Source organism: Prionailurus viverrinus, chromosome A3 (assembly GCF_022837055.1).
Source record: "Prionailurus viverrinus isolate Anna chromosome A3, UM_Priviv_1.0, whole genome shotgun sequence".
In the NCBI taxonomy this organism is placed as follows: Eukaryota; Metazoa; Chordata; class Mammalia; order Carnivora; family Felidae; genus Prionailurus; species Prionailurus viverrinus.
The window spans coordinates 14,430,586-14,570,216 of NC_062563.1; the positions used below are offsets into that span (position 1 = coordinate 14,430,586).

At 52.3% G+C, this 139,631-nt stretch overlaps 4 protein-coding genes and 1 long non-coding RNA gene across 12 annotated transcripts; 3 read left to right on the top strand and 2 right to left on the bottom strand.

Moving 5' to 3' along the window:
• Window positions 1-7,269: 7,269 nt before the first annotated feature.
• On the bottom strand, window positions 7,270-23,466 carry SLC2A10 (solute carrier family 2 member 10). 2 transcript variants are annotated; one of them, XM_047854276.1, is made up of 5 exons: window positions 23,379-23,466; window positions 14,494-15,774; window positions 13,919-14,041; window positions 11,877-12,012; window positions 7,270-9,677 (listed from the first exon to the last, which is right to left on the bottom strand). In XM_047854276.1, the coding sequence occupies exons 1-5, from the start codon at window positions 23,380-23,382 to the stop codon at window positions 9,599-9,601; spliced, it is 1,623 nt and encodes a 540-aa protein (XP_047710232.1). In that variant the 5' UTR covers window positions 23,383-23,466; the 3' UTR covers window positions 7,270-9,598. The 2 variants fall into 2 exon arrangements, with proteins under 2 accessions (XP_047710232.1, XP_047710231.1); XM_047854275.1 differs by lacking the exon at window positions 23,379-23,466 and having other exon boundaries at window positions 14,494-15,886.
• A 5,653-nt stretch (window positions 23,467-29,119) lies between these two features.
• On the top strand, window positions 29,120-31,593 carry TP53RK (TP53 regulating kinase). The gene is made up of 2 exons (XM_047853581.1): window positions 29,120-29,472; window positions 31,008-31,593. Exons 1-2 carry the CDS (start codon window positions 29,190-29,192, stop codon window positions 31,484-31,486), a joined length of 762 nt encoding a protein of 253 aa, XP_047709537.1. The 5' UTR covers window positions 29,120-29,189; the 3' UTR covers window positions 31,487-31,593.
• A 4,305-nt stretch (window positions 31,594-35,898) lies between these two features.
• Window positions 35,899-44,168, bottom strand: LOC125162496 (uncharacterized). 6 transcript variants are annotated; one of them, XR_007151054.1, is made up of 8 exons: window positions 44,080-44,168; window positions 40,753-40,809; window positions 40,123-40,341; window positions 39,567-39,686; window positions 38,450-38,570; window positions 37,443-37,486; window positions 37,214-37,294; window positions 35,899-36,861 (listed from the first exon to the last, which is right to left on the bottom strand). It is a non-coding gene; the product is annotated as an uncharacterized LOC125162496 (long non-coding RNA). The 6 variants fall into 6 exon arrangements; XR_007151053.1 differs by having other exon boundaries at window positions 37,443-37,492; XR_007151055.1 differs by lacking the exon at window positions 37,443-37,486.
• Window positions 44,169-44,383: 215 nt separating this feature from the next.
• Window positions 44,384-119,093, top strand: SLC13A3 (solute carrier family 13 member 3). Of its 2 annotated transcripts, XM_047853579.1 has the most exons (13): window positions 44,384-44,507; window positions 72,287-72,552; window positions 75,436-75,596; window positions 85,641-85,707; window positions 88,749-88,919; window positions 91,802-91,927; window positions 94,552-94,650; window positions 95,624-95,728; window positions 100,006-100,103; window positions 105,185-105,297; window positions 111,593-111,754; window positions 114,688-114,825; window positions 117,520-119,093. In XM_047853579.1, exons 1-13 carry the CDS (start codon window positions 44,397-44,399, stop codon window positions 117,694-117,696), a joined length of 1,794 nt encoding a protein of 597 aa, XP_047709535.1. In that variant the 5' UTR covers window positions 44,384-44,396; the 3' UTR covers window positions 117,697-119,093. The 2 variants fall into 2 exon arrangements, with proteins under 2 accessions (XP_047709535.1, XP_047709536.1); XM_047853580.1 differs by lacking the exons at window positions 114,688-114,825; window positions 117,520-119,093 and adding an exon at window positions 113,139-113,973.
• Window positions 119,094-128,054: 8,961 nt separating this feature from the next.
• Window positions 128,055-132,806, top strand: OCSTAMP (osteoclast stimulatory transmembrane protein). The gene is made up of 3 exons (XM_047852720.1): window positions 128,055-128,137; window positions 128,315-129,344; window positions 132,006-132,806. Exons 1-3 carry the CDS (start codon window positions 128,055-128,057, stop codon window positions 132,366-132,368), a joined length of 1,476 nt encoding a protein of 491 aa, XP_047708676.1. The 3' UTR covers window positions 132,369-132,806.
• The last annotated feature ends 6,825 nt before the right edge of the window (window positions 132,807-139,631 follow it).

Here is a 139,631-nt window from a genome sequence, read left to right on the forward strand (position 1 = left end):
TCTCTCTCTCTCTCTCAAAATAAAATAATCTTTAAAAAAAAAAAGAGAGAGAGAGAGAAGCAGGTCTTTACTGACATAATCAAGGCAAGATGAGGTGCTGCATTTAGGTGGAGTCTCGATCCATCGAGAACGTCCTTCCTTCTGAGAAGAGGGAAATTTAAAACAGGGACATAGCGGGAGGGAGGCAGGGATGGGAAGGACGCAGCTACAAACCCAGGAACGCCAAGGTTCGGGGACAACCAGCAGAAGCTGGAAGAGGCGAGGAAGGATTGTTCCCGAGACCCTTCGGCGGGAATTCGGCCCTGCTGACACTTGATTCCAGACTTCCGGCCTCCACAAATTTCTGTCGTTTGAAGCCACCCAGTTTGTGGTGCTTTATAAGGGCAGCCCTGGGACATTAATACAGCCCTCATCGCCACCTCCTGCTGATGCAAGCTGATTTGCACCCCCCTTCTCCCCGCCCACCAGGACTGGCTCAGAAAGGGACGATTAACCCAATCGGAACCAACCAAATGCTGGAAGGTGTTTGCTAACGTTCCCAGAGCACATGAACCTGGAAGGATGCAGCCAGAGTCGCTGCTGGAAGAAGAGCCTCTGGCCGAGCCCACCTGTGACCTTCCGAGCACAGATTCCCTTGTCACTCGCGCCTGTTCAGTTTCAGCTTCTGTGTAAAAGCTTTCCAGCCGCTGCAGGGAGTTAGAAAGCGTTGAATGGGATGTGGCCCAAACAGCCCCAACGAACTGGGTTGTGATTTTTCCTTTTCTTGACCATCTCCTTTAAATTTTTTTTTTAATGTTTATTTATTTATTTATTTATTTATTTTTTAATTTTTTTTTTTTTCAACGTTTATTTATTTTTTTGGGACAGAGAGAGACAGAGCATGAACGGGGGAGGGGCAGAGAGAGAGGGAGACACAGAATCGGAAACAGGCTCCAGGCTCTGAGCCATCAGCCCAGAGCCCGATGCGGGGCTCGAACTCACGGACCGCGAGATCGTGACCTGGCTGAAGTCGGACGCTTAACCGACTGCGCCACCCAGGCGCCCCAATGTTTATTTATTTTTGACAGAGAGAGAGACAGAGCATGAGCAGGGGAGGGGCAGAGAGAGAGGGAGACACAGAATCGGAAGCAGGCTCCAGGCTCCGAGCTGTCGGCACAGACAGGGGCTCGAACTCACAGACTGCGAGATCATGACCTGAGCCACAGTCGGAAGCTCAACCGACTGAGCCACCCAGGCGCCCCCTGACCATCTCTTTTAATGAGCCTAGAAATAAATTCTGGATTCTTCTGGCCATTCCCCAACGCTACTCCTAAAGAGGGCAAATAATCGACGAGGCAATGTCACAAACATGGATTCAAGACTTACCCGCTGGTCCTAGCTCACCCTGGCCCCAGGAAAAAGGGCTGGGGGGCGGAGATGGAAGGGATTCGTTTGCTGGAGGGAACTGTAAGGGGCTCTCCTATGCAGAGACACTAAGACAGACACGTTTTGGAAGAAATCTCCCACCCGGCCTGCCAAGCCACAAAAATTTGTCACCAGAGCCTCCTGTCACTGCCACTTCTGAGCTCCAGGGTTTGGCCATTTCTGTGGGATCCTGGGGGCAGCTGGTGGAGGGAGGAGGGCCAGGGGCCCTTCTCAAGCTGTGGCTCCAGGGACCAGAGGACACTGAGCTTGCAACTCCTCTCCCGTCCCCAGTTGATCCAATTTCAGGGACTCTTACTTGAACCAACCAACCAACCACTATGTTATAGTGGTTTTATAAAATATGGTTCTGAAATGAAGTTTGGAAGGGAATCTTTCTTTCAAGCAAAGAAATCGCCATAACTCTGGCATGTCAAAAAAGCTGGCATTGACCACAAACACCCCCGACTCAGGAAAAGCAACGAGTTACCAAGTGTGTTGCTATTATCTTCCCGATCCTTCTCTGTTCTTCTTTCACTATATTGTTGAGACACACTCCTTTCTTATGACCGTAATTTCATGAGACCGTTTTCTCTAGAGACAATAAAAAGATCATGAAATCTTTTCTGTAGCACGGTGGCTTGAAACTTGTTATTATTGAGGTTATAGAAAAATTCTTTGAGATTCACAACTTCCTGAGATGCCATGCTGGTGCCTTCCTCCACTGGGCTCGAGGTGCTCCCGGTCTGGGGCGAGTGCAGGGGAACTGGGGGCCCTTGACCTCCATGGGCGATGTTGTTCCTCTCTCTTCCGGCTCCACCGGACTCCCTCCAGCTCTGGTTCCATCTCCCTTCTGGCCTGGTCTGGGGGGACAGGCCATGGGTGGAGTGGCCGTGAAGACCTTGACAAAGGGGCCCATTGGCCAGAACTTGGTCACATGACCCTTTCTCTTGTAAGGGAAGCTGGGAAATGTCATCTTAGGGGAATGGCCACGGATGCAGCTAAAACAGCGGGATTTCTGTTGCCAAAAGGAGAAAAGAGAGAGTGGATTTGGGGGGACAGTTAGTCTTGTCTGCCACAGGGCTTGCTCGGATATCGTACTCGTCACTTTGGCTCGCTCACAGTGACCTGTACTCAGTCACTTGGCCACATCTGGCTGCAAAGGAGTCTGGGGGCTGCAGTGTTGGGTCTGGGCAGCCATGTTTCTAGCTAAACATCGGGGCTCTAGTGCGAGGTGTAAAAGAGATAACAGATATTGGGGGGCAGCATCTGTCCCATTTCTGACAACTTCTGTTCATCTAGTGAGGTATACGGCCAGGTTAGCAGCTGACAGTGGGGGAGACAGAAGGGATGGGAGAGAGTTCAGTCAGGGGATCAGAAGAAGCCGCTGAAGGAGCAGAGAAGCGTGCCTGGGCGCATTTGGGGGTTTTGGGCTGTTTTTTTGCTTTTGAGGGGTCTTTTTTACTTAGTTGACAAATAATTGACTAATCGTTGTACCTATTTAAAGTGATGATTTTATATACATATGATACAGCATGATGATTTGATATACATACATGTCGTGGAATAAAAACCAGGATCGAGGTAATTGCACACCCATCACTCACAGAGTTAACACTTTTATGTATGTGTAAGGACAATGCTTAAGGTCTACTCTCGGAAACTTTATTCTTAAACACTTTTTAAAAATGTTTATTTATTTGTTTTGCGAGAAAGCAGAGAGAATGAGCAGGGGAGGGGCAGAGAGAGAGGGAGAGAGAGAGCATCCCAAGCAGGCTCCACACTGTCAGTGCAGAGCCCGACGCGGGGCTCGAACTCAAGAACCATGAGATCATGACCTGAGCTGAAACCAAGAGTGGGATGCGCCACCCAGGCGCCCCTGTGGGAACTTTCAACTACGTGATACGGCGTTATTAGCTCTAGGCGCCAGGATGTAAACAGAGCCTCAGAACTTACTCCTCTCATAACTGAAAGTTTGTGCCCTTTGACCTCCATCTCCTTATTTCCGCCCAGCTCCTGGCGATCACCATTCTCTGTTTCCGTGAAATGGGCCTTTATTTTTTTTTTAAGATTCCACATATAAGTGACCCCATACAGTATTGGTCATTCTCCGTCCGGCTTACTGCGCTTAGCGTGGCGCCCTCCAGATTTAGCTACCTTGTTGCAAATGGCAGGATTTCCTTGATTTTCATGACTGAGTAAGATTCCCTTATGTATATGCATATACTGTATTTTCTTTATCCACTCATCCACTGAAGGACATTTAGGTTGTTTCCATATCTAGGCTATTGTGAATGATGCTACATTGTCTCTTGGACACAGAGATTGCATTTGCTTTGTGTGTACATCCAAGAGTAGGATTGGAGGAACCCGTGATAGTTCTATTTTTCATACCTTGAGGAATTTCCAGAGTGTTTCCAAGGTGGCTGTACCAATTCACATTCCCGCTAACAGTGCACGAGGGCTCCCTTTTCTCCACATCCTCGCCAACGCTTGTTAGCTCTTGCCTTTCTTATCACAGCCGTCCCATTGTGGTTCTGACTAGCATTTCCCTGATGAGGTTGGGCACCTTTTCGTATACCTATTGGCGGTTCATATGTCTTTGGGAAAAGGTGTATTCAGGTCCTTTGTCTATTTTTAAATCGGATTATTTGCTCATTGGTTTCTAGGAGCTCTTTACGTATTTCGGAGGCTAGCCCTTTTTCAGATTTATGGTTTGCAAATAGTCCCTCCCATTTTGTCAACTGCCTTTTAAATGTATCGACTGCCGTGCAGAGGGAGTATTTGGAGGGGGAGTGTGAGGTTTGAGTTCAGGAATTTCAAGCGAACCCTCTTTGTCGCGTTGTAGGACTTCTACGTCATTCTCTGCCCACATACGAGCAGAGAGAGGATAGGATCCGAACGGCGGGGTCTGCAAAAGGGCGTGTGCGGGGATTGATTATAAGGTTGGGATGTGGGATCTGGGTTGGACGAGACGGACAGTGAAGGCTGTGAACTTTTCCGTGGATGCTGAAAAAGCAGTAAGGTTGGGGACTGGCATGTCGAGGTCAAAGTTCCCAGTGAGGTCAGAGAACTGTTGCCTTGGGGAGCTTAGAATATTAGCAGAAATGTTAGGATAGGGCGATCAGGAAGTGGGACATTTGAAAGAAAACATTGAAAGTATGCGTACTGTTGGGGCGCCTGGGTAGCTCAGTCGGTTAAGTGTTCGACTCCTGAAATCAGCTCAGGTCGCGATCTCGAGGTTGTGAGACTGAGCCCTGCGCCAGGCTCTGCTCTGAGCAAAGCCTGCTTTGGATTCTCTCTCTCTGCCCTTCCCCCATTCATTCTCTCTCTCTCTCTCTCTCTCTCTCTCTTTAAATAAACTAAAAAATATAATAAAGCACGTTTATTGTTGAACGTGTTTTTGATGGAAGAGGTTGACATGGGACCACAGAGACTACCAGCCAGGAGGCCAGCCTGGCGAGGGGTCATCCAAGCGGATGTGGGGTCACGGGGAGGCCGGCAGGAGCCTAGGGAGGAGAGACTCCGCCATCTGCCTCCTAAGCCTCAGCTCCCTGACCCGCAAGACAGGCATGGAAGTTCTCCACCCCTCAACCCTGGTGTGACGATCTCAGGTGCGGCAAATGTTTGGTTTCGCGTCTTGTCTCTTCTCTTCCTCCTCACCTCTCCCTCTGGATGGCCAGCCCTTCGAGAGCAGCAGGGAGATAATGGCAGCGTCTACACAGCCTTCTCCTCTAACCGGAGGAGCCCGCGGCACTCCTTCCTCGGAGGACCGCGGAGACCTCGCTCTAAACCGGGTCCACGGTGACACTGAGAACGCTGCTCTCCGGGACAGCGTGAGGTAGGAACAACAAAGGCCACCTGTCTCTGTCCTGATGTTACGGGCCCCTGACCGTCGGCACCTACCTGTGGTATCACCCGTGGCACGTGCAACGCTCCTAGGCTCACAAACGCCACGTAAATATGCAGCGTCCTCCTTGACGCCCCTCCCATATGGGAAGCTCAGACTTACCTCAGGGCCTTTGCACATGCTGGCCCATCTGCCTGGGATGATCTCCCCCCTCCAGATCTTCCCATGGCTCACTCTAGTCCTTTACGCAAGTCCCTGCTCGGATGCCACCACCGCAAAGAGGCTGTCTCTGATTCTCCCAGCTAAAGCAGCATGCGAGCACCCCCGTCTCCCCCTTATCACTTCCTGACACACACCTGTCTCTCCATCCAGCCATCCAGCCATCCATCTACTTTTCCTTCCTCCCCTTCTTTCCTTCCCTTCACTACTGTGCCCCAGGGTCTGGAACAGCACCCGGCACACGGTAGAATTCAGTAAATTTGCATTTGATTGGAGAAATAAATTAATATAGTTTCTTTTTATTTTTTTATTGTTTTTTAATGTTTTATTTATTTGGGGGGGGGGGCAGAGCATGAGCAGGGGAGGGGCAGACAGTGAGGGAGACACAGAGTCTGAAGCAGGCTCCAGGCTCTGAGCTGTCAGCACGGAGCCCGACGCAGGGCTCGAACTCACGAACTGCGAGATCGTGACCTGAGCTGAAGCCGGACGCTTAACTGGCTGAGCCACTCAGGTGCCCCAATATGGTTTCTTTTTAAAATACATTTAAGCTGAAAAGCAAATCACTTTAAAAAACCAAAAAGTATTGGGCAAGTAGTCTACGTAATGCCATCTGGCAAACAGCAGGGAGGTACTTCGTGACGGGCCCACATACGAAAAGGCTGTGCCTGAGACTGGGGTTTGGGAAATGCTTCCCTGAAGCTATTCTGAGATTATCTGGGAGAAAGAGAATTTCTCCCTCCCTGCCCTGAACATCTTTGACCAGTCCCTGCGTCTTTTCTAGTTGGTGCTAAAGACCCCTGATCACCTAGTAGGTACCGCACATTCTTCGATTTCTTTGGTGTCCTCCCCCCCACTCCAAACGGCCACCTGGTTCTCGCCCTCTCTGGCCTCCTCACCCAGGGCCAGACGCTCCTGGGGGCTGCTGGGACTCGACCATTTCTGAGCACCTACCACGGGCCCAGCTCTGAACTGACGTATATCATCTCTAAATAATAGGTAGTATCCTCTCCATTACACAGATGAACAATTACCCAAGTTACACACCTAATTGTGCCTGTACAACATGTCTGGGATACAAACGATTCTTCCCTCCATGACGCTTTCCTCCACGTTCAATAACACTCCCTCCAACTTACTCAAGTCATGCTGCTTTGGCTACTCGATTTGCTTGGCATTGACTTCCAAAAGCCGTGACCCTTTACAGAGATTAAGCTGGGAGCCCCAAGAATCCAGACGCAAGGGGGGCCTCAGAGGGAAAGGCCTCGAGAGCCAAGGCACGCACAGAAGGCCGTAAGTTAGCCACAGGCATGTTTTGTCCAGCTTAAACCCTATTTTTCACTTAAGCATCGATTGTCACTATTAACAAATCGGGAAATTGGCACCCAAGTCTGAGTTGCTGGATTTTCTTGAAAAGCCAGATGGTCGGGCCACGACAGGCCCACAGTCCTCCACGGCAGCCACCAGCTGGAACCGGATGTCAGACGTCCCCTTTGGAGACAGCCTGTGTTTGCCTGGTTCCGAGGACAACACTCCTCCCTACTAAAACTCACCACAACCGGTTCTGCTCATTTACAGTCCCTGTCCCTCCACTGAGTTTATGACCCTGACCAAAAAGCGGGGAGTCCGGTCTAGGACTGGAAAAGCATTCTCTATGCTGATAGGAAAGGGGAATTGAGAGAGGCTTGAAGAGAGATCTGGATCTGAACGGCCCTCCAGGACAACAGATGTGTGCGGGTGCACATTTTAACTGGGCTAAAGGATGTGTTCGTTGCACAGAAGTCACAAATAATCACACCCGGTTGTAAATATTCTTTATTACAAACTCCATACCCCGCCAATTAATTCCCACACAAGGGTTTTGCAGGTGGTTTGCCAAATTCTTGTCTCCAAAGCCAACGATCACTGCCCTGCAGCCACGACTTGACAAGATCACACTAGGAATAAACGCCCGGCGACAGAGGAGCCCCCCCCCCCCCCGCCTCCCCACAGCCCTGAAGAACGATCGAGTGTAGTTTCGACATGAAACGCGGGCTGAAATTTTCGTTTACAAATGCGGGTCAGATCGTGTTTGTTGTGAGGGGTAACAGCCTTCGAATACGGGAAGAATATTCCCTGAATTTGTCGTGCCACTCACGTGTCAGCCACAGACGCGACAGACGCACTCGCAACGTGCATGGCTAACATTGTATCCATCACGCCCTTAAGCCTGGGACACCAAGGAAGCGGTAAGTCAAGCCCCCACTGGCAGCACACCCCCAGCCCCCCGGTGCCAAGACACCCCCTACGTGGGCGGTTTTGCGTGACCACGTGACATCCTGCAGGCAGCATCGGGAGGGGGGTGGGATGTCCCCGTGTCTCTCGTAAGATACGCAAGGAACCTCCAGGGCAGAGCGAGAGGTAGCGAGACAAGGAAGTGATGGGTTTTTAGCATCTATTACTTTTGTTGTTCATAGAATTTATTGAAGTGTGAGCTTAAATAATTTAATTTGTCTAAATGGCTTTGTTCAACAACCAGCTGGCAAGAGTCCTGAAAACTTAATGACGGGCTCTCACGAGCTAGGCTGAGGGGCCTCCCGCACACCACTGGGTGCAAGAGAAGCATCTAGAACAAGAGGAGACAAGCCGAGAGTCCAGAGTCCAGAGGCCACGGAGCAGGCACAGATGACCAAGGTGGTCCCACGTCAGTGCCCTGGGTCTGCGTTAGCTTTTCATTTGCCTCAGCATCCGGGAACTCATCTTTTTTGTTTTTTAATTTTTTAAGTTATTATTTTTGAGAGAGAGAGCATGCGTGTGAGCAGAGAAGGGGCAGAGAGAGAGGGAGACAGAGGATCCGAAGCGGGCTCTGTGCTGACAGCAGAGAGCCCGATGCGGGGCTTGAACTCACGAACCATGAGATCATGACCTGAGCTGAAGCCGGACGCTTAACCGACTGAGTCACCCAGGCGCCCCGGAACTCACTCTTGCCAGGCCCTTCCTCTGGTGACCTCTGGCCTGAGTTCCTTGCTTAATCTCTGACTCACCCCTCAGGGGCTGACCCTTAACAGTGTCTCAAAGGTGGGGGCCTCGGTAACTGAGGGTGACCAGAACCCCCCCCCCCCCCAGGCCCTGACTAGCTGGATGGGACCAGCTGAAGACCCTCCTGCAGTCAGACAGGGGTTAAATACACCCCCGGGGGCCCAATCATCCCCATTCTGTAGATGTGGAAACTGAGGCTAGAGGGAGTCGTTACCCAAGGCGACAGAGGCAACACCAGCATCCAGGCTTGTCAGCCTCCAAACCCATCTCCTTTCCGCAGAGCTGTCCTGCACCATCCTGGAAACAGCTCCCAGGGCTTGCTTCACACACCATGTCAGCTCTTGGATTCTAGTGCATACGATTCTGGAATTCTATTTACCATTCCCCTAATTAAAACTCACATCCCCTAAAGAGATGGCCGGCAGCTTGAGAGCAGGGCTCACGCTGAACCTGTGTTGAATTAGCAGCATTTAGAATTCCAGCTCATTGGCATCGGATGTGATCTTAAAGAACTCCTTGGTCCAGGTCCCCCATGGTACATATCGGGGAAACTGAGGCCCACGGTCATGTCGCGATGACACCAGGGAAGCGGGACTAGAACTCAAGCAGCCTATCACCCAGTCTGAGCTGCTGGTGACTGTGGGGTCACACAGATCGTGACCTGAGCTGGCTCCCCTCTCACCGAAAAGTCCCAGCCGGATGGAAAAAGAGAGCTGAGAGTATAGTGTATCCTCATTTGGATTTGGGGGTGATGCCAGAAGAGACTTCCTTCCAGGACCGGTTCCTTAGAGGTTCTCTGAGAAAGCCCAAGGAGCAAAGGAGACTCCATGAGATGTTGTCAATATAGGTCCTGCAGGGACGTGCAGAGACAATGGGGAAACCGAGGCAAGAAGGCACATCGTCAGGGGCCCTCAGAGCCTGAGATTCAAAACGAAGACTTCTAGGTTCTCAAATTTTCTCCTCTTTCACCCGGGGCCAAACAGACCTCTTCTAAAGCATGGGTGACTCTTACAGGACCACCTAAAACTTGTGCCCCAGGGGCCAGGCAAGCAGGAAGCTGGAGACTGTCTGCTAAAGCCATGGTTCCAGCACCTTCCCAGGCAGACGGATTCCTCAGGAGGCGGCAGCGACCTCGATGCGGGTGTATGGGATGCCAGCAGAGCTCTGCCGGGGGCCAAAGCTCAGGGCGAACCTGTCAAGGAGAGTCGCAGGGCGGAGGTGGGGGGGGGGGGACAGCGAGTGTCTCCGTCTGTCTCTGATGTCAGGGCTTGATATCTGAACTCTAGGGACTAACTAAAGTGAGGACTGCCAGACCCTGTCAAAGCCCCTCACTTTGACCTGTCTCCTTCTGACGTCATGGCAGACCCAGCTTCCTTTCCCCCCAGGCTGGTGGCCCGGCCTCCGCCATGTGACCCCAAGTTACCAGCCTGCACGCCCCTCCCTCAGCTGCAATTACGTCCTGCTTTAGCCCGAAGCCGGCTTCCACCTGCCTTTCTGCCTCCTTAGCTCCTCATCCCAGAGGAGGCGGCTGGAATCTTCTGCTATCAGATTAAAGCCCGTTTCGTGTATGTGTGTGTGTGTGTGTGTGTGTGTGAGATCTTTTTTTTTTAATGTTTATTTATTTTTGAGAGAGAAAGAGAGCGTGAGCGGGGAGAGGCAGAGAGGGAGACAGAGGATCCGAAGTGGGCTTTGCGCTGACAGATGTGGGGCTGGAACTCACCAACCACGAGATCGTGACCTGAGCCGAAGTTGGACACTCAACCGCCTGAGCCCCCCCAGGCGCCCCTAAAGCCCCTGTTTCTCAGCCTCCCCTGCAGGTGGGTGTCGCCAGGTTCTGTACAAAGGATGTGGGTGGAAGAGACAGGTGCATCTTTCCAACTGCGTCCCCCTCTGGCCCTCCCCTCTGCCGGGACTGTGGCGGCTCACCGTCCCGGGCTGTGTGGGAAAGGTAATACGGAAGAGAAGGCAGAATGAGCAGACAGAAGGAGCCTGGGACCCCGGATGACCTCTCGGAGCACAGCTGCCTCCCCAGCCGTGTTCCGAGCAGCCAGATCCGTTTCCTAACTGACAGGGTTGGGCTGCAGAGGGGTCATCCAGAAAACAGGGGGTGTTCCCCTTGCAGAGAACAGTCCGGGGTGGGGAGGAGCAGGTTGGAGGCCGTTACACTGGACTAGCTCTGCGTCCCTTCGGGGACCAGGTTGGGTGGGACTTGGCAGGCCGGGCAGCTGCGGGAGGCGAGTTCTAACTCACTATTAGAATGACTTATTTTTAAAAAATCGTTTAGGGCCTCCCAGGAATAGAACGGGCAGTCAGGTGCTGGGGACTCCTTTTACTACAAGAGGTAACCAGGGACATTTGCCAAAGGCATGTAGGATTACAGGTCCCTTCTGATGCCCCTATTCCTCTCTTCGCTTATTTGAATGGCCCAAGGCCCCACGAGGCTGAGATTCTCCACTCCTCGCTATGATCTAAAGACCTGCCATGATCAAGCTCCACCAACTTGGATGGTCTGATCTTCTATCCCGCCTGCCACCTCCCTCCCTCTGTTCCAGCCACCCTGGTTTCCTCGTTGTTCCTTGCATATGCCAGATATGCTCCCAACCTCAGGGCCTTTGCACTTGCTGTTGTCTTTGCCTGGAATGCTCCTCCCCCTCATCTTTACATGGCTGTCTCCTTCTCCCGAACTTAAATCGCACCTCCTCAAGGAGGCCTCCCCTCTCTGACCACCTACTCTAATTTGGCCACAACGCCCTGCCCCTCTGTCCCCCTCTCTGTGAATCAGGCCTTCTCAACAGATTTCACTGTTTCCTTTTCTTCCAGCTACATATCACTCCCCAAAATGCTCTTGCTGATGCCTTGATGGGCTTATTTTCTGTCCCTACTCTCAGCCTCCTTTCTGCTTGTTTATTTAAGTCCCTACTCTCAGCGGCTCACTGTCTGTTTCCGAAGGCCCAGACACTGCCTGGCACAGAGTAGGGGCTTAATAAACACCCCCTGAACTGAGTAGATTAAGCCCACAATTCTCTGTGTGTGACTTTAAAAGGCCACCGTTATAAAATTTTCCTCTACGCTTCTCCGATTCTAAGATGCTGCGACATTAGCATTTTACTATTCTAAGCTCATGTGATCCCATAACGGCATGGTTTTAAAATTCCCATGAGCCGGGCCTTAACGTCACATGAAATTCTGCTGTAGGTAGAGATCAACGACTCAAGGGAAACAGCTCCTGTATGAGGCCAAGACAAAACTGACTGCATCCAGGCACTAAGAGGGTCAGGACGAGGAGAAAAACGCTCTCTTGCACACAGAAAGTGTGAGGACTAAATCCTGAACTGATTTGCTCAGGATCTGATGTGACTCTTTCCCAAGGCCCAGCCCCGTCCCCTCTCACCGTCTCCTCTGGAACAGCTGGTCTATCTCTGCCAGTGACTGGCCTTTGGTTTCGGGGACAAATACATAGATGAAGCCCAGGCCGAGGACAGCGGTCAGCCCGTAGAGCAGGAAGGTCCAGGACAAGCCGATAGTGCCTGGGAACAGGAGGGCGGGAGTGTGGGCAGGGGCCCAGCCCAAGCCGGGGAAAGGAGACAATGAGGGAAGGGCTTTGTTGAGGCAGAAACACAAATTATGTTCCAGAGCCATTACCATTCTCACCTCAGAGGCCATGACCTCTGAGCAACCTCCCTGACCAGCTTGGCCTCCATGTAATCCCCAAGCCAGCAAGGAGAGAGCTGGCCTGGGAGTCAGGAGGGCTCGGGGCCAGTTGTCTCCCTACCTGCTGGCCTTGGGAAGGACGCGTTGGCCCATATGTGAAATGGGGGTGGTCAGGGTATGATACAATTCTCATCACTCCCTCCCGCCCCTCCCCCACCTCCCCGTCCTCCCTCCCTCCCTTCCTTCCGCCCATCCTTCCTCCCCTCTCCTCCCATCCTCTCATCCTCCCTCCCTTCCTTCTTTCCTTCTTCCTTCCTTCCTTCCTTCCTTCCTTCCTTTCCCTCTCCTTCTCTCCCTTCTCTCTCATTTGTTCCACATAAAGGGGATGCTCGAAGGCTGAGGCAATAGGAAGCAGCCTGGCTCCCCTGAGACTGGGGGTGGGAGACTGACACTGTGGGCAGATCCTTCTGTCAGCCTTTCCCACAGGCCCCAGGGGTGCCTGTGCCTTTGAGGAGGAAATGCTTGGCCGCAGAAAACAGGAAAATAACTGACCCCTAAGAACTGTGCCTTGGGGCTCACAGTGAAGGAGACCTTCCCACTTTGGCCCCGGTGACCAGTGGCCTTGGGCCAGGAGCATCTCAGCAACTCGGAGGTCCTTTCTGGGTGTTCTCGGCCCAGAACACTCCCCCCCCCACCCGCCCCCGCCCAACCCTACCATGGCTCAGACTGGGTTCGAATGCCAGGTAGGAAGAGATAGTTGTCATCCCAACTAGATAGAAGATAGAAGAAGCTGACAGGTGGGCATGAGCCTGTTTGAGCCGGTTTAGAATAAAAAAGCTCACAACTCCTATACCCCCTGGTCTCAGACACATTCTCACTAGTGTGGGTGTCGACTGGCACCCGATCAAGCCTGGAGACTTTTACATTCTGCACCAAGTCTGATTTAGAGAATAGTTGTCTTGCTCCAAGTAGGGACTTTTCAAAAACTCCCCTGCTTTAACGGTAAGGGCCTTTGGGCTATGGTGAAGAAAATGGGCTTGTTGGGGGGGGCGGGTACCAGAGCCCCACACTCAGGTCTCCAGACCCCCCACCCCCCCACCGGGGGCTCGTTCCCTCCCCTCCCACACCAGTCAGATGGCTTCCAGATGCAAGACTGGACGTTTCAGCTCTTCCCTCCTTCAGCCCCAACTCCCAACTGCCATTCAGGCCGGGCTACTCACTGATGGGGCCTGGAATGGAGTAGAAGCTTCAAAGGTCGTGTCTTCTCTCGTCGTGGTTGCCTTGCCTCCTCCCCCCTTCGCGCTAGCCCTCCTTTGCGGAGCCGCCCCTCCAACCTCCGTCCAGGCGGTTGGGTGAAGCGGTCCCCCACCCACCCTGACTCCAGGGGGTGGTATACACCCCAGGACGGGCATCAGAATCTTACAGCCCTCCAGGTAGGGATGGGCATCCCAGGACTTGGGTCAGAACACCGGGAAAGAAACGCTCTCCTTCCGCGGGGGTGCCCAGCCACGACATCCACAGGTGGCCGTCTCGGCCACCACGAGGCCGGGCTGCCTGGGAAGGAAGCCCACCGCGCGGCCGGCAGAGCGGAAAGAGAGTGGAAGCTGGTGACAGCTTTGTGGCAGCCCGTGGGTCAGCCTCCCGCTCTCCGCGACTTAAGACAAAAATCCTCCCTTTGGTTCATAAACTGGTGTTCTGGCACTTGCACCCCCACAGGTACAGAAGCCCTGGCTTCCCGGATCTAGAGGGGACGGGACCTCGGAATTAGGTCACAGGACTCACCGATGAGGTCGAGGAAGGAGAGGCTGACGAGGAGGTTGCTGGCCCAGTTGAAGCTGTTACAGAAGGCGAAGGCTCTGCCCCGGATCTCCGCGGGGAAGATCTCGCTGAGGACGAGCCAGGTCACTAGGACAGGAGAGCAGGGCAGACTGGTGGGTTGCGGCGGGGACCGGGGCCTGGCACCCCCCGGTCCAGCGGCAGCCCCCAACCACAGAGTGTCAGGCCCCCGACACCCACCCCGCCCGCTGCCTCCCTCCTAATGCGGTAAGAACTCCTTCTGAGTAAACCCCGAGTGAGCTATCCAGGGGAACATTCAGGTCTTCTGAGGCTTGAAGCTTAAATAATTTGGGGGCCTTTGTAAGGAAAAAAGAAAAAAAAAAACCAACTAGGAACAGGAAATTAGGCCCCGCCCTCCGAAAGAGTGCCCACCAAGGGGCACGGCCAGTGGAAGCTTCACTGGCCTCACGCTCAAGCCACCTCTGGTGTCCTTCTGAGACCCTGACTGACGCGGTCCCCAACCTTTCCCGCTGGGTGGGGTAGAAGGCCGCAGAGTCACCTGCGAGAGAACCCTCACCTACCTGGTCCAAATCCAAAGGAGAAGGCGCTCACAAAGACCATCAAACAGACCAGCGCGGCCCAGTGCAGCAGGACGCGCCCTGGGGCAGAAGGGGGTGCCGGGGAGGCGGGGCTTAAGGCCGGCAGGGCCGGGGCCGTGGGGTCCCCAGCTCCGGGAGGAGGCTGGATCGTCTCAGAGGTCGACAAGGCCGGCCTCCCTTGGTTCTCACTGGTTGTCGGCGGTGGAGGCGGAGCCATGGCCCTCGGCAGGCCGGAGTCCCCAGGGAGGCCTGACAGCCTGGTGGCATTGGGCACGGCCAGGCAGCTTGGGCCGGAGGCCATGGGCACGGCAAAGCTGACAAGGCCTATGCCGCTGACCGACAGGGCCATGAGGGCACAGCCGGCCAGTAACAGGGCCCTGCGGCCCGCTCGGTCCACCAGCCCCATGGCAGTCAGGGTGGCCAGCACCTTCACGGCCCCGAGTCCCACGGAGGCCAGCACCGCGGAGGAGCCTCCCCGGAAGCCCACCGCCTGGAAGATGGTGGAGGCGTAGGACAGCACATTGGGCTGCCCCGTCAGCTGCTGGAAAATCACCAGCCCCAAGCCCACGGCGGTCCGGCCTCGCATGTTCTCCCGCGCCCTGAAGAGGTCCAGGAGGGAGGATCTTGGCCTCGCCGGGCCCGGCTTGGAGGTCCCGCCTCCCTGGAGAGGAACGAGGTCCTTGGGCGCTGGAGTCTCGGCGGTGCCAGCCGGGAGATAAAGGAGGCTGAGCGACTGTAGGAGGGCAGGTGCAGCGGCCCAGCTGAACATACGCCTCCATCCCCAGGGGGCGCCAGCCAGGGCGTAGTTGAGTGCATAGGAGAGCAGGATGCCCGCGGCCACGCCTGCCTCGTAGAGGGACACCAGCACGCCCCGCTGCCGCGGCCCCACCAGCTCTGACACATAAATACAGCAGGCCATGGAGGAGAGAGAGATGGCGAATCCAGCGGCCAAGCGCCCCAGGACCAGCCAGGCCAGGGAGCCCGCCAGGCCTAGGCTCAGGCTGCCCGCCAAAAGCACCAAGTTGCTCCCAAGGATGGCTCGTTTCCTGCCATACTGGTCGATGAGGACGCCGCCCACCAGGGAGGCGAGGAGAGCCCCCAGGAGCAGGCTGCCCACCAGGAGCTCCTGCTCCGAGCAGGACAGCCCGAAGTCCAGCTGCAGTGGCAGCAGGGCACCCGATATGACTGCCAGCTCATAGCCGAAGGTCAGGCCACCCAGCAAAGACACAGAGGCACACAGGGGCAGGAGCAGTTGGGGACGGCCTGGAAAACAAAAGTGACAGGAGCAGAGTTCAGGACGGCTCCCTGCCAGAGCATCCGTCCGTCCAGCTTTCCCTCCATCTGTCAACCCCTCCATCGGTCCATCCAGCTACCCCATCAGTTACCCGTCCATCCATCCGCCCGCCCATTCATTCATTCATCCATCCATCCCCTCCCCTCTTCACCCGCCCACCCCTCCACCCATCTACCGTCATTCTCCTATCTGTCCATTTACTGTTCCATCCGTCCACCCACCAATCCGTTCATCCCTCCGTCCACTCCATCTATATTCACCCGTCGAGTTATTAACCAATCTATCCGTCCATTCCCTTCCTCTAGCCCTTAATTCACCATCCACTTATTTACTGATGCACCTGTCCACAGACACAACCATTCATCCCCCGTCTTTGTATTCCATCCCTTCTGAACCCGTTCACACACTTACCCATCCATCCATGCATGCATCCATCCAATCATTCAAAATTTTATTTATCTGGCATCTACAACATGCCAGACTGTGTTCTTGGGGCTGGCAGTACAATGGTGTTGTCGTTTATATATATATATATATATATATATATATATATATATGGCAGACATTTATATATATATATGTGTGTATATATATATATATATATATATATCTTCAGGTGGTGATAGGAGTCACAGAAAAAAGCAGGGAATGTGGGTTGAAACTGATGGAGGAATTCAGTTTTAAATAGGGCAGTCGGTTAAGGCTTCTCTGAAGAGGGAAGATTTGAGCAGAGATCTGAATTGAGTGAGGGTGAAAGCCATCACTTTTTACAATCTGGGAGAAGAACATTCTAGAGAGGGAACCGCAAACACAAAGGCACTGAGGCAAGACAGTTTTGGGTATGTTTGAACAATAACCATGAATATTAATAGCTAGTGCTTCTGTGGCACTTACTAAGCGTGTCTTAAGAACTTTATGTGTACTTACTCGTTGAATTCTTACCACAATCCTAGAACATATTATTATTCGCATCATCCTTTAAGGCTCAGTGAGGGTAAGAAACCGTTCTCATGGTCACACAGCAAGTGGTGGCAGATGTCTCCAGAGAGGACAGGCTCTTAATCGCTGTGCTATCAGCAGAGGTCGGGGTGGCTCCGGTGACAGGAAATAAAGAGACAGGAGAAGTAGGCAGGGGCCTGATCACGTGGAACTTTTTAAGTCGTGAAGACGGTAATGAATTTCATTCTTAGTGGAAGGAGGCAAGTCTTTGAAGGCTTGAGCTGGGCAGAGAGAGGTGATCTATGGTAGTCACCAGCACATGTGACTCCCGAGCCCTTAAAATGTGGTCAGTGTGATTAAGGAACCTCATTTTTTATTTTATGTAATTTTAATTAATTTACACGTAAAAATTTCTGGCTGGCAGCTACCATATCGGCACTACAGTTACAGGTTACTCTTAATTCTTCTTTTTAAAAAAAATTTTTGATGTGTATTTATTTTTGAGAGGGAGAGAAAGAGACAGAGCGCAGACACAGAATCCGAAGCAGGCTCCGGGCTCTGAGCTGTCAGCACAGAGCCCGACGCGGGGCTCGAACTCACGAACCGTGAGATCGTGACCCGAGCTGAAGTCGGACGCTTAATCGACGGAGCCACTCAGGCGCCCCAGTTACCCTTAATTCCTCATTCACATGCTTACACTTAGATATTTCTAGATGCATCTAGACTATTCCAGCAGTATCTAGCTCACCCACGCCCATGCTGGCCCTGACAAGAACACTGATAATACTACAGCCAGATTCACTGTGTTCTCTGGACCAGGCACTGCTTTGAGCACTTTCAGTGCAATAACGCATTTGACTTAATGTAACTTCATGTGGTGGCTTTTATATTATTTATGAATGAATAGACTGACCACCAGAGGTGAGGTGACTTATCTCAGGTCAAAAGTAGCTGAGCCTAGATTCAAAGCCAGGCAGGTGGTCTGGCTCCACAATCCACACCCTTCACCACTCCATTACAAAACCTTGGCAAATGGCGATCTTGCTCTCTTCTCTCTTGCCTCTACCTCTCCCCATCTCTGTCAGGCAATTTTTGTGCAGGGGAAGGAGTTTCATAGGTGGGAGGCTCACCCCCCATTTCTGTTCCCCCTTCTCCCTCCCAGCCCTGCCCCCTGGGAGGTAACCCCCTACCTTTCCCTGGCTGGCCCCGCGTTTCCTGCTCACGACCCGTGAACAAACCCCCTAGGAAGATTGTGCGACCCAGGTCCTGCCCTGTCTTCGCCTCCCTTTGCCCCCATCTCCCTCGGTTCCTGGAGTTCACTGGCAGGAGGGAAGGTTCTTTCAGGCCGTGTGAAGCAATCAGGTGAAAACAGAATTTGTTTGCCATTTCCTCAGCTCCTCTTGAGTTGAAAGGGAACCCAGCCAAGGGACTCGGAGGCAGGTTCCGCTGGATTCGGGTCACGGTGGGAACAGCAGAACAGCAACGATAATAGTGAGACAGAATAGTAATGCTACCGGGTGCCATTGATTGAACATCTCCCCCACGGAAAGACTTTAGTGCCTTCTGTTAACTCATCTTCACAACCGCCCCGAGGTGGTGCAGGTGCAGTTGTCCCCACTTCACAGATGGGGAGGTAAGGCTCAGACTCTTCTCACAGGTGGGAAGCAACAGCAGCAGGCCTCCGACACTGATCCAAGTGACTCCCAAACCCATATACTTAAGAGCTCTGCTGAACTGACCTCAAGCAAGAAGGACAATCAAGGAGAGGTGGGGTGTGAGGAGAACAGGGGTGCAGGTTCAGAGAGGGAGGGGAAATACTGATACATTAGCCCTCAGGGAAACCCAAGTCACAAAGCATAGTGAAACGGCGGTGCCCCAAGAAACCACGAAGGAGAGGCCCCAAGGAGTCAAGGCCATTAGAACGACGAGGGAAGTACATTCCCTTCCTAAAGCTTTCCATGGCTCCCATCGCCTGCTCGATCAGGTCCTTAGCGTGTCATTCCAGGCCCTACCTGAGCTGAAAGCCCCAGCCGAACGCCTCGGTCACTTTCCCACCCCGGCTCTGTCCGCACCTCCCCACCTGCCTCCCACAAGCCCTGCACAACTGGTTCCCAGCACACACCATCCATTTTCACGCCCACCTACCCCTCCTGCACTGCCTGTGCTCCCCACAGGTCCACGTATCCTTGTGGGTCCCAGCTCACGGTCACCTCCCAGAGGGGTCTTGAGTTGCACGTGTCGGGTTTTTGGCAACCCCCCCCCCACCCCGGCCCCCACCCCGTCCTCTCTTGGGGCTCTGGTCTTCTTTGCCCTTTGTCTCTCAATCTGCTGGTTTGGGCAGAAATGGCCGCCCCCACCTCCACCCCCACTGCCTCACTCCAGGGCCGTGGCCATGACCCAGATCTGACCAACCAGCAGGTTCCCAGGCCCTGGGCAGCGATGAAAACCACTTGGCTGAACCTGGGCCAGTGTATTTGCTCACTGTAGTTTACCTGCTTGGAGCAGTTGGGCGCCACCTTCCCCCTTGGTGGGGGCGGGGGGGTGGGAGGGTTCCCATGTCTGAGGCCATGGGATTTTCAGTGACTACCTTTTTTCTTTTTTAAAAATTTTTAAAAATGTTTTTATTTATTTTTGAGACAGAGAGAGACAGAGCGTGAGCAGAGGAGGGGCAGAGAGAGAGGGAGACACAGAATCCAAAGCAGGCTCCAGGCTCCGAGCCATCAGCACAGAGCCCGACGCGGGGCTCGAACCCACGAACCGTGAGACCATGACCTGAGTGAAGTCGGACGCTTAACCGACGAGCCACCCAGGCGCCCCACCTTTTTCCTTTTCTTCCTACTTTTTAAATTTCTTTTTCTTTGTTTTGTTTTGTTTTATTTTGTTTTGTTTTGGTTTAAGCTAGTTCAAGGGAGGCCCTGGCTAATTCCTGTACATCTTCCTCAACTTTCCAAGCCACGTTTTTCACTTCCAACCAACTCTGCATTCCCCCTTTATTTGCTTACACCATCCCAAGGTTGCTGATGTGTCTTCCTTATTAAACTGGGAAGGGCAGGAACGGAGACTTCCAGTCTGTGCATCCTGAGCCCCAGCCCCATGCTGCCGCCCAAGAGGGGCTCCGTAAGATTTCTGCCGAATGAACCAATGACTGAGCTGGGGACTAGGGAGGTGTCACTGCGTGGCATTCCAGGGGCCTGTGTCAGATACACGTGAACCTAAGAGAATGCTCCAGGACAGCCGGAGGGGTCCTGTGAAAGCCTCAGTCCTTCGGCTCACAGCCCTCAAGGCTCCCGCTCTATTCTATTCTGAAAAGATGCCAAGTCCTGATAGTGGCCTTCAAGGCCCTGCAGGATCTGCCTGCTCTCTCCTGGCTCCATGCCAGCCAGCTTCCTTGCTGTTGCACCTCATTCCTGAACTCAAGGCCTTTTACCAGCTGTCACCTCTGCCAGGAGAGCCTCCACCACCCCCCCCCCCCCGCCCCACCCCATTCCTTCCCTCTTTCCCTCTGGTCTTTGCTCAGACATCACCTTCTCATGAGGCCTTCCCTGGCCCTCCACGTAAAACTGCAACCTCCCCATCACATCCAGCACTTAAAAAAAATTTTTTTTAATGTTTATTTATTCTTTGAGAGATAGAGAGACAGAGCATGAGCGGGGGAGGAGCAGACAGAGAGGGGGAGGCACAGAATCCGAAGCAGGCTCCAGGCTCTGAGCTGTCAGCACAGAGCCCGACGCGGGGCTCGAACCCACGAACCGCGAGATCATGACCTGAGCCTAAGTTGGACGCTTAACTGACGGAGCCACCCAGGAGCCCCTCACATTCAGCACTTCTAACGCCCTTCCCTGTTTATTTGTCTCCATGGTACTTCTCACCCTCTGGAAGAACAATATATTCTACATATTTATTGTTCTTCCTGACCAGAATATTGGCCCCCAAAAAAGAACAGGAATTGTTTGTTTGTCCTTAGCTGTCTCCCTGATGCCGAGGACAGTTCCTGGCATTCAGCAAATACTTGTTAAATAAACAAGATGATGGAATGAAGGAACTCTGGGGGGCTTAGGGAATCCAGAGAGAAAGGATCCGGACTCTTGGGTGTTTGGAGACGTCTAGGGCCTGGAAGCGGCCACGCTCCACAGCAAGTAGAGTAGATTCTGGCCCCCCAAGTTCAAGCTAGCCTGGGTTTGGGAACTGCTCTCCCTTGCTATGAACTATCCGTCTACATATAGGTTGTATGTGAAGCTGTCTCACACTGGAGGAAATCCCTTAATCCCCTAGGCCCCTCCCTGTGGAGGACAGGGCTTCCCAGGGAGAGAATCAGGGAGTAGAGGAAGGGGCAAGAGGTCACCCTCCCGTGGGTGACCCTGGAACAGCATCTCAGCCAGAAGTCACAATGCATTGGGGCCCTCCCCTACCGGAGATCTGCCCTGGCTTTCCCTGAAGCTCCAGGGAGAAGGCGGAGCAAAACTGAAATATGCAAATACCCTTACCTGGGAGGCTGGCCTCCAAATGTCCCAACACAGCTCATACTTAGGGAGCACTCACCACCGCCGGCCAGACCGCCACTTCTGGAAGCTCTATCTGTATCAGCCGACTTAATCCCTACAGCAAACCTATGACATGGGCCCTGCTGTCATTCCCATTTGACAGATGCAGCAACCGAGGCACAGAGAGGTGAAGACATTTGCCCAAGGGGGCAGTTTTGTAAGTGCCAGAGCAGAGGCTCACCTTGGCCAGTCTTTGACTCCAGAGTCCCAACCCTGGGTGTGATGAAAAAGGAAAGCTCACGTTAAGTGACCGTTCACCGTGGGTAGGTGGGGGGCAGAGCCCTTTTTGTGCATCTGCTCGTCATTTTCACGGCTGCCTTGTGATAAGCGTCTTGTATGTGGGTCGTTCCATAGATGAGGAAGCCGAGGGCCAGGGAGGTTGACGAGATGATGGACCCAGAAGTGGGAGAACGGGAGCTGGAACCCAGGTCTATACACAGGACCCAATCCCTGAGAAAGGGAGCCCGGGAAAGCAGCATGGGGTCTCTGGGGAGGACAGAGCCCGGTGCCAGTTCGATTGTACCTCCCTCCTTCACTCCCACTCAGCCCCAGTTCTGTCCTTAGGTGATGTTCAGTCAACAGCTGTTGAATTAACTGAGGAGGCAGCAAAGGGGTAGGAGGGGCAGGTGCAAGGGACCAGGGTCAAGCTGAGTGTTCTTGGGAGGACCTCTCTGGGCCCAGGATTCCCTCGGGCTCTGGGGCAGTGTGCCTTGAGGGTTAAGAGCATGGACTCTGGAGTCAGAGCTGGAATTGGTGATCAGTTGTGCCATGACTCTGCACGAGAGGCTGGGTGGTACGGTGCTTAGGAATGCAGACTGGAGCCAGAGTGCTGGGGTTCCATCCCAGCTTTTTTACTCCACAGCTGTGTGACCTTGGGCAGCTCCCTTAACCTCTCTGAGCTTCCCTATCTACAAATGTGGACATTAGTCATATCTGCATTGGATGCCTGTCTAGCTTACAGCCACTGTTAGCTATTACGATTCTCCACAGAATGATCCAGAGTTGAGTTTTTAAAACACAATTAGGGTCATGTTCCACCCCAGCTTAAAAGCCTTCTCCAGCTTCCCCTGTCATTCGGAATAGAATTCAAACCGCTCACCATGGCCTACAAAGGCCTACACAGTCTAGCCCCTTGCCTAACTCTGACCTCCCTCCCACCCTTTTCCCCTTGCCCACTGTGCTCCAGGTGCACTGGCCTGACTATACCAGCTCACTCGTGCCTCAGGGCCTTTGCACCTGCTATCCCTCCCCCTAGAAGCTCTTCTTCCAGATCTTAGCAAACCTGTTTCTCAGCTCCAGTGCCTCCTCTGGCAGGCCTCTGCTCTCTCCCTACCTAAAGAAGCCGCCTCCCTCTCCAGTATCACATGACCTTATTTTGTGTGTTCCCCGGCATCCTATCACTCCTGGAGATTATTTTATTCATTTACTTGCTCATCCAGCTTCTCAACTGGAATGCCAGCTCCATGGAAGAGAGGACTAACGTCTACTTTGTTCCCCGTTGAGTCCCACAGTAGAGGGGCGAATGACGGAGAGACCACACGAGGCTCTGGATCCAGAGAGAGACATGGAGATCCTAGTCCCCTATAGCAACAAAGAAATTCTCTAGTCCCCTCCCACGCACCCACCCAGCCCCAGTGCTGGATTCCAGTCTCCCGTCTCCCTCATTGACTATCTCGGAAGCAGAAGTTTCGCCCGCGTTGCTCACGGCAGCATCCGGAGGCCTGGCAACAGAAGTGGTCAGCAAACTGATGAATGAATTTGCTCCTTTCGGAACCTCGATTTCTTTATCTGCTGGCTAGGAGCGGTCTCACTGGCCGGGGGTGGTTGTAAGGCTCGGAGCGGTCAGGAGAGGGCCTGCCCTGGGTCCGCAGCTCAGTATCAAGTAAAGAGCACTCTCGGGTCACTTTTTTCTGGGCAGAAAGGAGCCTGGAAGGAAGTGCGCCCGCGTCCCCTCCCAGCGCGCAGCCAGCCAGGCCCGCGGTCCCCACCCGAGTGGGTGGTTGGTGGGCGGTGGGGACGGTGCAACAGGGGGCGGGGCGCGCACGGATGGGGTCGTCGGGGCTCCGCCGCGGCAGCGCCGGATCTCCACTTACCCATGGCGAGCTCGACTCCCGTGCGAGCGGGGGCGCCGGAGGAGCCGGGGGCGCATCCCCCGCCGGAGTCCCCGCCTCTGTCGCCCGACAAACTTTCCGGCCCGCCTCCCGCCCTCCTCCTCCTCCCCGCCCGCCTGTCCACAGCGCCACCGCCACGTCGGCGTCGGCCGGGCCGGCCTTGGCCCCCTGTGCGGGACCATCCCGGCCTGGCTGGGGTCCCCACCCACTGTGCTCCTCCTGGCTCCCGCCCACTGTCATCCCTGTTGTGGGGGACCCCCACATGCTCCTCTCCCCTGTGCTCCCTGCGGCCCACATTACTAGTCCGGCCTCTCCAGCGTGTATACACACACACACACTCACTCACTCATGTGTCCACTGGGACCGGGACACTCACATACCTGGTTCAGCCACTCAGACGTTCCCTGGATTCCCTGACCCTTCATTGGACAGTTGGGACAGTTGGGACACCTCCCAAATACCCACAGGCACCATGGTGGACCTTAGCCGCGGGCTGGAAGAACAAGACAGACTTTTTTTTTTTTTGTAACTTAAAAAAAAAGTTTATTTATTGTGACAGAGTGAGAGAGTGCACGCAATCAAGTCGGGGAATGACAGAGAGAGAGAGAGAGAGAGAGGGAGAGAGGCTGATGCCGGGTTCAGCCATGAGATCATGATATGAGCCAAAGTCAGACGCTTAACTGACTGAGCCACCCAGGTGCCCAAACAAGACAGATCGTGTGTGTGTGTGTGTGTGTGTGTGTGTGTGCGCGTGTTCTTGTGGAGTTTGCTTTCTCGTGGGGGAAGAGGAGAAGTGCATGACTGCAGGAGCCAGAGATGCACCAACAGTGATTAGGGCTGGGCAGGGAAGGAAACCAGGCTGCTGGATGTACAGGCCCAGGTGGCTGTTCCAGCTGGGGGCCTGGGACAGCTGCCCTTAGGGGGGATATCTGAGCTGAGACCTTAGGTACCAGGCAAAAGGAAGAGCAAAGGCGAAGGCCTCCATGGAGGGAGCTTGTGGAGTATAAAGAACAGAAGTGAGGCCATCGTGTCTGGAGCACAGGGGGAGGTGGGGAGAGCGGAGAGTGGAGGGAGATAGAGCCCAAGGGAGGGGCTGGCCAAGGCCAGATCGGGTAAGGCCTTGAGAGGTCAGAGTAGGGAATGTGGATCTTATTCCAACGGACACAGAAAGAACCGGGGAGGTCCAGTGGGTTACGGGGAGCAATGGCAGAAACAGGAGGACCCGAGTGACGGAGGCTGGTGGGAGGTGAGAGAGAGGCTGATGTGGACTAAGGGAGTGGAGGAAAGTAGGAAGATGGCAGATAGACTCAAGAAGGACTCACCGACTGGGAGAGGAGCAGCTTGGGACAGAGCTCGGTTCTGGCCGTGTGACTGTTAAGGTCCTCATTAGGCATCCATGTGGAAATAGGTAGGCAATGCCATATATGAGCTTGGAGCTCTGGAAAGGAGCCAGGCTGCGGACACCCCACTAATGCTCCTTCTCGAGCAAAAATGCACGTCTAAGGTCAGCACTCACACGGCCACGGGCTTCTCCAAACTCTCAATGCGTGTTCACACAAACACACTCGTCCACGGGCATCCACAGCCACACTCTCACCCAGCAGGGATCATGTGCATGCACACACACACACACACACACACACACACACACACAAAGCCATCTCAGCAAAAAAAGAAGCATCAACAACTCCTTCTGAGCCAGAGGACCCTTGTACAGTTCTGAAAATAATAATGCCTGGGGCAGTTTGAACCATGGCTCCAAAATTCTTTGTTCCATCCCTTGAAATCTAAGTGGGCTTGGGACTGCTTCAACCAGTAGGTGGCTCCAAGTGGCCCTGCGTTGACTCCTGAGACTGAGTCCCTGGGACAGCGACACCTGGAGCCCTGCTGATCTCTGTGACTTGCATTAAAGTCATGAGGGTGGGTACGTGCTTGCTGCCGGCCTCTATCTCCCCTAGAGAATAGAGAATCCCTCTTCATTTGTTTCCCCCAAACGAGAAAGGAAATTATCTAATTGGTCCTTTGGGCAAGCATCTTCACACACGGCTTCCGTTGAAGGTGAGCAGGACCTATTAATTCATTTCCTAGACAGCAAAAGTGATGAATGTCATCTTAGAGATTAGGTTATAAAAGATGGCAATTTCCATCTTGTTCGTCCTCTCCTGATGTCTCACTCACTCTCTCCGATGTAAGCTGCCCGGTGGAGAGGTCCAAATGGCAAAAGGTGAGGGTAGCCTCCAGGCAATAGCCTGTGAGGAACTAAATCCTGCCACTAATGAAATAGTCACACCAACAAACAAAAAAAGAAAGTCTGTGACGATACAAAAAAAGGGGCACCAGAACTCATAAAAGTTGGATTTTCTCTGCTCTGAAAAGTCAGAGAGGGCCTCCCTGAGGAAGTGACATTTGAGCTGAGCATGGAAAGATGTCTGGATGGGCTGAGGCAACAAAGGGAGGGAAGAGCACTTCTGGCATAGGAAACAGCAGGTGCAAAGGCCCTGTCGCAAGAGGGAACCTGATAAGAATGAGAGACGGAGAGCAAGTAAATGTGTTTGAAGATCAGAGAGCAAACGGGAACGTGGTGGGAGACGAGCCTGGAAGAAGGACATAGGGTCCCACGCAGGACCTCGTGGGTCTTTAATCCTAAACACAATAGGGAGCCGATGAAAGGCTTTAAGCTAGGTTTTCCTACCGTAGGAGCCAGAACCAGTCTGACCATAGCAAGCTTGGGACTTGCAAATATGTTTGTACAGTGGATTTTCCAAAGGAGGGGTTCAGACAGATTTGGTAACCATGGAGATGGCTATGTGGACACTAACAATTATGATAATGAAGCCACAAACTTGGGAAACCGGGCGTTATAAATAGAATTTGTTCCGGGTGAGCTTTGAGTAGTCTGGGCTGACGAAAGGTGCTGGAAACCACACTGTGCCAACACAAAGGGTCTGATGTCTGAAAAGGTGGCTCGCCCTGTGTGTGAACGGCGCGCACGGACTGCAGAGCTGAGGGCTGGTGCCATAGCAACCCTTGGACGAAAGGGCCTTTCTTCAGTATTTCAAACAGGGTCCCGATGATGGGAGAAGGAAAAGGAACATATGCAGCGTTGTCTGCCATCCACACCCTCACAAGCAACATCTTATTTAATCTTAATAAGTAATTGCCACAGTAAAACTAATTATCCTCGCTCTGAGGATGATGAATCTGAACCTCGGAGAAATGATATTTGTGCCTAGCTCCCTTCCTCCTTGCTTCTAGAGCAGGTCTCTGTCTGTCCAGGCCCAAAATGCCAGATCCTGGGGCGCCTGGGTGGCTCAGTCAGTTGAGCGTCCGACTTCGGCTCAGGTCATGATCTCGCGGTCCGTGAGTTCGAGCCCCGCGTCGGGCTCTGTGGTGACAGCTCAGAGCCTGGAGCCTGTTTCGGATTCTGTGTCTCCCTCTCTTTCTGCCCACCCCCCGGCTCATGCTCTGTCTCAAATATGAATAAACGTAAAAAAAAATTTTTTAAATGCCAGATCCTTACTTTTCCCACATCCTCTGCAGTTACAGCAAAGGCACGTGGGCCAGTCGTGGCCAATGTCCTGTAGAGGAAGCCCGGTGTGAGAGGAGGGATGTCCAGAGAAGGGTTTTTCCCCAAATAAAGATGTAGAGGACATAGCACCTCTCTTCTTCAGACAGATGTGTTTGTGTCTTCATATCACGTGTAGAGCTTTGGTGGGCAGCTTATGACAATAAGATGACAAGTGTAGGGACCAAAGCTGAGGCTGGCGAAGGGCACGAGGGTAGAAAGATGGAAAGACCTTGGGTCCTTAAAATTAAAAAGTGCCTGAGGGACGCTTGGGACCCCTTACTTCCTAAAATTTTGTTCCGTCAGATAATAAATGAGCGTATTGTTTCCCCAGAGTAAGCTATTTAGCTGACCAATCTGCTACTTTCAGCTTAAAATATCAAAACTATGGCAGTCTAGGGGCACCTGGGTGGCTCAGCCAGTTAAGCGTCAGACTTAGGCTCAGGTCACGATCTCGCAGTTCCTGAGTTCAAGTCCCGCGTTGGGCTCTGTGCTGTCAGTTCAGAGCCTGGAGCCTGCTTCAGATTCTGTGTGTGTGTGTGTGTGTGTGTGTGTGTCTGCCCCTCCCCCACTCATACTCTGTCTCTCAAAAACGAATAAGCATTAAAAAAACCCCACAAACCTATGGCCGTCTACTAATTGCACCCTGTTCTAATTCCTCCCCTACTTCCTTTTAGTAATAATCTCCCCAAGTTTTAGCTGAGTTCACGGCTGCCCTGCTAGAGAATGTCTTCCAGCTTCCTTTTCAGCTTCGGGGGCTCTGTGACTGCGTTCTGGCCAATAGGATGTGAGTGGAAGTGACGTGTGGAACTTTGGATCAAGTTCTTAGCTGCCTGTCCTCACCCTCATCCTCCTTCTTGCCAGCTGGAGTGCTGGACAGCTGGGATAGGCTCAGAGAAGGTAGCAACCCGTTGAGGATGACCGATCGATACTTTTACAGAAGAAAGAAAGGAAGCTCTCTCATAATGAAGCCATTATTTTTAGGTCACTGTGTTATAGCGACTTATCCTGGACCCTCGCAATAACCAAAACACACAGGCATTCAGTGGCGGTACAAGTCAGGGTTCTTGCTGGAAGCCACACAAACCACCTTGCTCCTGTGTTTGAGCAGCCAAGACGTGGAGTAACAGAGGGTCTTCCAAAGTTCAAGGTGGGTGTGGTGTTGTCCCTGGGACACAATGCTAGCAGGAGGCCCCTTCCCTCTGAATAATGGATGCCGGGAGTCAACCTGATAGCTATTGTATGAAGTCCTCCCTAAATAATAACAGCTTTAATCTATGGAATGCTTATTATGTGCCTGGAAATAGTCCCATGGGTTTTACCTCTAGTGACTCATTTAATCCTCACAAAGCCCTCTGTGATAGATATGATTCACAATCTTATTTTGTAGATGAGAAACTAAAGCATAGAGAAGGTTCAATAACCTGCTCTTGCTCAAACATGCCAAGCACACTTCTCCCCCGGGGCCTTTGCACTTGCTGTCCCCTCTGCCCAGAATGCTCTTCTTCCAGGCATCCATCCACAGGGCTCAAACGTCACCTGTTCACAGAAGCCTTCTTCTTTTTGCATAGAAGCCTTCTTAACTGTCTTACTTTTTTTTTTTTTTTTAATGTTTATTTATGAGAGACACAGCACCAGCGGTGGAGGGACAGAGAGAGAGGGAGACACAGAATCTGAAGCAGGCTCCAGGCTCTGAGCTGTCAGCACAGACGCTGGGGCTCCAACTCCGGAGCCCCGAAGTCACGACTGAGCCGAAGTCCGATGCTTAACCCACTGAGCCACCCAGATGCCCCTTCACTACCTTATTTACTATCTTACCGCTACCCACTCGCCGCCACCCTCCACTCCACCAGGGTGACCATACAATTTATCACCCAAACCAGCACGCTCCGAAGAGCCAAGAGGGGACACAATCGGTAGGTATCCTATTTCCGGAAAAGAGCCGCAGAACTGGGGGCAGTTCGTCGACTCCCGAACAGGAGGCGGGGCCGCCTCGAGCCCTCGGGCGGCTCTCCGCGCGCTGCAGGCCGGAGCCCGGGAGGTCGAAGCGCTGCCTCCCGAGCGCCGCCGAGGGTTTACGGAGACAGCCGAGGACGTGGGAGGCGGGGCCACGTCCAGAGGCGGAAGCGCCGGCGCAATGGTGGCCGAAGCGGGCCGGAGGGGGTGACGTCACCGGCAGTCTCCGGAGAGAGCCGACGGGCTCCGAGCGGCGGCGCCGAGGCGCAGTCATGGCGGCCGCCTGCGCCGCGGCCGCTGGGAAGAGCGAGGATCCGGCGCCGGAGGCCGCGGCGCTGGCCGCCGCCCGGGAGCGGAGCAGCCGCTTCTTGAGCGGCCTGGAGCTGGTGAAGCAGGGCGCCGAGGCGCGCGTGTTCCGCGGCCGCTTCCAGGGCCGCGCGGCCGTGGTGAAGCACCGCTTCCCCAAGGGCTACCGGCACCCGGCGCTGGAAGCGCGGCTCGGCCGGCGGCGGACGGTGCAGGAGGCCCGGGCGCTGCTCCGCTGCCGCCGCGCAGGTGAGCCGGCCCGGCCCGGCCCGGGGAGGCCGCTGCGCCTCGTTTTGCCTCAGTCTCTCTCTTTGCACCCGCCGCGTGAACTTCAGTTGGGAAGTGTCGGCCTTTCTCCTCCGCCCCCCTCCCCCCGCCTTCGTTCATTTCATTCTTTGGCCTTGGGCACCCGCGACGAGCACGTGTCCCGGAGCCGTTGCTCCTGGTTCAGTTCCCGGCTCTAACTGTCGCTCGGCGTCGAGCACGCCGTTTAACTGCCCCGCGCCTCGGTTTCCCCATGTGCACCGTCTCGTCTCCGTGTTCGATCATTATCTTTACGTTCGTGACTTTTAAGAAGCAGGTGTAATTACAAGTACGAACTCGCTGCGGAGGCTGTCGGGGTTCCAATACCGACACGACCGCTTCCCATGTAGCCTTACAACAAATTATTTACGCTCAGCCTCAGTTTCCTCCCCTGTAAAGGGGAGTCAAGTATGTTTAAGTGCGTGATTGGTACATAGCGCTCAGTAGATTTTAGACTCCGTGAACTTGTATACTGACTTTTTCATTAAAACACCATCGTCCACCACGGTATATCCCTTGTCCTCAGGTGAGAAACTGAGGCTCAGGCGGGGGAAGTAACTTGCCCAAGGTTGCACAGCTAGTGAGTGACCCAGCCAGGCTCCCAGCCCATAGCCTCTGACTCAGAAACACTGGCTTTTCAGTTTCACACATCCTTTCTTTATTAATATTCGGTAGGCACCTGCTTTACCCCAGGACATTGTTAGGTGCTGGGTGAGCTGGAGGAAATTCAGTCGCCAACAAGCAGACAGATCTCTTGCCCTTGCTTGGATGTGATGAAGCTATTTGTGTGTTCCTATTTTCAGTTTTCATCTGCTCTAGGATGTAAGGCCCACGAAGCAGGGATTGGCTGCTTTGTTCGCTGCTGTATCCCCACTGATAGGTCTCCAGTATCTAGAAAAGTGTGGTGGGCCCAATTGTCATTCAATAAATATTCATTGAAACTCGAATTCAATGAATTCTTTGCATTACTGGAGGTATTGTTCCCGCGTTACGGAAACAGAAACAGAGGCTGAGAGAATTGATGTGACTTTTAGGTCATACAACTAGCAAAGGAAGGCAACCAGGATCTGAACCCGGCCTTTCCGAACGCAAAGATGAATCTCTCGGCTAGCGCACTGCTTGGCCTGTTTGTGTCCTGGTCAGGTAGCACAACTCTGGGCGATGCTTACCCTTCTAGGTCTGTGTTTTGTTTTTAGGGAGTAAGTATGACAAATGCAATCCAGCCATAAAGGGTAGAAAGGAGGAGGGAGTTTCGGCACTACTAAACTTAGCTGTGGGGCGGCTTAAGGCGCAACCCTGCAGGGCATGAGCCGGGGAAACTTCCAGATGAGTTAAATTGTACTATTCTGCAGCATTCCTAAATTTTTTTTTTTCCCTGAAATAAGCAGATATGCACTGTAAAAGTCTGGCTCAATCTTTGAAAATTAAGCTTAACATGAAGAGAGAATCTCATCCAATAACGATTTGTATCTCGATTGCAGGGATATCTGCCCCCGTTGTCTTTTTCGTAGACTATGCCTCCAACTGCTTATACATGGAAGAGATTGAAGGTTCAGTGACTGTTCGAGATTATATTCAATCCACTATGGAGACCGAAAAAACTCCCCAAAGTCTCCTCGGCTTAGCCAAGACGGTTGGGCAGGTTTTGGCTCGAATGCACGACGAAGACCTCATTCATGGTGATCTTACCACCTCGAACATGCTGCTGAAACCCCCCGTGGGACAGCTGAACATCGTGCTCATAGACTTTGGGCTGAGTTTCATTTCTGCACTTCCAGAAGATAAAGGAGTCGACCTCTACGTGCTGGAGAAAGCCTTCCTCAGTACCCACCCCAATACCGAGGCTGTATTTGAAGCCTTTCTGAAGAGCTACTCCACCTTCTCCAAAAAGTCCAGGCCGGTGCTAAAAAAGTTAGATGAAGTGCGCCTGAGAGGAAGAAAGAGGTCCATGGTCGGGTAGAAGAGTCTGACAAGTACTGACGTGCTGGCCATTTGCGTCAAAGGGAATTTGAAGGAAGGCTCCGAATATGAGATTAGACCTAAATAAAGGTATTGAGATCCTTTTAAGTGCTGTCTGTGATCATGCTTGTTCAGTGTCATTATCGTCTGCGGTCGGCTGTTCTCAACAGCTTACTGTGGACAGAAGACAAGTTCTAGGCAGAATTGGGTATTTAAAAGAAATTTAGAACGGGCTTCCTCTTCGGCCAGGCCGCATATATGTCAGGTACCTGGGCAATGGCATTGCAGAACGTTGAACCACGTGATGAGAACATTACTCTTCTGTCTTTTGGGTGATGTGGGGACAGAGTCTCAGTTGGTGACGGATATCTTTATCAACCCGCTAACCCGGCAGTTTTTTTGTCGTGTACATGACATATTCCCCCTGAAACCAATATAATGGGATACAGCCAGCATTTTAAAAATGAACTAGAGGGGCGCCTGGGTGGCTCAGTCAGTTAAGCGTCCAACTTGAGCTCAGGTCATGCTCTCACAGCTCGTGAGTTCGAGCCCCGCGTCGGGCTCTGTGCTGACAGCTCAGAGCCTGGAGCCTGCTTCCAGTTCGGTGTCTCCCTCTCTCTCTGCGCCTTGTCTGCGCGCGCTGTCTCTCTCTCTCAAAAATAAATCAACGTAAAAAATAAAAATGAAGTAGAATCATAGAATAGAAAATATCAGCGCGCCTTACGTGTATTGTTTAATAAAACTTGTTTCAAGTGTATGTATAGACGTACAGATACCCAGGGTATCTACTGGGTTTTGATGTAAGACATTTCTTTTTGAGGGTCTTAGCAAAAAAAAGATGAAAAATACTGCTGAACTCCAATTAGTCTCGTTTTAAAAAAGCAGGCTCATAGCTTTCAGGCAACTGGAATTTATGTGATTTTATGCAGCATTGTTTTTGCTTTTGTTGCTCCGTATTTCTATGATTACCTTGTGACTAAGACAAGTGATTGATCTAAAGTTCCTTTTAGTTTAAGTTCCTTTAGTAAAAGAAAGTGAGTTGATTTATATCACAGATAGTAAGCACGTAGAACAAAAGAGGTGAAATTACCTAGAAATGACTAGTTTGATAAAGCCTGGTTTAAGGGAAGGGGCAGGAAAACAGCAAAGATGCAAAATGCCGCCAATTAGCTTGCACTTAAAACCCCTCCCAGCCTCAGTCTCTTCCCCAGAGATGTGTGTCTGCGGGGAGGGAGGTATAATAAAGTACCTCTCCTCCTTGTCTGCGCCAGCCAGCAAATAAGTACTTTGAGTGCCTTCTCTGTGCCCAGTATCATTGGCTACTGGGTACGTGGGCAGTGAGCATTTCCGTGGGTCCAGGACTGTGGGTTTCCTTCACCATAGTCAGCCCTGTGCCTGTGGCAGATGCCCAGGAATGAATGAAAACTTCCCTTCCTGGGTACTGGTGACCAGTAGACAGGAGAGTGAATATCGTTGCCTGGTTATCACTCGTCAAGGTACTGTCCCAGGAGTGTTCATATTGGAATTGAAACAACTCTAAGGTAGCATCCCCAGTGTATCGATGGAGAACGTGTCCAAGATGTCACAGGTGGCAAGGGAGACTTTTTCCTGGCTCCCAAGCCCGTGTGGCCTCCACTGATCCTTTAAGAAACGAGATGCTGGAAAGGATACACTTTTGATATATCTTGACCTTCTATAACGTTATTTTCCAAGAACTTCAAGGGCCCCAGGGGCAATGATGTTTTCAAGGAATACTGTCAACGTGACTGAGAGCTGTCTGCCTCGGGGTGAGAATGACTGGTGGGCACACACGTGCAGGTAGTAAGTCAGGAAATAGCTAGAGCTCGCCGCGTGCGGGGCCCTGGAGATAGAGGGGGACCTAAGGCTGCCCTTACTCAATGAGGAAACAGTGACATTACAACTGGTATGTGAAGGAGAGCCGGGGGCACCTGGGTGGCTCAGTCGGTTGAGCGTCCGACTTCGGCTCAGGTCATGATCTGGTGGTTCATGAGTTTGAGCCCCACGTCGGGCTCTGTGCTGACAGCTCAGAGCCTGGAGCCTCCCCCGGATTCTGTGCCTCCCTCTCTCTCTGCCGCTCCCCTGCTCGCGTTCTGTCTCAACTTATTTTTTTCTTAATTAAAACAAAAAAGAACCGGGAGGTGGGGGAGCGTGTCCCAGGCAGAGACCCATGAGGGACGAAGTTGGTAAAGGAGGGGCATCCCTGGGCAGCAAGGCCAGAGTGGCCAGTTCGCAGCGAGCAGAGCAGAGGAAGAGCGGGAAGTGAGATCAGAGAGGTGGGTGAGGACCAGCTCGGAGCCTTGTCACGAGCTCGAGCTCGACTGGCGGTTTTAAACAGGAACACATCTCATTTACGTTTTCAAGGGATCACATCGGGAGAAAAGGCGGTAAAGGGGGGCTGGAGGGGAAGGGAAAAGCCTTTGCAACCGGCCGGGTCTGCGACAGTGGCAGCCTGGGGCAGAGGCCTTGGCGAGCGTGCAGCGATCCGCTCGGGCCCGTTGGTGCGTATGACACGGTGGCCAGCACGGCGGAGGCGGCAGCGTTAGGGAGGCTACCATGACGTTTGCAGGCATCGAGGGCGAGGGGGGTCCTGGAGCAGCCACACATGTTCCCAGGAGAACTGTCCATCTATGTACTCAGGCCCTGGCTCGGGATGGGAAACAAGGGATTATCGCACAGTCCCAGGCGAGCGGTGGATTCCGCCCCTCATTCAGCATCTCACAAAGGACCGAGCAATCCTCTGCAGTTCCAGATCCCTCAAAGTCCACGTGGGGACAGCTGGCCCTCTGCAGCGGTGAGCCAACGGCACTGGCAGCTCTGTGTGAATTCCATCTGGAACCTTCCCAGATGCGGCTTATAAACCTCATTTTACAGACGGGAAAGACGCTTCGCAATGCAAACTATCATGTCTTAGGGTCACACAAGTTGCAGGGCTGGGATTCAAACCTCCACTTTTAACAACAGCCGTTCGCTACTGAGTGGTTACTAAGTTCTTTGCGTGCATCAACCTATTTTGCAGAGGAGGCAATTGAGGCACAGAGAAATGGAGCCTTGCCCAAGGGCCACGCAGCTAGTGAGTAGCAGAGCCGGGGAAATGTGATGTGATACTGAGATGTGTCCAACACTGAAGAGGACACACGCCCACATCTTCCAGAACATTTAAAAGAGCTCTTGTGGGGCGCCTAGGTGGCTCAGTCTGTTAAGCATCTGACTCCGGCTCAGGTCGTGATCTCACGGTTTGTGAGTTCGAGCCCCGTGTTGGGGTCGGTGCTGACAGCTCGGAGCCTGGAGCCTGCTTCGGATTCTGTGTCTCCCTCTCTCTCTGCCCCTCTCCTGCTCGCACTGTTTCTCTCTCTTTCTCAAAAAGTGAATAAACATTTAAAAAAAAGTTTTTTTTTTTAAAGAGCTCTTGTGACTGCGGGCCACAGCATGGAGCCACCCACGTTGGGCATAGTGAATGCTTCTTCAGTGTTCTCATTAGGGGAGCTGACCATGCTCGCCGCATGTGCCGGCCGAGGGGACCCGTGCACCCCTGCACTAGTGAAGGGATGCGCACGTAATCGCGGCTGTGACCGAGAAAGGAAACCCGAATCCTGATCCTGGTTCCAATCCAGTTTGTTTGCAAAACCAGGCGGGCAGCTTGTGGGCCGTCGTTTGCCAAGATACTCCATTAAAATGTTTGTCTTGATTACTGGGTTTTTAGGTGCCGCCTCGAATTAGTGCCCTGGTAAGAGGCTCTCTCACCTCATCCTGGTCCTCACCCGGCTGCCACTGACCGCTGGAACCCCCGGCTGTGGGAGCCCAGCTGACAGGGCCCTGGGAATCTCCTCCTTGAGTCCTGAATTCAGAGTGCCACAACTCCAAAGGACCCAATTCCCCTTTCCTGAGCCCAGACGAGTGGCCGTCCTGGCCAGCAGAGGTCGCCAAGTTACCGTTGTTATCCATGCAGGGGCGCTTCCTTCCCCTTCCATTCTCCTCCTCCACTTCCTTTTCTCTCTCCCTTCCCTCTCTCTCCCTCCTTTCTCTTCTTCTTCCTCTTTTCGTCCTATCTCCCTACCTCGAACTTGGCTCACTTATCCGCCCAACACCGAAGCATCCCCGTGCAGCAGGCACCGTGCAAATCACCCAGGCTACAGTCAGCAAAGACGTGGGATGTCTGGTTCCCTCCTGCCCGAATTTTGTCATGCGCTCTCTCCCTTCCTCACGCCTTCATTCACTGGGTATTTATTCCACACCCCAGCTCTGTCTGGCTCTGTGCTGGGTCCCAAAGAAGCTACTGGGATGAGAAAGCCCACAGCTACCACCCTGGAGCCCCTTCCCCTCCCCCTGCACTCTGCTGCAATCAATGGTTTCCCCACTGCTCCCCACTGTTTCTGCCCTGCCCATTGACCCCCCAAAACGTTCTTCCTTATAAAGCAGCCAGAGGCACCCTTGTAAAGCCAGTTTATGTCACTTGTCTAATCGGAACCTTGATGGCTTCCCATCCCACGTCTCCTTGCTTACCAGCTACATGATGAGGGACCCCCTCACCGTGCCTCTCTGAGCCTCGGTGTCCTCATCTGTAAGATGGACCCGTTTTACAGATGAGGAAGCTGAGTCTCAGAGATGCTAAGCGACTTTTCTAGTCATCAGCCTGTAAATGATAGAGATTGTGCCGGGCACTGTCTGTTGCCTACCCAGAGCCACACTCTTTATTCCTTCTGGACAGAACCTCTGTTTGTCCAGGTATCTATTAGGTGAGAATGGCTTCATCTCAGGGAAGGTCAGACCGGTCCCTGATGTACAGGTGGGCACGTGGCTCCTTTCTGGCCAATAAGACTAAGACAGAAAAGCGAATCTGCAGAAGTTGCTTCTGGGGAAGATTTTCTTTCTTACAGAAAGGGAGAAGGTTGTGAGAATTTGCTCCATGCCCTGACCCCAACACACCCGCACCAGAATTTCCTGCCTTTAAATGCAGTGGTGATGAGTGGAAGTTCAGCAGCCATTTTGGGGCCGGGAGGCCGACGGTAAAGCACCGGCGAGGGGAAGACAAAGGAGTCAAGAAAGGGCAGGGTGTGAGTCCGCGGGAACTCGGACCTTTCTTCCCTGACTTATTATTTGCATAAGTAAACATCTTCAAAGCCGAAGCTGCTTTAGTTGGGTTTTCTATCACTCGAAGCAAAAACATTCCTAACCAGAACAGATACAGATCCCCGTCCCCGCAAGCCACACGCGGGGTCACTGGCCTCTGGCTGCCTTCCCCGGGGCGGGCTGGCATATCGGGCGGCACAGGCCTCTCGCCTGAGATCAAGGTGAAGGAGCCACGGCAGACAGTCTCCAGCCCCTTCTCTTCCAGGGCCAGAAGGTGAGAACCCTGGACTGAGATTCAGCCTGTGCGAGGCCTGGCCAATGTGCCCGCAGCTTCCTCTGTGTGTCTGGCCCCTTCTGCTGTTACTCTGCCCCACTTGCTCACGCTGTTCTTCCAACAGACAGTCCTGCCGCTATCTCAGGGTCTTTCTCCCTGCTGTTCCCTTTGCCTGCGACACTGTTCCCCGCAGACCTCTATGTGGTCTCCTCCCGCACTTCCTTTAGGCTTCCGCCGGATACCGCTGTGAGAGGTCCCCCGGGAGCACCCTCTATAAAAGGTGACACCCCCCTCCCCAGCCCTCCCCGCCCCTCCCCAGCTCTGTTTCCACCCCGTTCACCAGCACCTGCTATCCTTCAGATTCACCTGCTCGTTTGCATCCTGCTCGCTCCGTGGGCAGGGGGCCATGTTTGTCCCCGGCTCCGGCCGCGGTTTCTACAGTGGTGCCTAGAAGGTAGTAGGTGCTCTGTAAACATTTCCTGATGGCAGTGGAATTCCCTCGTGCAAGCCTAGCCTGCTTGTGGGAAAGAAAATTCATGGGGCCACATGAGCCTCCCTCCCACTGCCCGCCCCCCCCTCGCCACGTGCCACCTACCCACAGTCTTCCCTGCTGGAGGCAAAGCACAGTGTGGCCCCGGCCTGCAGCTTAGAACAAAAAACATTCAGAACCCTGGGGATTTGGTGCTGATCAAAGGCTTCCTCGTGTTTGTAAACCTTCACCCTCTGCCCAGGACACAGAAGGTTAGGGGTGGCCCAGAGCCCAGAGTTAGCCGCGGTTCCAGGCCGGGGGACTCTGGGCCTGCCCCTTCCCCGTAGCGAGGAAAGGCCCCCCACTGCAAGGCCGAGCGGGTTGAACCCAGCCAGGGATCTAAAAGGGGTAACTAATCCCACCCCCAGCCTGAGGCCCACCTGCCGGCCCTTGGATTCAAAGCCAATGTTACTCTTGGAGCTATGGAGGCCTGACCAAAATGTCATGCTGAAAGATGCTGATAGTGGTGCAGCTCAGCGAGGCGGGGGGCAGGCGGGGAGGCTGTGAGTTCTCCCCTTCCATGGAGGGGGAGTGGGAAGCTGGTGCCTGCATACTCCCAGCATGCTCTCCCCTCCCCCAGCCTTATTTGTCTTCATAGCACTAAGCACTGTGGGATATGTGATGTATTTCACTCACTTATCTTATGACAGAGCAAATAAAAGGGACGCTCTGTGAGCCCAGAGACCTTTGTCTTGGTTGTTCACTGCTGTAGCCCCAGCGCCCAGAATGACACCTGGTGTATACAGTAGGCGCCCCATGAATACTTGTGGACGTGGGCCGCCCGGGGGGCTCCGTCACGTAAGCGTCTGACTCCTGATTTCAGCTCAGGCCATGATCTCACAGTTTCATGGGATCGAGCCCCGCATCAGGCTCTGGGCTGGCACGGCAGAGTCGGCTTGAGATTTTCTCTCTCTCTCTGGCTCTCTGCCCCTCCCCCACCCACACTCTGTCTCTCCAAATAAGTACATAAACTTAAAAAACGACTTGTGAATAAGTGGTAGTCATGATTTTGGTTGATGTTCACAATAATAAAGTGCAACAATTTAAGACAGGTTCAAGTTTTCAATGCTTACGGAACCTCCGCTATGTTCCAGGTGCTGTTCCGGGCACTGGGGATACGGTGAGGATTAATGAGGACTCCCGGTTCTCATGGAGTTTAGTCTAGTAGGGAACGGTTTGAAACGATGACTCATGCTGTGAAGGAAAGAACTCGGGGCAGACTCGACATAGAGTGCGTGACGCAGAGTGGAGGAAGGTTACGTTTCAGTAGATTGAGGGTTGGGGGGGGCGCCTCGGAGGAGGTGACGTTAGAGCAAAGACCCACGTGAGAAGGAAGCAGCCACTGAGGTGGGATGGTGGGGGGATGTGGGGGGGGGACATCCAGGCAGAGGGAGCAGTCCGTGCGAAGAACCTGGCATGTTCAAGGAGCAGAAAGGAGGTCGTGAAGAGGGTGGCAGGCAGTGATTGAGGGAAAGCGGGTAGGACGTCAGGCCAAAGAGCTAGGCATGGCTCGATCATTCACGTCCGTGCCCAGCACAGTGCTTGGCACATAGCAAGCCCTTAATAGCTGGGCTGGTGACTGTAATCAGTCGATCACATCGATGGTTATTTTCCTCTTAGAAATGGGGAGGGGCAGTGGCGGTGCGGATCATTGGAATTTCAGCCCTGTCGTGCACTAGCTGTGTGACCTCGGGCAAATGTCTTAATCTCTCGGAGCCTCAGTTTCCTCATCCGTCTAACAGACAAGCCTAGTAGGGAATGAAAATAAACGCTGGTCAGACCATCCATCAACTGTGGAAGTTCTTTAAGAATTTCCTCCCACTTTGGGGCAGGGGGATGGGGTGAGGGCTGGGCAGCTCAGTCGGTTAAGCTTTGGCTCAGGTCATGATCTCGCAGTTCATGAGTTCAAGCCCTGAGTCCGGCTCTGGGCTGACGGCTCAGAGCCTGGAGCCTGCTTCGGATTCTGTGTCTCCCTCTTCCTCTGCCCCTCCTCTGCTCATTCTCTCTCTCTCTTTCTCTCTCTCAAAAATAAATACTACTAATAAAAACACTTAAAAAAAAAAAAGAATTTCCTCCCACATTCTACTTCTTTCTCAGCGTAAAGGGGGAAGAAACAAAGACAGGGAGTTCGTGGGTCCAGCCTTGGAGCCACAAGCCATCCAACTAGGGGCCTCGTGTTGTGTGACTCACCTTCCCGTTAGAGGCTCTTCTTTGAGGACTCGGCCTATGCAAGTCCTGGCCGATCTCTGCCACCTGCTTCCTCTGTGAGTTTGACCACTTCTTCTGCTGCTCTGCCCCTACTTGCTCACGCTGGGTGAGAAAAATAACAGCGGTAGTAAAAGTTACCTATTGCTGTTGTAACAAGTTGCTCCAAAACTTAATGGCATAAAACCACCGTTTGTTACGCTCGCGGATCCTGTGGGTCAGAACTTTGGAGAGGGCAGCACGGGGATGCCTGCTTCCTGTTCCGCCACGGCTGGGACATCAGCCGAAGGACCCAAAGGCTAGGGGCTGGAATCATCGGAAGGCTCATTCGCTCATACGCCGGTTAGCTCTTGCTGGCTGCTCGTTAGGAGCCTTGCTGACTCTCTGTGGACCCCCGACCCTCAGTGGGAAGAGCGTCCATCACGTTTAAGAGGAGCCTATGGGAGGCGCATGTAGGGTGGGAGAGAGATAGGTGCCATCCTGGGAAAGTAAAATCTGCCACGAGCTAAATGATAATAATTGTCACTTGCTGAGCACTTACTATGTGCAGGCACTCTGCACCACGGCCTTGCTTATTAATTCTCCCCACATCCTTGTGAGGTACGCCCCCTTCGTGTTTCTGTTCCAGACAAGGACACAGGCCCACAGGAGTTAAAGCTCTTGTCTAGGGTTGCATAAGAAGCCAAGCGGTACGGCTGGAATTTGAACGTCGCTTTGTGTAATGCGGGGCGACAGACGCAGGGAATGTGTAGAGATTATCCTACAGATTAAATGAGTTAAAACATGTAAAGTGCTGAAAACAGTGCCTGGCACATAGTGAGTGCAGTATATCGCCATTATTATTATTATTATTACTATTATTATTCCATTTGAGCCACTGGAATAATAGGGAAACCTCTGCCCTGATACTAAGTACTTACTGTCCTCTTAATCTCTTAGCTCCTTCCAGAACAAGGGAGCCAGTCCAGGGGCCCTGGGAGCAATATACCCTGGTCCCAACTGCCTCCATCAGGCTTTGGGGAGTGACCACAGTTTCTATGACGTCAGCTGGACTAAGTCCCCAGGAATAGTTTTTCCCGTTTGGAAAACTGTCTTCCCACCCCCGGGCTTTGAATGTCCAAAGTGCTCCCTCCGGAGCCTTACCCTTTATCCGAGATTGTCTGACACTAACCTGGTTGGAACCTTTGATGAAGCCGGTTATGGAGCTGCTCAAGGTCAGGAGCCCGATCTGAAAGGACATGGGAGAAAGTTTCATCACAGCCTGCCAAGGGCCCATTGGGAAATAACTTGCCCTACGGGCTTACGGGCAGCATGGCAACGTGACCCACCTAGGAAGCGGGCACTGCCCCTCTTTCTGGTCCATATCGCCATCTTTGAATGAAAAGTGTTTAAATTTTATTTTTATTTTTATTTATTTTTAGGGAGAGAGCACGAATGGGGGGAGGGGCAGCGGGAGAGAGAGAGAGAATCTTAAGCAGGCTCCATGCTCTGAAAAGACCCTGGGATCATGACCTAAGCTGAAATCAAGAGTTGGATGCTCAGCTGACTGAGCCACCCACGTGCCCCAAAGCATTTAAATTTTCAGTGAAAAGGATGCTCATTAGAATGGCCATTGTAAAAAACAAAAAAAACAAAAGAAAAACTCGGTTAATAATAAGTGTTGGCAAAGAGGTGGAGAATTTAGAACCCTCCTCCGCTCTTCATGAGAGCTCTAAAATGGCATGGACACTTGGGAAAATGGTCTGGCAACTCTTCAAAAGGTTACATACAGAGTTAACAAATGGCTCACCAATTCTATTCCTAGGTGTAGACCCAAGAGAACTGGAAACATGTCCTTACAAAACTTTTACAGGAATGTTCGCAGAAGCATTATTCATAATAGCCAAAAATGGAAACAACTCAAATGCCCATCAACTGATGACTAGACAAATAAAATGTGCTTTATTCACACAATGGAATATTATTTGCCCCGTTAAAAGGGGCAAAGCACTGATCTGTCATGCTAAGTAAAAGAAGGCAAACACAAAAGACCATATATTGTATGATTCCATTTATGTGAAATGTCCAGAACAGGCAAATCTGTATAGACAGAAAGATGAGTGTCTATCTACCATTTGGGAGGTTGGGGGTAGGAATTGGGGTGATCATTAATGCATATGGGGTTTCTTTTTGAGGTGATGAAGTTCTCTACAACTGATTGTAGTCACGATTGCCTGTGTGAGTATACTAAAAACCATTCACCTGAACACTTTAGATGGGGGAATTTTATGCTATTGTTATTTTAAAAAAATTTTTTTAAACATTTATTTATTTTTGAGAGACAGAGAGAGACAGAGCACAAGTGAGGGAGGGGCAGAGAGAAGGGGGGGACACAGAATCTGAAGCAGGCTCCAGGCTCTGAGCTGTCAGCACAGAGCCCGACGCGGGGCTCGAACCCATAAACCGTGAGATCATGACCTGAGCCGAAGTCGGACGCTTAACCAACTGAGCCACCCAGGCGCCCCACCATTAGGTTGTTATTTTTCAAATGAGAACAGAATATGCCACTCTGCTTAAATCCCTACAGTGGTTGCCTTATCATCATAGCGCGGGTACACCGTCCTCACCCAGGCTTTCAAGATCCTGGGTTGTCTAGCTGCTGGCTGTCCTTCTGATCACACCTCTGCATCCCAGGTTCTGGATCATTCTAAGCCACCCGGTTTGTTCCTGCCTTGGAGCCATTGCACTCGGCTTTTCCTTCTTCCGGAAGGAATTTTTCATTTCGCCTGAGTACACACCGTGCTGATCGGGATTGCCGAATGGTAAGCTAGACGGGTGTTTATAAGATACTGATGTATCGTTTTCCAAAGTGGTTGGCTAAGTGATCATTTCCAGTAGCCATCTGTGAGGCTTCCAGTTGCCCTAGAGTCTGGCCAACACTTCACGTTGGCCTCTGTTTAACTTTGCTAGCCCAGGGGGTTTGTATCATCCTGAGATTTCAATTTGTATTTCCCTGATGGCTTGTAATGTTGAGCATCTTTGTATGTGCCTAATGGTCATCTGTAGGTCTTTTTTTTTTTTTTTTTTTTTTTTTTTTTTTTGGTGAAGTGTCTTGAAATATTTTGCCTATTTTGAAATCGGGGTGTGTAACTTCTTATTACTGAGTCGTAATAGATTTTAGAATAGAGATACGAGTTCTTTGTCAGATATAGTTTTGAAGATATTTTTCCTGGATTATGTTAAATTTATATTTCAAATGCTCATCTTAGGAAAGGAGAAAGGTGTAAAACCAATGATTTCTAGCTTAAGAAGCTAGAAAAACAAAACAAAACAAAACAAAACAGAGACAAATAAGCCCAAAGTCAGTAGAAAGAAGGAAATAATAAGAACAGAGGGGCTTCCCCGGGGAAGGTGGAGCAGACCTAGTTTTCTCTACTCTTCCTGCGGAGGACGATTGGGAATGCTGTACCCAAGAATACTTCAGAGAGTGGAGAGGTGAAGGCGGGGACTTGGGACCCAAGGAACAACCTGGTGATGGGTTTTCTTTCTGCCTACTCTATCTCAGACTTGGAAGCCGCAGGCAACCTGGAAATGTCAGCAGGGGCTGCCAAAGAGCCCTGACGAAAGCGAGCGCTCTGTAGCCAAAGGGCCAGGAAAAGTTCAGCCAAGAGAGACCACTTTGAGACAGAACCTTCTCTACTTCAGCTGAACACCATGGGGAAAACATGGGAGCTCGCTCCCCCCCAGCACAGGCTGAGTGAGGAGCCCCGACTTCGATCCTCACCGGGCTACGACCCTGTGTGCCAGCTTCCTTCCCAGGGTGGTGTCAGACGAAGTGGAGGAGGGGGCTGGGACTTGTGTGCTCCCCGGTTAGTAAGGAGCCTCCTCTCCTGGCACCCCCTTTCCGTGTTTGCTGGTTTTGTTGAAAGGATGGAAAGACAAGCGATAGCCTGGGAGGAAGTGTTTGCAAACCGCCCATCGTATCCGGCGTATATAAATCACTCTCAAACCTCTAAGACCACAAGGGGATGTGTCTACACCTCTATCAGAAGGGCTAAAACAAAAAAGTAGGGGCAACACCAAATGCTGGCAAAGATGTGGAAAAAACGGGATCACGGATTCCTTGCCAGTGGAAATGTAAAATGATGCAAACACTCTGGGAAACACTTTCACAGTTTTCTTTAAAAGCCAAGGAGGCAACTACCGTATCACTCAGCAGCCTCCGGGCTCCGATCTCCAGACGGCTCACCCACCCTGGGAGCAAGTAGAAACTAAATCAACAGCGGTGACCCCCGCTCAGCGCTTGCTCTGTGCCAGGCGTCGTGCCAGGCGTCAGCGGGCCATCTCCCTCAACCTTCCCAACAGACCTCTTGTCTGGTAGAGGCCGCGATCATCATCGCCCCCACTTTCTGGACGAGTAAACCGAGGTTCCAAGGCCGTTGCTCATGGCCACGCGGCTAGACTGTGCAGAGCCCGGATTCAAACCCAGGGGAACGCTGACAAGCGCTTTCCTCCTCACCTGGTCATTACCAACCGTTTAACGGGGGCGGTAAAAAGCGTGGAAAAGGTGTGGCCGCGGCCGCGGGTTACACCCGAGGCCACGCTGCCCGGAGGGCCGGAGTCTGATTCCCAGTTCCTGGGCCTGACTTCCCTTAACTTTGCCGGGCCTCTCGTCCCCAGGCCCAGGGGCGCAGGCACCACCCTGCAGGGGCAGGAGAAGGCGGGCCCCCGAGCGCAGTCCCCTCCCCGAGCCCTCCCCCGGGCTTTAAGCCGGAGCAGGGGAGCGGGGCGCGGGCAGTCCCGGGCTGGCTCGGTCCGCCCGGCGATCGCGCGGATATGGCGGCGCTGGCGACCGTGGCCAAGAAGGTGTGGAGCGCGCGGCGGCTGCTGGTGCTGCTCTTGACGCCGCTCGCGCTGCTGCCGGTGGTCTTCGCCCTCCCGCCCAAGGTAACGCCTCGTCCGCCGGGCGCCCCCCGTCCTGCGCGCCCGCCGGCCCGCCCCCCCGAGGTCCCAGACCCGACCGATTTCACCAGAACCCCCCACCCCCACCCCTCGACCCTCTCCCCCTGTGCCCTGCCCCCTGCGGCCCTTTCCCGGCCGCGCCTTGGAGCCGGAGTCCGGCCCAGCCTTCGGGATGGTTCCCCCGTCTACCGGAGCTCTTTGCTGGGCTCGGCGCGCGGGGCGCCGGGTTGAACGCTTCCCTAGATGATCCCAATGAACTGTTCACGAAGGCCAAGCTGAAGGGCCTGGGGCAAGTCACTTAGCTCCGCTGGACTTCGGTTTGCCCAGATGTAACAGTGGAGGCAGCGACGGCGTTGGGGCAGATATTAAATAGGGCAATCTATGTACCTCTCTTCGAACTGAGCCTGGCCCACAGGAAGTGCCCGCTGCTCCACTGGCTGGTCTGATGCCAGGCCCCTTACCTGCTGCGAGCAGGCCGAGATTGGAAGAACCCCCTGGAGCCTGGCGCTAAACTTTTAAGGCGGCGCTAAACTTTGCCTTAAAGCGCGTCGCTTTATGTCATCCTTTCAGTGCCCCTCAGGGGGTGAGGATTATTTATCTCCTTTTCTAGAGAAGAAAAGTGAGGCTCAGAGAGAGGAAGTGACTTGGTCAGGGTCACATGGCTAGCAGCTGAGCAGGGATCCATTCCCTGGCTTGGAGCGGTTTCTCCGCTCTCAAAGAAAGCAATCCCTCGACCAAAGGCTGCAGATTGAGGTCAGGAATGTCATGATGAAAGTCAACACCAATGGGGGCTGGGCGAAGATGGGTGTCACAGGTCCCTATTGCGCCCCTCACTGGTACCCAGCCCTTCTGGGGCGTCACGGGAGGGCATAGGACAAGGCTCCTACCTCCAGGAAGTTTTTTCACTATCTCTCAACGTGAGACAAAATGTTCATAAAAAAATAAAAGCAGAGAGAGGGTGTCATTTAGAGGTACATTACCCAGCACCTGCCAGCAGAGACCAGGGGAGCTGGGAGAGGTATTCGGAGAGGGCTGCCTGGAGGAAGGGGTCCTCATTGGGCACAGGGAGTGAGGAGGTGATACCAGCTGGTGCCAGAGAGACCCAGAGCTGATGTACAAACATGGTCTTTAGTGTGGAATTACCTAAACGCTTCGACTTTTTTGACATAGAAGAGAGAAAGACAACAAATGCCCGAATAAGGATTACGTCACTTTCGAAAACCGTCCCGTTCCCAGCCAGGCGCTGACCTCAGGATCTTAGTCCAACCCCCTTTCTTCTTTGGGTCTCACTTTCCTTGTCTGTAAAATGGGGCCCTCGTGGTGCTGGCTTCTGAGAATTGATGTGCAAGGTTGAGCGAGGAAGTTGCCTCACTCTATGGGGCATCATTAGGGGGAGGACGGATGGGGTCTGTGATGTCCCAGGTGGAGTCCCAGGGAAGAAAAGACAGAAACACCCAGGGTCTTTCTCCTCAGGAGGGGGTTCTGCAGGCTTCTGTCTGCTCTGCCCTCTAGCAACATCCATGAACTCAGGGACGGATCCAAGGGTTATGGGGCCTGAAGCATACAGTATTTGAGAAGTGCCTTTTAAGAAAAAGCACACAGATTTACAAAGAGAAAATTCAGTATAGGGCTGGGGAGGGGCTCAGAAGCTTAAGCTCCATAAGCTTCGCGGTGAAGCCACTTCCATGGGAATCCTAACGTGCGCAGGTGCAGAGAGCCTGTGACCTTCTGCAGGGGTGGGTGGTAGGCCCGATAAGTAAGGTGTTGTGTTGAGTGCTTAACGCTCAGTATGTGCCAAGCGCCGTGCAAAGAGCTTCTCAGGCATCGTCCTATATAATGTGCACGCACCCAGGGAGACGGTTACTGTTAGCATCCCTACTGGCCAGCTGAGGAAATGGACCTCAGCAAGGTTAGGTGACCTGCCGAGGTCACACAGCCTGTACAGAGCCAGAATGCAGGGTTTGTATTTCGCCTCATTGCACCGTATAGTCTTTCTTCAGTTGTGATTGAATCAGAGTCTTTCGTGTTCCCTGCAGATCCTGGTGGGGACGCTTTGTGTGGCCTGAGATGTCACTGCCTCTTTAAGTGGCTGATAAATGAGGGCCTCCCCGGAGGCAGGTCTGGCTCTTTGGGGGGGGGGGGGGAGTGTCTTAGCCTCCCTCAAAGATCTGTATCCCATACTCAAAGCCTCACCCCTGATAATGATAGACTTACTTACTTACTTATCATTATTTTATTCTTGGCTAGTAACTGACATGTTTCTCAACCTGCTGTGCAATGTGAATTACACATCCTTAGAGAACATTGAACAGAGAACATTGCCGTTTTTATCGATCTGGGGCAGACATTTAAAGCAAAGAGTGGGTGTGCTAGGCAAACACAGCTTCCAGACAATTTCTGTAGTAATCTTAACCAGTTTCAACCCTGTGCTAACCTCCCCAAACAAAGCCTGGGCAGGGGGCGGCTAACAAAAACTTTCTGTTTGCTGTGCAAATGTAGCTTCGAGGCAAGTGTCCTTGGTGTCCACTCCCACTCCCAACATCACATTGCCACTTCTGAGCCTCCGTCCCATGGAAATTCTGGAACCAGCAGCAGTGCAGGTTATATTGTACACATGGGTTCCCCCCAAACTTTGCAGATATCAGATCAGGAAAAACGATGGAGATGCTTGGGCATTGGCCATCTCCCCCTCATTGGGTCCTGATGATGGCTCCCAGCCACCACTCCTCTGATGTTCTGGGAGTCTGTGTGGTCGACAGGGTTGGCCCTCAGGCACCTGTCCCCCGCCCCCCCGGCGGCTGGTGAGCCGGTCTGCCGGGAGGTCAGGGTTAATCTGAAGAGCGGATGGGAGGGGGGGGGAACAATTCTTACATTATGTCCTCCTGGCTTGGAACGGAATGCTGTCAGCAGGGATGAAAGGAGTGGGATGCCCTTCTGGAATTCAGTGGTTGCAATTTCCAGTTCCACTGGAGATCCTGGCTCTTGCTACAACAGTGCTGGAGACTTAGGAGGTCAGGATGCTGCTGGAGGGACCACCCCAAAATCTTCCAAGAGTGGCCATTCTGGGAGAGGGAAGTTTAGGGACTGGCCTTGGGCGGCCAGTGGGGATAGATGAGGCTGTTAAAGCAGCTGGCAAGGGAGTGCTAGCCCCATGTGTTTGCAGGGAAGTCTTGTCCCCTTTCCTATCTTACAACCCACACCCACCGAAAGCAAATGTAGCCAGATTGACCAGTGGCCAGGATGAGCTCTTGTAGTGGGTACTCACAGGTGACTCTTTCTAAGGACGCTTTGAAGAGGAGGAGTCTGGGGATATTCTAGGCAGGACTGCTACAAGCTGTGTTGTCGCACAGGCTGTGCACTGCGCAAGGGGCCTCGGGTTGGCAGTGAGATTGAACCACCCTGCACTTTACCTGCCAATCGATGTATCCTGGTGCAGTGCTAGATCTGCCTGAGGAAGAGCTCCCCCCCCCGCCCCGCCCCATCCTAATTTGCACAAAGGTATCAAGTCTGGCTAGCAGCAGACTTGTTCTGAGATGGTGGAATTTTTTTTTTTTTTTTTGAGATGGTGGAATTTTTTAGGCAACGGTAGTGCACCTGCAAGGTCAGAGGCCCTTTGGCATTTTCCTAATTCTTGTGGGTGGCATTTAGGTGGGTGATGAGGAAAAATGGTCATTTCATTCCCGGTTTGGAGTCTTGGGAATCAGAACTGGATTCCCATTGCCCAGTTGCTCTGTGACCCTGGGCAAGTCATTTTACTTCTCTGGGCTTCATTGTCTTCACTGACAGTGTGGCCACAAGACCACCGTCCTCCCTGGTTATTATTTGGGCCCAGTGAAATCATATACTGTGCGTGTACCCTTACTTCCTACTTTTAAATTCAGTGCTCAAGGCATGTCTCACCTCTCCCGTGCTTTAGCTGGAGAAACGGAGACCCAGAGAAGTCAAATGATGGACAGAGCACCAGCCTAACCGCCGAGAAGACCTGCGTTTGGGTCTTGGCTCTGAAACTCTGAGACTGGAGGCTTTGCATCTCTGAGCCTTGGTTCCCTCATTTGGGAAGTGAGGACTCACACCCTTCCCAAGGGCTTTACAAGACTTAATTAAGAGAACATACAGAAATTGTCCCGTGGGGCACCATACGTAGTGTGGTTTCTAATAACTATCAAAGTGTTTCCCCACTTATCCTTTGCTGACTTACACGCCTTTCAAATTTTGGTGTATTTACTCTTTCCGTCGCCTTAAGAAGAGGGAGTAATGATGATCCCCATTAGTACAGATGAGGAGAACAAAGCACAGAGAAGTTAGGTAATGTTCCTGAGGTCGCACAGCTACTGAACATTATTTTGGTCACTTCTCTTGGTCCTGGGTCTTGGAAGATAGGATGGCCGGGGTTCTTAGAGACCCAGACTCTTCCCTTAACAGGGGCTTCCCAGAAAACCCCACAGACCCCGCCCTGTGGGTCGAGAAAGTTCTCAGGCCAGATACTGCCCTGCTGCTTTTAACTTGTATCCTCTCATTGAACCCAGAGAGCTTGGACAGGGAACCCCCAAATGGATTAAGTTCTGATTTAACTTCCATCATCCAAATACCACCCACAACATTTTTGCCAGATCCCCTTTACCCCGCCCAGTATTACTATACTCCTGTCACCACCCCCTTCTTTCTTACATTACTACTGCCTTACCCCCCCCCCTCCCCTCCTCTTCAAAAAACTTATATACAGTGACTTAAAAAGGAAATTTAATGCCAAGACCATGTATGGGAAAACCAGGATCACAAGTGGCTAATAGAAGAAGAGTAGCAATAAATACCTCTGCAGTGTTGGTGAATTCTGGCTGTATCCTCCTGCCCGCTCGAAGCTGAGGGCCTGAGACCCGCCCTCTCTGTGTCGCTTGGGGAGGCAAGCGGTCAAGGGAGGTGGTAAAGACAAGTCAGTACCAAACTGAGACTCTGTTTTGGAAGGAGGGAGAGGCAGGAAAGAATCCGAAGAGTGTCTTCACCCCGCTGAAATGGTTCCCCACCTGATAGATGGATTTGCTCATAGTCCTTTCCTCCCAGGATTTCGTGATGACGAATAAGTTCGTGTGCAAAAACTGCATCTCAGACACACATAAATTTTTTCTTTTGCGTTCTGTCCTTTACACGGTTTTTTCCTGGAGGGATCTTTGAGGCTAATTGGGGGAGGGGAAAAGGGGAGACGCTTGTGGTGTTTGGCGGAATGAGCTGCATTGAAATGGTCAGTCCTAAGCCTCAGTCTACTCATACGGAGATTGGGTCTAATCATACTGAAATGAGTTCATATGCTTGAGGCACTTCGCCAAGTGCTGGCTCTTAGTAGGCACTCGATACATGTCAGCTGTTGGGGCGCCTGGGTGGCTCAGTGGGTTAAGCGTCCACCTTCAGCTCAGGCCACGATCTCACAGTCTGTGGGTTCGAGCCCCACGTCGGGCTCTGTGCCGACAGCTCGGGGCCTGGAGCCTGCTTCGGATTCTGTGCCTCCCTCTCTCTCTGCCCCTCCCCTGCTCGCACTGTCTCTCTCTCTCTCTCTCTGTCAAAAACTAAATAAACATTTAAAAAAAATACTTAAGTAAATGTCAGCTGTTATTGCAGCTACTGTCACGATGTTCCAGAACTTGGGGATCACTCTAGTTCAACTTCCGCAAAGAGGGAACTGAGGCCCAGAGTGAGTGAGTGACAGGGTGGGGTGAACTTCCTCCCCCTCTCTTTGTCCATTGATCCAGCCATCATGTTTCATCTGACACTATTTCCTTCTGTCTCTGAGCCTACCTTCTAGATACAGGGTGAGGGAAATGAGAGGTCAAGCTCCCTTACTTCTGCTTAGATCATGTGGGCCCTCAACAAAGAATAAGAACAGCTCATATTTATTGAGCATTTAACTAGGAGCTCTGGTCCCCTCGCTCCCTCTGCTCCCACATCGACCTTGCTCTTTCTTAAATACCTCAAAATTGCTCTCACCCCAGGGCCTTTGCACTTGCAAAGACCCTCTGTCTGAATTGGTCTTTCCTCAGCTATCTGCAAGGCTTCCTTTCTCACTTCATTCACCTCTGCTCAAAGACGAACCTCCCTGAGGTCTTCCCTGACCTCCCTATCTAACACAGGAAACAAAAAATCCTTCACACTCGTTGTTTACTATCTCTAGGAATTAGCTAGCCCTGGTAGGGGCTGAACTTCCAGGGTTAACAAGGTCCCAAGATGTCAGAGCATCAAATTCAGAGACTAGAAAACATGCTTGTTTCAATCTCCCACACTCTCCCCTCACTGTAATCCGGCCTCATAGGCCTTCTTTGGGTTCTTCAAACCTACCGAGCGTGTTCCTGCCTCAGGACCTTTGCATTTGCTGTCTTCTCTGCCTGGTATGCCCTTGCCCCTGATCTTCCTGATCCTTCTGGATCCTTCTGGTCATTCAGGTCTTAGCTCTAATGGCATCTCTTCTGAGGAGTCTTCCTTGATTACTCCTTCTCAAGAACGCTTGTCCTCCTTACCCCCCAAACACTCTCTAAACCAGCCTCCTGTTTTATTTCTTTCGTGGAATTCATCCCAATCTGAAATGGTCATTATATGTTCCCCGTCTGCCTCCCCAGCTAGACTGTGTAAGGGAATGGCCTGTTCCCTACAGCATCCCCAGTGCCTAGGACAGCATCTGACATATAGTAGGTACTCAGTTAACAAGTGAATGAATGAATTTGGATTTGAACCTAGGTATCTCTGATTTCAGAAAACGTGCACTTTTTTTTTTAATTAAAAAAATTTTTTCAAATGTTTATATTTGAGAGAGAGAGAAACCACAAGCAGGGGTGGGGCAGAGAGAGAGAGGGAGATACAGAATCTGAAGTAGGCTCCAGGCTCTGAGCTGTCGGCACAGAGCCCCACACCGGGCTCGAACCCGTGAGCCATGAGATCATGACCTGAGCCAAAGTCAGATGCTTAACTGACTGAGCCTGGAAAACAGGCACTTTGAAAAACCGCAGACTGCTGCCCATTTGTGGAAGACTGGAGCTGAAACCAGTATTCCCAGATCTCCTTTTTTTTTTTTTTTTTTTTTTTTTCATTTGGGAAGACTGAGGCCTGGAGAGGGCCTGGAGGGGCTTTCGTGGCCTCTCCCAGCCCGGTGGCCCCAGAACCCTCATCTATGCCCTTACATGCTCTCCCGGAGGGTCTGACCCATTGCCCACACAGGCCCCTGGGCCTCGGAACCGCTCCTCTGAGGCCCGGCCAACTTTCCACTTTCCCGGAGCTCCAGCCAGGTGTGTAAACAGGCCGATGCAATTCCTGGTGATGCAGCAGGGAGCAAGATCGTCCCCTGACCAGACTCAACAGGACAGTGCCCTCTGGACTGATGAGCAGGATGTTCTGACACCCCCCAGACCCCGAAGACACAAAGTCAGCACCTTAGCAAGGCCGGACCCGGCCGGGCCTAAGCCAAGTCACGCACGCGCTCCCGAGTCACCCTCTCCGGCTAGGACGCATCAGGAAAGAGACGCACAAGGCCACAGTTCAGAGCACCTCCTGGCCAGTCCCTTCCCTTCCCTGAGCCTCAGTCTCCTCACCTGCAAAGTGGGCATAATGACACCAACCTGCCGGGAAGACTTGAAGGTGTCTGATGCATAGTAGGTGCTCAATAAAGGAGCCTGGCTGTTACCGTTATCTGCATAATAGGGGTACCAGGCTCTTGGCCCTGCTGCCTGTCCCTGAAATTTACAGGCGAGGGGCAACGAAGGGGAAGGAGCCTGTGTTGTCGGGTCAGGGGAAGCACGACACACAGGACCGAACGGTGATCCCCAGTCGATAAAGAGGTTGGAAAAGGGCCTGGGGCAGGGGCACAGACCAGGGTGGGCCAGGAAGTGGGGTTTGATTTCAATTGTATTAAGCGCTCCTACGGGAATGTGCTGGTCCCTGGGAGGCTGCAGGAAACGAATTCAAGTTTGTCGATGTCCTGCCCCACAGGCCTAATTCATGGCCCCTTTTCTGTTCCCCCAGAGGCTCCTAAGAGTCACAGCCAACACCTCTCCAGCACAGCTCAAAGCACTCAAGATCCTCTAGCTAGCACATTTACGCTTCCTACGGCTCTGCGGGGCAGGTGCTGTTATCGTCCACATTTACAGACGAGGAAACTGAGGCACAGAACGGTTTAGTCACTTGCCCGAGCTCCCAAGGCTTGGGGGTGGCAGAGCTGGGACCCAAACCCTGGCACTCTAGCTCCAGAGTCGGTGCTCTTAGGCACGATGTGTGACACAGGGGTAATGGACCCATTTTATAAGTGGGCAGGTCAAGGCCGAAAAGCGAAGCCACTTGCCAACACCTCACAGTCACTGAATGAGCCGGGAGTGGCATTTGAGCCTGGGTCTACCTGGCTGAAAGCCCACACTCCTTCGTGGTTCAGTGGAGGCAAGGGGTAAGGAAGGGACTGCTGCGCTAGACTTGTTGGGGACATCAGGAAAAGCTTCCCAAGAGACACCTGTCATCCTGACCCAAGTAGGAGTTCGGAAGTCTCTCGGGGAGCTCTCTGAAGACAGGAACGAACACAGGGGATCAAGCATGACATGTAGGAGCTTGGCTTTCGCCGCTCGGGTTCAAATCCTGGCTTTTTCATAGGCTGTGTAACCTTAGACCGGTCACTTGGCCTCTCTGTGCCTCCGTTTTCTCTATACGCAGGTATGATGATAATCCATGATGTTTGTGAAGGTTTCGACAGACGTTGGCTGACTTCACAGACAAATCGCTTACTACGTTCTAGGCTCTGGGTCACGCTTTAAATCAGGGATTCTCAAGCATTTTGCTCCCCAGGAGACGGCTGGCGAAGTCTGGGGACATTAATGGTTGTCACAGCTGTGCTGGAGTTGCCTCTGGCATCTAGCGGGTGGAGGCCAGGGGTGCAGTGAAACATCCCCCCGTGCCCAGGTCGCCCCACGACTAAGTCCTCGGGCCCCAGACGTCGGTGGTGCGGCGCTTGAGAACCCTGCCTTCAGTGTGTTTCTTTATTTTGATCCCCACCCCCCGCCAGCCTGCGAGGCAGGCACGGTCAAGCGCCAAGGCCGCGAGGGGAAGCGCTGGCCTGTGGGCACACAGCCTGGCTGCAGACGGCCTCACGGGGCCGAGAGGGTTTGGAAATGGAGGGCGTTCCAGGCGAGACGAAACCCCGGCCACCCAGCCCGGCTCACAGACCAGCTCCAGGCGGACGGAGCTGACCCGTTGTCCCCTCTGCCCTCGGGACTCTCGGCGGGCGGGGGACAGCCACCTTTGCCTTGGCTGGGAGAAACAAGGGAAGCCCTTGTTCACTGCCACCCACAGCCTCAATTGTCCCCGAGCTTTCACAGGCTGCTTGCACCTTTCTCTCCTGACAAGCTGCTTTCCCCGCTGGCCAGGGGCCTGGAGGAGAAGGAGGGGGGAAGGTGAAGGATGACAAATCCTGCCCCTCCCTGCTCCAGCCCCAAACACAGACGTGTAGACGGTTTGCTGGGGGGGGTTGTGCGAGGGGCGCCCACGCCCGGGACCGGGACGTGAAATGTGGGGACCCGGAGGACACGGCAGACGCCTGGTGCGGCACCCTGCCCACGGGCCGGCTCCCGCCTCTTGTAGGGGACCCCGGGGACCCCGGGGACTGAGTCCCGTTCTGAGAGCACCTTCTAACCCCCGCTCAACCGACCGTCAACCCGGGAGGCCTGGCTCCGTTTCCCGCTCCTGACCTTTCTCTTTGGTGGGGCCTGGGCCTCCTCCGGACCTCGGCTTTCATCCTCTGGAAAATGGGTCCACCCACGATCACTGGGCTGGGGTGCCCGCCCCCAGAATCCCTTTCTGAGGTGGCGAGGGCAGAGTCATGAGAATACGAGCCCTGGAACCAGACTTCCTGGACTTCTCTCGCTCTACCCCTTCCTGACTGTGTGACCTCGGACAAGTGACTTAGCCTCTCTGTGCCTCAGTTCGTCCTCCGTAAAATGAAGACACTGCTAGGACCCACCTCATGGGGGCGCTGTGAAGATTGGCTCATACACCTTAGAAACTTTCGACTGTGCCTAGAACATAGGAGGTGCTACGTTCACGTTTGCTGGTTGTGTATTCTTAATAGCGTTCGCATTTCCAAAGGAGCCCACGAATCCGGAGGTCTGGAAGTGCTTTACGGGAAGTGAGCCTTGCTCCTGAATCCTCTTGGCCTCCTCCCTTTCCTCACTGTGTGGGTTCTTGCGTCTTCTGAGCTCTGTTCCCTTCCTCATAAGATGGAATAAGTTCCTCTCCCAGGGGCTGCCGAGAATATTAAGTGAGCTAGTGCTTATCAGCGAAAAACGTCTTTTTCTTATTCTTGGCCTGAAACCTGGAGCCCCAGAGGCCTGAGAAGTGAGGGATTGTGGGCAGTGGAGGGTCATTGTGAAAAGGGGCTTGGAAACTCCACGGGTCGGGCCTCAGCGGCAGGGGCCAGCTTCCCGCCTCGTGCACCGCACCGGCCCCCAGGATGCCTGGAGCGGGGCCAGCTCGACCAGAGTAGGGGCGGGGGGATGATGGAAAACAGAACTGAGAATGTGAGGAGCAAGGCAGACCCCCAGCCTGAAGGAAGTGAGGCAAAGTAGTGCTTGCAGGGAATACGTGGCCTCAGCTGACCCGGGATGGATGCCAGCATGGCCAAGAACTTGCTCTGGGAGTGGGGGGAGCACTCGCCCGCCTCGGTGTCCTGATCTGTCTCATGGGCCTGCCTACCTCATGGGGCCACGGTGAGGATCCAGGGCCAAGAGCTTTGTATACAGTAAAGTGCCCTGAAATAGTAGGAACCCTGTCTTGTTCACCAATGCACCTTCCCACACCCGGCACACAGTAGGTGCTTAATAAATGTGTCCACAACAAATATGGAATAAAAACGGGTATTTCTAGTTTCCTGTGTGCCAGGCCCTGTCCACAAGTGATGAATACATTCAGTCAAGCACTATTAACTGAGCACCTACTGCATGCTGGTTGCCATTCCAGAGGAACGTGGCAGTGAACCAAATAGTTGTAAGTCTTTATACTTGTGGAACTGACATTCTAGATGGGGAGACATTGAAAGCACCCACAACAGGTAAATAAGTAAGATCTAGGATATGCCAGATAAGAAGAAGTACCCCGGAGAAATAAAATCGGGGAAGGGGAGTGGGAAGTGGACAATGCGGTTTTAGAGTCAGGAAGGTTTCGTTGAGAAGGGACATTTGAACGACTACCTGAAGGAAATGACACTTGAGCAAAGCTGGGCACGTGTAAGGGAGGAGCAAGGAAACGGCAGGTGCAAAGGCACTGAGGCAGAGCGCGGCAGGTGTGCAGGAAACATCAAACGATCTTCTTGGGTCCTCGAGACAGCCCTTCCCGGGAGACAGACCCCTGGCCCCCTGGTCATGGAGAAACTAAGCTCAAGGGCCGAGCTGGGATTTAGAGTCAGATCGCATGCCAGTGCCTTCAGGCCGGAGGTCGCTTCAGCCGGAGAAAGGGCTTCTGTTCGTACCGGCCCCCAAAGACGCGGAAGGGGATCTGAGGAGAACAGGGCGAAATGAAGAAGCTTAGGTGTGCCCCTGCCCCATGGTGGGAACCGAAGGGCCCTCTGGACGGCTAGGGAGACAGGCCCAGAGAGGTAAAAAGAGCCACCCAAGGTCACAGAGTGGGTGTTGCCCTCTTTTTTCGGAACAGCGTGTTCTGTCCTTCTTGGGCCGAGTCAGGCCCCTGGGGCCTCGTGGGTCCCGTGGGGCTCCCACCCTCCCCACCTGTCTGTCTGGCTCATGAATGGTTAGTGAAGCTTGGGCAGCTGTGTTGTGTGAGCTACCCCGGGAGCACTTTTAATGAGTGGCTCCAAGAGCTGGAACTTGCTGGAACATCTGCTAATGAGTCCAGGGGTCTGACCCAGTCCAGTTCAAAGGGAGGGTCGGAGGGTGAGATGGCTGCAGCCTCACAGGTCTCCCGAGGCAGGTCGCTTCCTACCGCCTCTTCCTCTTCTCCCCCTTGCGTCTAGGGCCTGGATGGACACGGGTGGGTCCTAACTGCTTTCCTGGGTGTTTTCAGGCCCAGGAGAGGGTAGGCGGGAGCCCTGGTTGCAAATTAGGGACCAGACTTCCCGGCTGCCTCCACGATTTCCCTCTGGGTCGCCCTGGGCTAGTTTCTGACTTAACCTTCCGCGGCCCGGTCTCCTCCGGAAAATGGGCACACAGAACTCACCCTCAAGGTCCATACTGCTCATCCTCAAGACCGAACAGACGCAGAGAGGGCGCGAACGGGCTTGTAGAAAGCCTTTCTGTTGAGGATCCTTTCGTTTTCTTTAATAGAACCTTCCAGACTGCGTGTGGAACCAAAGTCGCAGTAAGTCTAAGGAGCTCGGCCCCGCACAGAGTTGGTCGCTCAGTGCTGGCTGTTACCGTCACTGTCGTTCTCGGTGCTGAGCCTGGTCGAGGGCTCTGGGCTCAGACCATGTGGCAGGAGTCGCACTTCACCCCTGGCTAGAAATCCACGTGGAGGAAAGAGTCACGGAACCTGTCTGGGCCTGTTTTCTCGTTTCTAAACAGGGTCTTGTGTCAGGCAGCTGACTTAGTGAGTGTCAGAGGCATGCTTGGTGGCTGGCCGGGGCAAGGCCTCCGGAAACGGTCGCCGAGTTAGTCTCCTCTCCCGCTCCCATTGAGGCAGTATGACCTTGGGCAGGTCGCTCAAGCTCTCTGAGCCATGGTAGAGGGGGACAGCGGTTGTGGCTGTGGCTGCCCCACGGAGCTGGGGGTAGGGCTAAAAACAAGGAGTCCACGGGAACCCGCCTGGCGTGGAACAGTGTTCGGTGCATGTGGCCATGTCGAGTAGCGGTGGTATTGCTCTGAGGCAACGAGGGACAGTCCCTTGAGAGACTGGGGGCTGAGGGGAGAGAGGGGACATGCCCAGAGCGTTGCAGGCCTTTCGGAGAAGGGCCATGGCCACGTTCCCTTTGATCGCCCTCCCGGCTCTCTCAGAACGGCGTAATATGCCTCCTCATTTACGAACAAGGACCCAGAGGCTCGGGAGGGACACGTGTCGGTCCAAGGCTTGCAGCTTGTTGAGTGCTGGACGAGGGTTTACTCCCAGGACCACGTGGCTCCCGGTGGCCTGTGCCCCTGAGCCGCAGCTGGCTTCATTCCCCACCCCTCTTTTCAAATGGAGGCCTCATGCCTAGATGCCTCTTGGCCTCTCTCAGGCTCTCTCTCGTCTTGCCAGGCCGGGCCTTTTCCCTGGGCCTGTCGTGTGTCTGCTCCAAACTCCCTTCCCTTTGGGGTCCATATCTGTGTCCCACTTAGAATCACCACCTTTATCCTTAGAGATCATTGGGGTGAAATCGCGCATTTCAAAGGGCAAGAGAGTAAAAGAAAAGCAAAGGGGGCAAGACACCGAGCTCGTCAGTAACGGGGGACGTTTTGTGAGGTGCTAACTCTGCCATCCATCGCTCCCAGCCCTTCACCGACGTTAACTTAGTTTACCCTTGAGACAAGAACTATGAGTCGAAATCCTTATCGTCACCATCATCCCTGTGTTGCGGATGAGGAGACGGAGGCATAGAGTCAAGTCACGTACTCCAGGAAGCATAGAGGCAGGATTCGAACCCAGGCACCCCGGCTCGGGATGCCAACGGCGTGACTCATAGGGCCCTCTGCTTTTTGGGGGATCAGGCCCAGATTTCAGCCCCCGGGTCCTAGCTCCCCGTCCAGGTCTTGTTCTACTGATCTCATCAGCTCCTGCCTCTCGGGGGCTGGCCTTCCTCCGCGTGCTGGACCGTCCTGGCGATGGGGACGCCATCGCTCCTGTGTCACCCGTGAGCAAACCGAGGCTCCGATGGGGAGGCGGCCTGCTCGAGGTCTCTCACACCAGCAGCGATGGCTCCAGAGGTTCCGGTCACGGCACGGGCCCCGAGCTGGGGTCATGAGAGGATATGCCGGGAGGCTTAAGGCATGGTTTCTGCCTTGCTAGAGTTCGAGGCTTCCCACAGTCGGCCCTGCGCACTCCTTGGGGAAGGGGCATTTTCTGGGCAGCGGGAGGGCACCACCGTGGGCAGCTGGCCCCAGTCCTGCGCCCTGAAGGGCTGGCCGACCAGCTCTCTGCCTGGCATGGAGCCTCCAGCCAGTGCCCGCTGAGAGCCTGGCCATGGCTCAGCGCCCTGACAAAAATGCCTGCAGCGACCCAGCAGGGAGATGGGGCGCAGGAGGAATGATGGCCACAGACGCAGTTTCTGGCCAGCGCCTGACCCTGCCCTCAGCGAACAGACCGTTTGCTGAGTGAGAAGGGGCAAGCCTGGGGGCGCCGGGACAAAAGTGGCCTCGTGTCTGCCTGGAAATCATTCCCCAGCTCAAAAATTAACCACCTGACACGGCATTTTCTTCTTTCTGCCCCACTCATCTCTGCGTATTTTGTCCGCAGACTTTAATCCCTGTAGTAACGGGCTGGCTAAATCCGAGAGGCTGGGATTTCTTTGGTGGGGGGTGTCTGTGGGGGGGATTATAAGGCTTCCTGTAAGAAATGGCTGGGTTGGATTGGCATGACTAGGTCAGGGTCAGGGACTCTGGTGACCAACCCCACTGTTCGTGGCTCCCCCCCGGGGCCGGGAGGGGCGTAAGCCAGATGAGGCACCCACAGAGCAAAGTTTAAGCTGGGCTCTCCCTCATCCAGCCCTGCTCCCGACTCCTCTGCCTGGCAAAGCTCAAGGCACAACAGTCTTTCAATGAAACAAGGTACAAGTTCCTCACCTCTCACTTGCTGTGTGACCTCAGGCAAGCTACTTTCCTTCTCTGGGCAGCCATCGTACCGGGGCTTAGGGTAGACCACGGTTTCTCAGCCTTCACACTAGTGATGGCGACAGCACCGGGAACAAATAATTCTTCCTTGCGGGGCCGTCCTGTGCATCGTAAGGTGTTTAGCAGCATCCCTGGCCTCTTTTCCATCATGGCAGCCCAAAGTGTCCCCAGATAAGTGCCCCCCAGGGGACAAAATCCCCCCCTGTTGAGAACCATCGAATTAAATGATCTCAGGGGGCGCCGGGGTGGCTCAGTCGGTTAGGCGTCCAACCTCGGCTCAGGTCATGATGTCGCGGTTCATGAGTTCAAGCCCTGCCTCGGGCTCTGTGCCGACAGCTCGGAGCCTGGAGCCTGCTCCGGATTCTGTGTCTCCCTCTCCCTCTGCCCCTCCGCAACTCGTGCTCTGTGTCTCCCTCTCTCTCTCAAAAATAAACATTAAAAAACATTTTATGCAATGATCTCAGGTTCATGCTGGCTCTCATATTTTAAGATTTATTTTAAGAATGACGAACAGCATTTTTGAAGCCTAGCTTCAAGAAATTAAACCTGTATTATTAAGACTATAGTACCATTACTCTCTGATTACTACTAATAAATAAAACATCACAGCTCATATTTATTGAATATTCTCACATGACTATCGCTGGGTAACTGCTTCTTCTGTTTCATAAAATAAATCACTCCCTGAGGTGGGTACTATTATTATGTGCTTACAGCAGATGAGGCAACTGAGGCAGAGGCCAGTCAAATAACCAGATCACACAGCCAGAGTGTGGACGGATTGCATTTCTAATGCAGGCTGGCCCAATCCCAACGCCCGTGCTATACTTCTGTTATGTAAAAGGATTAGAAAATACAGATAAACAAAAGGCAAGACCGTAGTTTCTGGTAACAAGATTGCTAGGTGGGAGGCACTTCTGGTTTAAGTTGGTGGGGTCCAGCCTTTTCTATTCCATTCACCTTTCTGAAGCGGTCTGCACGCAGCAACAAGGAGCAGCAAACAGAACATGCCGTCGCGAGGAGAGGCGGCAGTCCCCAACGCTGCCCCGGGTGCAAAGAAGGGCTGATGATGGCAGTGGGGTTTGGACCACACTGCGGGAGACCAAGAGCGAGGCGAGCCTTCGCGGTTCCTGGGCAGAGGGCAGACTCTCCCCAAGCAGTTTTCGACTCCCTGAGCCCTTCTGGACACTGGCGAAGCCTGGGGCATGCGCAGCAGGGAAGGCTGAGTCCCCGAGACACATGTGACAACACAGATGAACTGGATGAGGAGGCTCGAAGACCCTCGGCAGGAAGTAGGATGCTTTAAGGGGGCAGGAAGAAGACAACGGACGGATGACGACCAGCTGTATGGTTGTAATGGGTCTTGTTTTCTCCGTCAAAGAGGCGTAAAGCCCAAGGAGACCCCAAAGAACTGGGACATTCTTGGGACTTCACACTTAGTCCCCACAGTGAGCTCACCGCCTAGAGTAGAGACCCACTCCCGGGCAGTGCTGGTGAGACAGGGTTCCGAGAAAATTCGCAGAAAAATGCCTAGACACCTGCTGCCTCGGCTCCCCGCCCCCCACCCCCCGACCATCCCCTCTCCCCACGCCTGCCTTTCACAAAGAACTCGTCTGAAAAGAAGAATGCCCCTCATTCTGTGTGGATATGGAGGAACCAGCATGAAAAATAAAAAGACAGAGGACATCGTAAAAAAGGAAACAATAAATGCTGAAGCGGCTGTGGTACCAAGTAGGAGAAACTACTGAACAGATGTTTCTCTGTGAAATATGAAACATAAAGAAATGATGGCCTTCCTAAAATAAATCTCAAGATCAGGAAATCAAAGGGTCAAAGAGGAGACCGTGAAAAGGAGAAGGGCGTGGGGGAAAAAAAAAAAAAAAAGCCCTGTTCCGGAAGTGGGTGGGAGAGAACAAAATCAAGCCGTTCTACTCTAAAAGCCGTACTAGAAACCGAAAGGTGGAAAAAGATTCAAAATATAACCGGGGACGTGATGTCCAGGTGGAAGACTGAACAACATGAGGCAGAAAAGAAAGAAAGGATGAGAGGAAAAATGATCCGTATGGAAGCCAAAGGAAATCTGACTTCCGCCTAACTGGTGTGGCTCAAGGCGAAGTAAGGAAACAGACAAAGGAAGCAGAAAACAGCACAACTCCCTCCACTTACATCCCGATGAGCCCCTTGTAAGTTGAACATACCGCGAGTCGAAAATGCGTTTCCTGCACTTAACCTACGGAACGGCACTGCTTAGCCCGGCTGCGCTCGGAACACTTACATCAGCCTCCACTTGGGCAAAGTCATTGGACACGAAGCCCACCTGATAATGAAGTGTTGAATATCTCAGGGGATTTATTGAATACTTTAGTGAACATGGAGGGCAGAACAGTCGTATGGACGCGCGGTGGTCGCGAGCGTGTGGGTTGTTGACCCTCGGGATCGCGGTGGCCGACCGGGAGTTGGGGTTACGGCCGCTGTGCAGCGTCACGAGAGAGCCGGGCAACATGTATGGCCCGTGCTGGCGGGAAAAGATCAAACTTAAGAACTCAAAGTACGCTTTCTACCGAACGTGTGTTGTTTTTGCACCCTCCTAACCTAGAAAAATCATTAAGTCAAACCATCTCGTACGTTGGGGACCGTCAGTATTAGAATCTCTAACAGCAGAAAACTGCTCCGAAACTAAAGGAAAACATATGCAGATTTTCTGTCTCCCGGAAAAAAATAACGTATAGAGACTCATCAACACTGAGATGTGTATGTCATGGTAACATTAAGGGACTAGAGGGTTAAACAAAAAAATCTTCTGACTATCCAGGCAAAAAATTCTGGTGAGCTATGAGGAAGAAATCAGGCTGGCCTCAAATTTCTGCACTAGAACAATGAAATATCTAGTAATCTTCAGAGAAAGGAGCACACCCCCAGTATGTTACAGACCTAGTGCTTGTGTGTATTCAGAGATTGTCTTCTTTAAGAAAAAACCAGGGTCGCTTGGGTAGCTCAGCCGGTTAAGAGTCTGATGTTGGCGCAGGTCGTGATCTGGAGGTCTGTGGGTTCGAACCCCGCATCGGGCTCTGCGTGGACAGCTCAGAGGCTGGAGCCTGCTTTGGATTCTGTATCTCCCTCTCTGCCCCTCCCCTGCTCGCACTCTGTCCCTCTCTCTCAAAGATCAATAAACTTAAAAAAAAAAAAAAAAAGACAAACCATATGTGTAGTTGAAATTTGGAAAGTAGGGAGAATAATGAAGAAATAGACATGTATTCATTCATAATCTCACTCGTAAAACATCCTGCCCGACGGTTGCATATTCCAGATGCCTTTGCACACATCTCTTCTGATGGGATCCTCTCTGATGTAACATCCCCGGGTCATTATTATTATCGTCAGTCGGCAGGTGCAGGAACCTGGGCTCAGAGCGGTCAGTGGCTTGCCTTCAGAGTTCCGTAGTGGAACCACCACACCCGGGCTTCCTGGCCCTCGAGCCCATGAGCAGCTCCCTCCAACACAACGTTCAGTGATGATGGGCATTTCTAGCTGTTCCATCCGGAATGGTAGACCCTAGTCTCAAGTAGTGAGCTGAGCCCCTGAAACGTGGCTCACGTGACTGAGACACTGGAATTCTAAATTTCCTTCCTTTTCAACGAATTCAAACTTGCAGAGCAGCGTGTGGCCTGAAGCTCTGTATTTGGCCAGCCCGGCCCTGGAGATCTCGTTGGAGATTCTTTTCCCTTCTAAGAAAACGGCTGGCCACTTTCTGTTCAGCATCCCCCAACCCCGTCCACATCAAGTTCGCCCAAAGCCTGGCCCGTGAGTCAACCGTGGTAACCGGGACCAGCCAGAGCTTCTAGCACCTGTCTTATTGGGCCGCAGGCTCCTTCAAGGGCATCCCCACCCCTGGAGGCTTCCGCTGAGTTGCGCCAGCTTCTAATGGCAGAGGGGAGGGGCCAGGCAGCTGAGAGATATTTCACCTGAGGCCATGACTCCCTCGACCGTGGGCCACCTCAGCAAGATGACCGACCTGTCCTGAACGAGGTGGCGAGGAGGCCAGGTGCTGACTCAGAGATGACCCAGAAAGGGAGTCTCTGCAGGACCAGACGCCTGCCCCAGCCAGAAGTTAAATTTCAAAGGAATGAGGCCTTGGGATCACGTGACTCTGTGCTTCGACCCGAATCTGCCCTTGAGGGATCAAGGGAAGTCTCCATTTGCAGACCAGCAGAAGGAGCGTCCGTGCAGCCAAGTGGCTGGTCTGAGTTCATGGAAAAGAGGACCCAGACGCAGAGGTGGGACAGATGTGCTGTGGGCTGGAGTAAAATCATGGATCCACCCGGACCCTACCCCCTGGTCCATTATTTATTTAATCTTATTTTTTGAGAGCGAGACAAAGCACGAACAGGAGAGGGGCAGGGAGAGGGAGACACAGAATCCGAAGCAGGTTCCAGGCTCTGAGCTGTCGGCACAGAGCCTGACGTGGGGCTCGAACTCACGGAGTGCGAGATCATGACCTGAGCTGAAGTCGGCCGCTTAACCGACTGAGCCACCCAGGCACCCCTCCCTGGTCCACTGTTTAAATGGCAACCAGGCCCGGGTGTGATGAGATCTGCTTTTGAATTCTGCCTGGTCCTCAAGAGATCACTGTTCCCCACCAGACCTCGGTTTCTATAGCTGTAAAATAGGAATTTTAAAAGGGAGTGGAGATTTTAAATATAGCATCCTAGGATCCCTAGTGCTCTGTAAACAACTTGACATTAGATTCGGATTTGGGTCCGTGTAAGCCCTTTTCTGGGATTTTACACCAATGAAAACCATTTAAACTAGAGATCATAAACCGGTGACCATGGGCTTGCTACTGTTTGCCGATTTGGGCTTTTTGTTTTTGTTTTTGTTTGCCTGCGCTTTGCTCTTACTAAGTAAATCTTTTAAAACTCTGAGCTTCCACATAAAAGCACAGTTTCAAGCTTCTTTTGAAAAAGCAGGAGCTCTGGCATCGTGGGGCTCATGTTCTCATGAACCGGGCAGCAGTCGCTGTTCTTGGACAGGCCTGTACTTCCTGTGTGTCGCCGTCCCCAACTCCTCCCTGCTGCCCTCGAGACGCTGAAGCCCAGCGCCAGCTCTCATTTGTCACCAAGCTTGGGCTTTTCCACTCCCCTTCCAAAGGGGTGGTTTTCCGTACCCGCAGCACTGGCAGACCTGAGGAAACGATGTGATGTTTCTCACGCCAGCCCACTCCACTCACCCACCTGTCGCCCGCCCTTGAGTTTGGATCCCTGACTTGGATCGTTTCTTCATTCATTGAACAGATATCCATTGAGGCCCTGGAGATAGACGTGAACAGATAATGACAAGAGTCCTGTTTGTTTGGAGCTTAGGGTCTGGTTGGGGGAAGAGAGAACAGGAAGCCAGCAAACGAGAAATACTCGAGTTAATGGTGAAGCGCTTGACGAGAGCAAGGCCAGACAACGTGGAAATCAGACCATAATCGATAGCCTGGTCAGAGTGGGACTCCCGGAGGAGGTGACCTTTGAGAGGAGGGCCAAACAACAAGCAGGAGCCAGCTGCGCCCGTGGTCAGGGTTGAGGGGACCCAGCAGAGGGGGCAGCGGGTGCAAAGACCTGGAGGCAGGAACTGGCTCGGCCTGCTTGGTCTCTGAGAGCCCACCACTTAGTGTGTGCGTAGGCACCCCCTCTCCAGGCCTTGCCTGCATGCCTCCTGTGCGATTTTTGCTCTCTGGAAGTCAGTTCCGTCCTCAAGGCCTGGCAGAGATGGGGGGTGAGGGCCAGTAGTACTTATTAATTCCCCGCCAGATGTCTGGCATCCAGCTGGCGATTGTGAATCCAGTTGCCCACAGGAAGCTGAGCTGGGGCAGGCAAGCAATTTGGGGTCACCTCGGCCCTGCTCCGATCCCTAACTAACCAGCAAGGCAATGAAACACGCTCTTGACCCACTTACTGGCAAAGCCCCGTGCCGGCCAAGGATCAACTTCCCAATTCCCGCCATTTGCCTCGGGTCACCTCCCCAGCTGACCTGTGCCGTAGCTGGAGTGTTCCTCCGCCAAGGACTATTGTTGACATCTTGGCGAGAGCACCCGGGGTTGGGGGGGGGGGGGGAGAAAGAGGGAGCGAGTAGAGGGAGGAGAGCGAAAGAAACAGAGGGAGAACAGGGGAGGGGAGGAGAGGGAGAGGGAGAATACAGGCCTGGGACTCGGAGCCTTTGAAAGGCAACCCTTACAGCCAGAATTTACCAGAAACCGCCCCCCCCCCCACTATACAATATGCGGTAATTGTACACTTCACCAAAGGACCTATAAGATGGCACCCCCGAAGCAGATGTATTTGAATGTTCACAGAAGCCTTACTCGTAGTTGCCCTAATCTGGAAACAGTGCAAATGTCCGGCGGCAGGAAGACGTACAGATAGAGGGTGGTGTGTGCACAGGATGGAATACTACTCAGCAGTCACAAAGAATAGACCGCTGACATACACAGCCACGGAGAGGAGCCTCATGGGCATTGTATGGAGCAAAAAGCATACAAGCTCATCCTTCTGGTTCCGTGTAAGTCCCAAGAGCACGCAAAACCCAACTATAGCTGGGGAAATCACAGCAGTGTTTTGGGAAGGGGCGTAAGGATTGACCTGAAGGGGGCAAGAGGGAACCTTCTGGGGGCGATGGAAGCGTTCTGTATCTCGAAGGGGATGTGAGACGGGTGAGTACGTTTGTTAAACCTCACATTGTACACTTAACAGCGGATGCATTTGGGGCGCCTGGGTGGCTCAGCCGGTCGAGTGTTCGACTCTTGATTTTGGCTCATGTCATGATCTCACCGTTGGTGAGTTCGAGCCCCTCCTTGGGCTCTGTGGTGCCTGTTTGGGATTCTCTCTCTCTCCCTCTCTCTCTGCCCCTCCCTGCTTGCTCTTTCCTTCTCTCTCAGAAAATAAACTAAAAAACTTAAAAAAAAAAAAAAAACCAATGGATGCATTTGATGGTATGTAAGTTATAGCTCATAAAGCTGATTTTTGAAAAGCCGTGTTTTGTTTTGTTTTGTTTTGTTTTGTTTTGTTTTTCTCTTCTGCTGTTGCTCTAAAATGTATTCAGCAGGGGATGTTCTTCTGTGGTCACTGGGATAAAAACTCCTGCAGACCTCGTGACTTCTCCCATCACTGTTGAGAAGTAACTAAAGTCCTCCGGTTACTTTAATACACAAGCACGGTCTCAATTCCGAGATCAGAACGGGCAGTTCCAGGTGACGATTGAAACAATGAGCTTGGTCGGAAGTGAAGCCTTTTCCAGCCCCCCACCTGGGAGCTCCACAGGCCCAGAGCCCGGTAAGAGGGCTCTCCTTTAGGGTTGGTCCTCTCCCTTTTTCTGGAGTTTCTAGGTTTCTGACAGGCACTGTGAGAGAAGGCATGGGGGCAGGCAGAGGCAGGTCAGCGCCCGACGGGCTTCTCTGCCCAGCTGGCTGTGCCTTCTGGGCCCGGGGCCTGGCACATTCTCTGACACGTTCTCTTGTGAGCATCACAGGAGGTGGAAGTGAGAGGGTACCCCCCCCCCCAGCACCTGCCACGACACTCCCCTTCGGGGAGATGCTCTTCTCTGATAGGCTGCTCCCCTCCCGTGCTTGGATTTCCATGGGTCTGCTGCATATGAGCTCTTTGGGGGGCCCTAGAGCACCTGAAAGCAGACCTCCTAGGCAGGGCTTAAGTTCTGGTGAACTTCTCTCCTCGTGACCCACTTCCGGTCCTCCAGAAACACTTGGCCTTTACCCTTCTCGCCTCTTTGGAGTATGGGTCCAGCTAGGGTTGCCAGACGAAATAGAGTTGCAAAATTTCAGGTAAACAATGAATAATTATTTTTAGTATAAGTGTGCCCCACATATGCCATGGGCGATGCTTATGCTAAAAAAAAAAAAAAAATGATTCATTGTTACCTGTCCTGGCACTGACTGGACCTTTGGGAACAGCCTGCTTAGCTTCTCCCGCCTCCCCCTCCTGCCGTAGCTTCAGGCTGAGCAGAGGCCCGGGAGCCAGCACGCCTGGTTCTTATCCAGCAGGCTGCCCTGGCAGTCACTCTCATCACTCTGTGCCTCAGTTTCCTTATCTGTAAAGCGGAGATCATCATGGGACCGACTTCACAAGGTCGTTCTGACAAGCGCAAGTCAATTGAGATAGCAGTTGGGACGGGGTCTAACGCGCGGTAAGTTCCCGGTACGTGAAGGTGTATGATCAGTCTTGATATGGTGCTGGTGTTGCCATCATGCAAAGAGGGAGTGCGGTAGCCTCCAGTTAGCTTCTGCTCTGGAGGAGAGAAGCCATAATGGAAGGGTGAGGCTCCGGGGATGGGGCGTTGGCAGGGGACAGGGTGGTTATTAGGAGCGTGCTCTTTACGAGAAGTGGGGCGGAGGCAAGAAGCAATGGCGGGCCACACATGGCGAGACCAGGCCAGTGGGCTCGAGGACTGGGAGAGGCTCCAGGGATGCCAGAGAGTCGAAGGATGCGGGAATGGAACAGGGGTAACCGTGGATCGTGCGGAGTGGCACAGAGGCGCATGCTCTGGAGCCGGATCGCCTGGGTTCGAGTTCTGTCTCTACCTCGGCAACCCTGGGCAAGTCGCCCGACTCAGTTGTCCCCTCAGCAGAGCGGAGAACGTAGTGCCTGCCTCCCGGTGACGGTGGGATGGAAGGAGTTAACGTGTGTGAATTGCTCGGCAGAGCGCAGGGGCAACAGTAAGCACCTCGGTCGTGGCTAGTGCTCCTTGTACTTGGGAGTCCCTTAAATGCTTAAAGAAAAGAGGTCAAAATTAGAATTCCTGTCTAGACTGATTCGTTTGTGCGCGACAACATTACCCTGAGACTGAATGACTTCGGTCACAGCTTTATGTGCACGGCCGAATCGATGTCCTTTTCCAACCTCCCCTCAAAAGTGGGGGATAGGAATAGTATTTCTCACTGAATGAGTTCATACATGGAAAGTGCTGGAACTTAAGAAACACTCAAAGCTGTTGGTGGTTTCGGTTGTCATTGTTCCTGTCACTCTTTTGCATAGTGACGCGAGGCAGGCTAGAAAAGGAAACTGGTTTTTCAGACGACTTTGTGTGTCCCATCAATGCTGGACCATTATGATGTTCTCTTTTCTTTCTTTTTGGTGCCCTTGTCAGGATGACCCAGTAACAGGGTTACCCCGGCCTCACACCATGAGTTGGGAAGTGTTCTCTCTCTCTATTCTCTGGAAGCACTTGTGTAAGATGTGTGTTACTTACTTGTCAAAAGTTTGGGAGAATTACCGTTGAAGCCAGCAAGCCTTAGAGGTTTTTTTGCAGGAAGGTTTTTAATAATCGATGCCATTTCTTTAATAGATGCTGAAACGTTCAGCTTTTCTCTCTCTTTTTCTGATGGTTGGAGACGTTGTGTTTTCCGAGGAGCTTTTCTGTTTCTCCTAAGTTATCACATTTATTGATATAAAGTTGTTCATACAATCCATTTATTATCCTTCGGAAACTGTGAGATTAGATCAGTTTATCAGCGTGGGGCCCCGTGATGGGGTTACAGCCTTTGGGGAAAAAAAAGTGAGCTTTCTGCGTGCAGACAGCAAGTATGGACCAGGTGAGGACACAATGAGAAGACGCCCGTCTGGGAGGAGAGCTGTCACCAGAACCCAAATCTGCTCGCACCTTGATCTTAGATCTTCTAGCTTTCAGGATTGCGGGAAAGAAATGCCTGTTGTTTGAGTCACTCAGTCCATGGTGTTTGGTTATTTCAGCCCCATGGTACATAAAACAAGATAGACGTGGCCTGTCTTCCTGAGCCAGCAGCAAAATTTGACAGAAAATAATTGTATACTCTAAAAAACAGTTGCATTATGGAACATGGGACCAAACATGGGCTGAAGAACGTCAAGTTTGCAACGGAATGTGATCCAGATTCCTGGGGTGTGGTGGCAGGGGGGGCAGGGCGTGGTGGTTTGCACGGATGTTCTGCCTAGAAGCTCACAGCAGCGTCCTGGAGCATAGGCACCAGCCCTCGATATCTGATTGCCAAATTGTCATGAATTTGGCCAGCCGGTTGTGAAACATAGATGTTGTTTAAAATGGAATTATACGAACTTGTGATTCAATATATTAAAACAGAGGTAATAGATACGCAAAGCTCACCACTTCCTGATTATTTTACTCTCACCTGTGGTCTTAGGATTACCTATATCTGCTTTATTTACATCAGTATGTGTGGAGGAAATGCTACGTAGCGATGCGATATCGCCGGGCTCATTCCAACGCTGTGTTCAGTGACGTCCCTTGATAGCTTGAAATCAACCACGTGGGGGTATTTACACCATAGAAGTTGACAAACACCACAAATCAGGGCTTAGCTTTTTGTTTTGTGGCTGGTCTGGATTTAAGAGAGTGATGGAAAATGGTCAAAGTGCAGATCAAACTCAACAATGTGTTGCGGTCACAGCGGTTACATGGTGAATAGCCCACCCCTGCCCCGGCAAGATGTGGGCATATTCTTCCAGTATTTGAAAACTCTCACTTGATTCAGTGAAGAAGTGACTCACGTCATTGGTGAATGAGTGAATTCCTGACATACTTCATTGTTTCCCTCTTGTCTTAATTATTAATGTAAATAAAAACATAAGCTGACGTTCATAGTAGAACCAAATTCATTGGTCAACGAATGAGTGACTTCTTTGCTGAATTGAATAGTAATCAAGCCCTTTTACACACACGCGCGCGTGCACACACAGACACACAGAAAGAGCTTTGCAGAGCGCCAGTTGTCCAACATTTACCATCATACCTGTGCTTCCGAGAGACTTGGTGAGCAGAGTCTGTGAGGGTCATTTGAGTTTGAGAAGAACCAGCCATAGGGGACCGTTCCATGATTGGCGGGGTCACATTTGCTGGTTAAAGGGCAGTGACTATGCCTCACTCATTTTCCTGGCCTCAACTCCCGGTCCGGTCGTTGAGAAAACAGGACGCGTCTTCGAGGTACGGAAGTGGATTGTGGGCATATCTCACAAGTCTTCCCCGGCTCAGTAAATGACAACTGCTGAGATCAACAATTGGAAGGGCTCCTGGTTCCTCTCTTTGCCTTACACCTCCTAACACATTCTCCACACAGCTGTCAGGCTCTTCCTTGGAAACAGACCCAGAATTTGACCACTTCTCACAACCTCCACTGCCTCCCCCGCCCCCCCGAGACCCTGGTCACTAGTAATTTTTGCTTGGATGATTGCCAAAGACATCAGTCCCTCTGATCCTGCCCTTGCCTCTCTGTTAGAGGGATTAACTCATCCTAGTGTCTGCACGTAGCTGATGCCTGGCCTGTGTGGCCGAGGGTATGTTCCGTTCAGCTGGTGCCTGTTGAGATGGAATACAGGTCAATGTCCTGTGGACTCTGAATGAAGTCAACCAAACCCACTGGGAGTGAGAAATAAGGAGCATAAAATGTCACCAGACAGCACCAAATTCAAGAAATAGTCTGGGTTTACTGGAACATGCAAGGTCATTGCCTTGAGAGAACATAAGAAAGCAAGGTCAGGACAGTAAGTAGTTTTATTCAACGGTGGCCATGTGAATAATAAGACACTCTTTATGATGGATCCTATGGGATACTGATGCATCAGAAGTGAAGGCATTGTCATTACTGCACTCTTGTTTCTAGAACATTTCCATCACCCCAGAAGGTGCCCTTGTGCTCCTTTGCAGCTCTCCTTCCCCCCACCCCCCCCCCCACAACACCTCCTGCCTGAGCCCTGACAACTGCTGATCTATTTTGTTGCGGATCTTTAATATTACATTGTCAACTTGTCATAGGTTCTAATATTCAGCTGGTAACAGTTAGGGGTACTTGGTTAAGAGCGATGACTCTGGGGGCACCTGGGTGGCTCAGTCGGTTGAGCGTCCACCTTTGGCTCAGGTCATGATCTCATGGTCCGTGAGTTCGAGCCCCGCGTCGGGCTCTGGGCTGACGGCTCGGAGCCTGGAGCCTGCTTCGGATTCTGTGTCTCCCTCTCTCTCTGCCCCTTCCCCGCTCATGTTCCATGTCTCTGTGTCTCTCAAAAATGAGTAAACGTTAAAAGAAAATTAAAAAAAAAAAAAAAGAGCGATGACTCTGGAGGCCAACTGCCTTGTTCTGCACAATCATCGCCTTGCTCGTGATCTCCTTGCATCTCTGCTTCCTGACCCATAAAATGGGGATGCTTACTCCTCTGGGATTTTGTGAGGATTAAACAGTTCCTGGTACTTAACAGCCCAATAAATGTCACTTATTCTTATTACTGTTTGCAGAGTGTGTGTTATGTGTTGGTCATTGTGCTAAGTGTCATGTAATGGATGTGCCAGCGGCCACTGCTGCACTCTCCACATCTCCCCGGCACTCACCAGTCTGCACGTGCCCGTACCCTCTTACTGAACCTGAGATGCTCTGCACGAGTGCGTTCTCTCACCGCACGTGGGGCAGGCTGGAAATGCTGGAGAGTTAATGCTCCCAGGGGCATCCTTCAACCAGTGACGGCCAGGAGTTGGCAGGTGAAAAGCCAGCTTCCTTGCCTCCCAGGAGGACAGCTCTGAAGCATGAGCTACACTCTCTCCCAGGGTCCCCCTTCAGGACTGAGCCCCAACTGCCCACAGGGTTAATCTTCTCATTAATACACTGTCTGTACTGGCTTCCTTCTGTTTCACTTCCCTGTTGCCTTTCCAGAACTTTCTGGGATCCTCTACCAACTAAACTATTTTCAGTCGTATGCTCATCTCGGCGTCTACTTCTGAAACGACGGAGTGTTTCGTTTAATCCTCAATAGTCCTGTAAAATGGACAGATGTCGCTTCCCCCTTGCACACTTGAGCAAAATGGGGCTCACGTGATGTTATCTGTTCAAGGCCAAAGCTCTGGGCACTCACGCTCTCCACAGCCTCCCTGAGGAACATGCTCTGATGGGCGCTGCCCCAGGACCTCTTCTCGCCCTGCCGCCTGGGGCTCCGCTGACCGCTCCTGAACCACATCTCCCCCTTACAGGAAGGCCGCTGCCTGTTTGTCATCCTGCTCATGGCGGTGTACTGGTGCACGGAGGCCCTGCCCCTCTCGGTGACAGCCCTGTTGCCCATCATCCTCTTCCCCTTCTTGGGCATCCTGCCCTCCAACAAGGTCTGCCCCCAGTACTTCCTGGACACCAACTTCCTCTTCCTCAGCGGTCTGATCATGGCCAGCGCCATTGAGGAGTGGAACCTGCACCGGAGAATCGCCCTCAAGGTCCTGATGCTCGTTGGGGTCCAGCCAACCAGGTAAGAGGGACCGCATCCCTTGGAGCCCAAACCCACCCTTCCTGGTCTGGTCTGGTCACCCAGGTCAACAAGCTTATCATGTCCCACCTGCCATTGGCTCATTCAATCCCCGGATGTTTCGCAAGTCAGACACAGTGCTGGGCTCCTGGGTGGCTCTCAGGAGTGCGTGAGAATCACCTGGGGAGGCCACTTGAAATGCATACCCCAGGCCCCACCTGGGTCCAGTAGTTTTAGAGAGGGCCATTTTAGCAGTGTGACTCGGGCCACTGGGGGCTGAATCCCACCTTTCCTGCTCTGGGAAATGACTTCACTCCTCTCTCTTTGCCTGTAAAGTGAAGGCATAATAGCTTAGACCTGTAAGAGTGCAGTAAATCCTGGCCGATATCATCCTACTTTGCTATTTAATAGCCCAGATGCCAAGGCTGGTGGGGAACGGGGGACAAGATGGCCTTGGAGAGATAGGGTGGCAGGGTCCATTTCTGCGGGGCCTCAGGCTCCCTGGCTAGGATTTGAACTTTTGTTCTAAGAGAAATTAAACGACCTGTAAATAGGGTTTCAGGGGTGCCTGGGTGGCTCAGTCGGTTAAGCGTCCAGCTTTGGCTCAGATCATGATCTCGCTGTCCATGAGTTCGAGCCCCGCATCGGGCTCTGTGCTGACAGCTCGGAGCCTGGAGCCTGTTTCAGATTCTGTGTCTCCCTCTTTGTCTGCCCCTCCCTCGCTCCTGTTCTGTCTCTCTCGCTCTCAAAAAAAAAAATAAATAAACATTAAAAAAATTTTTTTTAAATAGGGTTTCACTGTTCTTTTTTTTCTTTGCAATTTGTTGCATCTTAAAGATCCCTTGCTAGAATAATGTTTTTAAATGTCTAAAGCACACAACACATAGAATGGAAAAAAACAACAACCACAGCAAAAATGCAGTCATCCAAGTAGATTTTTAAAAACACACATATCTGTGGGGCGCCTGGGTGGCTCAGTCGGTTGGGCATCCGACTTTGGCTCAGGTCATGATCTCGCAGTTGATGAGTTCGAGCCCCGCGTCGGGCTCTGTGCTGACAGCTCGGAGCCTGGAGCCTGCTTCGGAATCTGTGTCTCCCTCTCTCTCTGCCCCTCCCCCGCTCATGCTCTGTCTCTGTCTCTCTCAAAAATAAATAAACATTAAAAAAATTAATAAAAAAAACCCCACACACATTTATGATATAGTCCCATATGCACTCCTTTACAGTAAATGATAAGATCTAGCGACTGACCTAATAACAACTACAATAACTCCCTCTAGTCCCAGTGTCCGTGATATTCCAAGATGTTCGCGACTATTACGGCATGATATGAAAATATCTGTGATCTTAATTGGCAACCGAGTCCCAGGCACTTCTGCTCCTATTGAACTTTGTTGCCTTTGTCTATCCCCAAAGGAAATACTTGATTTCTATTAGATATTAATATAATAGAGATGCACCTCCCCCTCATTTCTATCTTGAATTTTATCCACACTGGTCATGAATCTCTGCTTTAAAGAGTTCTAAGGTGGGGAATGACATGACTAGATTTGCATGAAAAAAACCACGCACAATTCCTCTAGGCTGCCGCGTGGAGAGCAGACGAAGAGGGAGACACTGGATGCAGCCTAGTTAGGAGAATGTTCTGGGTGTCCAGACGAGACAGGGTGATGGCTTGGACTGGGGTGATGGCAGTGGAGATGAGCTTTGGAAGCTCTTTGGTTGATAAAGTAGTCGGGGGTAATGGTTAGGGAGAAGAAGGTTCTACGTAACTCCTAGGTTTCTGGTGTCGACTGTGTGTCCAGCACTCTGCCCGACTCTGTAACTGTTTCCTCATGTCTGTGGGAGAGAGTCTAGCTGTAGAAGTGATTCCAAGAAGTGATTTCGTTGTCAGAACAACGAAAACAATGTGACACTAGTCCAGAAATAGATTTTTATTTATTTAAAAAAAAATTTTTTTTTCAACGTTTTTTATTTATTTTTGGGACAGAGAGAGACAGAGCATGAACGGGGGAGGGGCAGAGAGAGAGGGAGACACAGAATCGGAAACAGGCTCCAGGCTCCGAGCCATCAGCCCAGAGCCCGACGCGGGGCTCGAACTCCCGGACCGCGAGATCGTGACCTGGCTGAAGTCGGACGCTTAACCGACTGCGCCACCCAGGCGCCCCCAGAAATAGATTTTTAAATGCCGCATAACATTCTAGAAGAAATCTCAATCGGTGGAGGGAGGAAAGGATTATTCAGTAAACGGTGAAGGTTGGAATAACGGGCTTATCCTTTGAACAAAAAGAAACTACTTACATCTTGCTTCGTACTATCCATCTGAACAAATTCCAGGTCGATTAAGGGTTCAATGTAAAGCAAAAAGATCATGGAAGTCGGATTCCTGTGGGTGGGAGGGGCCAAGCAGTGGCAGGCAGGCAGGGGGTCAGGGCCTGTCTGGGTGTGCTGGTGAGTTCAGGGGAGTCTGAGGCTGGTGCCTGGTAGGAATGGGAGGGGAACCGGGAGAGGAGGCTGGCAAAGGTGGTTTGAGGGGGTACGGTGGATGGTCTTGGGGGCGAACCAAGGCAATTTTATTCTGTAATGGAAGCCATCAAGGACTGGGGGACAAAGGGGAGAAAATTTCGGGGCTGGGTGTCTTTGGACTATTTTGCCTGGGGGACCCATGGCCAGGTGAATCCGTGGCCACGTGGAACCCGTTTCCTTAGACCTGAGATAAGGCTGGCGAATGGATCTGGTCCCCACTCGGTCGCCTGGCTTGTCCCCTCTGGGCCTTGGCTTTCCGTCGGTCAAACGAGTGGCTGGATTCCTCAAGGTGGCAAAGTGGGACCAGAGGACCTCCTGGGCCCCCGTTCTGGATGCGTCTCTAACTCCCTCTGTTCCCAGGCTCATCCTGGGGATGATGGTGACCACCTCCTTCCTGTCCATGTGGCTAAGCAACACCGCCTCCACTGCCATGATGCTGCCCATCGCCAGCGCCGTCCTGAAAAGTCTCTTTGGCCAGGAGACTCGGAAGGACCTCGGCCAGCAGAGCGAAGAGAACGCAGGTGAGGCTGTGGAAAGGCACCGGGGCGGCCCCCCGACCCAGCACGCAAGAGTGGGAGCAGGGTGTCCAAAAGTTGCAGGGGAAGGTGAAGCAAACGCACTTGCTGAGCACATATTATGTGCCGAGTGTTTACATAATAATAGTAACTGACAATTAGCGAAGTCAAACCTTGACACCTTTGTTTCTTTCTTGAATTGCATTCACTGAGTGCCTACTGTGTACCGAGTGACGAGTTCAACACTTTGCCTACACTTTCTCTTACTTCTCAAAACAACCTTATGAAGTAGGTACTATACTTACGCCTGGCTTCAGAGCATTTGAAGAGATGCTCAGCATCGCTAATCCCCAGAGAAATGCAATGTGCACAGACCCTGTAACCCGGCGGTTTTGCTCCTGGATGCACACGCCAGAGGAGTTCGGACACAGGTCCACGAGGGGACAGTTGGGACGGCGCTCACTGCCTCGTACTCTGTGGTGGGGTGACTTGGTAGCCACGTGAACGCAATCACCAATAAAGGGGAAGGTGAAGTGCGTGCTGTTGAGCCCCATGCTGCTTTTAGGAGCAAAGAATTCGTTCTAGAAACGGATCTCACAGAACACAGTTGGGATTGAAAGAAGCCAGAATGAGAGACAGGAGACAATGCCATTATGTAAATTACAACTTCACGCAAGGGGCCACTTTGCAAGAACATAAGCAGATGAGAGACTACAGATTAAACACATCAGCACGGTTGCTCTGGGAAGGATGGGAGTGGGAAATGGGAACCAAAGGAACTAAATAAAGAAGTAAATAGGGACGCCTGGGTGGCTCCGTCGGTTAAGCATCCGACTTCAGCTCACGTCATGATCTCACAGTTCGTGAGTTCGAGCCCCGTGTCGGGCTCTGTGCTGACAGCTCGGAGCCTGGAGCCCGCTTCCGATTCTGGTCTCTCTCTCTCTGTCTCTCTCTGCCCCTCCTCTGCTCGTGCTTGCTCTCTCTCTCTGTGTCTCAGAAATAAACATTAAAAAAAGAAAAAAACGAATAAAAAGAACAAAAGGAATAAAACAAAAGAACGGCCTTGTACAATACGCAGTGAGAATGGGATGTGATTCACTCGAATGCTGGAAACTGTGTTCTTAAGGAAATACAAGTAGCTGCTGCATTCTTAGATGACTAACCAAGGGCTCAGAGAGGGGAAGTGACTTCCTTCCCCAGGACACAGCAGATGAATGGCCGAGCCCAGCCTTGCACCCCGGCAGTCCGGTTCCAGAATGTGCTATCTTACCCATGGGACCAGCTGCACCTGTGAGAATGCAGGTAAACGTCTACCTGCAAGTGGCTTGAAAAATAACGGTTTGTTTTCCTCAAATATCAAGAAGTCAGGTGGAGTGCCTGGGTGGCTCAGTCAAGATGATTTTGGCTCGGGTCATGATCCCAGGTTGGTGGGGTCAGGCTCCCTGCTCAGAGTGGAGTCTGCTTGGGATTCTCTCTCTCTCTCCCTCTGCCCTTCTCCCCCACTCACTCTTTCTCTCTTTCTCTAAAATAAAGAAAGAAGTCAGAGAGAGGCAAAGACAGGATTGATTGATTGATTGATTGATTCAGAGACACAAAGATGCCAGGACTTTTCACTGGCATCTCTGTGATTCCCTTGATCTTTCCCTCCTGGTTGCAGCAGCTGCCCTCTTCTGTCTGCTTTAAAATGTCTTCCTTTTTGGGGCGCCTGGGTGGCTCAGTCGGTGAAGCGGCCGACTTCGGCTCAGGTCATGATCTCTCGGTCCGTGAGTTCGAGCCCCGCGTCGGGCTCTGTGCTGACAGCTCAGAGCCTGGAGCCTGTTTCAGATTCTGTGTCTCCCTCTCTCTGACCCTCCCCTGTTCATGCACTGTCTCTCCCTGTCCCAAAAATAAATAAAACGTTAAAAAAAAATTTTTTTTTAAATAAAAAATAAATAAAATGTCTTCCTTTTTATTTACATAAATGCAGTTTAAAAGGAAGCTTTAAACCAGTTCATGTGTGGACAGAAATCTCTAGTTCATCCCCAATATTGAGTCTGTCTTTGCTCTGTTAGTGATAGAACCCCCCCACATGGGCACGTGGCTTTGGAGAGAAAAAGCTCAATTTCCTGGCTGCCCTTGCAATGAGGCGTGGTCACGTGACAAAGTTTGACCAATGGTATGCGAGCAGGATGGTGCCTGCAGCTCCCGGGTCCTGCCCTTCCTGCCCTCCACTCCTGCTGGCTGGAATGGGACCTGACCGCGAGATGGGGTGGGAGGTGCCACCTGGGAAGCCACATGTTGAGTGACAGATGGGGGAGCTTGGGACCATTTTTCCCGGATAACACAACCAACGCCGTTCGTGAACCCCTGGGCCCTGAGTGCTAGTTGTATATTTTTTGAATACGTGTTAAAATTAATATATGTGTTAATAATCTAAACAGTGATCCGTGTACCATCTAAGTTCATCTCGTTTACTGTGGTATGAGTCTCTGCCTATGATGCAGTGAGGGGTTTTGTTTATTTTATTTCCACATCGGCCCTGCGAGCTAGGAACGATGAGAACTACCTTCCAGGTGAGGTTCAGAGAGGTGAGGTGACAGGTCCAGAATCAATCACACTGTTGGTAAAGCAGCAGAGCCGGGATCTCTGCAAGGTCAGAATCTTCCAGGTGGAAGGGAAGAGATGTTCTACAACAAGAGTCAGAAAACTTATTGTGGGGGCGCCTCGGTGGCTCAGTGGGTTGGGTCCGACCTCCGCTCACAGTCCGTGAGTTCGAGCCCCGCGTCGGGCTCTGTGCTGATAGCCCGGAGCCTGGAGCCCACTGCAGATTCTGTGTGTGTGTCTCTCTCTCTCTCTCTCTTTCTCTGCCCCTCCCCTGCTTGCACTCTGTCTTTCTCTCTCTGTCTCAAAAATAAATAAAAAAATTTTTTTAATGTTTTAAATACATGTTTAGAAAAAGAAAACTTACTCTGTAAGTGTCCAGATAGTAAATATTTCAGGCTTTGCTGGCCACACCATCACTACCGCTCAAACTCTGTCCTTGCAGAGAGAAAGCCTCCACAGGCAATATGTAAATAAGCGGGTGTGGCTGGGTTCCACTGAAATTTTATTTATGGTTGCCGAAATTACAATTTTGTGTAATTTTTACGTCACGAAGTATTACGCTTCTGCTGACTTTCTCCAGCCGCTTAAAAACGTAAAAACCAATCTCCAGGCGCCTGGGTGGCTCAGTCAGTTAAGCGTCCGGCTTCGGCTCAGGTCATGATCTCACGGTCCGTGGGTTCGAGCCCCGAGTCGGGCTCTGTGCCAACAGCTCAGAGCCTGGAGCCTGCTTCGGATTCTGTGTGTATGTGTGTGTGTGTGTGTGTCTCTGTCTCTCCCTCTCTGCCCCTCCCCTGTGCACGCTCTATCTCTCTCAGTCTCTCAAAAATAAGTTAACGTTAAAAAAAAGTTTTTTTTTTTTTTTTAATGTAAAAACCATTCTCAATTGGCAGGCAGCGGGCCAGAGTCAACCCACGGGCCATAGTCTGCTCACTTCCACAGCTTCATCGGTTTTCGGACTGTTTCCCTTGGGTGTTGGGCTTCAGGAGAACTGCCTCACAGTCACCCTGGAATGGTGACTCAGCTCCTTCTCCGACTTCTACCCCACTTTCTCTGTTTTATACGCTGGGCTTCAGAGGAGCAATCACAGATGTTTCCTGAGCACTTACTTCAGGCCAGGGTTCTTGGGGGCCTTACATCTGAATGACGTAGAACCAACATTGACTCCATTTAGCAGATTGGCAACGGAGGAAGCAATTTAAGAAAAGAGGCTAGAGTAGCCTCCAAGGTCACACAGCTGCACAACAGGGGCTCTGGTATTTTGAATCTTGGCTGGCTGACTTCAGAGCTTGGACTCTTAACCTCTGCTAGTCTGTCTTGTACACAAGATTTTTTTTTTTTCCCCAAGAGTTTAGTGGCCAGGAAAAAAAAAAAAAAAAGAGCCATTTCCTTCATTATAAAGATGGAAAAATCTGAGATCCAGGAAGGGGAAAGGACTTGCCTACAGTCACACACAGTGTTGGGTGCAAGGCGAAATCCAGAATCTTCTCCCATATGCTGTAGGATGTCAGGAGGTAGGAGACCCTGGGAAGCAGGGGCAGATAACTACTTTCACAAGTGGTAGGATCGGAGAGCAGGACTGATTAATGATCAGCTCTGAGTCCTAAAGGAAGGCTAATTCCAGTGCAAAGAGAGATGTTCCCTTCCACCCAGTCTCTGTGCCCTGTCCTGGTGGCAGGCCATGAGTGAGGACAGCGGAGGAGGGAGTGGAGACTGTTAGTGGGCCAGGACGGGGGGGAGCAGGCTCCTGGGGGACCTAGGTCCATGAGGGACACCCAGAGCAACCACAGAGATGATAATATGAGCTCTCATTTCTTGAAGACCCACCAGCCAGACGTGGTGCTTAATTTTTCATACTCGTTAGCTCATCTTATAACAGTACCAAGAGGTAGATGAGCCCCATTTTACAGAGGAGGACACTGGGGTTCAGGGAGGCAAAATGATTTGCCCAAAGCAACGTGGTTAGTTAGTTGCTGAGCTCTGTCTGAATCTAGAATCTACGGTTGTAAAAGACGAGGCTGGCTTACCATCCTTCAAGATAACGTCATTCAAAGAGCAATGTTTTAGGCTAGGTTAAGCACTGCCCCCCTCCTTCACTCCTCATTCACGAGGCCAGAAGCGGGGGGTGGGGGGGGGGCCCTTCCGAGGCCCTTTTATCATCTGTGAATTGAGGACACCTCCCATTTCGTACATATCGTTGGGAAGCTGGCATGAGATCCGAGAGCCTGGCGCACAGGATGTGGTTGATACATGGCGGTTGTTTAAAAATCACTAAGATTTCCAGGAATAGGGGAGGAGCGGGTGATACGACCCTACCCCTTGGTGCACCTTTAAGTTTCCTTGAACCTCTAGTGGAGAGGGATTTGTTTGTTACCCGTCTCCTCCACGGACCCCGAGCCCCATGGCGGCTTGCGCCAGTCTTTCCCGTTGCCGTGAACAACCTACACGGGTAGAGTGTTGTTCACCCAGAACGCTGTTTGGCACGTAGTAGGGGTTCAACAATTGTGTGGCGTTAATGGATAAATGAATGAATGGATCAGTTACGTCACTGTTCTTTTTAAGTTTTTATTTACTTATTTTGAGAGAAAGAGAGGGTGCAGGGGAGGGGCAGAGAGAGAGGCGGAGAGAGAGAATCCCAAGCAGGCTCTACACCGTCAGCACAGAGCCCAGCATGGGAGTCGATCCCACAAACCGTGAGATCATGACCTGAGCTGAAATCAAGAGTCAGACGCTTAACCGACTGAGCCACCCAGGGGCCCCAGTCACATCACTGTTCCAAACCTCGGTGGGTTTGGAACCTCCTCCATAAAATGGGGTATGAATACATATTACCCAGACTGTTGCAAGTGTTAAATGAATTAATGGATGTCAACCTGCCCAAGCTTGGGGGGCATTGATACAAGATACCGAATTTGATACAAGAACTCTTTCCCGAATATCCCAGGCTTCGAGAACATGCTATCCACACAGTTGGCTGTGCCAGGTGAGACCTGCTAAGAGCCAGGTGGGCGCTGTTGGAGATGGAGCGAGATTCAAGAGGTGGGGGATCAGCGGTCCTGGGAACAAGCCTGACTCTGCCACTGACCCACTGGGTCATCACGATCCAGGCTGTAAGCCGCCTCTCCGGGCCTCAGTTTCCCCAGATGAAAGGAGGACTGGAGAAACGGCCTAGCTCTCCCAGGCTCTTCTGAGGCTGCTGCAAGATTGCAAATGGGAAAGTTCTTTGGGTCCCTCAGGGATTGGTGTTATTTCGGCAAGACCTCACATAAGCTCCAAGCTCCTAACTGGCCAGCCATTTTGGAGTCTTGGCCCCCACTGGCCGATTTGTGCATGGTCACCTGGATCACTGTGGTCACAGGAGGCACGGGGGTGCACCCTGGTAAATAGTTAAGAACATTCAGCATCTTGGTTTTTCGTGGTGTGTGTGTGTTTTTTTTTTCAACTGCATCCTCGTGGGCTTTATTATCATCACACTTATGAGGAAAATGATGCTCGGCATATAAGTTTTTCATCTTGCTGACTTGTATAAAGAGGTAAAACTCCTTCCTTATCTCGTGCGCTATACTGATGATTGCTGTTTACTGTTGTACCTGCACAGCTTTCTTTCTCTGCCTTGCCAGTAGCGGGTACGGTCTCATATTGGGGCCCCCCAGCTCAGTTGCTGGTGGCCGCCAGCTTCCGTAGATGAGTGACAGGGGCCAGGTGGGGACTGTAGCAGACTGCCTGCGAGCACAGGCCCCTCGGAGGGTGTGGGCAGCCTCTGGAGGCCACAGTCTCCCCCACCTATAACTTGGGGTGAGGGTTTTCAATGCTGGCGGCACAAAAGAATCAACTGCTGAGCTTTTAAAAAATACCGAAGCCCAGGTTCCTCTCCCAAGCTGCTAAACCAGAGCTTCTAGGGTGGGGCCTAGACACTTCTAGGAAATTCTGCCATTCCTCAAGGGTGCCCAGAGCTGCCTTGGGTTGTGCCTGAGACGTTAGCGAGCTCTGCTGAGGTCTAGATGCCGTGGGACAGCTGTGGTCCCAACCCAGGTAGGAAGTGAAGGGTACAGAGGAAGGTAGAGGTGAGTCGGGGCTGGGGGGTTACTGGATCCGAGTTCTTCATGTCTGGCCTTGCCCTGGGGAGCGACTTTGCCCACGATCATAAGTGTCCTATTAACGGCCCTGACTTCCTGCTTCAATGCCCTGGCCTCTGGCCCCGCTCATTGGATGTGGCGGTGTGCTCCATCATAGGAGCCTTGGAACCCTCATCCCCGTGGCCCAGGGTGAGCCGATCTGCATTCAGCCTTTGGACCTCTGCTGGCGATCAGCAGGCCCAGCCTTGATAAAATGACAGCTCCCACAGATCCCACTCCCTGTAAATACCAACAGGGAAGAAACAGCCCAGCGCGGAGAGGGGAAGGGACTTCTTCCCCAAGCCACATAGTGAAACAGGGAAAGAGCTGGGGCTGGAGTCGAGACCCTTCCTCCCAAACACACATCTGCAGTTAAACAGCTGGAGTTTATTCTGGTTGCCCCAGTGAGAGAGAGCACAAGCCACCAGCAGCCGTGATGGCCTCCGTCAGACGCGTTACAAAAGACCTCTCATGGGCTGTGGGCTTTGGCTGGGGCATTTGTGGGCGTCTAAGGAACCTTGCTCTAGATTGAATGACATCAGGAGTCAGGGGCAATTCTACAGGTAAAGAAGTAGCAGCCATTCATTCGGCAAGAGAGGGCGCGCTTGGCATTTTGTGGCGGCAAGTGGCTTTGTGCTGTGACGAGATTATGCAGTGTCCTTGCTCTGTCTCACTTCATCAAGTCTCAGAGAGTGACTCTGTCTGATGTTGGCAAAGTGTAAGATGATTTAGCTCCAACAAGAGAACACATGGCAAATCTGGGCCAGACCAGTTCTGGACGTCAGGGGCCGCTTTCTTATTCTTTCTCAAGAGTAACCCACATTTACTAAATCCTTGCTAGGGCTCAGATTCCTGTTAAATTCTTTCAGTTGGGATCTGGTCAACTTTGGCTCACTACATCTAGCCCACCTCCTGGGTTTTTTTTTTTTTTTTTTTTTTTTTTTTTTTTGTGCAACCTATGAACCAAGCATAGTTTTTATATGTTTAAATGGTTGAGTAAATCAAAAGAATATTTTGTGACATGTGACAATCGTATGAACTTCAGATTTCAGCGTCCAAAACTAAAGGTTTAGCCACACATATTCATTTATGTATTGTCTGTGGCCATTTCATGGCAGAGTTGAGTACGACAGAGACGTATGGGCCCCCCAAAACTAAGATATTTACTGTCTGGTCCTTTACAGAAGAAATGTGCCAATCCCTGCTTTATTTGTTTATTTTTGTGTTCATTTATTTTTGAGAGAGAGAGAGAGAAACAGGGTATGAGCAGGGGAGGGGCAGAGAGAGAGAGAGAGGGAGACACAGAATCTGAAGCAGGCTCCAGGCCCCAAGCTGTCAACACAGAGCCCACTGTGGGGCTCGAACCCACGAGCCATGAGATCATGACCTGAGCTGAAAGCAAACGTTTAACTGAGCCACCCAGGCACCCCACCAATCCCTGCTTTAAATGGTGTCTTAGTCCATTCGGTCTGCTCGAACAAAAATACCGTGGATTGGGTATTTATTTCTCATAGTTCTGGAAGCTGGGAAGTCCAAGATCAAGGTGCCAGCAAATTTGTTGTCTGGTGAGAGACTGTTTTTTGATTCGTAGACGGCCGTCTTCTCTGTGTCTACACATGGAAGAGGCAAGGGAACTCTATGGGGCATCTGTTGCAAGGGCACTAATCCCATTCGTGAGGATTCTGTGCTTGTTACGTAATCACCTCCTAAGGGCCCCACCTCCTAGTACCATCTCAGCAGGGATCAGGTTTCAACATATGAGGCTGGGGGAGATGCAGACATTCAGTCTATAGCAAATGGGTCAGCTCCTTAATCCTCTTGACAACTCTAGAATTATTACTTCCGTTTTATGAATTAAAGAACTGAGATACAGCGAGACTAAGAGATTTTTCCAAACCCAGGTTTCTCAACTTCAGCACCGTGACGTTTTGGGTGGGATGATTCTTTGCGGGGGGGGGGGGGGGGGGGCGGGGGGGGGGCTGACTTGTACATAGGAGGACGTTTAGCAACGTTCCTGGCCTCCACCCACTAAATGCCAGTAACACCTCCGCACCCCCACTCCCACTCCCAGTTACGACAGCCAAAAATGTCTCCAGACGTTGCCCAGTGTCTCTCAGAGGCAGAATCGGCCCCAGTTGGGAACCACTGCTGTAAGTTTGCATCGTTAAGTGATGGATCCATGATCTGAACCCAGAACCTGTGTGTTCGGCTCTCCGTCACACCCTCAATGCCCAGGGATAGGTTCTCTTGTTCTTGGTGATGGTTTCAGCTGTAAAAAATCTTAATCCCTTCAATTGTTCTTGTCTCCAAAACACTATTGAAGGCCTCCAGGGAGACTGACCTATTAGGCAAGGGGTATCTTTAAAAGGAAGTCAGATCCTGTCCTGACTCCCCTTTGCTCAAACACTCCCCTGGCTCTGCTCACATCTGACTGGGCGTAAACGCCGAAGTCCTTACTGTGAGCCCCAAGACGTCCGCGTGACCCAGCCCACCTCCTGCCCCGCTCGCTCACCCCCGCTCCTTCCCTCACCTCACCTCCTGCCACCCTCTCCTTTACTTAGTCCCCTCCAGGCCCAGCCCCACCGCTCTCCCTTCTTCTCAACATACCAGATACATTCTCACCTCAGGGCCTTTGCACTTGCTGCTACTGTTGCCTAGAATCCTCTTCCCACGGCTCTTCCTGTGACTGGCTCCTTTTTTTTTTTTTTTTTTTTTCCTCTTGGCTCCTTTTATCCTTGAGGTCTCAAATCAGCTGCCATCAGCTCATGGTGTCTTCTCAGTTGACTTGGTCACAGTCGCCCACCTGCCCCCCTCCTGACTCGGCAATCACTCTCCATCACACCACCCACTTTCTCCTACATCCCTACCTGAGATGGTCTTTCTTCATTGCTTGTCTGTCTCCCCTTCTGGAATATAACCTTCCTGGGAGCCGGGAGCTTGTTCTACATTATTCACCGTGTACTGCAAGCTCATAGCCAATAGCACATAGTAGGTGCTCAACAAATACTGAATGAATGAATGCATGCATGTATGGGAGAGCAGGGTGACTGACCCATTACTTAGAGCTAGTCTTTCATAAACATCCCATTGCCAATGGCAGCTCAGGGGAGTCCGGAGCTGAGTTAACCGGTCGTCTAGAGGACTTGCAGCGTAACCCCCGTCCACAGGCCCAGGACCATCTCCGAATAGGAATAGGTGGGACGGAAGGATGGAATCTCAGGTGCCTTTTTGAAAAGTTCAATTAACGGTATAGGAGGGGAACCCGAAGAAGCCCTTTCCGCTGACGACGCGAGAATAGGAACACTCCTATCCACTCCCCACATTCCACTAAAGACGTCCTGTTCTTCCCTCCCAGCTGCTGTGCGGAGAAACGGGCTGCACGCGGTGCCCACGGAGGTGCAGTTTCTTGCTGGCACGGAAGAGTGAGTTCCCGGTGCACTCGATAGAGGACCCAGTGCTTGATCCGAGGAGATGATGACCAAGAATTCAGTGCTGCAAGCAATCCTCCCCCAGCCCCCACTTTCTCCAAATGACCTAGTGCCCAAGTTTCTACCATTCATCCCTTTGGCTTAGGCCAAAAAAAAAAAAAACAAAAAAAAAAAAAACCAAACAAACAAAAACCAGTGCAAATGTGGACGGCAAGGGCAGGGGAGCACATGAGGTCCCTAGAGGTCTGGTGCGGTGGCGCATCTGAGAGGAGGGGCCAGCCGAGCGGGAGCACGCGGCTCCGAGACGGTCAAGGAGGAGAAGCACGCAGACAGGGGTCAAGAGGCTCTAAAGGCACAAGTATCCTAAGAGACAATCACAATCCTCACAGCTGTGTGACTAAGGAAGCCTCTCCGCCTCGATGGCACGTTTAGTGCCCGATGTCCTTTGTATTTGGCAGTGTGCTTAAGAGCTTGGGGTTTGGGAGCCCTGCAGACCTGACTCTGGATCTGGTTCTGCGGCTCGCCGGCCGTGTGATTGGGACAAGTCCGTCAGGTTGGTTTCATCCACCAACTGGGCGTGACATTGGTACCCACCTGAGAGGGCTGTTTTGAGATGAAATCAGCTAACGTCGATCAAGTAGGTCGCCAGGCCCTACGGGCACAGGTAGCGCTTGTTGTTAACGGCATTGTTCCCTTGGTTTGTTGGCGATGAAACGGCAGGAAGTAAAGTCGCCTGCTCAAGGCATTGCTTGGCACCAGTCAGGTCTGTTGTATGCATCCGACAAATATTTATAGACAGCTGAACAACACCAGGCACCACCGGAGATGCAGCAACAGGCAAAAATCCAGCCCTTGTGGGGTTTACGTACCAGGGACAAGACACAAACATATGAGTGGAATTCATAGTATGTCAGATGGATGGTGAGAGCTATGCAGGGGAACAAAGCAGGAGAGAAGGCCGGGGGGCCGGGGGGGGGGGGGTGGCCTGCGGGGTGTGAAAAGGCAGCTTTAAAACAGGTGGTCAGAAGGTGACACTTAAGCAAACACCTGTAGGAGGTGAGGGTCATGGGGGCCCCATGGGAAGAGCGGTCTCAGCGGAGGGGCCGGCAGGTGCAAAGGTCCTGAGAGTCCAAAGCGGCCAGGAAGCCAGTATGGCTGGTGGAGTGGATGGCAGTCGTTGGGGTCCGAGAGATCACTTGTGTGGTGGTGGAGAGGCAGACCGTGAGGGACCTCCTAGGCTAATGATGTAGCCTTGACTTTGAACGAGAGGGGAGCCAGTGGAGGCTTTTGGCAGAGGAGAGACATGATCTCATGTCTGATTGTCTTATTCTGTGGCCTCCGCTCCTTCCTGGCACCATATCCGGGGGCTTTGAGTCCAGCTTTGAGATGTGGTTTCTGTGAGTGGCCCGGCCACTCACTAATACCTGCGACCTAGGAATCTGTGTGGGCCATCTGCCCATGCAGAGCTTGTGCTGAATCTATGGGAAAAGACTCAGTCCTCATTCTTCTAGAACTCTGTGTCCACTGAATGAACACCCCATCCATCGGATGGGGGCTCCATATCCATTGGAGTGGAAGTCCCCTCTCTGGGCCTTAGTTTCCCCAACTGAACAAAGAAGTGCTTGCACAAGGTGAACCCTAAGGCCCCTTCTGCTCTGATTCTCATCGTGAGGCTGAGTCTGGTCCCCTAGGCCTGGGGACCCACAGTGCCTGCCAGGACTTTCACCCTGAGAAGTCAGGCCATGACATCAGTCTCCAGCCGCCTCTTATCTTCCCTTCCTTTTAGACCCCAAATCATATTCCAGTTGCCTTCCAGATAAGGGGCTTCTCATTAGCAATTAAGGCCAGAAGATATTTGAAGTATCTTTGATTCCTTAAAAAAAAAAATTGATCTGTTATAGAGGGACAATTGTTAATGTCATTCATTTAGAAAAATTTTATGATTGCACAATGAAGAAGAATACTCTTTTTTTTTATGTTTATTTATTTTGGGGAGACAGAGAGAGACAGTGTGAGCAGGGGAGGGGCAGAGAGAGAGGGAGACACAGAATCCGAAGCAGGCTCCAGGCTCCGAGCTGTCAGCACAGAGCCTGACGTGGGGCTCAAACTCATAAGCCGTGAGATCATGACCTGAGCCGAAGTCAGATGCTTAACCGACTGAGCCACCGAGGCACCCTGAAAAAGAATACTCTTAGACAAAAAGAAAGATGTACCCCGCATCTCAGTCCCAAAGACAGAATAAAACAGTTAGGGGAATACTACTCTAGACTATTTCTGGATGCCTCTCTATGTACATAAATGCATTTTTAAAATAAAAACGTTGATAATGCTGTATATGCTCTTTTGTAACCTGCTGTCTCACTTAATGGAACGTGGTCAGCATCTTTTCACCTCAATAAATTGATGGCAACGCCATTATCTTTTAATTATATAATTAACAATTCTTTTTTTTTAATTTTTTTTTTCAACGTTTATTTATTTTTGGGACAGAGAGAGACAGAGCACGAATGGGGGAGGGGCAGAGAGAGAGGGAGACACAGAATCGGAAACAGGCTCCAGGCTCTGAGCCATCAGCCCAGAGCCCGACGCGGGGCTCGAACCCACGGACCGCGGGATCGTGACCTGGCTGAAGTCGGATGCTTAACCGACTGCGCCACCCAGGCGCCCCAAGCTCATCATTTTTAATAGCCGTGTTGGTGTTCCATCCAGAAAGAGGATCATCTTGATCTATCGAATCCCCTTTGGATGGAGATAAGGGTTGTTTGTAATGTAAACTATATTTAGTGCCGTGGTGAACTCATACCCACGCCTGAGGCACCTGCCCAATTATTTCTTTGGGATTAATTCTGAAAGTAGAAAGTTTGAGCTGAAGGGTTGCACGTCTTTAGAGGTTTTCCACGCCTGTGCCAAGCTGCCTTCTAGAAAGACCACTTAGTTCTCCCAACCCAAGCGATGCTTCCCCGCGCCCCCCGCCCCCCGAAGGCCAGAAATTCTGAAACGTGTTCTGAATGGCTTCTCTTTGGGTTTGTTTAAAGCAAAGACTGCCCTGAGGCGGAGGCTCCCTTGGACTGCAAGAAGGAGGAGGAATACCACAGGAACATCTGGAAGGGTTTCCTTATCTCCATTCCCTACTCAGCCAGCATCGGGGGCACTGCCACCCTCACGGGCACGGCCCCCAACCTCATCCTGCTTGGCCAGCTCAAAAGGTAAAGGCAGGTGCTCCACGGGGCACGGGGGCCTCTGCTCCTCCCACCCCTCCTCCTCTCCTTCACTCAACATTCGGGGAAATATGTACCGAATGCCGTCTATGGGCCGGGCTCTGGGGACCCAGCAGTGCACAAGCCCAGAGAAGGCCCCGCGCTGGGGAACTTCCATTTTGGTGGTGGAGACAAGCAATAAAGGAAAAGGCAGCTGGATACATATGCAACGATGTGATAAGTTATGGAATCAAATAAAGCCGGAGAAGGGTGCGGAAGGGACAGGAGTGGGTGCTATTTTACAGAGGCTGGTCAGGGATGTGCTGCCTCTATAGCAAGGTGACATCTGGGACCTAGAAGTTATGTGAGCACAGGAAGGAGGAACATTCCAGACAGGGATAACCGGCGTGGTCAAAGGTGAAAGGCACAAAGACCAGGAGCGCAGAAGGCAGAGGGGAGGGAGTGTGGGGGGACAGAAGGTGAGTTGTTAGGACCCCAGCTTTTGCTGCCAGTGAGATGGGGAGCCCAGTGCAAAGCTGAGAGCAAAGGAACGACATGATGTGACATCGGCTTTGAAAAACCAACCCCGGGGCACCTGGGTGGCTCAGTCAGTTGGGCGTCCGACTTCGGCTCAGGTCATGATCTCACGGCTGGTGGGTTCGAGCCCCACGGCGGGCTCTGTGCTGACAGCTCAGAGCCTGAAGCTTGCTTCAGATTCTGTGTCTCCCTCTCTCTCTGCCCCTCCCCTGTTCATCCTCTGTCTCTGTCTCAAGAATAAATAAACATAGGGGCACCTGGGTGGCTCAGTCGGTTGAGTGTCCGACTTCAGCTCAGGTCGCGATCTCATGGTTCGTGGGTTCGAGCCCCGCGTCGGGCTCTGCGCTGACAGCTCAGAGGCTGGAGCCTGCTTCCGATTCTGTGTCTCCCTCTCCCTGCCCCTCCCCTGCTCACGCTCTGTCTCTCTCTGTCTCAAAAATAAATAAAAACATTAAAAAAATTTTTTGTTTAAAAACCAACCCCACTGGAGGCGTTGGGCTGTGGCCATGGTGGTGGCCGTAAGGTCCCAGGAGAAGCTCTGTAACCAGGCCCCCGGGCCAGCAGTGGAGCGAGCCCTGCCAGGAGCTAGTCTCCCCATTGCCGGAGCTGTTCCAAGAGTGGCTGGGTGGCCGTCTGTCAGGGCGGGAGAATAAAAGAGAAGGATTCTCAGATGGCATATGACTTGTCAACTCCATGATCCCAAGCCCCTGGGTTTGAAGATGTAAGCAATCCCAGGTATTGCCAGATTCCGTTCCTACGATGTTCAGATTCCAGGATCTGAGAGGCGAGGATTCTAAGATCCCTCTGCAAAGGGAGGGAACATCAGACGTTCACTTAGTCCACGTGAAAGCATTTGGCAAACACACACAACAGACGTATTTAATCTTCAACATGGCCCCAAATGCGGGCCAGCTCCCTTACCCGGTACTAAGTCCAAGAATCATGGACCTCCTGAGATGATGGGGGAAAGCCGGCTGTGATGGTCTTCCTGAGAGGAGGTTTGCTATCACTTCCCATCAAAGTGGTTTTCGTGGGAAATTCCGAGCACACCCGTCTTTTAACCTCCTAAGCCAATTTTCTTTCATTTGGAGAGAGACGGAGAGAGTGCGAGTGGGGGAGGGGCAGAGAGAGAGGGAGAGAGAGAACCCCAGGCAGGCTCCATGCGGTCAGCAAGGAGCCCAACACGGGGCTCGAACCCACTACACCGCGAGAGCACGACCTGAGCCGAAACCAAGAGTCAGGCGCTTAACCGACTGAGCCGCCTACGGGCCCCCTGGAGCCGATTTTAAAACCTTAACTTTCCACTGTATTCTCAGGTCCTGAAACCTTTTGATTTTAAAAGCTGGTGATAGAAACCAGTGATTCTCAGCCATGGGTGCATATCAGAGTCACCCTCCCGGGCTGCCTGGGTCTCTGTTGCAGAGATTCGGATTCAGGAGGTGTGGAATGAGGGTAGGGCTCAGCACTTCCCCAACTGACTCAGCCCGCTGCACGACTTCGGGTTGTCTTTTCATCTTTGAGCAGGCCTGGCCATGCCTTGTGGGTTTTGGTTTGTGGCTTTGTTTTGTTTTGTTTTGTTGTTAAGGACTGCAAAACGGAAAGCCAAGATGGTCCTGCTTGCCACGTGAGGACAAGCTGAGTTGGGCCCTTTAGTGCCCTCAGTTAGAAGGAAGTACCAGCAAAAGGGCGTATGGGCTGGGAGGACAAAGCTGGAGCGCATCCCTGGGCTGGGCAGGAAAGATGTGGGCTCTGGGGCCTTCCGGGGCAGATGCTGAGTTGCAGGGTCGCGGGGAGCAGGGCAGGTGGGGCCGTTGCTGTCGGAGGGTTTTCAGGCTGCCTGCCCACCCTGATACGAGCAGAACTTTGTTCCAACTTGAAAAGAAATTAAGGGAAAAAATGCTGGAGGCAGAAGTAAAAATACCAAATGTGAAGGATTTGGGGTAAATTACTTGTAAATCACATGCAAATCATACACAGCGTTTGACTGCACAAGCTTGGACCTTCTGGTCTGGCGGGAGAGGATGTAAAATGAATGCCAAATCATGCGGGGTTCTGATTCTCTAGCCAGGAGCGTGGGGAGGTGGGGGAATGGTTGCCCTGAGTGTCGCCCTTGGCCTTCGCTCCCCAAGTACATTTTATTCCTTTACTCTGATTATATAGGTACATTGCAGAACACTCAGGAAATGTAGGGGGAAAAAACTGAAATACGTTCCATCGCCCTGGTAATATTAAACGTACTGTTGTTTATTATGTATAAACTCCCATGCTCTCGCTGAGAAATCGCTGCGTGCATATACGCCGTGTGCATCCGCGAGGCTGACCTTGGCCGGCTCTCATCTCCCCTGTTTCTCCAGTTTCTTCCCACAGTGCGATGTGGTGAATTTTGGCTCCTGGTTCATTTTTGCCTTCCCTCTCATGCTGCTGTTCCTGCTGGCGGGCTGGCTGTGGATCTCCTTCCTGTATGCGGGAATGACCTTGAGGTACCCTCATGCCCACCGTGAGCTTTGAGCCTGACGGGAGTCCCCGCTTCCTTCTCGTTGGGGAGACAGCGGTCTTCTCAAGTCTGGTTTCCTCCCGTGTGAACGAAGGATCGTCACTAATCTCATGTCACCTTCTCCCAGGGTGACTGTCGCAGAGCCCTCACCTCCCGGGGATACGAGGATTATGGGTAGTGTGAGCTGCCTGCTAGGCCCAGACCCTCAGTTAACGGCCCCCGTCGTCGGCAATTACGGTTGGCGTCCTCCTTTAAGTACTCCCATTTTATGGGGCCCTGGTGCAGGAGCTGATTTGGGGTGGCACAGGGCATTAACTAACGTCGACTCCTATAGTGCGAAAAAGAATCCCTTTATCAACTCCCATAGAGGGAAGCAGGCGTCTCTTGGGTGATGAGGCCACCGCCCTACCTACCTAACATTTCCAAACCAGCTTTTTAAACAGAGAACGAGTGTCAGTTCCAGAGACGTGAGCCAGCAATGGTATCTGGCAGAATGTAATGATTGCCCTGCTTTCGTGTGTTTATTTTTATGATTACGTTTTTCTAACAAGTGATTCTTGTTTTCCATTGATGGGAGCGATATAAAATGTTGTGTTTACATACATAATTAAAGACTGCAATGATGAATCTATTTGGAGGAAGGTATTAAGCAAATATGAGCCAAAGGCTCCGATCATGGCGTTCCTTGACCCAGACGCCATCCGGAACTCCCCCCTAACAGAGACTCGGGGTTCAAAGCCTGCATTCGCCCTGAGAAGCAAGTCCTGACTTTGGACTCAGATGGACCAGAGTTCAAGTCACACTTCCATGTGACCTTGAGCAATTTTGTAAACCTCCCCGAGCTTTTCATTTCTTCACTTGTGGATTAAGGCTAAAAATTAGCTACAGCAAAAGTACAGGCTGGATGAGGGAGGGTGTGTAGACTGCCCAGGACTGAGCCTGAAATAGAGCCCTTTTTTCCGGTCGACTTGTTTTCATCTAACAGACATCTGCAGGACGCAGCCACAAGAGGCCATGATGGAGGAAATGCAGTGTTCAGTGACAGGTGTTTCTGGGTAACAGAGAAGTTTCAGGCCAATGACGTGACAACATCTTCACTCGGCAAATATCTGCTGAGTACCCACTATGTGCCTGCTAGGGTTGTAGGTATTGAGCGTGGAGCAGTGGGCAGGGCAGAGACCATCCCTGCCCTTGGGGGGCTTGCACTCAAGGTGGGGAAGACAGACAGGGAGCAGCCAAAGGCAGCAGGAATGCCAGTCATAAGTGCCGTGAAGGAAAAGACCGTGACATATGAAGGTGCACCCTGGAGGGCTCTCACCTAACGGGGAGGTCAGGAGAGCCTTCTTGGGGAAGGGACTTTTTTTTTTAATGTCTATTTCTTTTTAAGAGAGAGAGAGAGCATGAGAGGGGGAGGGCAGAGAGAGAGAGAGAGAGAGAGAGAGAGAGACAGAATCCGAAGCAGGCTCCAGGCTCTGGGCAGTCAGCACAGAGCCCAACCCGGGGCTCAAGCTCGTGAACCGCGAGATCATGATCTGAGCCCAAGTTGGACGCTCCATGGACTGAGCCACCCAGGCGCCCCAAGAAAATTTTCGTGTAGATGAATTTCTCAATTCTTCTCATGTGGCTCCTGAATTTTCAATTACGGTTAGAAAGACTTCCCCATTTAGGAGTTGTAAATAAACAAAAAACTCATGTTTTCATTTAGTTTTTGTTTTTGTTTTTGTTTTTTACACTGAACTCTTTGATCTGTTTGGGTTTATTCTTAGGGTGCCATGTGAGGTTTGGATCCAACTTCATTTTTGTTCCAGATGGCCGTCCAGGTGCCCAACGCTGTTCATTCATTGGCACACGAAAGTTTTTAAAATTTGATGAAGTCTGAGCTATCTGTCTTTGGTTGCTTGAGCTTTTGGTGTTATCTCTAAGAAATAGTTGAAGTTGAAATCGAAGGCCAGAAAAATTTCCCCCTGTGTTTTCTTCTAAGAATTGTATACACCTAGCTTTTATATTTAGGTCTGATCCCTTTTGAGTTATTTCTTTTTTTAATATGATATGAGATAGGGGTCCACATTTACTCTTTTTCCTGTGGCTATGCACTTGTCCTGGCATCATTTGTGAAAAGACTACTCTTTCCCCACTGAATGGTCATGGTACCCTTGCCAAAAGCCAGTTAAGCATGGAAGTATGGATTTATTTCCACACTTTCAGTTCTATCCCATTGATCCGTATGTCCAGCACCACTGACTGAATAGTTCATCGTTTCTACACCAGTCTGAGAGACCAGCTTTGTCGTAGACGCAAATCCCCAATCTATTTCTGGGCCTTCCTGTTTGTTCCATTGGTTTATTCATGTGACTGTTTGACCCCCCTACAAAATCGGAAGCCTGGGAGTCCTCTGATCACATTCACTTTTTTAGAAGACCATCCAGGCTGTAGGTGGGAAGGACTGATTTTGGAAAGGCTTCCCCAGGGGCAGGAAGGCCACTCCCAGCGGCAGCGGGTGCTGTCTCCGGAACAGAGAGAACGAGGCTTGGCCGGGGCGTGGTGGGGTCGTTGACAAGTTAGTCGTACCTTTGCAGTGGCCATTCCTAACCTCCCTGCTCTCTGTTCCAGGGGCTGGAGGAGGAAGAAGAAATCCGAGATCAAGACGGATGCAGAAGATAGAGCTCGAGCAGTGATTCGGGAAGAATTCCAGAACCTGGGGCCCATCAAGTGCGTGGTGTGGGGGTTCCTGGCGTGGGGAGAGAGCCCAGTGTAGACTTCACTTTCAGGAGAGTTACCTCCTGGCTTGACCACTGGATCCCTAGGGGCTGAGTCCCGGGAGGGAGGGAGGTCTCAGGACGATGGCCTGGGAGCCTAGAGGTGGAGGGTAGGAGGGTGGTTTACACAGTCAGCCTCTTGACCTGGTGCTGTGCAAACACTCTGAGGACCGGGAAGCCCCTCGGCATGTAGTTGGGGTGGGGATCTGCTGCCCTGTCCTGGCTAAAGCACCCTTTCCCTTCCGGCACACGGGGTACCCCCTGCCTCGGGCAGCTGCCGGGACCTTTTTCAATGCATGTTTCCCATGTGGTGAAAACGCCTAGGAGTCAGGGGGCCTGCACCCAAGACTGGCTCTGCTGCCTACTTCCTGTGTAGCCTTGGGGAAGGCACTAACCCACTCTGGGCCCTGCTCCCCAGTCTGTGAGATGAGCACCTTGGGTAGATGTTTGCTCGGACGTTGGGGGATTGTCTGTGTCTGCCCCTGTCCATGTCTGTCTGCCCCCTCTGTGCATGTAGTTATCTAACTTCCTCTGCGTGTGTGACTGCTCCCGTCTCACCTACCTCTGGGCTGTTTCCTTCTTTTCGGTTTTTCTGCCTCTGCTTTGCTCTTTCTTTCTCTCTGTTGAGTCTCCGCCTCCCCCAAAACCTTGGGAAATTCCCAGAGGGAGTGATATAAATAGCTTGGGGGGACGTGGTGTTTGATGCTCAGGAAGGATCCTGGAGGAGTGTGGAAGCCCCTGGACGGGAATCCTTTACACCCCAGGATACCCTTCCCCTCACTCTGGGGAGTGAGTTACCTCTTGCAGCTTCTCGGAGGCAGGGCCTGGGCCCATCACAGCCAGCGGGCATCTGCCCAAGGCCTTCCCAATGCTGTGGTCCGCCCAAAGCCCACCATCACCGTGGCGCCTGCCTGTCTGTGCCACAGGTTTGCCGAGCAGGCCGTGTTCACCCTCTTCTGCATGTTCGCCATCCTCCTCTTCTCCCGGGATCCGAAGTTCATCCCTGGCTGGGCCAGCTTCTTCACCCCTGGGTGAGACTCGGGGGACCCGGGGGTGGAGCCCAATAGGGAAGATTCTGGGATGGGCCACCTGGGGGAGGGGGGCGGTGGCTGGGTGTGTAACTTTGTCCCGTGTAACTATAAACAGCTCCGTCCTTTACTCTGAAAAAATTTAGGTTCAGATGATAAAACGTTTGGGGTTCTCACGTGTTAGGAACTTTTGCCTTTGGAATCAGACAAAACTGGGCTCAAGCTTTGTAAGCTTGGCCACTCACAAATTGCGTACCCCTGAGATCATCATCCGCTCATGTATTCTACATCTTTAAATGGCTAAAAATCAAAAGATAAATGATATTTGTGACAAAGAAAATTACATGAAATTCAAAGCTGATTGTCTGCAAATAGAGTTTCATTGGGACACACAGCCACACCTATTCATTTATGGATGGTCCGCAGCTGCTTTCATGGTGGTTCGTTGGAGAAGAACATTCTGTAGGAGGCTGCAGGTGGCTTCTCAACGATTCTAGTTTGGACTTGGGTTAGGCTTGTCATGAAGGCGAACATGTCTTTCAGATGCTGCAACAGGCAGTTGGAACCGTAAGCCTAGAAGCTCGGAGGAGGTGTTGGCTTGCAGATATAAATGTGGGAGTCATCACAGAAATTTGGAATTTAAGTCCAATTAAGGAATTGATGGGGCCAGCTAGAGAAAGAGTAAAGGGAGAGTGCAGAAGATTCTGAGGACCCCCAACATTTAGGAGCTGGGTGGAGGAGAGAAAGGGGAGAAGCAGTCGGGGAGGTAAGGTGGAAAGCCTGGGGCAATGAACCAGCAAAGGCCAAGAGAGGAGAGCGTTTTAGTAAAGAGTGAGCGGGCGACCACGTCCGATTCTGGTACGTCAGAACACGAGTAGATAGGAAATACGTCCTCTGGACTCGGTGAGAGCTCATGATTTCCGTCAGCACCATCCAGTAGAAAGAGAACGTGAGCCACGGATGTAATTTTCCAGTTTTAGTAGCCACATTTAAAAAGTCAGAAGAAACAAGGAAATCAATTCTAGTCATATCGTTCACTTAACCCACTGTATCATTTCAACATGTGATCTACATAAGAAATTATTGAGATCTTTTACTTTTTTTTGCACTAACTCCTCAAAGTCTGGTGTGTAGTTTAATTGCAGCCCATCTAAGTTTGCTCTTGCCAGATTTCAAGTGTCTACTAACTGCTGGCTACCATTTGGATAGAGCAGCTCTACTCACGTAACTCTTGGGGCCTCGGACCCCCCCCCCCCCCCCTGGTTAAATGGGTGATAAAAAGTCCTCATCTCCTGTGGGTTGTTATAAGGAAGAAACGATGTCACTTCATCGAGCCAAGAGGAGAGGCTTTTACTTCCACTGTCTTCTTTTCCCAGGATGTAGATGCTTTGTTCTTTTTCTCAGATGAAAGATGGGTGTTGTAAACAGGCCAACAAAGCAAAGAGAATGAAAATCACCTAGAAACTCAGTCTCCAATTCTGACACACGTCTTTCCTGACTGATAAATGCCTGTCTGGGAACTGTTCTCCATCTCAATCCCATGGGTAGTTACAGGACTGTATACATTAGCCAAAACTCAAAAGTATATTACCCTTCAGATGGGCACGTTTGATTGCATGTTCATTGTACTTCAATTGGGGCGCCTGGGTGGCGCAGTCGGTTAAGCGTCCGACTTCAGCCAGGTCACGATCTCGCGGTCCGGGAGTTCACGATCTCGCGAGATCTCGAGTGATCTCGCGTGAGTTCGAGCCCCGCGTCGGGCTCTGGGCTGATGGCTCGGAGCCTGGAGCCTGTTTCCGATTCTGCGTCTCCCTCTCTCTCTGCCCCTCCCCCGTTCATGCTCTGTCTCTCTCTGTCCCAAAAATAAATAAACGTTGAAAAAAAAAAAATTAAAAAAAAAAAAAAGCTAATTGCAGAGATATATGCAACCTAGCTAAAAAGAAACCTATCTAAACAGAAGGTTTTTTAACAGAAATGTGAGTACAGGAGACATATAAGTTGTGACCTGCTTTTTTTCTTTTTTGTTTAATCGTAAAAGTTATGTATAATCATAACAAATTCAAACAATGCTGAATTGAAGAACGAAAAGTTATTCTTCATTTAACCTCTGTAAATGAAGAGATTTTCACAATTAAAACTTCGTGTCTGACGTATCTGATATACACACACCCTCGCCCATAATAGTAGGTACACACAGACATATACGTATGCATATTACAAAAACTGGGAGAGTACAGTACTATAATCCTGGACAACTTGGCCTTTCTGACCTACTTCATTCTTTTAAAAAAAAATTTTTATGTTTATTCATTTTTGAGAGACAGAGCACAAGCAGGGGTGGGGCGGAGAGGGAGGGGGACACAGAATCTGAAGCGGGCTCCAGGCTCCGAGCTGTCAGCCCAGAGCCCGACGCGGGACTTGAACCCACCAACCGCGAGATCATGTCCTGAGCCGAAGTCGGCTGCTCAACCGACTGAGCCGCTCAGGTGCCCCTACTTTATAAGTTTTCAAAATGTTTATTTATTATTTTTGAGAGACAGAGCATGAGCAGGAGAGGGGCAGAGAGAGAGGGAGACACAGAATCCGAAGCGGGCTCCAGGTTCTGAGCTGTCAGCACAGAGCCCGCCGCGGGGCTCGAACCCACAAACCATGAGATCATGACCTGAGTCGAAGTCGGACGCTCAACCGACTGAGCCACCTGGGTGCCCCTACTCCATTCTTTTTAAATGCTCCATAGTAGTCTATAGAAGGAGAGCATCTTAATTTATTTAATCAATTCCTTTTGGATTGTGTCTAATATTGCAAATAAAAAGGTTTTATTTGCAAGATACCTTTGTTGTACTTCTATGTCAATGCTTAAAGATTGATATCATCTTATATCTTTTAAAAAAACAGATGCAGGGGCGCCTGGGCGGCTCAGTCGGTTGAGCGACCGACTTCGGCTCAGGTCATGATCTCGCGGTTCGTGGGTTCGAGCCCCGCGTCGGGCTCTGTGCTGACAGCTCGGAGCCTGGAGCCCGCTTCCGATTCTGTGTCTCCCTCTCTCTCTGCCCCTCCCCTGTTCACGCTCTGTCTCTGTCTCAAGAATAAATAAACATTAAAAAAAATTAAAACCAAACAGATGCAGGGCATTTCATTATAGATAAACTAATATATATCCATTGTTGTACACAATTTAGTTACACGTGTCTGTACTAAAACTCTTCCTTTTTTTTCTTACTCTTATGCATCATGAACATCCTGTTTATGGTCCGTGTACGCGAGTCAAGTTCCCCTGAGGGTAAATTCCTAGAAGTACAATGACTGGATCAAGGGGTATTTACATGTATTGAAACACGTTGCCAGCTGCCCTCCAGAAGGTTAAACCAATTTATTTTACCCCATCTGTATATGCTTTCCAACGTCCGCATTAGATACTATCCTCACCCTTTCAGGTTTGGCCTGTTAGCAGACAAATGATACTCCAGCAGCATTTTGGTTGATATTTCTGTAATGCAGTGATAATGGCCATCTTTTCCAGTTTCTTGGTCCCTTGAATACTCTCCTTCCCAAATGTGTGGACTGAAAGGGCTTTGGTTGACGTGTGGCTCTGTGCCTCATTGAGTTTGGAGCCAGACGCATCTGGGTTCAGTGCCCGTCTCCCGCATGGACCATGGCCTGGCTTCGAGCAAGCTGCTTCTGCTCTGTGAGCCTCGGGTGCCTCATCTGAGATAGAAACTGTGTGGCCCGGAGAGACTTCTGTGAGCCTGATGTCTCCGCAAGAGGCGATCGGGATCCTTGAAAGGCGGTATTAGATTTCAAGGGGCTGTGAGGCTGCCCCCATCTGGTTTCTGCTGGCGTGACCGGGACCGGGACCGGGCCGCGTCTCCGTGCCGTGAGCTGCCCCTCCCAGGAGGAGCTCGAGCAGAAGCGGAAGAAATACCTAACAGAGTCTCAGAGAAGCCTCGGTTGTGTGATCCACGGGAATTCCGCAGATCCCGTATTCGGTGGTGCTCAGATCCTGCCCTCTGTGGTCAGGTCTCTCTTCCTGGGAGGGTCAACATTTGTTTGTCTCAGCAACATCTAAGTACCCTGGGGGCGGTGCGTAGAAGGCTTGTGCATCACGGACAGTTGCACCCATGCCAAGTACAGGCAGGACGCTGTCCAGTGGCCCAGAACAAGGCCCCCCTCACAGAGAGCTCCTAACTCCCTCCCGCAAATCCTCGTTTGCAAATCTGCCAAACTTTTTGGCCTGCTGCGATGCCCCCGGGGTCACACGCTTTGGGGCCTTGTCATTGTAGGTTTCTTTCCGATGCTGTCACTGGAGTGGCCATTGTCACCGTCTTGTTCTTCTTCCCGTCCCAAAGGCCCTCTCTCAAGTGGTGGTTTGACTTTAAAGGTAAGGGGTCAGGGCTGGGGTCTCAGTGGGCTCAGTGACGACTGCGGCCTGAAGCATGGTCATCAGTGGCCCGGAGGCAGGGCCCGCGCCTGGGACCCGAGCCCCATGGCACTAACCTGCTTCTTCCCTTCTCTCTGTCTGAGCCATTACCTTGTCTGGGGCACTTCGGGCCACCACAGGTGACAGGCGGGGACAAGAGTCAGCAAGGAGAGCCGGCCCGATCCAGCTGGCCGGCTGCTTTGTACGGCCCACGAGCTAAGAATAGCTTTGACATTTTTTTAATGGTTGGAAACAATCCAAAGAAAAATATTTCATGACACAGGAACATTACACGAAATTCAAATTTCAGTGTCCATAAATAAAGTTTATTTCTTCGATAAGAAATTTGTGGGCATTTATTCTCCTTAGAATCATATACAGAATAGCCTTGATTTTGCCTCTTGGCTCACAAAACCCGCCATATTCACTTTCTGACCCTTTTGTAGAAAAACTGTGCCACCCGTGGGCCCGAGGCCGGAGCTGTGACTCAGTTGCCCAAGGGGCTGGACGTGAGGCTCTCAGGCCAGGTTTCGATGGCTAGGAAGTGGTAGAGACAGACGCACTTCTGCCTAACGGCATTCCGGGTTACGTTAAAAGGATGCCGAGTCCCCCAGACTGGCCTTCAGGTGGCCAGTCTGTGACCCCGCTGGGATGGTTCCCAGCAGGTTAGCCCCTGTGACAGAGGGATGGGGCCAGTGGGATGAGCTCGGCACCGGGAGTCGGGAAATAGGGTCGTCATCTGTTTTATTTTATTTTTTTAATTTTTAATGTTTATTTATTTTTGACAGAGAGAGAGACAGAGAGAGACAGAGAGAGAGAGAGACAAAGTGCAAGCAGGGGAGGGGCAGAGAGAGAGGGAGACAGAATCCAAAGCAGGCTCCAGGCTCCGAGCTGTCAGCACAGAGCCCGTCGCGGGGCTTGAACCCACGAGCTGTCAGATCATGACCTGAGCTGAAGCCGGACATTTAACCGACTGAGCCACCCAGGCGCCCCGTAATCTGTTTTCTATCGTTGAGACAAAAACTAGAGTAATAGGTGGGTTAAGCTCCAGTTTCAGGGGAGGGGGTCTGAGTGCGGGGCATAAGGTAAGGATCAGGAGGGAGCCGATTTCACAGGGCCCTAGAAGCGGCTATAGCAACAGAGCGAACACTGGGTCCAAGGAGCCCCGGGCAGGGGGCTTTCGGACCCTGCAAACGGGCAGGATTCGTCTCTGCTCTCCGTCTTGCTTCCGACCGGCTTTCCCCATCATCCACACTGGGTACCACATGCTGACCTCTCCATATTCCTCCAGCTTCTAAGCTTTGACCTCCTTATAGTCTCTGCTTCTTTACGGTTCCTGCTTTTTGTCTTCTGTAACTTCGGTTCCCCTACGGTGTCTTCTCTCTTGTAGTGCCCGCCTTCGCCGGACATCCACAACCGCAGCTTCCTGCCTCCTCCCTCCCGGCCCGCTCACGTCCCCTCTGCTTGCGGCCTGTAGCTATCACCGTAGCACCCCCTGTCTGTCTGCTTCCCGTGGACCTCCGAGAGTGAGACTCTGCCTGGCGTGGCTCATTCTTACGCAGGCAGCTCTCCCGCGGGGCCGCTCCTAGCCTCCTGGATAGCTGGCCTGTGGACCGGTTGCCCTTGATCAGGTCCCATCCGTGGCTCTGTCACCTGTGGGGGGGGGGGGGGAGGCTGAAAAAGGCCAGGCTTCCTCTCAGCCGGGGGCTGTCAGGAGGGCACTGTGACATAGATGTCTGGTATCCCAGCTCTGCTGCTGATGTGCTGGGTGACCCTGAGTAAGTTCCTAGGATGTCTCGGCCTTCTTTTGCTTTCTTTTTTTTTAAATTTTTAAAAAATGTTCATGTATTTTTGAGAGAGAGAGAGAGACAGAGTGCAAGTGGGGGAGGGGCAGAGAGAGAGGGAGACACAGAATCCGAAGCAGGCTCCAGGCTCTGAGGTGGCAGCACAGAGCCCGATGCGGGGCTCGAACCCACGAACTGCGAGATCATGACCTGAGCCATAGTTGGACGCCTAACCGACGGAGCCCCCCAGGCACCCCTGGGCCTTCCTTTTCCACTTAGAGAATGAACATGTCCCTTAGGCACTTTTCACCTCTGCCTTTAGTCGTTTTCTGGAACAGGGGTTGCAAACCAAATGCCCACAGGGAGGTAACAGTTTTGGATGCAGCAGGCGGGGGGGGGGGGGGGGGGGGGCAGGAAAATGGGTTCCGTGAAACCAGGCCCTCCCTGTCCAGCTTTCCTTTCGCATTTTTGAAACAGAGACCAATGTCTATATCGTGAGGAAAACGGCAGCTGAGGGTGATCTTGAGTGGCGAGATCCTTCACATCAGGGCACTGTGGGGTCTGTGGAAATCTGGCAAAGCCAGTACCCTTGAAATAAAGGGGCAGCTGTGACTCAGTTTCCACCGAGTGTCACCACGCAGGAAAGCTGAACTGGTTTCGCCACATTTGCTGACTTGTCAAGGGAAGCACAAAACTTTATGCAATCGCCCTGATTTTAAGCGTCAGCAACCGATTTCAGTGGAAAACCATGGCGTGGGCCCACAACAGTAGCGTTAAAACGCGTCTGCGAGTTGGGTCTGGTCCACGGGGGCACAGCATGCCCCCCTCTTTGGAGGGTTCTTCGGGCTGGAGTGTCTGGGGCTGCCTGGTGGGTGGGGAGAGGGGACTCCATGAGCTCTCCTGTCCTTGGGCTACCGGTGGGCCCCGGGCAGACTTGGCTGAAATGGTACATTCCAGCGCTTAGGACTTACACGCAGCCCGACAGAGTGGCCAGTTTCCATGGAGAGCAAGTGACTTGATCAAGGTCACATGGCTAGCGACACAGAAACAGGAGGTGGAACCCAGGCACCCAGGCCAACCTAGATTTTCTGATTGTGCCTGCTGTCTTCCATTCTTCCCGGGCTCGGAGTTGCCCTTGTATTTCTGTCCCTTTATGGCCACTCGACAAGTACGGATGCGGTGCCTGCTAGGTGCTGGGTGCTGTGCTTGCGGATCACAATGAGGACGATGGCAATGGTGACTTCCATTTCCTCTCTGTCCACCAAGCTCTTCTTCCAGATATCGCGTGACTCACTGCCGTCACTCTACTCAGACTCTGTCCAAATGTCACCTCCCCAGAGAAGTCTTCCCTGACTACGCTGTCTAGAAGAACATCCCTCCCCCTTGTCACTCTTCACCCCTTCACCCTACTCTCTTGCCTTCATAACACATTACATTTCCTGACATTGTGAATTTATTGGTTTCTCACCCGCCTCCCTTCCTGGAATGTAAGTTCTCCAAGCCGGGTTGGCGGGGGGGGGGGGGGGGGGGGGGGGGGGGGGGGGGGGATTTTTTTTTTTTTTCTGTTTTGGCCACTTCTGAATCCCCAGTGTCTAGAAGAGTGCTTGACACCTGATAGGTCCTCAATTTATATGTGTTAAATGAATAACCAAGGACTTGTTCTGGACCACACCTGGAGCCGAACCCTTTGCGCACGTGGACCCATTTCCTCTCCCCAGTGGGTCTCTGAAGTGACGTCACTAGCTCAAATCGCACAGCCGAACAGCCCAACGGACGGCAGAGCTAGGATTCAAATCTAGTTCAGATTCAGAGCCTGCTCCAGATAGCTCGCAGGCTAACACGGGGCGGGGAGTGTGAGATTCACACAGTTAGAGGCTCTGTGCTTTTAAGAAACAGCAACAGGGCGCGATTGGATGGGAAACTAAGGAAGCCCATCACGGAAGGTTGAGTGCAGCAGGTGGCCTCTTTAGCACTTACCATGTAACTCATTGAATCTGCATGATGTTAAACCCTCCGCCAGGGCCTTTGCTCTTTCGGACCTTGCCTGCCTCTTTAATGAAATTATACTTTATCGCCTGAAGGCAGAGGACTGAGCCACCCAAGATCTCCGGCTTTCGCTTCCGGTAATCACAGTGTACAATTTGGAAAAAGCTGAAAAGGAGGAACAAAATGTCCACGGCTGGGTGACCCAGGAATTGTCCTGGGAAGTCGGGAACGGCCATGCATGGGCCGGACCTGACCTCCTGCCTCCCTGGTGGCCGCCTGCAGGGACAGTTTCGTTTCCAGAGTGTTCACTCTGCACCAGGCATCGGGCTAAGCCAGGCACCTAACATCAGCTGACGAGCATTTTGGAGTGCACGCAGTGACACGGGGATTTGGCCGTGAACCAACCAGGACCCTCTCTGTCCACCAGCAGCTCTGCCATTAACCTCGTCAGTGTCCACGAGGGCCCCCCAAGGGACTCTCTCTGTGCCACGTGTCAGCTGAGGAAACGGGGGCTCAGACAGGCGAGATCACGTTCAAGGGCGTGCGGTGAGCCAACGTTGGAGCGTCTGTCTCCAGGCCTGTGCTCCCAGCACAGGGGTGGCAAACCTCAGCCCACGGGCCAAATGCACCCCTGCCCTTTCTAAGTAGAATTTCCTGGGGACATCGCAGTGCCTGCTCTCGCAGGTCTTGTCTGCGCTGTGCATATGCTACAGTAGTGGCCTGCTTGCAACAGAAGCTTGCCAACCTGAAGCAGCCGCTCCCCAACCCTTATAAAAGTTTGCCGATCCCCCCCCTCCCCCCGCGTTCTAACCAGTGCACGCAGACACTGCCGCTTTTGTAGAAAGAAAAATCATCCCATAACTCCACGGACGGAGGATACCCTTCGTTTCTCTCTTTCCCGTTTCTTCCTTCCACTTTTTTCTCGCCCGCACCCATTCAGTTACAAAAAAGAGCCTTTTCTCTTGTAAATGAGGGGGAAAGCAGCACTTCTCCAGAAGGGGTTTGGGGAAATTGAAAGGATGTCCTGCATGTACGTGGGGTGCCCGGTTCCAGGAGGTTCTCACGCCGTGGGAGCCATGACAATGATTTTCCTTCTGAATAGAGCAGATGCCCCTCATAATGCTCGGGGCGGGGGGGTTCCCTAAAGCTCCCAAATCAGATGCTGGAGCCAGACTGTGGCTCCCTGGTGACCCCCCCAGCGGTGCCCCCACAGAGATGGGGCCACAGGGGGTGGTGACCCTTCTTCAGCCCGAGTGTCCTCTCTCCACCCAGCTTCCAACGCGGAGACAGAGCCCTTGCTGACGTGGAAGAAGGTCCAGGACACGGTGCCCTGGAACATCATCCTTCTCCTGGGAGGGGGCTTCGCCATGGCCAAAGGCTGCGAGGTGAGAGCGGCAGGCGGGCTGCGGGCCTCGGGAGGTGGGCGCAGGTGGTAGCCCCAGCTGCAGGCTCCGACTCAGAGCGCCCGGGGCTGCGCGGGGCGCTGCGGCCACCGGATCCCTCGTTTACCAGACGGGGACAACCAGGGGCTCCTACCTCACGGCGCCGCACTCAGGGCTGGGAGCTGTGCAGGAAAAGAGGGATAAGGTCTGATCCGGATTCTCAAGGAGCTCACGATGAGCACACTGCTGCTCGCGACTACGGCTACTACCCAGACTCGAGGGGTTCCGCGAGCGGAGGAATAACATCGTCTTGGGCTCGCCCTGGGCCAGGCCCTTCTCCACGTGCTTTACACACCCGAACGCATCTAAACGTCCCAACAAGCCTCTGAGGTCGATGCCCCTATTATCCCCGTTCGATAGATTCAGACACCGAGGCACAGAGAAGGAAAGTAACTTGCCTAAGGTCACACAGCGGTGCGCTCAGGATTAGAATCCGGGTCGTTTGGTGCCACAGCCTACGCTCTTAACCACCGTGGTAGAAATGTCAGATATCATTACTATTAATTAGGGTTATTACGAATGTTGTTCTGGAGGGCTCTGGGAGCCGGGGCTGCAGCGGGGTGAGTGGAGCATAGAATTTCAGGAAGGGCCGCCTCGGTGTTGTCTCCTCAAACGCTCACGCTGACCCTCGGGGGTGGGTAACAGGTGCATTCCCATTTTACAGGTAGGGAAACTGAGGCACGGAAAAATTAAGCAGCTTTCTTAAGGTCATACAGTTGCATTCGGCTCAAGAGCGAGGGTTCCATCTCCAGGCAGGCTGCTTTCAGAGTCCCGCCTCCTCATAGCTCGTTTTGAAGAACTTCCCAAGAACAGGTTCCACCTGAAGCGCTTTGCAAATAATGGACTCCTCTAACCTTCATCAACACCCCTGACGTAGAAGGATCGCTTGTCCCCATTTCAAAGATGAGGGAACCGAGGTAACTGGAGGCTAAATAGCTTGCCTATGTTCATGCACCCGGGAGATTGTTGGAGCCGGGATTTGAACCCCCAGCTCATGATCCTGGAACCCACCCCTGCGTCTCTCCTTGTCCGCCGAGGCATTTAAACCCACAAGCAATTAACAGTTAATCTGAAATTCAGATGAAGGAAACCTGAAATTGCCTCTCGGATTGCTTTCTTTCTTTAAAAAGTTCTTTTTAATGTTTTTATTTTTGAGACAGAGAGAGAGCATGAACGGGGGAGGGGCAGAGAGAGAGGGAGACACAGAATCTGAAACCGGCTCCAGGCTCTGAGCGGTCAGCACAGAGCCCGACGCGGGGCTCGAACCCACGGAGTGTGAGATCATGACCTGAGCCGAAGTCGGACACCCAACCGACTGAGCCACCCAGGCGCCCCTTGTTTTCTCTCTTTCACTCAATTTTAATTTTCAGTTGCAAACAGTGATGCATAGAAGACATCCGTAAGGTATGTGCTAGTAAGAAGCCTCCGCGTGAGAATGCAAGTGTCTGGATCCCAATCCCGGCTCTCCCACTCTGCGCTGTGGTGCTTTGGGCAAGTTGCTAAACCTCTCTGGGCGCCGGTTTTCTCGTCTTTGAATTGGATGGAAGTTCTTCCTCTTCGGGGTTGTAGGACGTGACCCAGAGCAGACGTGTGCGAGAACTCCCCGTGCGTTCTCTCGGAATCCTCAGTCCGTGGCTATTGTGGGCGGGGCTCCCAAGGAGCAGACTCTGGAATGGACATGCGTGAACAGGGGCATCAGCTTGGGCCCTTGAGGCGCCCCCCTCTGCGGAAGGGGGAGGAAGGAAGCAGGAGAGGGCGGGGGAGGGGGGGGTGGTGCCCCACGACGCCCCCGCCAACCCCACAGGGAGCACGGAGCTGAGCTGGCCCTTCAGAGACGCCCCGATTGGTCTGAGGCTGCCCGGCCAGATCCCGGCATTCCTCCATCAGTCTGCGCCAGTGAGCAGCCCCAGGAGTGACTGTGACCTTGGGCAAGACGACTCCCAGGCCCGAGACAGTGCTGGGGCCCCCCGGGGCCTCCAGAGTCCGGAGTGCTAATCCGTCACCCACAAGGGTTTCACCGAAGGTCAGCTGAGTGGCCCGCTCAGGTTCTCCTTTTTATGACACGTAGATTTATTTTACTCATTTTTTTCCCAACACATAACACACACGAATACAATAGTATAGACTTCAAAAGGAGCAAATGGATGGTGGAGCAAAAGTACTGTTTTTGTCTCCATTTCGGGAATCCTGAGGACCAGAGAGGTTAACTGATCAATCCTAGGTAACGCAGCTCGTAGGTAGCATAGCTGGGATTTGAACTCCTGTCTGTCTTGACTTTTCTCACCACTGCCTCCTCCTGGGGATGTATCAGGGAAGGCTTCCCGGAGGAAGTGGCCTGTTATCCGGGTCCCAAAGAGGCCATGCAGTGCAATGGGAAAAGGCCCGGGCTGTCGAACCAGACTGCCTGGGGGGGCGGGTTGCAGGTCTTGTACCTCAGCTGCGTGTTTCAGTTTCCTCATCTGTACAATGGGAATAATAATGGCGCCGTGCCACAGACTTGTGACAGTTATTGGATGAGTCGATGCCCGTGGAGACCTCGGAACGTGGCCGACGCAGTTGGTTATGATGACCGAATGTGGGAGAAAAGGGGGAGATGGCGTGGAGGTTCTTGCCTGAGCAACTCGGTGGACATGGCGCCATGTGTCGAGAGGACGTGAACCCTGTCTGACCCTGAGGCAGGGGGCAGAGGAGACGGTCCTCTACCCCAGAGGCTCCTCTGAGCTTGGGATGTGGTGGGAAAAGCCCCGCTCTCGGAGGGGGCGGGGCCGCGGGGCCCCTGGCCATCTGGGAGGTCAGTCTGGCTCCTGGCCTGGCCCTGGGCGGTCGCCGGGGTTTCTGTTCAACAAGGCCTTTGTGTGGCAGCTGCCCGCTTCCCCCAACCCCGGCTGGTACCATCCCCTGCCCAGGCCCGCGCGGCCTGCCCCAGGCGGGACCAGAGCGCTCACGGCACATCCCGCTTCTCGGCCCCTGCCCGGTACCCTCGCCAGGCCACAGCCAGGCCTCCTGGGGCTTACAGGTCCTCGGACGGGGTCCAGGGTGAGCCCGGGTGTGTAGACCCCCAAGTACTGGTTCAGAAGGGCTGGAAGCAGATCCCGGTGCTCACTTTGAGCTTGAGCAACTCACTTAAACCTCACTATGCTTCTCTCCCGCTGTAAAAACTGCCCATTACTCCCGATATATTCAGACTCTAGTCCGAAGGCTTCCTGGGCCTACACACAAGGCCCAGCATGGCCTGGCCCCTGCCTACCTCCCTGTCTTCGGCTCCTGCCTCTGTCCCCTGATTGGCTCCCCTCCAGTCCCACTGTCCCCTCGATGCTCCTCAGCTACCCTAGACTCATTTGCACCCCTGGACCTTTGCATCTGCTTTCTTTCTGCCTAATGCTCTTCCCTGAGATCTCTGAGTCCTGGCCCTTCAGGTCATTTCCAAGGTCACCAACTCAGAGGCCCTCCCTGGCACCATCTCTAAAGTAGCCTCGCCTATAATCCCTCTCCCTGTTACCACCCCACTTATTTCCTTCCTTATTCCCTTCCCCCAAATTGCCCTGTTCATTTCCCGGTGGGTGTCTCCCTTACTAGAACGTACTGTTCCAGCATCCAGAAGAGTCCTGGTACATAACACGCGCAATAAATATTTGTTGGACGTGACCCGTGAAATGGGCTGTTTTTAGTCCTGCCGATATGATGTATGGAAAGTGCACAGGGCTGATACATACCGGGTGCTAAAACCAGGGCCACCTTCAGCCCTCGTCCTTGAATTGTGAGTACGGTTTTACCGTCTCGTGAATTGAAAATTGGTCTTCCTCTGCACCTTTAAGCATAGCTCATTTAATCTCCATCCGAATAAACTTATCTACAAATACATTGAGGTTATAGGAGCTTGAGAGTAAGTCAGAGTGGAGCAAACCCTGTAGGCAAGCAGAAATGTGTTTATGCTCCCTATCCCTCATTTTCTGCTGGAGAGTCACCTCGATGATGATGGTCATGGTGATGATGATCGTGATGATGGACGACTGACGGGCATTATCATGTCATTGGAGAGGTAGCCTGTTGAAGAAAGTGCTAGAGTCCCAGCTCAGAATTCCAACCCTAGGGCAAATTACTTCACTTATTCAGGCAAGTTACCACCTCTGTGTGCCTCAGTTTCTTCAGTCATAAGATGGAGATAATTATACCACTTACCTCATGGAGCTGTTACGGGGATTAAATGAGCTAAGATTAGCCCAGTCTTTGGACGAGTGCCTCGCACAGAGTGAACTCTACATTATGTGCGTGTTGAATTAAAGAAATAGTAATGAATCTTATCCAGGGCTTACTATGTAGAGGAACCGTGTTTTGCGTGTCTTTGTCTGACCCTTACCGCCAACTCCTTGAAGAAAGCGAGGGACAGAGATGTTCATCGATCTGCCCAACATCGTACAGCCCGTAAGCAGCACAGTGGTCTGAATGTTCACACGTGTGCAGGAAGCCTTCTCTTTTTCCTTTCCTTGGATCAAATTCACTGGTTCTCTTTCCCTAGGAATTATTATACAGAGTTGTATTCAAACCACTGAGCCTGGTGTGTTTTCTGAGGCTCTTCAAGATGGTCAAGCCTCTCCCTTCCCATCCTGCAACATGGCCTCAGGCACCTCTTGACATCTTTGGGGGGCCATAAGGAACACAGTTTGACAACCACCGCCCTGGGCAATTTCTGAGTGTTTCCCCTTGTGACTCGAAGCTACTAATGACAGCTGGCACGTGTGGGGCCCTCACCAGGTCACCCAGGCATTTTCCAACTGCTTTATAGATTAGCTCCTTTTCTCCCCACAGTAACCTTCTGGGACAGGCGCTGTTACACCCTCGTTTACAGATTTAAAAAAATTAAGGCACAGAGAGGTTAAGTTGCTTGCCCGGGACAGCACAGCTAGAAAGGATTAAGGTGGGGAACAAGGTCATTCTGATTCCAGAGCCCTTTCTCCTCATCCTCTGGGTATACAACCTCCAAAGTTGCTTGTTGCATGGTTCCCCCTGGAACACCATGGGGCTGTGTGTTTCCAAGGAAACAGAGCTTTGATACCGAAGGGATTGGGAAAGGGCAGGCGAAGCCCTTTGGAGTCCCCAAGAGAACCCCGGGAAGCAGGGGGTTCTGCCGCTGCCCCTGCGGGACCGTCCTCTGACTGCAGAAGCTGAGCCAAGGACCCGTAGGGGCTGCGACCTTGGCCGGAAGCCCACCACCCAGAGGCCCAGCCACTGGGAAGCTTTTGGCTTCTCATTCATCCAAGTCATTAATATTCCTTCTCTCCAGCCTCTCTCCCTTAAATCGCACACACGGCCGCCAGTCTCCTAGGAGTGGCCTCTGGGAAAAACCAGTGGTCCCATTTTTTCCTTGCACGGTTCCCTGGGCCAGGGGAGGGCTGGGACCTTGACTCTGCCACTCGCCATAATTTCTAGGCTATCAGACAAACAGTGCCGAGGTACAGATGTAGAAGAAGCAAGTTAATTTTACAGTCTCTTCTAGAGAAAAATATCTTTAAGCATTTATGATTCGTTCCTTCAAGGTAACTTTTAAGTCAAATTCTGGGGACAAGTATAGTATAGTATTTTATTTATGTGAATACATAGGGTGCTTGGGTGGCTCAGTCGGTTAAAGCGTCAGACTTCGGCTCAGGTCATGATCTCTTGGTCTGTGAGTTCAAGCCCTGCGTCAGGCTCTGTGCTGACAGCTCAGAGCCTGGAGCCTGTTTGGGATTCTGTGTCTCCCTCTCTCTCTGCCCCTCCCCCACTCATTCTCTCTCCCTCTCTCTCTCTCTCTCTCAAAAATAAACATAAAAAAGAAAAAAAAATAGTATGCTGTGTTCTAGAATCCATTATGAAGTTTTAAGTTCTAGAGAAGCGGTAAATTTTCTTTTTTTTTTTTTATACGATTGGTTTAATTTTTTCTCAGCAGGAGAAAAAAGCGGTACATTTTCTATTAACCATAAAAGAAATGTGTAAAGATCCTTTGAAAACAGCGAAGCGTGTTGGTCTCAGAGGATACTGGGTTGCGAAAAGGGCTGTGGTAAAGGTTCACTTGATTGAATATCTGAACACCCCTGAGTAGAGAGTAACTCCTGAAGAAGTCAGCAGAAGAGAGCCTGGAGACCATTCTGTAGCACTGATGGTCACCACTGTGGCCCGTCCTAACGACCTTCCTGGGCCCAGCCCTCCAGGGGTGGCAGCTGGGGCTGGGCCGGCTCTGAACAGAGGCCCCCCGCCCCCGCAGGAGTCGGGGCTATCGGCGTGGATCGGTGGGCAGCTGCACCCCCTGGAGAACGTGCCGCCCCCGCTGGCCGTGCTGCTCATCACTGTCGTCGTCGCCTTCTTCACCGAGTTTGCCAGCAACACGGCCACTATCATCATCTTCCTGCCCGTCCTGGCGGAGCTGGTGAGAGTCCTGGGGGGGGGCGGGGGGGGGCGGGGGGGGGGGCAGGGCGCGGAGGGTGGGTGCTTCAGAAATCTCTCCCCCGCCACTGGGAGGTCCATGGGGGCTACAGGTGCCATCGCCCTCTTCTAAACCGCATGAACGTGTTAGACCCTGATTTTTTTTTAATACTGATTTTTTTTCTTTTTTCTTATTTAAAAAAAAATTTTTTTAACGTTTATTTATTTTTGAGACAGAGAGAGACAGAGCATGAGCGGGGGAGGGGCAGAGAGAGAGGGAGACACAGAATCCGAAGCAGGCTCCAGACTCTGAGCCATCAGCCCAGAGCTCGACACGGGGCTCGAACTCGCAGACCGCGAGATCGTGACCTGAGCTGAAGTCGGACGCTTAACCGACTGAGCCACCCAGGCGCCCCTGATTTTTTTTTTTTTCTTTAAGAAATACACAGAGTAAATATTTTCAAAAGTGCACCCAATTTCTTCCTTCGGAGAGGTTTCTAGGAAAATAGAAATTGTCAAATTTGGATTCAGGCGAAGTAGAAAGATCTGAGTAAGGCAAATAACCACAGAAGAAACTCTAATGGTAGGCGCAGTTCTAACCTCCCTCTAGAGCAGGGTTTCTCAGCACTGTTGACATTTGGGGCCAAAGAGCTGTCTGTTGTGTGGGGCTGCCCTGGACACGGTAGGACGGTCAGCAGCCCTGGCCGCCGCCTGCTAGGTGCCAGCCAGGAGCTTCCCCTACATCATGACAATCAAAAACGTCTCCAGACGTTGCCAAGCGTCCCCTGGTCGGGGGTGGGGGACAAAACCATCCTCAGTGGAGAACCGCCGCCCTAAAAAATCACCAGCCCGTCCTCAGAGGGTTAGCTGGGTGACAGCTTCCAGACCTTCAAAGGGCAGATCGTTCCCACCTTATTCAAACTATTTCAGAGCACGGAAAGACAGAGAAAGCCGTGCAACCCAGGAATAAGGTTGGCAAAACGCAGCCGCTGAAACCAAAGGACAGCAGAGCGGTGGGGGAGGGCGGGGTGTAGTCACGACTCAATCTCACACGTAAACAGAGATGCAAATAGCAAAATAGATCCGGGCAGCGCGTACCATCAAATAGAGTCTATGTTAGGAATTTCAAAACTGATTAACATTAGAAACGATGGGCTTGGTTCCGTATTTAAATAGATTAGAGAAGGCTTTAGCCCACGATTACCTCAATAGAATCCAAAATTGATCAGATTAAATCAGTGTTGCGAGTCCGGGCTTTGTATGCGAACAGTGATCGACCAGGCACGCTTATCTGAGCCACTGTGTTTTTGGCTTTTGTCGGCTTATTTCAATTTGTAAGGGAGTTCGCACTGCCTTAGCACACGGAGATGTACTTTATCCTTCTTCAGGGAATAGAAGATATTCTGTTACCAGTGGATGGCAGTGGGTTTATTTCAGATCTTCGGTGACGGACACGTAGGTTTGCTTCCAGCCTTTGCTGTGGTCCAGCAATGTTTGCCGGACCTTTCCTTGTCTGTGCGCCTTTGGGTCCATCTAGATACGTTCCTGGATGAGATCCCAGGATCGGAGAGCTTGTGCGTGTATACTTTTGTTAGAAGTGGGCAAACTGCCCTCCAAAGTGGGCACTCCCGCCAGTAGTGAGGGGAGGGGGGTCCCCAAACCTTGCCACGTGTGATTGGACTTAATCACACCCTTCACCGGGCTCTGAGGGAGCAGATGATTGGGAGAGATGGGACACTTCAGGGTGACGGGAGGAGGAGAAGCAGGGACCCAGCCAGGTCTGTGGGGCGACTTTTGCTGGAGAAGACACTGGCAAATCACACAGGTTTCCAAATGTTGCTTGTCATCAAAACCCAAACGTTTTACCTGTCAGGGGACGCATTGAGCACTTTCTGGGAAAAGTTACATGCTTTGGGTTATAAAAATTTGCCAGAGGGGCCAAAAATGTCCTATCTTAAATACAATAGCAGAGAAGAAACCCACATGAATTGTAGATGAATATGTCATTTGGGGGAGGTGACGAACCAGTGGCCCACTGAGCGAGGTCAACACACAGACGCATTTGATTCACACAATCTTAGAAATCGGGAAATGCTCATCGACAGGCGTGGCCTTGAAATCCGGTGAGGCCCCAAGTAAAGGTGTGGACTGTTTGGCCGAGGGAAGGACCAGGCAGGGGACTTGTTACTTTGTTTTACTATTTTTTTTAAAAAAATTGTAAACGTTTATTTATTTATTTATTGGGGGGGGGGGGCAGAGAGAGAATCCCAAGCAGGCCCCACACTGTCAGCGCAGAGCCCGACGTGGGGCTCGAATTCATGAACCTGTGAGATCGTGACCTGAGCCGAAATCAAGAGTCAGACACTCAACCGACTGAGCTACCCAGGTGCCCCAGGACTTGATATTTTAGAGCCATGGTTCTCTGGACCCACAGCAGCAGCAGGGGACTCATTTCGAATGCGGGCTCTTGGGGCCACCCCAGACCTGCTGAATCAGAAACTCTGGGCAAAGTGGGGCCGCCACGCCGTGTTTTGGCAAGCCCTCCGGGTATGATGCTGCACTCTCGGGCGGGAGAAGGTGTGTTCTAGATAAATCTCCCCAGCCCGTCCTCCCCAGTGAACCTGCAGTGTGGCCCCAGGATGTCACTAACCTGGGGAATGTCCTCTCCATGTGTCCTTTGATTTGGGTTCTCTTCTTGTCTGTCTCTACTGTTACCTGTGGATCTGCGTTTCTGGCTGTATCTCTCCTTGTGTCGTCTCCCAACCTGTCTTCTCGTCTGCTGCCACTGTTCTGTTCTCTGCCAGTCTCCGTCTATGCGTCCCTGTGCGTCTCTTTCCGTGTCTTACCTGTTGTGGTTTTCAACCGTCTCCATCGGTTGTCGTCGCTTCTCTCTCTTTCCCTGCTGGGGTCACCGCCCCCGCCCCTGCCTCGGTCCAGGCCATCCGCCTGAGGGTGCACCCCCTCTACTTGATGGTCCCCGGCACAGTCAGCTGCTCCTATGCCTTCATGCTCCCGGTCTCGACGCCCCCCAACTCGATTGCCTTCGCCTCTGGACACTTGCTGGTCAAAGACATGGTGAGTCCTGGCGCGTCCCGACAGAGGCCCGAGACGGGGGGTGGACAGCAGGTGCCGGGCGAGACGTCTGGGCGGGACCCCTGGTCCCACTTTACCAAACCCCAGTTTCTGAATAAGTCATTCGGAGCCGGACCAGGGGGATCCGCTTTAACAGACACTCTGGGATGATTCTTGTGCTTGGACAATTTCAGGAAATGGCCTTCGTGATGACTTTCCAGAGTCTGCTTCAGGGACAAGGGACTTCCTCCCCTCTCTGGGCACTGCTCTCTTTTCTTACTTGTTCCTCCGGCTGCTCTGTGCCTGGAATCTTTAGGAGGGAGGAACTGGGGTAGCAGCAGTGGGGAGACCCGCCGGTGTGTTCCCTGTCCCCTCGCTCCCCTGCTGAACCCTCTCCTCCCTCCCTCCCCTGCCTCCCCTGCTGCTTCCACTGGCTGCCTGGGGCACTCAGGGAATGAAAATCCAAAGCTGGTGTAACTGTTCCCAGTCCAGGCTCTCCAGGCACAGATACCCCAGCAGGAGCTGGGGAGGGAGAGAGAAAGGGGGTGGACAAGAGTGAGAGACAGAAAGAGGTCACAGAGCAAACAGAGAGAAGGAGGAGGCTGGTGTGCCTGGAAGATGAGACCAGAGGCCTGGGAGGGGAGGTCGGTGCACAGCATGCAAGGCGCAGACTTAGGATATTATTCAGCGCACAGTGGGAGGACTTTCAAGGGATTTAAGCAGGGCAAGGCTGGGTCTGAGAGCCCAGGGGAGGGTCCCACAGGGCCAGCCAAAAGGGTCCTTGGCTTCACGCAGGACCGAAATCAAATGTGAGCCAGGGACAGTGAAAACAGAGTTGACTGAAGAGTATGAGAGACAGAGAATAATGGACAGAGTGTCTGGGAGACCCTCAGAATGGAGAGAAAAATGAGTCTCCTTGTTGCTCGGGGTTAGGCGTTTATACTGGAAAAGGGTCTAGGGAACGCGTGTGTTCCTTTAAGAATCCGCTAGGTCCAATCAAAGAGAGAGTCCGGTGAGCAATAGGTATTATTCCATGAATCCCCGAAGGTAAGGGTACGTGTTTGGGATCTGGCCCTTAGGTGTTATCAGGTGTTCGGGGCCTAGGACAAAACAGAGAATGATTCACTTTCTTGCTTCCCCCTCGAGGTGGGAAAAGAGCTTCTTGGCTTATTCAGAGGCAGAATCCGGAACATGAGGATACGGAACCTGGCAGAACTGTCCGATGTCACAGGGATGTGGTTTCACTCGTGCCCCTCCAAGATGGCTTTGGCTGCCGGTGGAGTGGACTGCTGGGGGCTGGGGGCCAGTGTGGAAAGGGAGGCCGCTTAGGGAAGGCAGAAATGGAGATGTGACGCCCATCCTGGGAACAAAGAGACACGAGAGAAATGGAGAGGCTCCGAGAGGTAGAGGCCTGCCAAGAGCACGGAGAGGGACAGAAAGATGCCGAGGGGCACAAGGAGGCACAGAGAGGCGCTGGCTCTGGAGGCTTGGGTCCAGACAGTGATGATGTAGGCAGCTGACGTAACGAATGTGGGACTAAGCAGGCATTTTGAGGCAGGCTCCCAGGAGCGCAGCCCTCCTCCTGGCCGCGCCAAAGCTTAGGCCTGTCCCCTTCCAATCCTCCAAAGTTGCCAGGGTTTGAAGGTACCCCCAAGAGCAAAGGCAGGATAGCACGACACAGTTCGACCTTGTTGCTTGGCATACGCCCTTCACGACTTGATGCCCTTTCCGCGAACCATCCGTGGCAATGTTTACTTAACAATTGTAATCAACTTACATTTTTTAAAAAAAGAGTATTTGAAAAGAAGAGTTTCCGCTGCAATCGGTACATGGAAAACTGGTAACGTATGCCACAGAAGGGAAGTCTAAAAATAAACGCAGACCAAAGAAAGCAAAATAATTACTTTTGCTCCGATAGCAATTGCCCTGGAGAAGGTTCTGAACCCCTCCTTGTCAAAGAGGGACATTGGCGAGGAAGAGAGAGCGTTAAGGGCGTGAAGCACACCCAAGGGAGACCTTCTCTGTGAGGAAAAGGTCCCAAAGGGGATTGAAAAGGGAGTCACTTGCCTACCGTGCAGTTCACAGCTGGGCAAGGCCAAGATGGAACATCAGAAAACCCCGATGAGAAACAGGGATTTTCAGCCCCAGGTTGGACTGAATGGCCCAGGAGGTTGGCCCCGGGGAAGAAGCAAACTTGTTCTAGCTTCTTAAAAAGGTCAAAACTTCCATCAGACAAACCTTCGCAACAAGTAAGTATAGCCTTAAGTAGACGTGTAGTGTGTATGAGTGTATGTGTGTGTGTGTGTGTGTGTGCGTGTGTGTTACTGGTCAAACCAGATCATTTTCAAGCTGTGTGACGTGGGTAAGCCCACTTCTCTGAGCCTCAGTTTCCTCTTCTGTAAAGTGGAAATAATAATAATAATCACCTGCAAAGGGTTGCTTTCAGGGTTAAGGGACACGTCTGTGTGACAGAGTACCTGACACCTAGAAACCACTCGAGGGCTGGGGACATTTGCAGCTCTTTGAGGGACAGCCCAGGGTCATGAAAGATGGGAGGGTTGTGGGCATCCACCGGCCTCGTGTCCTGGAACCATCGCTTCCGGGCTGGGAGACCTTGAGTAAATGACTTCCTTGACTCTGAGTGTGGGTTTTCCCATCCGTACAATGACCCCTTCCTTACTCTGGGCTCCATTTCAGGTGCGGACAGGCCTCCTGATGAACCTGATGGGCGTCCTGCTGCTCAGCTTGGCCATGAATACTTGGGCACAGACCATCTTCCAGCTGGGCACCTTTCCGGATTGGGCCGACATCCACTCAGCCAACATCACATCACTGCCGTCCGCCTTGCCCAACGACACATTTCGGACCCTTTGAGCCCCGCTCCGGGACTCTCTTTGGGCTGGGCCCTCCCAGAAGGCTTTTGCCATCACCCGCTGCTAGGAAACAAGCTCTCTGAGCTGTTCTGTGGCTAGGATGCAAAGGAGCCTTATTTCAGCAATCTGGAATGGTGTTTGTCTTAAACAGTTGGAAACGGGGGGCCACTGAATCGCATGGGCACAACTGACATCCCCCACTGCCTGCTTTAGGTTTCACTCTGGAGAGATCATCTCGCCTTTAGAGCTCGCCTGGCTCACAGAGGCTTTTGGGGCTGTGCTGTGCCAGTCCTTCACAGGCGGTGTGTGTTCTGCTCGGCTGGTGCCCCTCCTGTGCCCGTCGTTTGAATTTTACCGCTGCCAATCCCCGGCAGCTAGGGTTATTTCCAATCCCTGGAGACGGGGGGAGGGATAGATGACTTCCTGAGGAGGTGGAGGCTGTGCAAAGCCTCCCTGCTGCTCCTCTGTGCGCCTGAGCGCGCCAGGAGAGTTCTAGAAATCCCAGCTGACGCCTCTACCTACCCTGTTTAGGATTTTCCTGTTTAATCGAGTCAGTTTGACCATAATTCTGGGGTCAGGCCAAGCCTGGGCCCTAATGTCTCATGAGTGGCCCAAGGTTCTTCCAGCAAGGACTCCCGTCCTTTGAGGGCCTTTGAGGCCATCAGCCCTTCCTCGTTCCAGCAGCTGGTCTTTACCTCCCCACCCACACCCCAGGGGGTAAGCATGTTTAATGAGCCAAGGCCACGTATTTCAGAGATGAGAAAAAAAAAAAAAAGTCAGAAGATAGATTGGAGCCTCGTAAGAGGCCAGGGTGAAATTTCTCAGGCAGGCAAAATATCGTAACCCTCTTCTCCAGACGGGGTCAAGGGAGACTCCCCTGAGCCAGTGGCTGGTGGGAGCTGTCCTAGAAGATGGGATCCCTCCCTGTTTCCAGCAGAAACGTCTGGGCATCCCCCGTGAACAGCACCGTATTAGGTCCCGTGGGTGCTCAGAGAGTGGAAAGAGCCGCCCAGCGTTAGCCTGGCTCCAGCAAAGGTGCCAGGAAGGGGTCCAGAAGCCTTATGTCTCCCCTTCCTACGCATCTGAGGGCTGAGGTTCTCTGGGCAGCGTGGGCTGGGAAGGCAGCACCCAGAGACTGAACTCAGTACGGTACGAGTGAGTCACAGATGTTTCCCTGGGAGCAGGAGGGAGAGAGGAGAGGCCTCCGAGTTGGAGACTGCGGTCCATCTCTTCCCACGTGAGCACTTTAGTATTTAGCCACAGTTACAGCCCATGGGGGTTGGAGGCTGCTCTCCTGGAGAACAGGGGACGGGAGAAACCCGTGGGACCTGTAACCTGATGAATTGTGATTTCGAATCCTGATTGAAAACGCTATAAAATAAAGAATGTGAATCAATAGTGGACCTAGAGGTCATTTGCTTTGTGGACATAAGTAAGTTTTAAAGCCACAAACTCCTGAGCTGGGAGTTCCACAGAATTGACCTCCCTGACTTAGCTTCTTTATTGCCCTCCCCCCTCCACTCTAACCACATGCTTCAACTGTCCTGCCCCAGGGCCTTTACACATGCTTCCCCCCACCCCACCCCCCGCCCCTGCCAAGAACACTTTGCCTCTGCCCAAATGTCACCTCCCCGGAGAAGCTTCACTAACCATCTAGTCTAAAATCTTGCCCTCATTACTCTCCAGCTCCTTACTCTGCTGTATTTTTCTTCGTCGCGTTTAGTCAAGACACCGTATTGTGTATTTTCTAGAATATCAGCCCATCAGAATACAAACTTTATTTTGTTGAGTGCCGTAACTCTGGTATCTAGAATGGTTTCTGGCACATAACAGGTGCTCAGTAAATATTTGATAAATGAATCTGTACCAAAATTTATGAGCCAGCAAGCTCGGCCTCCGGTCTGAGGTCTGCTCTCTTCATTTCTTTGTTCACTCCTTCTTCCACTCATTCATTCAACAATATTTATGTAAAACCTGATTATGGGCTCCTTCACTGTCCCCATCCACATGGAACTTACATTCTAGCTAAGGAGACAGGCAGTGGGCAGGTAAACAGATAAAATCACTCTGGGTCATGAGGCGGGGTAAGAAGAAAATGAAACTGGACAATGTGACCAACTGACTCAGAAGCTACTTCAGCTGGGGGTGGTCAGGGAGGACTTCTCTGAGGAGGTGGCATTGGCCTGAGACCAGGAGTCAGCCACGTGCCGATGGAGGCATGGGAGGAAGGTGGGCTGCAGGAGGGGCGCAGAGTCATTGGAAATACACATGAGACTCGCGTCCGGAATGCAACAAACAGAAAATACAAGAGCAAATACAAAACAAAACATCTGTTTTAGTTAACTGGCTGCATTAAGAGACCACCCCAAAACTCAGGCCCCAGAACACAGCAGCTTATTGGCTTATGTTTCTGCATTTAGACAGAGATCTGCAGGGACGGTTTCGTCTCTGCTCCAGATGGGGTGTCCAGGGCAACTCAGCGGGGAGTTTAGCTGGACCTTGAACGTCCACGATGACCACGGAGCCTCCGGGGTCATGTGGCTTCTCCAGGAGTCTAGCCCAGACCTCTGAACCTGACGGTGGGCTTCTCAGAAGGCAAAAGCAGTAGCTACACAGCCCCTTACGGGCCGGGCTCGCGAATCGAAGGACTCAATTCTGCCACATTCTATTGGTCAAAGCAAGCCAAGGGTTACCTGGTTCAAGGGGAGGGGAACAGGTCCCAGCCTTCATGGGAGGAGTGGTATCCACGTACAGAGAGGGGAAGAGGCTTGGCCGCTGTCTTTGGAAGACGCCTGCCCTGACACCCAGAGCAGGGAGAGATACGGCTGTGCCGTTCTGAAGCAGGGCGTCGAGATGGCCAGAGCTTGGTAAAGAGATGCTCGAACCCATTTGCAATCAGATAAATGCAAGTTCAACCAAGATGCCAATCCCACCAGTGGGAACCAGGAAAGGGAACGATAGGTGATAGTGAAACAGAAGGAAACAGACGCTCTCCCGTCCCGCGGGGGAGACGATAACCCCTCACCGGCAGCCTGGCAAGCAATGGGGCAGTAATTAGGGGGAATTTGTTACCTGCGCTCCCTGTGGCCCGGTTTTCCTCCTTCTGGGTTCGTGTCCCGGCAAAATCATCCCACGGTTCCTACGGGGACAATGTAGGAGGATGTTTGGGCACCGCCGTTTGAGGAACCCAGGAGCTGGAGGCCACCTAGATGACCACCATGGGGGTGGCAGTATTTAAGTAAAATACGGGGAAGCACACCGTGGAAAGCACGACAGCCCGCAGAAGTGATGAACAACGGGTACGTGGACGGACTGGATAGACACGCGCGTATTCTGGTGCACATATCAAGAAATTAGAGAGTCAGGTGGGCAGGAGAACGGGAGTGGTGACGTCAAATGGAAAACAAGGCGAATAAAAGCCACTAGATGAGGGGTTCAATGAGCCACTTTGGACTCCTGGCTCTACACGCGACAAGCTGTGTGACCCCGAGGACGTCCTTTATGCTTTGGGCTTGGGTTTCCTCATCTGAGAGATAAAGAGTGCGTAGTCAGGGTCTTGAAAGGAAATATATAAAGTAGCTAATTTGAGGATAGCTTAGGAACAGGTCTAGTTACAGGGTGTGGGCAGAGGACATGGAAACCATGAGGGGAAGTGCAGATCCTCGGTGGTGGGAGAGGGGTGAGGGAGAGGGGGTGGCTCCTTTACTCCTGGGACACATACAGCCCAAGACGACTCTGAAAGGGGGACACTGCCTCAGATCTTTCTCTTCAGCCACCCTCAGCTCTCCTCCTGGCGCTCCCCATGACCAACCCAACTGTATCCCTCGGGGTTCTCCAGAGAAAGCAGAACCAACAGGATGCATATATGTGCATCCATATGTATAGATATGGATCGATATGTATACATATGGATATATTCATATCCAGGAAAGAGTCCAAAGGCAATCCGCTGGCAGAATTCCCTCTCGCTCAGGGGAAGTCAGTCTTTTGTTCTACTCAGACCTTCAACTGATTGGACGAGGCCCACCCCATTAGGAAGGGGCAGTCTGATTTACTCAGACTCCATTGATCTAAATATAAATCTCATCCCAAAAGTCCCTCACAGAAACAGCTAGAATAACGTTTGACCAAATAGCTGGATGCTGTGGCCCAGCCACGTGGACACAGAAATCTCACCGTCACACCTGCGGAAGCCAGAATGCGGGAGGGCCCTCTGAGGCAGCCCATCCAGGCGAAGCTCCAGGGATCAGGGCAGGGAGGAGAGTGGAGACTGTGTCTGGAGGGGTAAACCGAGAAAACATGGCACGGAAGGTTTAGACCAAATCGGAGCTTGTAATCTAGCGGTCCCTGGGTCTGCCTCCAGCCCATAGTCAGGGTCTCTTGCCCCCTCTCGTGAGTTTTAAACTATTAATTGATTGCTAATATTTTAAACTCAGAAAATGTCACGTTAGAACCTAGTTTTGTGCTGCTCTTAGAAAAGAAAATGTCAGGAGGTCTGGCAACATGGGACCCTATTGCTACCTGGCAACAGTAGTTTGGAGTTGAGTAGTGGTGGTGGGAAAACTCAAGTTGGAGGGTAAACTCTCTTGTTTGCCACAGTCCCCACCCCTCCTTAATGTCTTAGGCTGACTCTCTCCATTTTAATTTTTTAAACCTTTATTTATTTATTTTTGACAGAGAAAGAGAGAGAGTGTGAGTAGAAGAGGAACAGAGAGAGAGGGAGACACAAAATCCAAAGCAGGCTCCAGGCTCTGAGCTGTCAGCACAGAGCCCAACACGGTGCTCGAATCCATGGACGGTGAGATCATGACCTGAGCCAAAGTCGGACGCTCAACCGAATGAGCCACCCGGGTGCCCCAAGACCCTCTTCACTTTAAAACACAGGTTTTTAGGAGCGCCTGGGTGGCTCAGTCAGTTAAGTGTCCGACTTCGCCCCGGGTCATGATCTCATGGTTCATGGGTTCGAGCCCTGCGTCGGGCTCACTGCTCTGTCAGCACAGAGCTGAGAGCCTGTTTTGGATTCTGTGTCTCCTTCTGTCTCTCTCTGCCCCTCCCCAACTTGTATTCTCTCTCTCTCTCTCTCTCTCTCTCTCTCTCTCTCAAAAATAAATAAACATTTTTAAAATTTTTTAAAAATAAAAACACAGGTTTTTAAAACAGAGTACAAAAAAGGAAGATAATATATCCCCTTAATAAATGTTATACTGATTACATTTCGAGAGGATACTATTTGGGATACATTAGGTTGAATAAAACATCTGATTAAAGTAAATTTCAGTTTTTTATGTGGCTACTAGAAAATGTCTAATTATATACTCGGCCCACATTCTGTTTCTGTTGGATACTATTATCTATTCGGTAAGACTTTAGCCACCTCCCCACATTCTCAGACCGAGGGGGTGGTGGCAATGTTCTATGCCCACAGGCTGTACAACTCAACGGCTCCCGTGTTCCATGGACTACTGATTCTGATTCTGGACCTGAAGGCTCACCACTTCCTCTTCCTGTTCTGTCTTATGGTTCTGAATCTTCCACCCAGAAATTCCCCCAACAAAGCTGATTCTATTTTTGATGATTCAGAAGACACTTCTGGATGTGGGATTTGGAGCCAGGCCAGCTTTACAGAGGCAGAAGTGACTGCCTACATGTGCTGGGAAGAGCCAAAAATATCTTCTGCCCCTTCCCCCGCTGCACCACTGAACCCCCAGATCTTACGCATTCCTCGGAGGCCTTCAGGAAGTGGTCAACATGGTCCTTTAACCGATCGGCTGTCCGGTCTCAGCACACAAACTGGGCGAATGCCGGGGTCTTCCGGGATGGCTCGCCTCGGACCAGCACGATGCCCTGAAATTTCCTGTGCGAGGGGGACCCAGGCTAGGGATCCGACTTGTGGGCATCACAGAGGCCTGTATTATCAGTGAGGTCTGAGCAGCCTGGGGCTCACGGAGGCCGAGCTGTCAGCCCAGGTCTGAGAAAGCAGGGCAGGAGTATTTGGCTGTTATGCCCTGGGTGCTCTGCATACATTATTTCATTGAATCCTCAAAGAATCGTAAGAAGTAGGTAGGAGTAGTCTCACGAGAGCAGAGTCCACACAAGTTCAGAGAAGGACGGTTTTCTTGTCCAAGGTCGCACAGCACAGGAAGTGCAAAGCTGGCATTCAAGGGCAGACCGCCTACCGTCAGCCCGGGGCCCCTGAAGTTCGGAGGGACCGTCAGACGGCTCCCTACGTCAGCCCCATGGAGGTTTTCTGCAGAGGTTGTGAGTCGGGAGCCCTCTTGCTGGCTTCGGCCCACGGGCCTGTTGAGGTTGGTCCGCACAGCGGTCTTTTCTTTTTCTTTTTTTAATGCTGGCTTGAAAAACTTGGAGACTTTTACGCCCAAAATGGGAATGACGGGCATCTTCGGAAACAGTGGGAAACCTGATAATGTGGGACCTTTGTTCAAGGGACCGGAGCAGAGTAGAAGCTGTCCTTTCCGAAAGGGTCTACACGCGGCAGCTCACTGCTGTTTCCATGTGTTCCGCTCTGCCCCTTAGCTGGCTGGCCTCTGCACGTGCATGTGTTTCCTGCTCCCTGCCTGCTCTGTGCATTCCATGTTTGGTGTCCGGCCTGATTCCCTGGAGGGGCTTGTGGTCTGGGAAGGGTGTCAGGCCCTCCGAGGGCCACAGGTGTCTCATTCACTTGTGTGACTATGAGAATGTCACTTCCCCTATCCGGGCCACAGAACAGCCCCCTTCAGACCTGAGCAAGCGGCCGAGGCAACGTGTCCTTATAAAGGAAAATGTGGGGGAGTCTGGAATACGGCTTCACTGGCCCATCCCGTGGGGGTGGAGGCCTGGGGGCGCAGGGGAGGCCTCCCTGGAGGAGGCAGCCTCCTGGCAGTGATGGAGGACAAAGACGCTGGGGGGCGAAGTGTCTGCTTCCGGGCAAGGACTGGCTCTCAGGACAGCCCAGAAGCTTACCTGCCGGACAATTTCTACAGCAGAGCACGTATACAGGGACCTCACACTTATTAAGTGCCTGCTCTTTGCAGTTTTGGGTGCATCTGAAGGTAACCATGAGTCTTGTGAATGCTTCCCTCCACACCAGTAGAGCACAGAGGTCGACCAGTAGACTCTGGAGCAGGACCGTTGGGTATAAATCATGGCTCTACCCCTTCCTGGCTGAGTGGCTTGGTTAAGGGAGTTAATTCTTCGGGGTTCGTTTTCTGAACTGAAGAATGAGATAACTTAGCAAAGGGGTTGTCGGAAATAAGGATTCAGGGGATTCAAACAGAACTATCGAGGAGCCTGATGCTTAGCAAGTGCTCTGTAAATGTTAACTGTTACTGTTGTTGCTCCCTCTTAAGAGGAGGCAACTGAAACAGAGAGATGAGGTCACCGGCTCAAGGTCGCACAGGTAGGGAGGGAGAGAGCTGTGACTTGAAGCCAGGTGCATGTCAGGCTAAAGACAGAAGGCCAGCTGGAGAGGGGACCAGCTGAGTGGAGAGCCACTATGCGTGGAAAAGAGTCTCAGCCAAGTGTCTCTGGTGGGTTCCCACCACGCAGAGTTGGGGATCAGGTCCTCTTGGGGCACACAGCTGTGGAGGGTGCGGGCAAGGCCAAGCCAAACGCGGCTCAAGTCCTGGTGTTGCCACTGCTGAGCGGTGTGGCTTCTCTGAGCCCCAGTTTCTTCCTGTGCGAAGTGAGAGCAGTTCCACCTTCCCGCTATCGGGATTACAGACATCGCTTGGAAAAGGCTCTTTCCTCCCACACCTTCTACCCACTCCCACCTGCTAGAAGAAGAGGAAGCAGCTTGCCCGGCCCTCCGGGAGGTGGGCCCAGGCGGGGCGGGACAAGGTGACCAGGAGGGTTTAATTACAGGCCAAAAAGCAGAAGCTCCAGGGTCTCCTAAGTTCTGGAGAATGCAGTTCCCCCCACTTCCTCTCCACCTGCCCATCGCTGCCTGAGCCTGCCCGCCCGGATCCACAGCTACTCAGGAAGCATGGAAACAGCTGAGCACCTCGCCAGGACCGGGTAGGTCTGGGGACCCTAGACTCTGGGACCACAGGCAGGAAAACGGCAGTCGGGCATGGCGGGTGCGGGCTTCGGCCCCAAGCTCTGCCATTCCCTGGCCGTGTGACTTTGGGTAAATCTCCACCCCTCCGGACCTCGGTTTCCCCATCTGTGAATGAGAGTCGTGATAACGACTCTCATTGTAAGAACTGACCGAGAAAACGCACGCACAGCGCTTGCCATCACGCTCAGCTCGGAGTACGCACACACAGCAAGCAGGTTCTCCTTGCACAGTAGGAGGAGGTTTAGTCCTAAATTGAGATGCCCTCCGGGGCTAGAAAGGCCACAATTCGTCTTCTCTAACTGCCAGTGGTCCGTGGTGCTGCCCAGCTTGTAGCAGTTCCCGGGTTCGTCTACTCTCGCAGCCTCCCGGACCGCTATTTTCTACCCTGTCCTTCTTCTTCAGGCCTGCCCTGCACGGCCTCGTCCAGTACGCTCTCCATCCGTGCGGACCTCGCTTTCCTGCCACCCTGAGCAAACAGAAGCAGTCACACCACAGCTGACACCCGCTGCATGCAGACACCATTCTAGACGCTTGCGGCGTATCAGGGACACCAAGGAGCCACTCGCTGCCCCGGTGGCACGGCGCTCCGGTGACAGATCACAGCCGATGCAGTACTTACTACGTTCCAGACACAGAGTGGCCCTCTGAGGTCCTACTTCACGGCACCATTTTACAGACATGAGTCCCGTTGTTTATGCAAATGAGAAAACGGAGGCCCGGAGGGATTAGAAACCTTGACGGAGGTCACACGGACCGTGAGTAGTGAGGCGAGGATTTGGACCCTGGCAGTCTGGAGGCCACGCCCTTAATCATTGCTCCTTTCCGTGTGGGAGGAACTGAGATAGACGTGCCCACACTTTGCCCGTCCATTCACGGTCATCTGAGCCCGTGTCCTCTGCCTTCCCATCTGCTACATGGGATGACCACCCTGCTCTTTTCTGAGACCCGCCCTCAGATTTTGTGCTGTCGATCATACCCCCCTGCCCCCACCTGTGAGCCTCCCTTTGTCCACGCCCCCTCTTGATTGGCACACCGGCTAGAGTCTCTCCCATCCATGTCCCGTCCCCACCGTCGGCCACGGCACCATTTCTGTGCCCCTTTATTGCAAAAACGAGTCAGAAGAGCTGTCGGGACTCGGGTCTCACATTCTTCTCCTTCCAGTCTCTCCTGGGCCCACTCTAGTTGGGTTTTGGCCCAAGGTGCCACCAAGCTACCCTTGGGCCGTCTCCAGGGACCTCCTCCACATGGCGAAATCCAATGGTCATTCCTCAGCCCTCGGCCTTGTTGACCCATCAGCAGCACCTGACCTATGTGGTCGCCCCCCTCTTCTTGGAACATTTTACTTGCTTGGTTTCTCAGACACCACATCACCTTGGCTTCTCCGCCTCCTTCTCGCCTCCCACCTGTTCACCCTGGAGTGCGAGGGCTCAGTCCTTGAGTCTCTGTGCTCCCCGCTTAACACACTGTCCTGAGGAGTCGGCTCCTGCCCCCTGGCTTCAAGTGTCATCTATAAATCAACGACTTCGTATCTCATTTATTTCCCGTCTCTGGAAACGACACCTCGGTGTTGCAGTTGCTCAGGCATCAAACCCCATGGTCATCCTCCACTCCCTCCTCCTCCTCGCTCCCCCAGCCAATCAGACGGCCAGTTGTAGTGGTTCTTCCAGCAGAATGTACCCAGAACCCAACCTCTTTTGACTACACCTCGGCCGTCATCTTTAATGTGGGCTGGATGAGGGCGGGGACTCTTGTCCGTTTCATTCATTCCTGTTTCTCCAATGGCGAGCACACAGTCGTTGCTTGCTGAATATTTTTTTTTAATTTTAAACATTTATTTATTATTAAGAGACAGAGAGAGACAGAGCATGAGCGGGGGAGGGGCAGAGAGAGGAGGAGACAGAGAATCCGAAACGGGCTCCAGGCTCTGAGCTGTCAGCACAGAGCCTGACGCGGGGCTCGAACTCACAAACCGAGAGATCATGACCTGAGCCAAAGTCAGATGCTTAACCGACTGAGCCACCCAGGCGCCCCTGAATATTTTTGAATGAATAAATATAAGGACAGCAGAGTAGAAAAGTTCCTGAGTGGCCAACGGATCCACTCTCCTGCCCCTCCAAATTATAGAGGAGATCTTGAGGCCCGTGGAGAAGGGATCACACAACAGGCCAGCAAGACTGTGAATTCAAGTAAAATAGTATGTCTCTCTCCCCATGTTTTTTAACTCTTTCTTATTCTCTCTCCTCTGCGCTTCTCTCTCCTCGGCTCTTTCATTCCCCGGGGCCGGGCACCCTCACCAAACCGGAATGGTGGACACAGGCAGCCCAGACATTCACCTTCACCTCCCCAGAAACTGCACAGAAACTGGGCGGCTCCCCCAACAACTCCAGTGGGAATAGCCCTAGGGCAGGCTCTGACTGGTTCGGCTCGGGTGGTGGGGGTTTGGGGGTAGCCACAGGGGAAGGGTGCCGAGCCCTGTGGCTGAGGGGTGGAGCCTGTGAGCAATCGAAGGGTTTTGTGGATCAGGGGCCTTGGGCAGACAGCCAACCCCTCGTCCTCCTGAAAGACGTCCCCCCAATTTCCTTGTGTGCAGGTGGAGGGTCTGGCACTTGGGGCTCCGCAAGGCCCTTGTCCCACTGCAGGCTGCCTGGGTCGCCTTCTCTCAGCCTGTCCCAACCAGCTGCGGCCAGCTGCTAACCCAGCTCCTCCTGTGCGGTTCCCCGGCCCTTGCTGCTGCGGGTCTGACGCACCGCTGGCTCGTGTCCTCACTGCTTTACCCTCCGGGACCCTCGGCCACAGTGGCCACTGTCTGCGGCCTCCTGGTCTTCCTGGTCCTGGGCTTGGTGCCCCCCGCGCGCTGCCTGTTTGCACTCAGCGTCCCCACCCTGAGCACGGAGCAGGGCCGCCGCCTGCTCCTGTCCTGGAGCACCGCCACGCTGGCCGTCGCCGTGGTGCCCAACGTCTTGGCCAACGTGGGCGCGGCCGGGCAGGTGCTGAGATGTGTCACAGAGGGCTCCCTGGAAAGCCTGCTCAACACCACTCACCGGCTGCACACAGCGTCCGGGGCTCTGGGCCCCGCTGGCCAAGCAGGCGGCCGGGGCTTGACCCTCCAGGCCCAGGGCAATGGCTCTGTATTCCTGCTTCGCATGCTCAGGGTCACTCAGCAGGTGCTGGAGGACTTCTCTGGCCTGGAGTCCCTGGTCCGGGCGGCCGCGCTGGGGACCCAGCAGGTGGTCGCGGGGCTCTTTGTGCTGGGCCTCCTCGTGGACTCCGGCTGGTACCTCCACCGCTACCTGACGGACCTGCGGTTTGACAATATCTACGCCACACGACAACTGGCTTTGCAGCTGGCCGAGGCCCAGGCCACACATCTGGTGGCCTCCCCACCAGCCTGGCTGCTCTGGGCCGCCCGGCCGAGGCTGTCCCAGGGGGAGCTGCTGAGCTGTCTCCTGAGGCTGGGACTGCTCACCCTGCCCCTGATGGCCACAGCTGTGATGGTGGCTACAGACCACGTGGCCTTTCTCCTGGCTCAGGCAGCCGTGGACTGGGCGCAGAAACTGCCTGCCGTGCCCACCACGCTCACGGTCAAGTATGATGTAAGTAGGGTGATGGGAAGAGAGGACTAGAGTCCTCTAGGAAGCCCCCTCGGAAGGGCTAGGGTGTGTTAACCATTTGATCTGCAACTGAATTTTATTTGCCTTCGAGTCCCAGCCCTTGGAGAAGCTACGGGAACCTGGGGCATTCACAGGCTCCTGTAATTCCCACCACAGCCTGATGCACTGGGTTCCATTTTCACCCTGAGGACAGGAGAGGACACAGGTACCCAGAGGCTTTAAAATAATTCGATGCCCAAGGTCACTCTTTTCTTAAATGGCAGCAGGTCCTAGTCTCTTTTTCCTCACTTGTACAAAGTGGATCAGTCCCCCTCACCCCACAAGGTTATTGTGAGTCTTAACAAGTGGTAGTTTGTGAAAGTACCCAGGCGCTCCAGGCCACACAGGAGGGGGTTGACAAACAGCGGCTATCATTAAAAGCTGACATCTATATATATCAGACTGTATATATTGAATGATCTAGGCCAGGAGTCCGCCAACTATGGCCCACGGGCCAAACTCTGCTGGCTTCCTGTTTTTGTAAATTAAGTTTTATTGGAACATAACCGTGCCATTTGTTTACGTGTTTGCGGTGGCTTTTCGACAAAGTTGATAGTTGAATCAAGGACTGTATGATCTGTGTATGACCTAAAATAGTTACCATTTTAGTAGTAACATACAAAATATTTACCATCTGTGTACCGTTGGATATATTTATTATCCGATCAAGATTTGTGGTTTTCAATCTTTTGCCAAAAATCTTTTTTTTTTTTTTAATGATGAGATCTCACACAAAAGTCCACTGCACAAAACCAAAGTTCAGACTCTGAGTGAATAATATTAATGGCTAATATTTATTAAGTACTTATTATATCCTAAGAAAGTGCTTTCTCAAACTGCATGAAATCAATGTAATCAACTTGGGAGGTTATGACCACTTTTTTTTTAATGAAATCAAATAGACTAGAAATTTATGAGAGTATATTGTAAAGGATAAGGTTGAGGTTTTGTTTTATGACATTTTTCTCTGATCACAATACAATCTGTGCTTGCGAGGTGCTCTGAAACGCGTTTCGTGGGGGGGGGGGGGGTCACAGTAAAGAAATGTATCAGGCAATGTCCCGAGGGTGGCACCTGAGTTACCTTATTTCATCAAATCCAAGATGTCACTGATTGCAAATCACATCATCATTTTTATGTGTCATTAGGAAAGAAAATGCTGCCAATCAAACCAAGACGCAATGCCTTCTTATCATTTAGAATTAAAAAATATATACTTATTTATTTTGAGAGAGAGGGAGAGTGGGGGTGGGGCAGAGAGAGACAGAATCCCAAGCTCGATCCCAAGAACCATGAGCTCGTGACCTGCGCTGAAAAGAGTCGGATGCTTAACCGACTGAGCCACTCAGGCGCCTCTTATCATTTAGAATTTTAATTGTATTCATATAAAATAGTTCACTTCTTATTTCACATAGACTTATCTCTCTCAGGTATGGAAAAACAGAAAAGGTGGATTCATTTTGTGACGTTTTCCTAAAACGTCCTTCCATTCAAGCCTGACTCCTCTGAATGGCTCTGCTTGAGTTCTCAGCGTCTGTGGGTTTTCACCTAATATTACTGGCCTCTGTGCCTTCGAGAGCTGGTGATGCCCCACTATCATTTCCAGCATTTTCCTCCGCCCACTCTGCAAGCTTTCTTGCTGGCACCCTCCGGCCCTCTCACAAAGCGTGAAATGGCACAACTGTGGAACGGGGTTACAAGTCCCATTGCTTGAAAGACACATCTTGATCTCAAAGAGGTTAAAATGTGGGGGGAGAAATGAATCCCCAAACCGACGAAATGTGATAGCTCACTGTGCCTGGCCGAGAAGTTGGCCCTGGGCAGACCAGGATCCAACCCAAGAAGTCTGGCTCCAAAGGTCAGATGGTTAACCTCTGACCTCCCTGCCTCCCCGTGCTGTGCTCCAACATACCCCAAGGGAATTGTAGAGCTTAGGAATAGGCTCAGGGTGTTGGCACTCCCCTTGGCTGGGACTGATCCCCGGGCTGGCCACATGTAACACTAGGGGACCTTAGATTTCCCATCTTTTGTCTTTTTTTTTTTTTAGCGTTTATTTTTTAAAGACAGAGCACGAGTGGGGGAGGGGCAGAGACAGAGCGAGACACAGAATCCGAAGCAAGCTCCAGGCTAGGAGCCCTCAGCACAGAGCCCGATGCGGGGCTCGAACCCACGAACCGGGAGATCATGACCTGAGCCGAAGTGGACGCCCAACTGTCTGGGTCACCCAGGCGCCCCAGGTTTCCCATCTTTTCAGCAAGGCTCGTTCTGGGCTCAAGCTCATAGGATTGCCCATATTTGATGAAAAAGACGTCTAAAATATTCACTAGAGGGCTTAGCAAAGAGTAAATGACCAAAGCAGCCGTTTGTTTTCCTTAAAGTATTCTGCTCAGAAAGTAATAATGAAAACAGCATTTGTACCGTGCTTTTTGTTTGTCAAAAAGCCTGCCTCAGACTCCCCATCTCATCTGGCCGTCCTCCACCCCCAGGAGGCTTCCTTACTTAGTTCTGCGCCCATTTTGCAGATGAGGACAAGCCTGCACGAGTGGCGGGAGACAGGGGATGGCTGGAGCGTCTGTTGACTTGGCCTTTTTCTCCTCTTTCGAGGCCACGTACACGGTCCTGGGTTTCGTCCCCTTTCTCTTCAACCAGCCGCCTCCGGAGAGCCCCTTCCTCTCTGCTCACAGGTCCTTCCAGTGGGAGCTCCGCCTCACCTCCCAGGGCTGCCGGCTGCTGCCCGCGCAGCGCCCCCAGGCGGCCGCCCCCCTGGCTGCCGGCGCCCTGCAGCTGGCGGCCTGCGCCACCGTCCTGCTGGAGACCTACGCCCGGCGCCTGCGGCACACCGTCGCCGCTTCCTTCTTCTCGGCCCAGGAGGCCAGGAGGGCCCGCCACCTTCACGCCCGGCTCCAGCGCAGATACGACAGGCGCCGAGGCCAGCAGCTGCCCCCGGAGACCCCCTCCTGCTCCTGACACCCGGGCCTGCCAGCACCCGCCCCGGCCTGGATGCTGGAAGAGAACAGAGAGCAGTAAGGCAGAGGGGAAGCAGCGCGGGAGCCGCACAGACCTTGGTCCTTGCTGTGTGACCTTGGGTAGATTGCTTCGCCTCTCTGAGCCTCAGTTTCTATGCCTGCCTAATGACTGCATAATAACAACCCATGTGACCTACTTTCCACGGAGGGCGGGCGGGGGGAATGTGGGAAGGGAGGAATTGGATACTGGGCGTAAAAAGGCCTCGAGAAGCAGTAAAGCATTCTGCACAGTGACCGTCGAGGAAGTGCAGAGACAGCCCCAGGTTCCTCCAGACCAGCTGGGGATCAGTGAAGGCTCTCACCCGCATCAGGGGCCTCCGACTGGCAGATGGAAACTTTGCCTAGCGAGATGTGCCCAAATGCTCCCGGAACTTATTTATACGTTCCCCGAATCTTCTGAGGTTTAGCAGCCTAACATTTTCTTGATTTTCTAAATGAAGTATTTATTAAATCCTAAGTTAGATTATGTTGCTCCTTTGTTTCAAAGTGCTTGGGGGATTTCCCGACCAGGCTGGCCAGCGTTTAGCAAATAAAAATACACGATACCTGGGTCCATTTGAATTTCAGACAAATAACAAATACAGGTTTAGTGTAAGTACGTCCTTGGGACATTCTTATACTGAACATACTTGTACTAAACCTGCGTTTGCTGCTTATCTGAAATTCAAATTGAACTGAGTTATCCATATTTTATCTGGCAACCGTATCCCCATCCAGGTTCTAGTAAAACCCCAGCTCCCTCCCCTGTGGGCTTGGTATTATTCCCTGTTTTCCCCTCCAGGTCATTCTCTGCCCTTCTCTTTCCCAGGAATCAAAACTCCGTGAATTGCATCACCCCGGCTCCCTTGGCCTCTGACTTCTAGTCGGGCTCAGCCAGTGGGAGTCACTGGCCCGCCATCCAGAGGGGGAGAGGAGACAGATGTCAGGGTATTCATTCCTGCAGCTCTCTGGGCTGTTTGGCAGGGACGGCATTCCATTACCAGCAGCCACAGCTCCTGTCTGGCTGGGGGGCCCCTCGTCGGTGGCTAGAGATCCCCCTGGGTTCTGAAGGGGGACAGCTTCCAGGGTTGCTGGTTTCTGAAGGCCTCGCCATCCTTCTTCCCTTTACCAAGTCCCCGCCTCTGTACCTTCCTCAAACTCTCTTTAGTTTCTCTCGACCCTTTCCTGCCAGGAAATTGATGTGCCCTGGGTCACAAAGCCCTGCTCAAGCCAGCCTCTCCCTCCCTCCCTCTGCCCACCCCCGGCTGCCTGGACTTCAGCTCCTCAGACACACCAGGGTGGCTTGCACCTCAGGGCAATGCCCTTGCTGTTCCCACATCCTGGAACATGCTTCCTTCACGTCTTGGCATGGACCGTTTCTTTGCATCCTTTGGGGATTGGCTCAAACGTCACCTCCTCGGGAAAGCGCTCCCTGACCACGCTACCTAATATTGCCTTATCCCAGCCAGTCTCACTCCATCACAGGAGTGGGCAAGCTACTATCTGTGAGCCAATTCTGGCCTGCTGCCTGGTTTTGTGACCAGAATTTTATTGGAACATTGCCACACCCATTAGTTTGAGTACTGCCTCTGGCTGCTTCTGCCCTGATGGCAGATTTGAGCAGTCGAGATGGGGACTGCGTGGCTCACAAAGCCGGAAATATGTACTATCTGGCTCTTTAACTAAAAGGTTTGCTGACCCCTGATCTATCATATCAAATTGTTTCCTCTTCTCCATAAACACCCTCATCGATATTCTTTACTATCTTACGTATCCATTTAGAGATTTAGCTACCTCCTTGTTTGTTCCTTGCCGTGTGTTTCATGTCGCCCGGCAAGAGTGTAGACACCATACGATGTGTCTGGTGCTCCAGGGTATTTCCAGTTCCTAACGCAGTGCCTGGTGCAGAGTAATCACTCGGTAAACATCAGTTCAACGACCAGGTATCTGGAGGTGGGACTGCGCCGCCCCCTCTGGTCTCAGCTCCTTTTCCTGAAGATTTGGGGCTTGCAGCAGGGAATGGTCAGGCCCTGGAGGCAGCCCGCGTTGCACCAAAATTTGTGGCCAAAGGGGAGATGGACAAAGCAGTTGAGAAAGACTTCCCCAGGCAAGTGTTTGGACTTAAACAGCCAGCTTGCGCTGTGAGTCACCAACCGGGGTTAGCTGAGCCCCACTTTTGCCATTTTGCCACCCACTCCCCAAAGGGAGTTGTGCTCATCACCGAGGGCCATCGTTGGCCTCACGTGACACCCTGCCCCAACGCAGCTCCGTTCCCACAAAGCTGCCTCGTGGCTTATTTAGGCAGTGGCTCACCCACACGTTTTTTTTTTTTTTTTTAAATTGCACAACTAATCCGCGAATCCTCGTCCTTACAAAAATTAGAGCGGTACAGATAATAATAGCTAGTGTCTGTTGGGTGCTTATGATGTGCTGGGAGCGTGCACAGAGATGCCCGCAATCCGCTCTCACGAGTCGGCGTGGGCTGGCTCTAACATGCCGTGAGATGTGCCCCAAACTTTTTGAAAAGCTTGATGTACATAACCTTATTTAAACCTCACAAAAGTATATGAGCTAGATGGTATTATTCTTATCCTTCTTTTAGAGGTGGAGAAACTGCCTTCAGAAAGGTTCAGTGTTTTGCACAAAGTCACACAGCTAGTAAGCTGCAGAGACAGAATTTAAAGCCAGGTAGTCCGGCTTCCAGAGCCCCCCTTCTATACCAAAAGCTCTCTGAGGCAGGCAAAGGGGTCATCATTATGCCCATTTTACAGATAAGAAGCCTGAGGTTCAGAGAAGATTATGGGATTTTCCCCGAGTCATGAATGCTAATGTTGACCTTTCTCCTACCCAGGGAAGAATCCAAACTTCAAAGAGGAGAGTTGAGGAAGGGGGAGTGCTAATTTCCCTTGACCCCAGCAGTGGGGAGCCCTGGGGTCTCAGGGTTGGAAACTTGGCAATATCAGAAGCCCTCTGCTGGCTGCCACAGGCCCAGCTTTGGGGATGCGCAGCCAAGAGGGAAAGGTTCCAGGTCAGAAGTTCAAGTCCCCTGCTGCTCCCTCTCACTGCCCACCTGGAAATGCCCACGTGACCCTGGAAATGAGTTCGAGCGCTGACTTCCAATCCCCACTCTGGCACTTGCTGGCTCCATTATTAAGAGGAAGGAAAACAAAATCAAAATATCTCTACACTGGGAGACAGAGTCCCTGACCTCTAATCTCTTCAATTAACACCCACCTTGTTGTAGGGTAGGTGTTCTTGGTTATTTACGGCTGTGAAGCAAACTACCCTCAAAGCTAGGGACGTAAAACAAAGATCTATTATTAGCTCACAGAGTCCTGTGGGTTAACTGCACTCTCGCTTGTGGTTTCTTGCATGGGTGCGGGTGGAGGGGGACAGGGGCTGGGGCCATTTCCAACGGCCTCTGCACTCAGTGTCTGGGGCCACGGGGCTCCTTAGGTGTCCTGGACAGAGCATCCTTGAACGTCTTACCGGAAAATTGGGGCTCTGGGGGGCCAGAAGCAGCATCTGCCAGGCCAGTTAGGAGCCGCACAGGAACCGGCCAGCATCGCTTCTACCAAAAGAATCCCAGACTAGAGGGAGTGGAGAAATGGACCCTGCCTCTTGACTCTTGCAAAAGAGTACGTGGGAGGGACACCTCCGTGCGACACCCTTGGAGAACCCAGTCCCCTACTGCGGAGCAGGGGAAGCCAGGGGACCCCTCTGGCTTTCAAGGAGCAGAAGCTTTCCTGAACTCGGCTGGCAAGGACTGTCGGGGGGAGGCTGTCTATCCACTTGCATTCTCCAGATGCTACTCGGGGCAAAAAGGGAAGGACAAATGGCGATAATCTCTGTAACATGGCAATGTTATTTTGAGTCAGCCAGAGACACGTGCAAATCTCAGCTCTCATGGGGTGATTTTGAGACACCCCATCGCCTCTTCGGGCCCCTGTCTCTTCACTCGCCGTCTGAAGGAAGCCAAGGTGGTGGAAGCAGTCTGGGAAGCTGCAGGACCACAGACCCACGCCGGGCCCCGAGGCGGGGGCTTCCGCAGGCAGCGAAAACCCAGACAGGAAAAGGGTTTCCTCTTGGTCATAGCACTGCCACCATCTGGCGGCAGAGGGCGCCCGTGCACACGGCCAACGCGTGCCCCGCGGGCGGAGGCCACAGGGGTTCCCAGGCACCTGGGGGCAACGTCACCCAGCCTGCTTCCTCTGTAGGTGCTTGGAGCAGACCTCGTCTGGGAGCTCTTCCCTGACACTGGCGTGGATGGGTGCTCCCCATTTCTTTCACCCAAGGTGGGAAGCACAGGAGGTGAGAAAGCAGCGTAGAGCATGAAATTTAAGGAGGCACTCACTGAGGGTCACGTGTCTGTAGGATCTCTCTGTCTCTCTCCGTCTCTGTCTCTTTCCCTCTCTCCCTCCCCCTCCCTCTAGAACTGGTTACAGAAGATTACAACCTTCCCAGAAGCCCCCCCAGCAGCAGCCATTCATGACTCATTAACTAGAATTAGCCACTTGTGAATTCCAGCCCAGTCACTGGTGAAGGGTTGGGATTACCAAGACTGGGTGAGATGTTTTTCACATGGTGGGTCACCAACTGTGGATCAGGAACCAGATTAGCAGATTGTAACCAGTATTTCTTTAAAAAAAAAAAAAAAAAGAAAAGAAAAAGACTAGGAAAAACCAGCATACATTGCTATAGTAAGTATAAGCATAATTTTGTAGACCTTGTTTCACTGTGTGTGTGTGTGTGTGTGTGTGTGTGTGCTGGGATGCTATATGAAATGTATTTTTTTTTTTGTGGGTACTGGGAGAAAAAGAAAACTGGTGTCTTACATTAATTGTTTGGAATGGGGTTGGTGATGAGCCAGAATGACCATTCCAGTGGCTCTGCTGACGTGTCACTTTCTTGGGGACGCATTCCCTGAATCCTGTACCCAAGCCTCACTGCAGACTAGACATGAACTTAGTGGCATAAACCAACAACCCACGTAATAATGCTCGTGGATTTGGTTAAGAATTTGAACAGGACAGTGGGGATGGCTCGTCTTCGCTCCGTGATGTCTTGGGACTCAGCTGGAGTGACTCAAAGGGCCGGAGGCTGGAATCTGGGGGCTTCACTGACATGTCTGAAGTCTGAGCTGGGATGTCCCATCTGGACTGTTGACCAAAGTACCTATAGGTGGCTGCTTCTGTGGCTTGGACCTCTCATAGCATCTGGGTTCTGAGAAGGAGCATCCCAAGAGCAAGCATCCAGGAATGAGTGTTTCAGGAGAATCAAGTGGAAGCCGGTGGCTTTTTATGACCTATTCTCAGTCACATAGCACTGCTTAGGTCATGCCCTATCTGTTGAAGAAGTCCCAAGTCCACCTAGATCCGAGGGAAGGGAACATAAACCCTACCTCTCATGGAAGCAATGACAAACAATCTGGACCATTATGAAAGACCTCTACAATGGGGGGGGGGGGGCCCTGGGTGGCTCAGTTGGCTAAGTGTCTGACTTTTGATCTCAACTCGGGTCATGATCTCACAGTTTGTGAGATCGAGCCCTGCTTCGGTCTCCACACTGACAGCACAGAACCTGCTTGGGATTCTCTCTCTCCTTCTTTCTCTGCCCCTCCCCATCCCCACATAAATAAGTAAACTTTAAAAACTTATTTCTAAAAACAAAAAACAAAACACCTCTACAATGTGTCTAGGCCCATAGCAATATTTGTTGAATGACTGAGTGAATGGAGCCTCTATTTCCCCATCGGTTGGCATGACCTTCGCTCCCACCCTAGGAACCACATGCCCACGACTGGGGGCATCTGGGCTGGGCACTGAGCTGAGGAAATCATGTACAAAGTACAGAGGCTCCAAGGCAGGAAAGTGCTTTCCACGGCTGCGGTCAGAAATCAGCACAGACTGAGGGGCTTAAAATAACAGAAGCTTATTCTCTCACAGTTTTTGGAGGCTGGAAGTCTGCAGTCTAGGTGTCAATGAGGCCATGCTCCCTCTGAAGGGTCAAGGGAAGAATCTTTCCTTGGCTCTCCTAGCTACTTCCTTGGCTGTAGCCGTAGTGCCCGAAGAAGACCTCGTACATTGGATTTAGGACCACCCTGGTCCAGGATGACCTCATCTTAACTAATTATATGTGCAAAGACCCGATTGCCAAATAAGGGCACGTTCTGGGGTACTGGGAAGACATGAACTTTGGGGGAACACTATTCAACCATCACCCCTTATAAGCCGGATAGAAATATGGAGGCTCTGGCTGAGTAAGAGGGAGAGGTGGGGAGGTGTCGCTTCGTGCAGGGCACTCTAGGGCTCACAGAAGGAGTTTGGGCTCATTTTAGGCGCAAAAGGATGCCGTTGAAGGGTGTAAGCAGGGGAATGGCTTACATTTTTAAGAGATCACTTGATTCTGTATGACGAGGCTGTAGAACGTAGTGGAGGTCCACTATGGGAATTGGGATGGGTCCACAATGGCAGTTGTCCCACCAAGAGGTTAGAGACGGAGGAAAGTGCTGGAAGAGGGCGTGGTGGTGAAAGGTGGATTAATGTGAGGCGTGTTTTGGAGGTTGAATCGAGGGATTTGCTTACGTATTGGATGTCAGCAGTGAGGGAGAGAGAGAAATAATTCCTGAATATTTGGTTTCAGCGACTGGCGCCTTCACTAAGATGCCTTTACTAAGGTGAAGAAGACTGGAGATGGACAAGGTAGGGCGCGGGAAAATGAAGAGTTCCGCTTGAGATGTACTTAGTTCATTGTCAGGTACCGCCCTTTGCTGCCAGCAACTGAACAGCTCAGTTAGGCAGGAGAGAGAACTGAGCTGGCAGACTTAGAGGGCAAGAAGCCCAAGGAACCACTTGCATTTAATAGGGCTAAAAGGATTGCTCTGGACCACAGCCAGGGAGGACTGCCACTCTCTGGACTGGGAAGGAGGAACCCTGGGCTTCACTGGCACTTGGTAGCCTGGAAAGAGCTGAGTAAGGGACTGCTGGGGTTGGGGTGGGGACAAGGGGAGTGGGGTCCTGCTTCCTGCTTGGCCCCCGCCTGCATCACATTGGAGACCATTCCTCTCTGGACCTCAACGTCCTCATCTATAAAATGGGACTAATAATGCCTGCGTAGCCAGTGTGGGAAATAAAGATAATGAATATAAGACACACAGCACCACGTTTGACCCTGAGTAGGATGCTTTGCTATTGTTATTGCTGAAGATCCCAGAGAAGAGTATAGT

Coding starts and splice junctions, on each gene's coding strand:
- SLC2A10 (XM_047854275.1), bottom strand. CDS start 15,868: ATGGAGGGGTTGACAGATGGAGGGAAAGCTGGACGGACGGATGCTCTG. Junction 12,013..13,918: donor CTCCTTCCTCGACCTCATCG/GTGAGTCCTGTG, acceptor TCCTGTTCCCAG/GCACTATCGGCTTGTCCTGG. Junction 9,678..11,876: donor CAGCTGTTCCAGAGGAGACG/GTGAGAGGGGAC, acceptor TCTCCTTGACAG/GTTCGCCCTGAGCTTTGGCC.
- TP53RK (XM_047853581.1), top strand. CDS start 29,190: ATGGCGGCCGCCTGCGCCGCGGCCGCTGGGAAGAGCGAGGATCCGGCG. Junction 29,473..31,007: donor GCTCCGCTGCCGCCGCGCAG/GTGAGCCGGCCC, acceptor TCTCGATTGCAG/GGATATCTGCCCCCGTTGTC.
- SLC13A3 (XM_047853579.1), top strand. CDS start 44,397: ATGGCGGCGCTGGCGACCGTGGCCAAGAAGGTGTGGAGCGCGCGGCGG. Junction 85,708..88,748: donor TTTCTTGCTGGCACGGAAGA/GTGAGTTCCCGG, acceptor GTTTGTTTAAAG/CAAAGACTGCCCTGAGGCGG. Junction 94,651..95,623: donor CAGAACCTGGGGCCCATCAA/GTGCGTGGTGTG, acceptor TCTGTGCCACAG/GTTTGCCGAGCAGGCCGTGT.
- OCSTAMP (XM_047852720.1), top strand. CDS start 128,055: ATGGTGGACACAGGCAGCCCAGACATTCACCTTCACCTCCCCAGAAAC. Junction 128,138..128,314: donor CGGCTCCCCCAACAACTCCA/GTGGGAATAGCC, acceptor TCCTCCTGAAAG/ACGTCCCCCCAATTTCCTTG. Junction 129,345..132,005: donor CGCTCACGGTCAAGTATGAT/GTAAGTAGGGTG, acceptor TCCTCTTTCGAG/GCCACGTACACGGTCCTGGG.